The 144,179-nt window shown below is 39.5% G+C and overlaps 2 protein-coding genes and 2 pseudogenes across 7 annotated transcripts; all 4 read left to right on the forward strand.

The window, feature by feature from the left end:
* Positions 1 to 12,837: 12,837 nt before the first annotated feature.
* Positions 12,838 to 77,285, forward strand: mlxipl.L (MLX interacting protein like L homeolog). Of its 4 annotated transcripts, XM_018246190.2 has the most exons (18): positions 12,839 to 13,598; positions 30,199 to 30,305; positions 31,051 to 31,133; positions 34,170 to 34,259; positions 37,731 to 37,778; positions 39,036 to 39,210; positions 40,027 to 40,107; positions 57,814 to 57,941; positions 58,427 to 58,913; positions 61,281 to 61,339; positions 63,557 to 63,782; positions 65,305 to 65,384; positions 66,300 to 66,419; positions 68,675 to 68,802; positions 69,686 to 69,809; positions 69,951 to 70,080; positions 70,610 to 70,739; positions 76,669 to 77,285. In XM_018246190.2, exons 1-17 carry the CDS (start codon positions 13,360 to 13,362, stop codon positions 70,729 to 70,731), a joined length of 2,427 nt encoding a protein of 808 aa, XP_018101679.1. In that variant the 5' UTR covers positions 12,839 to 13,359; the 3' UTR covers positions 70,732 to 70,739; positions 76,669 to 77,285. The 4 variants fall into 4 exon arrangements, with proteins under 4 accessions (XP_018101680.1, XP_018101679.1, XP_041437693.1 ...); XM_018246191.2 differs by lacking the exon at positions 76,669 to 77,285 and having other exon boundaries at positions 12,838 to 13,598; positions 65,308 to 65,384; positions 70,610 to 71,056; XM_041581759.1 differs by lacking the exon at positions 76,669 to 77,285 and having other exon boundaries at positions 70,610 to 71,056.
* A 16,549-nt stretch (positions 77,286 to 93,834) lies between these two features.
* On the forward strand, positions 93,835 to 103,887 carry LOC121399699 (annotated as a pseudogene).
* Positions 103,888 to 104,247: 360 nt separating this feature from the next.
* LOC121399700 lies at positions 104,248 to 106,529 on the forward strand (annotated as a pseudogene).
* Positions 106,530 to 107,493: 964 nt separating this feature from the next.
* mks1.L (Meckel syndrome, type 1 L homeolog) lies at positions 107,494 to 141,812 on the forward strand. Of its 3 annotated transcripts, none has more exons than XM_041580748.1 (19): positions 107,494 to 107,697; positions 107,779 to 107,894; positions 108,904 to 108,971; positions 109,439 to 109,594; positions 109,921 to 110,018; positions 110,105 to 110,233; positions 111,186 to 111,290; positions 111,392 to 111,500; positions 113,142 to 113,198; positions 114,607 to 114,649; positions 116,527 to 116,589; positions 118,575 to 118,645; positions 119,173 to 119,242; positions 119,319 to 119,423; positions 119,663 to 119,796; positions 120,979 to 121,061; positions 123,616 to 123,713; positions 127,993 to 128,053; positions 141,680 to 141,812. In XM_041580748.1, the coding sequence occupies exons 1-18, from the start codon at positions 107,621 to 107,623 to the stop codon at positions 128,034 to 128,036; spliced, it is 1,626 nt and encodes a 541-aa protein (XP_041436682.1). In that variant the 5' UTR covers positions 107,494 to 107,620; the 3' UTR covers positions 128,037 to 128,053; positions 141,680 to 141,812.
* Positions 141,813 to 144,179: the final 2,367 nt, after the last annotated feature.

The raw sequence follows: 144,179 nt of genomic DNA on the forward strand, positions 1-144,179 counted from the left end.
GGCGTCACGTCGGATGCAACAGAAATAAGGTTCTTAGACAAAGGTCATCAACCTTAATACATGAATGAATTTAAACAGTAAGAGCCACGGGTACATCATAGAATTAAGGGAATTATATCTAATACCGTGTCACATCACAAACCTGCCTGCATTCCTATTGCATACATTCACACTGCCCTAATATGCACTGCACTTTTTAGAAAGACATCACTAAAGTGCTAATTGTAAGAAACATTAGACACATGTTTGGAATCAGATGCAATCAATATTTTCCATTTTGCAGGAAACCTCAATGTCCAGCTGTCCACTGGCGGCCTACAGACCTGTGCTGTAAGCATGCCAGCTCACAACTATTTCTTTTCTTCTTTTAGGCACAGATTAAGTCAGATGAGCAATAGGAGGGTAACATAAACCACTATACCACCTATAAAAAAAACTTTTACTCAGAGAGATGACATTTACTGCTATGTTTATATGAACCTATCAAAAGAGAGGACATCTCAGTGTGTTTGAGACGTAGATTTGAGCATACCTAAACGCATCAGCTAATTGAATCCACTATATTCTGCCTGATGGGCATTCAGAAACCAACAGAATAGAAGGCTGCATTTGGAACTGACAAAAGCGCACATAGCTAGGTTTAAAAAAAATGCATTCAAACGGAATATATATATGCGTTTTGTCACACTCTGTGTGCATTTGTAAACACGCCTGTGTGTAAGGGCAAACCTGCTTTATAGTTACAGTTAAGAACTGCTTAAGACTCTTGGTTATTGGACATTGGTTACAGACTCCAAAGAATATTGGAACCTATCTCATTAATACCCTTTCACTTAGCTGCTTCTTTATCCAGCAACCAGAACATTTGTGTTGCGCCAGATGTTTTGCTTTTTATTCCTATGTTGGCACTCTCCTAATAAAGGGGTGGTTCATGTTTGGTATGTTATAGAATGTCCAATTCCTAGCAACTTTGCATTTGGTCTACATTATTTATATTGTATAGTTTTTGAGTTATTTGCCTTGCTCTTTTGTTTCTTTCCAGCTTTCAAATAGGGGTCACTGACCCCATCTAAACAATAAATGCTCTGTAAGACTGCACATTTATTGTTATTGCTACTTTTTATTACCTTTGTCTATTCAGGCTTCTCTTCTTCATATTCAAGTCTCTTATTCTCCCTAGCAAGCAGACTGCTGAAATTGCAAGATATAGCGCAGCTGCTGAATAAAAATCGAAATAACAAAAAAAACACAAATAAAAACATAAAACAATTGCAAATTGTCTCAGAATTTCACTCTCTACTCTCTTCACTTCTCCTTTAATAATTCTGACAAATATAATTTGATATATATTGTATAATCCCTGCTGCATGGAAGTAGTAGGATTCCACAAGGACTAGTAGGATTCCACAAGGAATGGGCAAGCAGTAGATGGTGATCTCCCAGCATTAGGTAGGTAGTGCTGTGATTTGTGAAACCACAAACACTATCATTGCCTGCAATAACCACCAAAGGAAGCTCAAAGCAATACATGCTATTTTCATAGTTGACTGGCTATGACACCTGGAAGACGAACAGTTAATTTGTGCATGTTTCCACATGTTCTTTTTCTCAGTCTATTTGCTCCAGCTGTTCACAGGGACCTTTGTACTTATTTTCTTGTGTGGTGCTGGGTTTTCACCCACTGCTGAATATGTGACTGCTTCCAGATATTAAATACACAGGCTGTAAGTGACAGCAAACTCATTCCTTATCATTGTGTGTAATTTAGACTAGAAAAAGCTATGTAAACCTATTTTTCACAAGGAACCACCTTCAAATAAGTTATTTATAATATATATATATATATATATATATAACTTTTTATTCAGCAGCTCTCCAGATTCCAGATATCTAGTTGCTAGGGTCCAAACTACCCTAGCAACCATGCACTGATTTGAATAAGAGACTGCAATATTAACAGAAGAGCAGGCCCGTATTTATGGCGAGCCTGCAAAGACCCGGACCTAGGGTGGCATAAATTAAGGGACAGCATGCCTCCCAGCCGCATAGATAGTTCGCTTTATTCTGGAGCACTAAGCGATATAGACGCTTAGTGCTCTAGTGCGAAAGGATGCGCATGCGTGCAATCCCTCCTTTGAAAGCTGAAAAGAGTCAGAAGAAATAGGCAAATAATGAAAAAACTTTGAAAAAATAAACAATGAAGACCAATTGAAAAGTTGCTTAGAATTTGACATTCTATGACATACTAAAAGTCAACTTAAAGGTGAACCACCCCTTTAACTGCTTACCTGCCCTCCATGCGATCCTGAGTCTTCTGCCAGTCTGCTTATGGTCACTAACACATACAATCACATACTATTTATACTAATACAAACTCTCTTTTACATTTTACACACTCACTGGTGCACCCACTTGTACACACAGGAGACTAGTCGCCCGTCGACAAATCTTCTCTACTGCGGGCGACTAATCTCCCCAAATGCCTTCCCGCTGGCAAGAATAAAAATCAGCGTCAGGATGGCATACGTATGGCTTTGTTTTCCAAAGTCACCCGAAGTTTCCATGTTATGCAACTTTGGGGCGACTTCAGAATACCGAATCGATACGTATGCCACCCAGCCGGTGATTCATATTCTTGCCAGCGGGAAGGCATTTGGGAAGATTAGTCGCCGCAGTAGAGAAGATCTGTCGATGGTCAACTAATCTTCCCGTGTGCCACCACCCTAAGTGAGTACTAAGGGACGCACTTTTGACCCCTGCTGCATTATTAATATACTGCTTTGATTGCTTTTATTGGTTCTTAACAATGGGCAGGCCCAGGTGGAGGATGTGCGACAGCCCTCCCCCGAAAAATTTTCCTTTGCCCTGAAACCTGTGATATGACTTAGTGCGGCTCCAGTGGACCCCAAGGGGGTGTGATCCCCTGCACCCCAGTAGTTAAAAAACTGTTGTTTTAGTGGTTCTATTGCATTCTTCTTTGATCTTGAATATATATTTTTGCTCTTAAAAAATTTGAAGTGCACTATTTTAATTTAGGGGTCCCTTTATGGTGTATATTTGGTGTATTTAGTACTGGCTCTCCATAAAACACGGGGCTGTTCAAATACGTTATATTATTTTATATATATTTAGAGTGTAAATATTGTTACTGAAGTGGAATTACAAACATTCTGGCAGATTTAGAAGTTTTTAGTAAAGTAGATCAGATTTATATGTTTATTTACTAACTACATGGGATAAATTACCCTGGGTCAACATGATTTTTATGGAAGACGTACAAAAAGGTTTGATTTGATTTGCTTTTCTGGCTGGTGCCCAATATATTGGCACCCCAGTGTTTTTATTTGTACTGTATATTCTTTAACCAAAAAAGGCATTTTGTTTTACAATAAGTAGTTAGAGAACATACAGAATCTGGGATGACACTGGGCAGATTATTAACATTCTACATTATTTGAATTGCAGAAAATATCTCCCATGTGGAGCCGAGGTTATTATTCAAGGATCCTTCCTGGCTACACCAACTATTCATATATAGCATTCACGAGAGCGTGAGAAGTCAAGATAGAGAGTATGCTTTTACTTGGCAGCACCTTTAGTGCCCTGTCAACCTTTGGAGTGGAAAAGGTAGAGAGATTGAGAGAAGCCTTTAAAGTTATTAAGTAAGAAGGCACTCAGTTGTTCCCTGTTAATAGTAAACATGCAGCATTTTACATTTGTACTTAAAAATGTAAACTAGTCCGACTAAAGTTGTTTTTATAGTTCAGATACTAGGAATATTACCCATGCCGACCATGTTTTAACAAATATATCTTGTTTTTCGTGTACATTACTAAATTCTTCCATGAGCATGACATATCCCCTCGATGTGACCCATTCTGAGATAGAGGGAAGTGTTGTGGAGCGCAAGTGATGAGGTATCACAGATGTAGCAGCCTCAAGACAGTATCCTATAAGTGACCTTCTATATCTGGGTGCTGAACCTGGCAACATAGAAAGTAGGATCAAATTGAAAGTTCATACCCATTAGTGTTTTAATTATTATAAAGATAGATTCCCGGAATGAAGTAAGTGCTTGGCATCACCACCAGATTTGTAGTGGTGATCCCAACTATTTTTTAACATCTCCAACACAGTTCAGATACCTTTCCGTATATTTTATGTAAAATTTTTGGACATTTATACCATCTGGATATGATTTTATAGTTAATCTCTTGTACTTTACAGGCCACTGAAAATGTGTGAGTAACGAAGAAACAGGCATTCCATTGTTCTTCTGTATATTTAGATTGCAATTCTTTCTCTTATTTCTTGGTATATTTAGGGTGAGGTTTAAGGGAAGAGACACACTCTGCGATTCCGGGAGATTAGCCGCCCCACGACATATCTCCTCTTTTTCGGGCCAACTAATCTCCCTGAACTGCCTCCCCTGCCTTTCTGCGGGCTAGAATCAAAATTGCTGGTGGAATGGCACTGGGAGCGCTTTGTTTCCGAAGTTGCCCGAAGTTTCCACCGAAGTTCCCCCGAAGGAAAGATTCACCGCAAGGTGACTAATCTCACCAAATCGCAGCTTGTGTCTCTGCCCTTAGGCAGCACCATTTTTTTTCAAGTGATATATCTCATTGGGATTTTTAGTACACAGAGTCCCTCAATAAAGGTAATTGGGATGTCCCTTATCTTTTTATTTTGAGGGGCCATTATACAATGGCAAAGTTGAGTGTATTTGAATTGGTTCAGAAAGGAAACAGGTTCAGCTGGCCCTGGGCACAGGGTTGATAATGGTAGAAGTGTTTTACTTTCAGCACCCCAGTGTTTTAACATTTAGTTGTCTTGTAAATATTTGTATTTGAAAATGTTTAATTTTCTTCCTGCAAGATTAATTAATGGATAACTTGTGCCTCATCCTACACCAGCATTTCACACATTTAATATATTTAGGCAATGAAATATACATATATCATGAGTTATAAATTGATAAGGAGCGACCAGAAACATTCCAATTTTCAATTTTGTGAATTGATGAAATCCTGATACATAACCATTTTTTATTTGAAGATAAATTTTACTTACAAGACAAGGGACAGTTATTAAAAGTAAATTTGTTGTCCTTCTTACAGACCAACATGTAACTTTATTTGTGAAGGACTGTAAAAAAGGAAAGTAAGTTATAATGTAAATATAAAAAATATGGAAAGGAGAAAATCTGAGAACTGCTGGATCATTTAAAAATTCATATCTTTGATCATCAATGTTAAAAATCCATGCAGGGCATTAAGGGCCTTATGCGTTTCAGGGGCTTCCACCCTTCATCATAGGCATGCCTATGTTGGTGTTGCGGTTCTCAGATTTTCTCCTTTCCACATCGCGAGCCGTGGGATGCCAAGGGAAATCCGCACCTGGCAATTCGCTTTCGGACCTGGCCTACATGATTTTAACAGAACTGTGTTTGGGGATGGTGGAGGTTTAGCTCGAATTTTGCAACAAAACCCTCAGATTATGCTGTATACTGCCAACATATTGGCACTGCAAATTACTTTGACTTGACATAGTAAGTGAATTAAATATGTTTTACCATTGTATAATTATTCCTTGAACCTATGATATAAATCTATTTATAAGTTTTAAGTTTAATGTTTTCTATTGCAAATGGAAAAAAACATCAAAAATAGGTCAAGTGGTAATTTTGAGTGTTTTCTTAGGGGGTTATTTATCAAAATCCGAAAATATCTAATTATTTTTCTGAAATATACTCCAACCGAAACCACACGGTTATTTATCATTACATTTTCCCGAAAAAAATCATGAAAATCGTACGGACATTTGAATTGTATGAATTTTTAGATTTTTGCGCGAAAACCGCAACATCTTCAAATTATTGCACAAAACCCAGTGCAGATCAGGATATCTTCGGGACTTCTCCCATTGAATTATATACAACCTTGGCAGGTCTGAGATGATAGATTTTCGGATTCTGACTTTTTCCAACCTCGGAGTATAATAAGTCCTGAAAAATTTGAGTATTTCTAAAAAAAATTCAGGTTTTATTCATATATAGTTTGAATTTTTCAAGTTTTTGGCACTTGGACTTTAATTAAATTACCCCCTTAGACTAGAGTATTGCTAATTTTTAGGTTTGCTAATATTCTAAATTGTTTATTTTTTGTGAGTTAAATGAAAAGGAAAGTCAACAATCCTGGGGGAGGGCCAAAAGTTAGGCTGATACCCCGGGCTGGTGCTCCTATCATCAGAAATGTGCATAGGCCCAGGGTTCTTCTAGCAAGCATCATGGAACGATCCTCTTCTTGCTTCTTCTTCCTTCATGAGGATGTGCATGCGAAGTAGAGTAAAAAAGCCAAACTTCTACAAAAAAGTCAGTTTTTTCACTCTACTAAGCATGCCTCATCCCAGGGTAGCAAAAAAAGAAGCAGTGAAAAAAGAGGATCGCTCTGTGGTGTTTGCTGAGAAGAGTGGCAGACAGAGGGCGGGGCCTGATGACGTTGGGGGCGGGTAATCACTACGCCATTCGCTTTAAAGCCCTGTTCAGATTACCTAATTTGGAAATCCGGACAGACAGTTTTCATCCGGACAGCCCTCCTGAAAACCAGGCTGTCTGGGGAAACTGGAAAATATAAACACAGATGAGGACCAGCGCTAGAAAACAGCTTGAGGGTAGATAAAAGGAACAAGTTGACTAATATAGTGTAGTATTCTTAACCTTTGGTTTGATTGGTGCTGAGGTGACCACACACTCTATAGGCCTTCAGATATAGTGTTGTTTTTCACAATAGGGTCCGTTTGTTCCCTCTTGGATCCCAGTGATTCTATGGAAATGCGCTTAAAATAGTGTAAAATCTTCTTCAATAATAAAATATATAAAAGACTACTCACATTTTCACAATGTATTGGCGTTTTAAAACAAAGTCCCCGTGGTGTCAAAGTACGGACAATTCGCAATGCGGTCTGTTGTTTTGTCGCCAGCGGTTTTCTGCAGCGTGTAGTCCTTAGTCCTCACAGCCTGACACGTTTAGCCTGGCAACTTCCTCAAAGGCTTCACAAACACTATTGCGCATGTCTCCTTAAAGGGGTTGTTCACCTTTGTAACAAAATGACAAATCTAACAGTTCACATGAATAGAACAAACTTTTCCATAGAAATAGTTAACAGAAAAAGTACAGTTCAAGAGATATTCACCTCAGAAGTGTCCCTGTACTAATCCTTCAGTTCCACACAGACCCTGTGCTGGGAGGGGGCCCCCAAAAACACTACAGTGTTCACTTCCTCTTCCTTATATGACATCACACATTGTACTGGCCGCTAACTTAACTCCTATTGGCTATGTCTGCTGTCAATCTGCCACTGCTTCCTGTGCTGGGGAATTTGAGCAGCATCCAGGTACTGAAGAGAAACTGTTACAAGTTTGTGAGAGGGAGGGGGAGTGTGGGCTGTGTGCTGCAGAGACTTCAACTGTGCAGATGGGGGGATCAAGGTGCTTGGGACCTGGAGTTTTCTGGATAATGGATCTTTCCATAATTTGGATCTTCATACCTTAAGTCTACTAGAAAATCATGTAAACATGAAATTAACCCAATAGGCTGGTTTTGCTTCCAATAAGGATTAATTATATCTTAGTTGGGATCAAGTACAAGGTACAGGTATGGCATCTGTTATACAGAATGCTTGCGACCTGGGGTCTTCCGGATAGCAGATCTTTCTGTAATTTGGAACTTAGTACTAGAAAATGGTGTAAACACTAAATAAAGCCAATAGGCTGGTTTTGCTTCCAATAAGGATTAATTATATCTTAGTTGGGATCAAGTACAAGCTACTGTTTTATTATTACACCGGAAAAAGATATCATTTTTAAAAATTTGAATGATTGGATTATAATGGCTACTATGGGAGATGACACTTGTACTTTCCAGAAATATATTATTTTTTTTTTGGGGGGGGGTCCATGTATTATTTTGTGTATTTACCTCATAAAAAAGGTAAAATATTTTTCTGGTATAGATCCCTATATCATGAAAAATATAACTTTTTCATTTTTTGGTATTTAGAGCTCTAAATCTTGTTCCAGAAGTGGAACACTTAAAAAAAGGTATTGTTTTCCTAGGTAAATTACCCCCCCCCCCCCCGGGAGAGCGCACAAAATGTTCAAAAAACGTACCTGCCCTCATCACTGCTCTGCCTGTCACTTAGGGTTTCCACCTCATCCTTTTAAAACCAAACACATATGAAATCCACAGCCTGCATGGCTAATTATCAATTCATTTAGATGCATGATACATGACTGCACAGAAATCAGTTCAGTCTGCAGCATCTAAATGAGTTGATAATTAGCCATGCAGCCTGTGGATTTCATATGTGTTTGGTTTTAAAAGGGTGAGGTGGCAACTGGCAACCCTACTGTCCCTGCTAGATGTGTAAGTTACATACGTTTCTAAGCAAGTCAGTGCTGGTTTTGTTGCAATTTTGTAAATAACTGACATTATGCTTAATGCCAAAGGTTGCCAAACAATGTTGCTCCTTCATTTTCTGCAGTATTTGTCTGCATGGCTGTGTGATTGTTTGTTGCAAGGCAGGTTTGTTTATATGCTGCGTCTGTTAACCTCTGCCATTACAATTGAATAACCAACCAATGACCATTCACATTATGTGACTGGTTACAGTTCACAAGCACCCAATAAATTACTAGGAGGAGGGCAGTATCAACATCCAATAGGAAACAAGTAAGGGCAAAGCCTGGGCATGATGATGTCATCATATAGGAAGTTCTTGGTGTGTCTGGTTCAAAATAGGCCACTCCCATCACTTCAGAAAACTGGTCAGAGAGACAGGAGAAGGGCTGAGTTAATAGGTATAAAAATTAGCTTTTACAATGGCATTTTTACTTTTTGTTATGGAAAATGGTTTTTCTAACACATTGAGAGCATTGTTAGTGGTTTCATAAGATTTGTACATTGAAGGTGAACAACCCCTTTAAACGCTATTACGGTAGCCATGTGGGCGCAAACACTAACTTACAACATATTATAGCCTAAAATTACAAACATTCCAAATTGAAACTAAAAATCAGTAGTATACATCTCATATTGATATCGCTCATTTCTTGGCGTAAACAAGTTAGAATAAATATATAAAATCAATCAGAACATATTAAAAACCACTCATAAAAATGCTCTCAGGTTAATGTCTATGTTTAAACCTTTGGGGGTGAATGTTTCTAAAGTATATATCCATCTACTCTCACATTGGAGGGTTGTTTTCACCAAGTCTCCTCCTCTCCATTTATTTTTAACTTCTTCTATACCCCAATAGGTTAACCCTTTGGGGTTCATCCCATGTACTACCTTAAAGTGTTTGGAGACACTATGGTTTACTTTCACTTTTTCTATATTGTTTACATGTTCTCTTATTCTGTCCCTTAACTTTCGGTTGGTTTTTCCAACATATTGTAAGCCACACGGGTATTGTAAGCGATATATAACATTTTTTTGTGGTACATTTTATATTCTGTTTGATCTTAAACTCTTTTTTATTGACTTCAGAAATAAAGGATTTTTTCTTTTTACCATATTTGCATGCTTTACATAGTGAGCATGGGAAAAAACCCGCCCACGTGTGTTCCATCATTTCCCCAGTTTCTCTCTTGACATTCACATGGTTATTTGTTAGGATTTGTTTTAAATTGTTCGCCTTCTTAAATACAACTTTAGGTTGATCTGGTATAGTGGTTTGAAGTTCTGAATCACATTTTAATATTTCCCAATGTTTCTTAATAATTTAGCTTATTTCATTTGCCAATGGGTTATAAGTAGTAGAGAAGACTATCTCCTGTTTTACTTCCCCTTTAACATCTTTTGTTTTCTTTTTCAGGAGGTTTTCTCTATTTACTCGATTTACCTTTTCTCTTGACTGTTTTATCATCTTTTCCTTATAGCCCCTTTCTCTGAATCTCTTACTCATATAGTTTTATTTTTCATCTAGTACTTCCTGTTTAAAAGGAATACTCTTTATCCATTGAGGATTGTGGTTGCTATTGGGGACTACATAGCTGTTTACATCAACATCTTTAAAAAAAGTCTTAAAGTGTATTTGTGCATTGTTTATGTAAACCTCCAGGTCTAGAAAATTTATTTTTTCTGTATCGTAAGATAATGAAAATTCAAGATTGAGGCCATTCAGATTGAGTGACGAAACAAACTCTTTTAGTGTATTTTCAGGGCCTTACCAAATGATTATAATATTGTCTATGTAGCGACGCCACAGGACCAGACTCGCGTCCAGCTGTAGTTTTGGTAGGATATTGATTTCCTCTCAAAGGCTCATATGTAGATTGGCATAGCTGGACGTGAACCTAGTTCCCATGGCTGTCTCACAGACTTGTAAATAATATTTCTCCTGAAACCAAAAATAATTGTGTACTGATATAAATTTGATGCCCTTTAGAATGAATTATTTTTAAAGAGGTAAATGTCATCATCATTTTCTAAAAAATGTGCTGTCGCTTTAAGGCCCTGGTTATGCCTAATTGATGTATATAGCGACTTAACATCAAGCGTTGCTAATATCATATTTGGTTCCCATACAACTTCCTTTAAGGTTTGGATTACTTGGGTCGAATCCTTCAAATAGGTAGGAAGAGCTATTACATACCTTTGTAGCATCCTGTCAATATATTATGACAGGTTGCTTGTGGATGAACCTATCCCAGATATGATAGGTCTACCTGGGGGATCTATAGTATTTTTGTGAATTTTCGAAAGGCAATATAAAACTGGCACTACCAGGTGCTGTATTTTTAAATAATTCCATTTAGTGTTATCTAGAATCCCATTATTTGTGGCTTCATCCAGAAGTTTGAATAATTTTGTATTAAACATTTCTGTAGGGTTTAAGTCTAAGATTTTATATGTAGTTTTATCTTCTAATACATTTTGGCTCATACATAGATATTTCTGTTTATCCATAATCACCGTCCCTCCGCCCTTATACACAGGTTTAATGATTATATTCTGATCATTTTCAGATTCTTTAAGGCTAATTTTTCTTTCATAGTTAGATTAAAACTTTTCATGTCATATGTCTCTTGTAGGGCCCTTAGGTCTTTTTTTTTTTTACTAGTTTATATATTGGTTTTTCTCTGTATTAGGAATATATTCTGATCTCTTTTTCAGGGAGGTATGAACATATTGGTCTTTAGCTTCTGACCTAGTTGCCAAATGATTTCTCTCTATGTAGTCATTACGTTCAAATGCTTTTTCTAGGATGATTTTCCGTATAAATTTCTCTGTATCTATGAACATTTCAAACTTACTAGTTCTATTTGTAGGTGCAAATGTCAAACCCTTTTTAAGAACATTCTCTTCTACTTTTGTCAATTCTCTTTCACTCAAATTGAAAATACCATTTTGTGCTGGGTGATTTACCATATGTTTCGTTCCTCCCTGTGTACCTCGTTTTGTGGTTTATGGTTTTTCCTGTGTGTGGGGAAACTGGACAGGTGGCAACCCTATAACACAAACACCAGGCAGGTGTATAAGGTAAGTGAATACAATCACCAGCACCTCTGAATTTATCTCCAGCATTGGAATGGGGTAATATTTAGAGAATAGTTATGATAATATGGCCTCCTTTATAAGGGACAACATAATGTAATGATCAGACTTTAGTCTGAGGTCAAGAATTGCCTTGACATCTCCTGACCCCTCTACTGAGCAGTGCCAAAATGTTAGCCTCCCCTCAGTGGCTTGACAATAGGCGTGTCCTTTAACCATATATTTTTCTTTTTTTAAAAAATAATTGTGCTTATTGTTTATTATGTGAAGCGGCCAAGCTATATAAAGAAATATGGATGTGAATGGTTCAGTTTACAATACAATTCAGCTTCCCCCTTGCTGGGAATGCTAATCTTACACTGGGAGGGAGTGCAGGGCACAGCAGCACAGTATGAGCAGGAACGGATGGAGAAAGTGCAGCACAACCACACAGGCGCTGGATTATACTTTTTAGGAGCAGGGAAGGAAGGAGGGAGAAAGTGCAATACACAGTACACAGGGTTTGGATTATTACAGAATATGACCAGAGAAGGAGAGAGAAAGTGCAGCACAACCACACAGGGGCTGGATAATTAATTTTTAGGAGCAGGAAGGAAGGAGAAAGTGCAATACAAGTACACAGGGGCTGGATTATTACAGAATTTGAGCAGGGAAGGAGGGAGAAAGTCCTGCACAACTACACAGGGGATGGATTATTACATTTTAGGAATAGGGGAGGAGGGAGAAAGTGCAATACAAGTACACAGGGGCTGGATTATTACAGAATTTGAGCAGGGAAGGAGGGAGAAAGTGCTGCACAAATACACGGGGGCTGGATTATTACAGAAAAGGAACAGAGGGAGAATGTGCAATACAAGTACACAGGAGCTGGATTATTACAGAATAGGAGAAGGAACGGAGGGAGAAAGTGTAATACTAGTGCACAGGGCCTGGATTTTTACAGAATAGGAAAAGGAACGGAGGGAGAAAGTGCAATACAAGTGCAAACGGGCTGGATTATTACAGAATAGGAGCAGGAACAGAGGGAGAAAGTGCAAACAAGTGCACAGGGGCTGGATTTTTACAGAATAGGAGCAGGAACGGAGGGAGAAATTGCAGCACTGCACAACCACACAGGGCCTGCTGGATAATTATGGTTTGACTCTTGCGCCAACCCCTCCCCCTGCACTTCACAGCTGCTGGGTGCTTTAAGTGACCTCCCTCACATACAACTGTCAGCTAGAGACTTGCATAGCACAAGTGTTACGGGCTGGTTAAAGAAAATATACAAAGCATTTTATGTTTGGGAAGGATTTGCTATGATTTCAGCACAGCATTAGGAGAAAGTAAACACTACACAGGTTCCATGAAAGTGTGCATGAGAGGGAGGTGGCAATGTATGGCACAACACACACCTACAGAAAGGAGAGTGCAAAGTACAAAGCACAATCTCTGCTGCCACAACCCATCAAAACAACCAGCGATGAATCACAAGGCAGCAGGGAGGATTCTGGGATAACACCTTACATTGGAGTTACATAATTTTAGAGCAGGTTTTGGAGGTACTGCCGCTGGACCAAGCACACAACCTACTGTCCTTTGCTTAGACTTCAGTTTTCATTGGTCACATTTGGCAGATGGGCGGGACTTTCAGAACACTCAAGCTGCAGTTTGAGAACAGTGCTTACTGGGTTGTGTTTATGCTGATCTGTGTCAGGTGATTGGAGGTTTTCTGGTTGAAAGGACCTCTCACCTATGGTGGGTGTGTGTGTCTGTATTTCTGTCACTTGGACTCCGGTGTACATTGCTATTACTCCAAGCCATGGCGGGCTGCAGCACTGCTCAGCTCCGGAGTTCTAATGCAGACTCTGATTCGGACTCAGACTGCGAGGGACTAGGGCCCCGGCATCAGATCATTCACAGTGGGCACTTCATGGTATCTTCCCCACATGGCGATGACAAGCACAGGGGAAGCGAACCCCAGAGGCCGGGGAACCTGCCAGCTGGCACCATTGATCCCACTTTGACTCGGCTGTTTGAGTGCATGAGTCTGGCATACAGGTAAGTACAGGTCATGTTTTAAAGGCATAGAAACATTTGATCTTTTTGGCCCCATTGCTAGAAACCAGCTGCTGAGTCTTGCTATAATGCCATTATAAGCAGAACTACATTTTAATGAAGCCCTTAGGGACTAAGCCTCCCCATATTTGTAGATTTACCTAAACCATCTTATACTGAGCAATTCTACAGGTATGGGATCTGTAGTCCAGAAAGCTCAAACTATAGGAAGGCTGTCTCCCATAAACTCAATTTTAATAAAATACTTCACATTTTTAAAAATGATTTCCCTTTTCTCTGTAATAATAAAACAGGGCCTTGTATTTGATCCAAACGAAGATACAATGAATCCCTATCGTCGGTAAAACAATAATATTGGGTTTATTTAATGTTTACCTGATTTTATAGTAGACTTAAGGTATGGTGATTTCCAAGCAAGATTTGGAGAAGCCGCACTCCAAAATTAAGTATCCTGGTGCCCAGCAATAGAGGAATCAGCCACCTCACATCAAGGGTAAGAAGAATTTCATTGGCACACAGGAGTTGCGGTAGCAGGGCAAGCCCTTGCAATTTTATTAATGCACCACTACATTAATAAGATTGCAAGGGCTTGCCCTGCTACCGCAACTCCTGTGTGCCAATGAAATTCTTCTTAACCTTAATGGTGATCCAGAAAAATCCCTTATCCGAAGACACCAGGTCCCAAGCTTTCTGGATAACAGGTCCCATACCTTATGAAGGAGGCTGCAGGTTTAAAGCAGTTATCAGTGTGTTCTGTTAGATGTGCACTGGGGGGGGCAAGGTGGCAAAAGTGTAAAAATGTAAATATGCAGCCGCTGTTGTTATACTGCACCTTGCTGGCTACAGGGTTCAACCATCATCTGTTCCAGCTTTTCTGCCTTGCGCTCCTTCCCATTGTAAGTTTGGCACACCCAGCAGGGGGGCAGGCTACAAGAAGCTGAATTCACTGAGCCAGGAAACCAGTGCAGGCTGCAGGAGACGATATGTAGTTTAACATAATCATGCACATAGCACATATATCATATTAGAAATACAATTTTAAAGAAATGTTATAGTTAGTTTTCATTCTCATGTTAGACGGCATCTAAATGAAAGCTTTTAAATAACTATAACTGTCTATATGAATCTTGAATTTAAAGAAATACCTCCTAACTAATAAAGGGATCAAAAAGGAGAAGCATGGAGCTACAGAGAGATACAGTAAATCTGTTGAGGCAGAGACAGTAGGTGTTTGTTGGGGCTGCGTGGGTTAATCTTGCTAGGGATGATAGGGAGAAAGGGGTTTGGGATTGTTTATGGTTAAACTCTGGGTTGTTACTACAGAGGAAGCAGACCCTGCAAATGCAGGGGAGCCCGGGAGGTGTATACAGGAGGTGTATACAAGGATAGCCATGCAGCTGCAAAGAGATGTCTGTTATGGCAGAGACAGTAGGTCGTTTTTTTATGGCTTTATGGGTTAATCTTGAAAAGGGCTCATGTTGAACTGGAGGGATAATTATTGGTGGCTAATAAAAATTTGAAACTGAAGAAAAGAAAGCTGATTTGATTATCAGGTTCCAAAAGAAAACCCACTTACACAAATGATCAGTGGGGGTTCCAGCTAAAAGCATCAGCAAGGAATGATCCACATAATGCTACCCCAGATATTGTAGTACTACAACTCCCATCATCCAATGGAAGCAGAAGGCTTTATCTGAGTATGTACCTATAAAATTCATATTTTTAGATTCTTAATAGTCATTTATTTCCTGGCTGTGCTCACATGGTAAAACCACAATAGGGTAATTTACATGTCCCCAGGGCACAAGTGATATAGCACTAATGGGCAACTATGTGCATGGACCCTATATTAAAGGGAGAAACATAACTCATTTACTCAAGGGATCAGTGGGGTTCCAGCTAAACATGCCAGTGAGTTACGGCAAGAATGCTGCCAACAAAGCTTTTGTTGTACTGTAACATCCATGAACTAATGAAAGTAGAAGGCTTTTACACAGCTCCCCCCTCAAGTGGCCAGCTCTCCCCAAGTAAAATAAAATATTGGTGGCCAACCCCTCAAGTTAAAAAAAAACATAATTGGGCAGCTTTCCTCAAGTTAAAAAAAAAAAACCATTGGTGGCCAGGCCATCAAGTTAAAAAAAACATTGGTGGTCTGTGAAACTTACATTTACTATCATTCACTATCATGAAAGGCTGGGCCATATTCTCCAGCTTTCAATAAAGAAATTCCCATGTAATAAACTGACTTTGCAGTAGCAAATAAAAAATAGCTGTATAATTCATTCATATCAGGGTTGTGAAGCAGTTTCATGGACCTTATTTAGGTTCCTCAGGGGGATGAAACTGAAACTCTCCAAAATCTGGCATTTTTGTATAACTGCAATGATAATATACGAAAGAACTTATGCACCTACTGAAAAATAAAACATATTGGAGGTCACCTGAGAGTTTTGTGGATATATAATAAGCATAATAAGAGTATTTATTTTACAGTTTATTCATGGCCCTTGTGATTTGCAAATTTATAATGAGATGAGATTTATGGGGATTATTGCTACATTTTAAAGATATGGTATAGTGACTGTAAAAGTTATAATATCCTGTTAAAAAATAGTCCTGCTTACTTCATATTCATAATAAATCAGTTATTTGCAAAGTTATGGTCAGTTATTATATTATAACATCAAGAGCCGTGAATATTCTGTAAATTATATCCTTATAAACGGTGCTTAGTGATGTCACCAGTTATAATCGGTGCTTAGGAATATCATTTCCAGGCCCGGATTTGTGGGCAGGCCACAAAAGCCCAGGCCTAGGATGGCAATATGCTGTGGGTGGCATGCCGCCCGCTGGCCGCAACTGAACAGGTCCTCACCTGGCACTCTGAACCCACCTGCCACAGCATCTGAACCTGCCCTCCGAGTGCCAGCAATTGGGAGAATTGTGAAGGAGGTGAGCGGGTTGAGGGGTGAGCTGGCCGGCGGTGGGGGGACGAGCGGGTCGGTGGACCATCGGGTGGGGGATGAGCGGAGTCAGGGTGTGGAGGTGTGCGGCCTGGGGGTGCACCTTTTAGAAATCTGGCCCTGATCGTTTCTGTCACATGACTCACTGAAACTTGTGTATTGTAATAAATAAAGTACCCCCTGTTGAAAAACTTAAGACATGTATAAAAGCACTTGGCCTTTGGCCTCATGGTTTTCTATGGTTATGAAACTGCTCTATGACTTTTAGGCGGTTTTTTATCAAAGGTCGATTTGTATTTTACCCAGAATAATTCAAGTTTTCAAGGGATTTTTTTTTGTCACAAAATTAAATTTTTGGGTTTAAAAAACCCTAAAATGTATTATACCCTGAAAAAAAGGCATTTTTGGCTTATATGCCATTAGCCTAATGGTAATCTCGCATAGGAGACAAAAACATAAAATAACAACTTTGCCGGTCAAATGAGACCACATAAGTAACACAGACTATATTCTCGTGTTTTAAAATGTGAAAACCTACCTTTCCCCAAAAATTTTTTATTTTCTGATCTAAACCTTAATATTTCAGGACAAATCCAAAAAAAAAATGTGGATGTTTGTGTTCTATGTTTGCTTGGGTCTGGTATTCTCTTATGTTTGCTTGGGTCTGGATTCTTTGCTTTGGAAGGATTACACAAAGAGATAAAGATGATTGCAGGTTATTGCTCTATAGATATTATTTGCGAAATGTCAGTGGCGTCTGTAATTCTGGAATTTCCGCCATTTTGTTTCCCATCAGCTGCTAGCTCTCTGCATCGCCTGCTGCTTTGCCAAAAACAATGTAATTAATGCTTTCCATAGAACAGGGTTAGTTACTGGGACGTATGAATGGTGCACTAACCATGTATCAATAGATGTATAAAAGACCAAGGGGCTAATGTTAGTTATAGAACCAAAAAACAACATTGGACCCCTTAGTAAACTGGTAATCAAATGACCAGAGGGAAGTTTCTGGCAAAGTGAAAGCTAATGGAAATAATATAAGCTGCTTTTATGGGACAGCTAATGGAATAGAATATAGCTACTCTCTTTTATGTAGGGACTAATGGAATAATAATCTGTGGCACTGGATCAGTTAATGGAATAGTGATCAGCACATCTGTGGCCTTAAACACTGTGCAGTTCTCTGTCTGTGAGCGGTAAAAAAAAAAGATAGCTGTTTCATACTATGTAATTCACACTGGCTTAAAAAATGTTTATGAATTGTGACTAGCATGACGATTCTTAATTTATGGGTCGGGATTCTAAAATGGTTTTCCATTTTGATTATGGTGGCTCTACATGATCCATTTAAATTTTCTTCCTGCAATTTTATTTATTTTTTGTTATTTATATAGCAACAACATATTCGTCAGCGCCATACAGAGATTCACATCAGTCCCTGACCCAGTGGAGCTTACAATCTAAGGTTCTTATTACATTCATACACACACACACACACTATGGTCAATTGTATCAGGAACTAATTAACCTGCCTGTTTGTTTTTGGAGTGTGGAACGGAACTGGAATACCATATAGACATGGAGAGAACATACAAAGTCCTCAGAACCCAGCACTACAAAGCAGATTCGCTACTCCAAAAGCTATTTAAAAAAGAGAAATTCAGATTGTAAGCTTTTTTGGGCAGGGCCTCTTTAGCTTGTATATCTGTTACTGGTCACTATGTATGTAAGTCTGGATGTGAACTTGTGTACAAACCCATTTATTTTACAGCCCTGTGGAATATTTTGACGCTCTAAAAATACATAATAATAATAATAACAACATGTTAATTTAATGAGGTCGATAACTGGTTCTAAACAAATATGGGTGATGAAGCTGACTTAATTTGCACCCCTTGAGCTTATTGTACTTGATCCAAACTAAAATATCAACCTTATTGGTGGCAAAATAATCCTATTGGGTTTATTTAATGTTTAAATCATTTTTTGGTAGACAAGGTATGAAGATCCAAATGACAGAAAGATCCATTATCTGCAAAGCCCCCATCTGGATAACAGGTCTTGTAATTGTACTGTATTTCGTAGTTTTTTTCACAGGGAACCTAAATTAGTTTTGCAACCTAAAACAAGGTGCCATGCCACATAGCTTTATTAAAAACATATGCCCAAAATATAGCCCTTATGCATTGTAATAAGCTGGTAAACCTCATTTACTATAACTGAGATTGAACACTCTTTCAGGTTGACTGGTGCACTTCTGAGAATACAACAGTTTCAGTTATTAATTAGGAGGACACAGTAGTAATTTGCTTGAACAATATATAATGTACAGTAGAAGAGAAAGCTGCAAGCTTACCAAATGACTATACAGCCACAGTTATATTTGTAGACACAAAATGTACAAAAGCATAATTTTACCTCTAAGATATTAAAGGGGATGTAAGGAACTTTACACATAATTAGGGCCACAAGCAACAGAAATTTGCACTCCTAACTGTTCAGAGTCGCCAACCCAAACTTAAAGGTTTGGTTCACCTTTATGTTAACTTTTAGTATGTTATAGAATGGCTAATTCTAAGCAACTTTTCAATTTGTCTTCGTTATTTTATTTTTTTATTTATTTGCCTTTTTCTTTTGACTCTTTTCAGCTTTCAAATGGGGGTCAGTGACCCTATCTAAACACAAATGCTTTGTAAGGCTACACATTTAGGGGCAGATTTATCAAGGGTCCAATTTCGAGGGTTAAAAACCCTCGAATTTGACCCTCAAAGTAAAATCCTTCGAATTCGAATTTTGAATTCGAAGGATTTTAGCGCAAAACGTTTGATCGAATAAAAATCTAATAAAAACGTTTCGAACGATTTTAAGCGATCAATCGAAGGATTTTTATTTGACCCAAAAAAACTTAGAAAAGTGCTGGGGAAGGTCCCCATAGGCTAACATTGGACTTCGGTAGGTTTAAAATTACGAAGTATGAAGTCAAAGTTTTTTTTAAAGAGACAGTACTTCAATTATTGAATGGTCAAATGGTCGAACGATTTTTACTTTGAATCGTTCGAATCATTCGATGAAATTTGACCAATTCGATGGTCGAAGTACCCAAAAAAAACCTTTGAATTTCGTATATTTTTTCATTCGAATTATTTACTCAAGCTTAGTAAATCTGCCCCTTATTGTTGTTGGTACTTTTTATCACTCATCTTTCTATTCAGGCCCTCTCCTATTCATATTCCAGTTTCTTATTCATATCAGTGCATGGTTGCTAGGGTAATTTAGACCTTAGCAGCCAAATTGCTGAAATTGCAAACTGGAAAGCTGCAATTGCAATTTGGTTGCTAGGGTCTAAATTGCCCTAGCAATCATGCATTCATTTGAATAAGAGCCTGGGAAATGAATAGGGGAGGGCCTGAATAACATTGTAGCCTTACAGAGCATTTGTTTTTAGATGGAGTCAGTGGAAAGCTGGAAGTCAGAAGAAGAAGGCAAATAATTAAAAAATATAAACAAGAAAAAAATGAAGCCAATTGAAAAGTTGCTAAGAAAAGTTGCTAAGAATTAGCCATTCTATAACTTGCTAAAAGTTAATTTAAACGTGAACCACCTATTTACCTGTGGTGCTAATTTCACATGTCCCTTTAACCAGTGATATTTGTACTGCAATAACATTCTGGGGCACATTTACTATGGGTCGAATATCGAGGGTTAATTAACCCTCGATATTCGACAGTCAAAGTAAAATCCTTCGACTTCGAATATCGAAGTCGAAGGATTTACCGTATTTCCTGCGATCGAACGATCAATGGAAAAATGATTAAAACGATTCGAAGGATTTTAATCCATCGATCAAACGATTTTCCTTCAATCCCAAATTGGCTAGAAAGCCTATGGGGACCTTCCCCATAGGCTAACATTGATACTCGGTAGGTTTTAGGTGGTGAAGTAGGTGGTCGAAGTATTTTTTAAAGAGACAGTACTTCGACTATCAAATTTTTTATTCTAATCCTTCACTCGAGTACATGTGCCTCTCTGTGTTCTTCTTTTGCTTACACTCCACATAACAGCTCTGTAATTGTTAGTCCTACATATTCATGCTTATCTGTTTCTGTTATCTATTCTTTATGTGACACATTAATGAGTGCTACAGGAGGACAGTGTAAAGTCTGTAACATACAAAGTCAAAAATCAACTCATGTAACAGTGGTGACAAATGGGTGACATCGACCAGAGATACTTTATGGTACCAGTTGGCCCGGAGCAGCGATGTAATTGGTGGGACCCAATAGCCAAGTAGTTTGTGATAGAACTACTAGAAAGCAGGTGAACCTGAATATAATAAGGCAGACACTAAAGAATGGGGTATATTTATCAAGTTAGAGATCACCCGAGTACATATGCCTGTAAAATCCCATAGATATAAATGGAAAGTGTGGAATTTCACACTAGTCGACTCTGGTGATCTCTAACTTCACTCTTTGATAAATATACCCCATAGTCTGTGTTTTTTTAAATAAACACAAGATCCAGATGAGCTACCCTGGATCAACAGCCATGGTATTGGATAAACCAAAATCAAACAACAATAAAAAACGGAAAAAAAATAAAAAAAAGGTAAAAAAAAAAAAGTATGAGACCTGTTATCCAGAATGCTAGGGACCTGGGGTTTTCTGGATAACGGATCTTTCTGTAATTCGGATCTTCATACCTTAAGTCTACTATAAAATCATTTAAACATTAAGTAAACCCAATAGGCTGGTTTTACTGCCAATAAGGATGAATTATATCTTAGTTGGGATGAAGTACAGGGTACTGTTTTATTATTACAGAGAAAAAGCGAATTATTTTTAAAATTTGAATTAATTTAATTTATTATAATAGAGTCTATGGGAGAAGGCTTTTCGGTAATTCGGAACTGTATATATATATATATACATACATATAGATATATACATACATTTTTTTACCAGGCTGGTAAACTATCAGCCATTTGTCAACCATATACATTGCCCACAATGTCTTGTCTAGCGTGTTGCTTTGGGCCCACTACTGTTGCCTTATCTGAAGGACTCAACCCCAGTTTTGGTCAAAAAAACATTTCAGAAAAGTAGCTGAAATCTTCTTGGCAAAGTATATTTTCCTGTAGTCTATGTAAACCTGCTACTTCAGCTCCATCTATACTCAATTACCCCCATTCTTTTTATCCTCCAATCTGTTCATGCTCTGTTTCAACACCCAAAGTGTTAATACACTGTACCATCTGCTGGAAAGTAGCACTTTTATCAGTAGATAGAGTGGGAATTCATAACTTGTTCAAACAGAGATGTTTGGCTATGCACTGTTAGAAGGGAAAGGATGTCATTCCTGGTGACAAATGACCTTTGCCAAATATAGCAAATGCTTAATATTGATGTTTCAGAGTCATGGCCTCTGCGGTGAATGTTTGCGTCGTGATCACCGGATCACAGAATTGGCACTTGTTAACATGATCTGTAGATCTTGCTCTGGTATCCTTGGATCAAAACTTACCATATTGATTATGAAGGGCTAGTTCTTCTCTGCCTCTTTATATTTTTAATTAGTGTTTTGTTTTCATCTACTTTATGTAGAGAAATCCGCCAAAAGTCACTGCAGAGAGGAGCCTACAGGCCTGGAATTACTTCCTGCTTCAGGTGCCATGAAGACCAATCTCCCATAAGCAATTTTTTTCAGGGGCCTATGTTATTCAGTATATTATAGATTGATTTTAAAGGGCATGTAAAGTCTAAAATAGAATAAGTCTAGAAATGCTGTATTTTGTATACTAAATATAAACATGAACTTACTGCACCACAAGCCTAATCGAACAAATAATTTATGCTTTCAAAGTTCTCTACAGGGGGTCACCATCTTGTAATTTTGTTAAACATCTTTGTGAGCCTAAGACTGTGCACATGCTCAGTGTGGTCTGGGCTGCTTAGGGATCGTCATAAACAAAGTTCTGCATGGCTGTTCATAAGTATGATTGTTTCCCTGCTCAGCAGTTAGGGACCATCTGACAATTCCTATCCACAGCAGTAAATGAAGGGAGAATTTCACTGCATACAGTCAAGTTTCTTATGAAAATGGTACACATTTTTTAATTGAAGTATATTGGAGACTTTCATTAAAGAAAGTAAAAATGGGATTTTATTTTTTTGCCTTTACATTGTCTTTTAAGGTTAGAAACCATAACAGAACCCCAAGTACCAACCTTTTGCTGCTCATTGCTCCCGTTACATAAATAAATGACGGCCCTGATGTTATCTAAATTCTGCTTAAAGTAAAACAAATACCATTTTAAAAGTGGGGTTCTAAAACATAGGCACCCCCAAGTGACTACTTTTACTTACCTGAAAACCGCACCGCACTTCTAGCATGCACCACAGAGAGATCCTCTTCCTGCTTCTTCGGGTCTTCTTGCGGCTGTGCATGCACAAAAGAGCCAAAAGCTGAGACAGATATTTCGCTCTTCTGCGCAGGCCTGGACTGGGAGTCAAAATAGGCCCTGTCATTCCAAGTACACAGAGGCCCAAATAGCCTCCTACCAGCCCACTATATGGTAAATTTCTATGGAGCCGTACAGCAGCCCCTCTGGCATTTGCCAGAACCCACCGATTGCCAGTCCGGGCCTGCTTCTGCGCATGCGTCTGCCCCAGGAAATTGGAAAACTGAAGAAGCAGGAAGAGTATCACTCTGTGGTGCTCGCTAGAAGAACCACGGGGAAGTGCAGTTTTCTGCCGATATGAGCACCGGCCCGGGGTGTCAGGTAAGTAAAACTAGTCACTTGGGGGTTCCTACATTTTTTAACCCAACTTGTAAAATGGTATTTGTTCTCCTTTAAGCTCATCCACCATTACAACAGCGAAATGGGAAACTGAACCAGGTCAGGGTGAGAAGGGCTAAAAAGAGTCAAAAAGCCCTTCACTAGCAATTTACATGCAAAGTGAAACCTTCTGAAATCAGAAGGTATTTACTTCTCATTCCATACACACGGCACTGCCGAGATACCAGAATACGAGTTTTGATTCTCCCATAAGGCATCATAGGTAGAGACATAAATTACTCCTTTATATCCCTTTGACCAACTATGCATCCAGAACCGCACAGATACATCCTAACAGTTCAGAGCCATATATCCAAACTTACAGCCTGTTTAGATCTTGTTAGATCTCATCAGTACAAGATATTAGAACATGGCTTCAGAGATGTAGGACTTGGAGAGTAGAGAAGTGGGAAACTGAACCTGGTTAGGGTGAGAAGGGCTAAAAGGGGTAAAAAAAAGCCCTTCACTAGCAATTTACATGCAAAGTGAAGCCTTCTAAAATCAGAAGGTATTTACTTGTCTCATGCCATACACACAGCACTGCCTCGATACCAAAATAAGAGTTTTGATTCTCCCATAAGGCATCATGGACGGAGACATGCAAATCACTCCTTTATATCCCTTTTACAACAGGGCATCCTGAGAATATTAATGAATCCACTGGCAAACATAGAAAACCAGCATCAGCCAAATAAACTATAACAAAAAAGGGAAAGATGTGCTCACCACTCATTTTATAAACCATTAGGCCGGGTTACAATGAGGCTGTAACCCTAAAATCCATACAGACAAATACAAGAGTTCCTTTGCACTCTACCCATTATCAATATATTAATGATACAAAAACAAAACGGGGATTATTTGTCCATATTTAGCTTCTAAAAAGAAGCCTGTTGTAATGTTAATTCTATAGCATTTTTAGGAACAGGTATGGGATCAGTTATCCGGAAACCCATTATCCAAAAAGTTCCAAATTACGGAAAGGTCATCTCCCATAGACTCCATTCTATCCAAATAATCCAAATTTTTAAAAAATTAATTCCTTTTTCTCTGTAATAATAAAACAATACCTTGTACTTTATCCAAACTAATATATAATTAATCCTTATTGGAATTAAAACCAGTTTTATTTAATGTTTATATGATTTTATAGTAGGCTTAAGGTATGAAGATCCAAATTACAGAAAGATCCCTTATCCGGAAAACCCCAGGTCCAGAGTATTCCGGATAACAGTACCTATACCTGTACTAATTTCCTAGCATACCTTGTTATTGTAACAACAGCACTTCCTAATGTGCACTCAGGCACAGATGTTCCTTTGCTTGATGCTCGCTGTACCTGCAAAAAGTAAATATTAACACTGCTCAGATTCCACAAACATTGAAAAATACAGGAACACCCGCCATATGAGTATAAAAAGCTTGTCTCGACTGGGTGTGGGGTGCAGTATAATTGACTTTCTATAAAATTTTAATTAAAAAATGTAAAGTATAAAATATATCCTGCATGAAGGATTTTACAATTCATGTTAGTATGAATTATACTTTGATATTTACAGTATAATCCACATGGACCTCTAAATTTAGGGTTAATCTTAGTATCTCTGAAAGTAAAACCTATATATTTATAAATGATATTAAAAGAAATACAACAATAATTTGCAGATGTTCTCTTTTCATGCTGCAGTGTCCTGTTTCCCCATGTAGATGAGTGATTATGTTTATGTATATATGATTTGGAGCAGTGAGATGGATGGTTAATCTCAACTGCCCTAGTACACAGATAGCTAGTTTACACTGTACCCTAGCACAAGCATAGTATGCAACACTGGATCTGATATTATGCATCTATTTTGCTGTGTGCTGTGTGGGGCCTGTTATCATCATCATTTATTTATATAGCGCCAACAAGATACACAGTGCTTCACCAGGGAATAAATGGTGGATAACAAACAAGGGTTTACACAGTACAGTTGGAATAGAGGGCCCTACAAATTTGAGTTTACAAACTAAAGGTTAGGGTACAATTGAGACATTAGGATTTTAGAAACAATTTTGTGATTTATGATACAGCAATGATTGATTAATTAAGGTACATTCAATAAGCTTCTTTAAACAGGTGGGTTTTTAATGAGTGTTTGAAAGTTTGGAAAGAAGGGGAAAGTCTGACAGCTCGAAGCAGAGAGTTCCAGAGAAAAACAGATGCCCGAGAGAAGTCTTGTAGACGGGAATGGGCAGAAGTGATGAGAGAAAAAGTGAGGCGAAGGTCAGAAGCAAATCGAAGGTTGCGTGAAGGAGAGTATTTGGAGATCAATGATGAAATATAGGGAGTAGCTTCATTGTTAAGGGCCTTGAATGTGAGTGTTAGTAATTTGAACTTGATTCTAGAGGAGATTGGAAGCCAGTGAAGGGACATGCATATGGGAGCAGCTGATGTTGAGCGGCGAGATAGATGAATGAGTCTAGCAGCCGCATTTAGAACAGATTGGAGTTGTGAAAGGTGACTTGTTGGAATACCTGCGAGGAATAGGTTGCAGTAATCAAGGCGGGAGATGATAAGAGACTGAATAAGTGTTTTGGTTTATTCTGAACTGAGATATGGTCGTATTCAGGCAATGTTGCGCAGCTGAATACGACAAGATTTTGCAAGTGTTTGGATGTGTGGTGAAAAAGACAGATGTGAGTCTAAGATAACTCCTAGGCAGCGTGCCTGTGTGGTGGAATGAAAGGTGGTGTTGTTTACAGTGAGCGATATCTGAGAGACAGGGGAAGATCTTGGAGGAAATATAATGAGTTCTGTTTTTGAAAGGTTCAGTTTCAGGTGGCGCTGTGACATCCAGGAGGAGAAAGCAGAGAGACAGTCTGTAACTTGGGAAAGGACAGAAGGAGAGCGGTCAGGAGTAGACAAGTAGAGTTGGGTGTCATCAGCATAAAGGTGATACTAAAGTCCAAACGACTGAATAAGTTTTCCTAGGGAAGTAGTATAGAGTGAGAACAGCAGGGGACCTAGAACAGAGCCTTGAGGAACTCTGACAGATAGAGGGGACATAGTAAAATTAGCGTTAGAGAAGGAAACTTTAAAGGAGCGGTCAGACAGATAAAATGTAAACCATGAAAGAGCAGTGTCACAAATGCCAGCTGAGTATAGAATGTCTAGGAGGTTATCCAGAATGCTTGGGACCTGGTGTTTTCTAGAATAGATTTCCGTAATTTCACTCACCATACCTTAAATCTACTAAAAATCATTTAAGTATGAATTAAACCCAACAGGATTGTTTTGCCTCTAGTAAGGATTAATTATATCTTAGTTTGTATAAAGTACAAGGTACAGTTTTATATTACAGAGAAAACCTGTAATTTGGATCGTCATGCCTTAAGTCTACTATAAAATCATATAAACATTAAGCTGGTTTTGCTTCCAATGAGGATTAATTAAATCTTAGTTGGGATCAAGTACAAGGTATTGTTTTATTATTACAGAGAAAAAGCAAAAATCATTTTAAAAATATTAATTATTTGATTATAATGGATTCTATGGGAGATGGCCTTCCCGTAATTCAGAGCTTTCTGGATAATGGGTTTCCAGATAATGGATCCTATACCTGTACTGTACTAGAGTGCATTGAGCAGCTTGCTGTTTCACTGAACAGGAAATGAAGACTGCAAAACAAATTTGCTTGCTAGTTCCTGTCTATCTTTTTAGACTTAGCAAATAACTGTTAATTACGATGCAGTATATTTGGACTGATAAAAACATTCACTAAAGGTCAGGTTTTATGTTATCTTTCACTTTTTTAATTAATAGACATAATTTGTTATATTTTTGTTGTTCTTTAAAACAGTAGGGAAAAGGTTCAACATCTTTTCCTCTTATGTAATTTCTGGCAGGAGCTCTTAGCATTACTTTGTTTAAAATGAGATAAAAAAATAACCAGGATAAGCAGAACAGCTTGGAACCAACATCAATAAATACAGGAACAACTACTACAGGTATGGGACCCATTATCCAGAATGCTCGGGACCTGGGGTTTTCCGGATAATGGATCTTTCCATAATTTGGATCTTCATACCTTAAGTCTACTAGAAAATCATGTACATTAAATGAACCCAATAGACTTCCAATAAGGATTAATTATATCTCAGTTTCAATCAAGTACCAGGCACTGATTTATTATTACAGAGAAAAAGGAAATAATTTTTAAACATTTGGATTATTTCATTATAATGGCGTCTAAGGGAGACAGCCATTCCGTAATTCAGAACTTTCTGGATAACGGGTTTCCGGATAATGGATCCCATAGCTGTATAAGAAACATCCTAATTTACTCTAATTCAAAGTAGGGATGTACTGAATCAACTATTTTAGGATTCGGCCGAATCCAGAATCCTTTGTGAAAGATTTGGTTGAATTCCGAACCCTAATTTGCATATGTAAATTAGGGGAAGAGAACCACATGCACAATGATGGTTAAAACTTTTTTGAATTTCTTTGTGTAACAAGAAGTCAAGTGATTTTTTTATAGTCAGCTTCAGTTCAGCCAGGCACTTGGATTCGGCCGAATGCGAAACCTGCTGAAAAAGGTTTTGGTGCATCCCTAATTCAAAGGGACCCATTTTGCTCACAAAACTGTTATCTATTAGTTTGTTCAATGGAGAAGTCAGAATTTCAAGAAACGCAGCACAATGGCATCGATGTAACTGTTGTGCCTCCAGAAACCAGATGGCATTTTCAATTTCAGCCTGGAAAGGGGCAGACAGAAAATCAACTTTTTATAGGAGAACTAAAGTCACAATCACTATGGGGCGCCAAATGTTAGGCACCACCCAGAGATTATAATATTTTACCTCAGGCCCAGGCCGATGCTCCTGTTAGCAGAAGACTACCCTAGCTGGGATATTTCTGCAGACTTTCTTCAGCATAATCTTTCTTCCTCATCTCTGGGCACGAGCATGCTCACTAGAGTATAAAAGACAGCTTTTCATGTCTAAGTTTTGTTTTCACTCTACTGCGCCCAGATCCAAAAGAAGAATTAAGAATCAGATGAAAATGGAGACAAGGAGCTTTTGCAGAAATATCCTGAGCCAGTGCAGTTTTTAGCTAACAGGAGCACTGACTCAGGGTTTCAGGTAAGCAATGTTAATAACTGGCTGGGGGCTAATATTTTGTCACCCCCAGTGATTTAAACTTTAGTTCTCCTTTAAAAATAGTGTTTTATGGTGAATTTGCCACCTACCTAACCCAATGGCAAGTACTGGCTGGATTTAAAGTAGCCATTAGGCTCCTTTCTACTATTTATACTGTATGAAAAGTCTTTCCCCCATATGTAGTAAAAGGCACTAAGTTTGCCTAGATGCAGTAACCCATAGCAACAAATAAAATATTATATATTGATCAGTAAATGCTACCAGCTAATTGGTTACTATGGGTTTACTGCACCTGGGCAAACATAGTATGGGTCATTTATCAACACTGGGCAAATTTCCTTGTGGGCAGTAACCCAGGACAACCAATCAAATTGTAGCATTCTTTATTCTACCTGCAACTCGCAATCCAGGGCAAATTGTCCAGTGATGATAGATTAGCCTCAGTGTCTTTTTGTTTTGTAGAAAACCCATTTTGATTGGAAATTGGTTTGAAGTAGGTAGGCACAGGTCAGAACAGAACCAAGTTGTGTGAAGCAGTTGCTTTTAATTCTGTTTTTGTGTTAATGGCTCTCTACGGCCCATTAAGAAAGTATTGGTGTATCAGTCATAGTCATCAGCCTTAGCACCTGATGAAGGACATGTCTGTCCGAAACATGTTGTGTTTAAATAAAGTACACTGAATCGAATTTGGCTCTCCAGAGTGAACTTTTACTTTTATCTTGGTGTATCAGCCATAATTTTCAGAAAATCTAGGACAGCAAATAAATATTTACCCCAAATTGCAATGTAAGTGCCTTCAAGCTGGGGCCACTGATGGGACTAGTCCCATAGTTTGGAAACTACTGACATGGTGTATGAAGACAGAAGGGATCATTTATAATGCAGCATAGAGTATACAAAGTATGAAAAAAGGCTGCCGTTGCATGCTGATTCAACATTGAGTATGTAGCTGCAGGCTTGTGGTTTGCAGTTGGATTGAGAGCTGCCTGAATTAGGTGCCTAAGTGGAGACACATAGGCATCCTGTCCACTATCCACCTTCAAACTTGCACATCATTGTGTGCAGCCCACATCGGGTCTTGACCTTTAAAGGAATTGTTCAGTGTAAAAATAAAAACTGGGTAAATAGATAGATCCTATTTACCCAGTTTTTATTTTTACGCTGAACTATTTCTATAAGCTCTACTCCGCCCCCTGAAACTGCACCCTGCACCAAGTGCCAGATTTTGATCCATCACTCAGTGCAGACAGCAGCAATCTCCATTGATAAGTGAGCATTAAGGGTTGCTCTCTTACCTCCCTTAGTGCTAATGCACTTGCACCCTGGGGATTGCACCCTATTGTATAACTCCTTGGAATATAGGGGAATAACTTTAGGCTGATAAGGCCTGAGCATGCCCCTGGTCCTGCCCCACCTCAAATTGCCCCCGATCAACAATGTCTACCACCATCTCTAAACATGAAATCAGTAAACAATGTGTTTGCCTTCTGTGGTGTTAAAGTCCTAACTGATTGCACTGGTGCCTGTCATTATAGATATGATTGCAACTGTGTTGTAATGAATAAAGCATGATGATATTTATAATTAATCATTTTTATAAATTATGATTTTTTATTTTCTTGTTTTTCAATTAAAGTGGAAATCTGGTTTCACCAAAATGGAAGAATTTTAAGGGGTTACGACTACTATGGAGAGACAAGATTCGACTAAATAATGCCATCTGGAGGGCTTGGTATCTTCAGTGTAAGTATCCAGCTCGGGAGCAACTTTCATGCTTTTTATACATACCGAATGTAATTTGAGTTCAAGGAAATCAGATTAATTGAAAATGCTAAGCTGGCAGATAATTAAAAATTACTCCAAAATGCCTCCCAATTAGAGACGCACCGAAGCCAGAATTATGGGATTTTTAAGCAGGATCTGGATTTGGCCAAATCCACGTGCTTGGCCTAACTGAATTCAAATCACATGATTTTTGTCACAAAATCAAGGAACTGAAAATGTGTTTAACCGTGAGCTGTGCTTGCAGTTCTCTTTAAACCATTTCTAGTGCTATTTTGCATTTGCATATTCAGCCAAATCTTTCACAAAGGATTCAGCTGAATTCCAAAATAGTGCAACCTTGCTCCCAACAATATGAAAAAGGAGAGAGGAGTAGAAAAATGATGCAAGAAAGAAGTCAGAATTCAGAATTTACATGGTTCTTCACGTCAAATGTACTCCCATAACCATGCACCAAATGCAGAATTAGGGTACAGATTCAGCAAAATTCCAGCACTTTTGCTGTACCATTTCAGCTAAAATAAATCCAACAATATCACAGGAATTTAAAGTGCTGGCAATTTAAATAATTTCACTCAATCCATAAAATCTGTTTCACTGTCACTGTCAATGTGTTTGCTACCTATAGAGCAGCATATAACCTCTGTAATCATTATTCCTTGGTTGCATATCATTTCTTGTAACTCACAACTGATTTCTTTTGCAGATATAGAAAAAAGGAAGACGCCAGTGTGTGGGTTTGTGACTCCACTGACTGGTTCAGAGGGAGATGATCACCGGAAACCAGAGGTAATTCACAAGAAGGGTGAGTCAAACAGGGAGGCTGGATAGTTTTGGGAATAAAGACAAAAGGGCTGTGACACAGCATATTTGGCCCATGTAAGTTTATGAAATATCATATGGACAGTTAGAATACGATATTGACTATCGAGTTCTGTGCCTGCCCGGTTTTCCTAATCTGGAAGATCTGCTAGATTGATGCCCTGCCCTTCTAGGAAGAAAGGCTTTCCATTAGATGTTGATCCATTGTTTGTGGGATATGCTTTTGTTTAGCCACAACAATATTAAAGTAATCTTTATAAGGCAGGACCCCCTTTACTTTTCTATCGGTTAATGGCCACTATAGATGTAATTCTGTATTTTCTTTGTATAAACCAATTTATTGTACAGCGTTGCAGACTATGTTGGTTCTCTAAATATACATGTTAATAATAAAAGCAATATTGGCCATCAGGGCGGACTGGGGGGCCCAGGGCCCACTGGGGCTTCTGCCTCAGGGCCCCCTTCTTGACCCTGGGGGCTGCTGCTTCAGGGCTTCCTGTCTGGCAACCCCACCGCCGGGCGTGTGCATATGTGCATCAGCACACACTAGCACATGCACATCAGTACGCGTTAGCATGGGTCAGTGCGCATACTCGCACCAAACGGAGCAACTGGGGGATGAATTGAAACTCTCACTATGAGCCAACATCAATGGCCAACAGGGTGCAGATCTGGACGGGCAGGGCCCACTACAGCCGGGGGGCCAGTCCGGCCATTGATGTTGGGGATCAGGCTTGGCTCATAGTCAGAGTTTCAATTCATCCCCCAGTTGTTCCGTTGGGTTGAGGTCAGGGCTTTGTCAAGTTCTTCCACTCATCTGCAAATCAATTTTGTATTGAGCTCACTTTCCCACAGGAGCATTATCATGCTTGTTGCAAAGTAGAAACCACAGAATTGTAAGCAATTGTAAGAAATGTCACGTTACACATTTCACTGAAGCAGGGGCCTTAGCAGAGACCACGAATAACTTCCTAGGCAATAATTTCTTCACCTTTCACATACTTTACAGTTGGCATTATGCATTTGCCATCTGCCAACCCTACATTGTCCCTCATATATCACCACTTGATTCATAATTTGGTTCCATTGTTTCAAAGTGGAACCTTTCCACCACTCCAACTGAAGCTTGCCATTGTGATTGGTGTTGTTAGGGTGGTGTGGCTGTTCCTCTGTAATAATACCCATTCTCTTTCTTTATCAGAAAGATCTATATAAATACACCAGTAAACCCTAAAAGCAATGCTGCTCGGAGTCCTCTGTCAAAAGAAACACAGAATTTCTTTCCTTCTATTGTGTACACATGGGCTTCTGTATCAGACTTCCTGCCTTCAGCTTAAACCTCAAGGGCTAGGGCTTGAGCATGCTCAGTTTGCTCCTCTCTCCATCTCCCGCTGTAATCTGAGCCCAGAGCTATGAGTGAGCAGGTAGACATAGGCAGGAAGTTATGTCCCACCAAGATAATATGGCAGTTGCTATCTTAAACAAACAGAGAGAGTTTCTAGAGCTGTTTACTCAGGTATGGTAAAGCATTCTACAGAATAAATATAGTGTTATAGCTTGCTCTATTATTGCTAATCTATTGGCAATAAACTACTTTGGTAGCTTTCATTCTCCTTAACAAATAGTTTTGGTACAGACAGCTTTATTTGTCTAAAATTAAAGGTTTAATGTGGAAAACATTGTACTCGGGGGGGGGGGGTATTTACTTTACTGCTGGAAAGGTTATTGGCCCTTTTTATACTTGCATGAAGATATCCATTTCCTGGTACTTATGTGACAATTTCCTTTTAGGCAAACAAAAAAAGCTCTATCTTGCATTATGGCAGGGATTCTAGATATACTCTCAGCATCAGAGCTGCAGGCCCCAAAGCAATGACTCTCTATCTGAATGGCTCATTAACATTTCCTGCACTGCTGCTTGGAAGGCCTATGGCTGATTTAACAATGAGACTGAAAGAGATTAGGAGGCATTGCCATGACATTTATAAGGCAAAGGCACACAGATTGTTTTGTCTCCCACTGTAAATCTATGCTATCACGGGCAACAAAATGTCCCCGGTTTCCATCCCACCAGTGGTAATGTGAATTGCCAGTGGAAAAGCAAATGCATTGCAAAGTAGGCTGAATTTACTGGTGAGGAAACTTTGGAAATTGGAGGCAACATGTATGTTTTCCCACCAGCGATTTACATTACTGCCAGTGTGACTAGGAAACGAGCAACGATTTGCCGCCCGCAGTAGCCTTAATGTGTGTTAATATATGACACCTGAATCTATAATGCAACAGAAATTATTATTACAGGTGTAGGACCTGTTATCCAGAATGCTTGGGACTTTCCAAATAATGGGGCTTTGCGTAATTTGGATCACCGTACCTCAAGTCTACTAAAAGAATAATTTATATATAAATTAAAAAGGATCAATTACATCTTAGTTAGATCAAGTACAAGCAAATGTTTTATTATTACAAAGAAAAAGGATTGGGGAAAGGAAATCATTTTTAAACACGAAACTTATTCGTGTGATCACGAAACACTTCAGGGTATATGTCTGTGAAATAAAGCTGCTCTCAATTTCAATGCTGCCTGAGTGTTTGTGGAGTGTTCGTCATACTTTTGATGACTGGGGTCCTATCCACTGGCAGTAACATCGTATTACTATACAGAGGCACCCGATGCAACTTTGAAAAGGATGATATTTTTGTGCTAGCTTTTTCATTGCTTTTAATTATGCTAGGGATGCACCGAATCCAGGATTCGGTTCGGGATTCTGCCTTTTTGTCACAAAACAAGGAAGCAAAAATGTTTTCCCCTTCCCACCCCTAATTTGCATATGCAAATTAGGGTTCGGATTCGGTTTGGTATTCGACCGAATCTTTCGCAAAGGATTCGGGGGTTCGGCCAAATCCAAAATAGTGGATTTGGTGCATCCCTAAATAATGCTGAAGAAACTGAGAACTGTGGATTCATACCCCTCACTCTATTTCTGTACCCCTCTATTATAGGCTGTGGTATTGGAAGGCAACTACTGGAAGCGCCGCATAGAAGCAGTGATGAAAGAATACAACAAATGGAGAATATACTACAAGAAGCGAGTAAGGAATTTTGCCCTTTGCTATAACTTTATTATTGTTGTCATGTGCTCTCACAGTAGCCTTTCCAATGTGGATAAGAAATATACTTTTTTTTTCTAAGCAAGTGAGATATTAATGGCTTTTTTATAAAATGGGCACAATGGCTGTCCTATAAGCACATACGTATAATATAGTGAATAAAGTACCCCCTCTTGTAAAATATAAGGATAATATAAGTTACAGATGAGTTTCATGACCATATAAAAGCACGAGGCCGAAGGCCGAGTGTTTTTATACAGGTCATGGAACTCCAAGGTAACTTCTAATATCCTCATATTTTGCAACTGGGGGTACTTTATTTATTATAATACACAAGTTTTAATGAGTCATGTGACAGAAATGAAATCAGAACTCACTGTTTATAACTGATGACATCAGAACTCACCGTTTATAAGGATATAATTTACAAGATATTCATGGCTTTTCTGTATTATATATAAATATTGTGGGGAATCACTCTTTAGGTAGTAGCAGCAGCAACTCCTTTCACACAGACAGTACACAGGTTTCCAGCTGATCTTTGTATGTGATTTTTATTCCACACACCAGTTTACACACCAACATAAAAGTTCATAATCTTTTAGGAGGCAGAAAACAAAATAGTTCCAGCTGTGCTGGTAAAGAAAAAATGTCCTTTTCCCAAAGGATCCACAGCCCCACTTGGGCAATAAGTCCAGCAAACACGATTAACTGTTAACTCACAGTCCTTTGGAGATTCCCTGTGCTTTTCTCCTGGAAGCCGCTCACTCCCAAGCACTTTAGGGAAATAGCTGTTAGCCAGTCCTTGCTACCAGAGAACTTGTCTCCTTGTCAAAACTTGTGTCCAGCAATACAGACCTTATGCTCAACAACACAGGTCACATGCAGTTACACTGAAAACTTGTAACACAGCCCCAGTAGCTCTCCTTTCTCTCTCAGCCAGGGCAGAGAGCAGCCTTAATTGAGCCCCCACATTTTTACTCCAGGTGAGGCTAATCACCTCCCTGCTACTCAGAGCCTCATTTTCACATCCTTCTGCACTGCTTCATAGAGGATTCTGGGAGGGATATACTTTCCATCTATGATTTTCCCAACCACTATACAATATATATTGGGGGAATAGTGGCTACTTCTTTCCTAGTTTCTAGATAAATTTTTGTTTATTGTTATGGTCTTATTACAGGTATTATTGACCATTTAACTGTATACCGTGTGCTTACTGAGTCCAATTAAAGTAGTGCCACTGTGTTTGTCATACCTCAGCTGCTGCCACTAGATGGTGCACTGGTTTTTCCCATTACATCTCCAAGCCGAGTATTTTAACTTCGAAAACTACTAATACTATTTCAATACTAGATCACTCACGTAGAATACAGTGCTTAGTGATTTTTTTTAGTGCTTAGTGATTTCTAGTTTTAGGATCTGACTGGAATTCCAATTTACTAAAGAATCTAACAGTGGCAGCCCCCCTCATCAGCCCTTATTAATTTCTTCCCATAGAACTAAGAATGTCAATACCGTCTATAGAGCAAATCCTAGAGTAGCTTTTCTTAACACTGGGGACCCAGATGTCACTAAAATATTTTTAATAAATATTTAACAATTAAATAATGATGGGAAGCAAGGTTAAAAACACTGGGCTAAAGGAACACATTTTCAAGAGAGAATGGCACCCCTTACGTCACAATTTCAAATAGTGCTGCACTGTTTCTGTTACTTTACCCAGTTTTGATTAAATTACATTTCTTAAGACTTCAGCATGTGTCTCATGGGGCAGACCTGACTTGGAACATGAATCTGGCCCCCTTTAGGGCTCTTACAGACGAGCGTTTTTACCTGCGCTCCCCTTCGTTCCGTTTTTCTGCGTTCAGCCGCAGGGGAGCGCAGGGATAGACGCATTACATTTTTTCCAATGGGGCTGTGCTCACACAGGCGCGTGTAGGCGCCGAACACAGGTTGAGACGCAACATGCTGCATTTTTCCTGCGTTCGGCGCCTACACGCGCCCGTGTGAGTACAGCCCCGTTGGAAAAAATTTAATGCGTCTATCCCTGCGCTCCCCTGCGGCTGAACGCAGAAAAACGGAACGCAGGGAGCGCAGGTAAAAACGCTCGTCTGTAAGAGCTCTTAGATCTGCTACTTGCATGAGATGGAAGTGCCTTCACTGTGAAGCAGAAGTGGTCACTCAGGTGGATCAACCCTGTATTTAATGGATTCTTTTTTTTTTTTTTACAATCTTAACCATTTGCCAAATTAGGGTGCCTGCACACTGCCCAGGAAATCAGGACTGTTCCACCTGAAACCTATTCACTTTGCTTTGTAGGTATTCCAGGGGTTACCCGACCCAGGGCAGCACGGTCTTTTTTAGCCGCCAGAGATAAATAAGTCCTATAAAGGTCTCTCTAGCCTTCAGTGTTTCAAACAGCATGACTGCTTCTTATAACTTGTTGTTAGGCTATCTGTAGTATAGTAAATATTTCAGAGCCAAAACCTTCCCTTTCAGATGGAAGAGAATTCTGAGATCTGTAAGTAGAACTGCAATGCTTTGTGAAGCTGAAAATTGCAGAGTGTAGGGAAGGATTACCTGGAAATTCAGTCCCCTTGCAAAATACAAAACTGTTATCAACTGAAAGTGTAGAGGTTTCACTTTCTTCATACAATTAATTGATTCCATTAAACATTTTACATTGTTTTTCCACAAACAAAGTTTGTATTGTGAAGTCCTCAATTGATATTAAGGGGCAGATTTATCAAGGGTCGAATTTTGAGTTCATGGGAGTTATTTTAAACTCCCAATCGAATTTTTGTACTCGGGTGAATAGAATCGGCCAGCAAACTCGAATCGATCCCAGGACTTCCCACATAGGCTAAAACATCAATTCAGCTGGTTTACGTTGAAATATAGTTGAAATTTCGAAAATCTAATTTTAACAATTCCCTAGTCAAATTTGACAGTTTTGGCCATAAAAAAAACTTTTCAATTCGACCCTGGATAAATCTGCCCCATGTGTTATTGATTGCTGTTGCCCTTCCCTGGTTCACTCTGATGGACTCTCCAATAGAAAACAAATCTCTGTAGGGAAGGGCAAAATGGATCCTATGGTGCATTACCCTTAATTAATTATAATAAAAAGACCAACACACTGTGCCATGTTAATTTTATAAAACTTGTTTAGAAAAGTGCCATGTGCTGAGGAAACATGTCCACTTTTCTAAACAAGCACTTGGCACTTTATTATAATTAATTAAGGGTACTGCAGAGATTTATTTCACATTGTTGTCAGGCCAAGTTACACAAGTGGGAAACAACATTTGTCTGGTATTATCAGCGCCATAGTGCAGTAAAAATACCAGCCCTGCCACAAACTAGTGGAAGACTGAGTTTGATGGAAAGTGTAATTAATAGTTAATAGTAATAGCATTACTCTTATTTTACAATATGTTTGTCTTGCAGCTACGGAAACTTCATCAAGATGGCAACAAATCATTTAATGAGCAATGGGTGCGTATGCAATTTGATGAGTTCCCGAAAAATTGAAACATATGTATCAGCCGTTTCCTTAAAGGGACAGAATACTTCCCTTTTCAACACTGGTGCAATGAATAAGCCTTGTGCTGAACAAACTTTTTGCCTATATGTTTACTTAGCTCATATCTATTGATTTAGTTGTTTCTTGCTCTAAACAGGGCAGCATATGAAACTAAAGCCGTGTTCTATACCAGTTCCAAAGAGCAAAGTCAAACAAATCAGCAATCCATTAACAAAAAAATCCAAACCACATAAAATCCACTGTAATGGCTGACAGCTCACTTGGGTTGACCAATATCAGATTGAAAACCACCCCTCTCCAAAAAGAATATTGTACTTGCCATCACCATGTACATAATGTAGAAGGCTACTGGAAGAATTAACTGTGCACAGATTTAATAAAAGTAAATATTTTGCAATTACAGGTATGCTATATTTGTAGGAAACATACTCTGCTGCCATACAAGAGAATCTCATCTTCTTCTGTAGGACAGCAAGTATGCAGCCTCAAGATCCCGTTTAAAGTCCTTAAATATGTAACAGGTGTAACATGACAGTATCAGGGTATCCACACTCTAATAACGTTTAATAGAAAGTGACTTTTTACCCTTAAATACGGTGCACTGGTAGTTAGATCTATTTTCTATCACCATTGTTGCCTGGTGCAACTACACATGATATATCAGAAATGCAATTAACATGTCATCAGTAATACTCATATCACCCTCCTGTCCTTAAAACCACAGTAACTCGTTCCCCATAAAATATAAAATAACTGATAAAATAACTGTACAATATCTGCCCTCTTAGATACAATACAAATACCATCCTGTCCAGGAGCATCAAATGATTTCAGATCACTTGAAAATGATATGTCCTACATGAAAAGTGTGTTAAGTTCATAAAATACTTAATTCATACTATTATGCAGAGAACCTGTTTGTATTTCCACATTATTAGGTTTTATATTCCCACTATAGCAAGTTGAATTATGAGCAAATCTAAGTGATACTTTGACCATACAGAGAACTAGTATCTTAGGGCTTATATCATCTGCCATTCACATACTGAGTCTGCATCACACATTAAAAAAGGAAAACAATATGTGTTAAAAACATTTTGCTTTAATGTTACTAATAAATGTTGGAAACCAGCCTTTCAGCATCCATGATAACTGAAGTCCTGTATTATAGAGGGGAATAATTACAATTATTTATTTCTCTTTGGCAGTCTGCTCCAGCGTGGAGATGCAGTCAGGTATATTATGGGTGCCCCAGACTGGAGGATATTTGTGGGACCGAAGAAGACATGCTGTACGATCTGGATTACTATTTAACAGATATTTCTGACACCCTGTTTACCACGACTCATGGCATGCAAAATACTTACCAGTCTCCAGACTATGGTATGTACTTCTGTTCATAGACCACTCTTACTCTTTATTAAAAACTTGGTACCTAGAAATTTGATGATATATCTTTCAAAAACACAGAGTCCTTTTTCCTAAAAAAAGATGCACACTTTATTGTAAAACAATAACTGTACTGAGAAGTTCTCCAATACTATGGGACGCTGCAGTATCACTGGTCAGATAGGTAGATGTATCTGCTGGTAAGATACACAAGATACTATAGCCATTGCATCTGGTGGTTGTTGAGCTCCTCCTAGATATGTGGATGAGAGGAAGTGTTGCATTCTGTATCTCAATATAAAAAAACAAAGCCACACACCAAGGGATGCATTCTTAGAGGCCTATTTATAAAAATTAAAATTTGTGTAGTTGTAGAGGTATTTTCAGCTACCTTAAATTTTAAAAAGGGACACATGTCCACTTATTTATTCAAAGATCCGAACATGAAAACACAGAACAAATCTGAATTGAGTTATTTGCGTGTTTACATGCAGATTATTTCTTTTAAATTCTAAGACCTCGAAGAAACTAAAACGTTCACATTTTGCTCTAATTTTAGCACTAAAAAATTTGAATCATGAAACAAATCAACCCATTAGTGTAGAGGGTGCATCTCTTTGAGATCTTAGTGACTTTTGCCTTTCAATGTGCTTATATCTTCAATTGATTGGGTTACTGGTGTACTCTTCTCTCTGAGGTAGGAATCTTCTGCACCCTATACTTGCCCTCTTTTTGGGGACTTAGGCATGATAATTATTGTATCCTTCTTATTTTTACTATCCTTAAAAAGGAATTGCCATTATATTACAGATTATGCTGGAAATTCGGATATGATCCAGCCGGGTTTGTCTACGTTCCAGCCCACTCCAGACGACTTTGCAGATATAACAGGTACAATGTAAAGCTTCATCTCCATCTATATTGATCTACTCTTTAAATTCAAGTTTTTCTTCTCGCCCACTCTTACATTATTCTGTTGAGGCCTCTCCAAGCTACAGTTATCTAAATGTGAAGAAAAATTTTACTATAGCTAAACATTTTTAAATTATTCTTTCCTCAACATACTGTATACAGCATACAAATATGTAAACAAAAATGGATGATTTTATTATTACTAGTCTTGTAAGAGACTTGCATTTAGTTTTGCACCCATCCTTGTGCAGAATACATATAACAACACCAGTTCACATGCAACTTTTTGGTATTATGGTCAACAATAACCAATATCAAGAATACCATAACAATGTAAAGTGTCCCTCCAGACAGGTGGCCTAAATTTATTTGTTTTCAGTTGATCTAGGTAACTTAGCACTATGGCACACGCAGTGGTTATGGGTGTCTTTTTGCCCGAGTGTTTAGTAACACCACTGGCGGGTGACAAACAATGAGTTAATCAAAGAAAAAAGGTCCTGCAGGTGATTATTTATACCAGAGGTTGAATGGCTGATACAAGTAAACATATTTCAGACATGCTCCCACAATACAGTTAGGGGCAAATAGTGGAAAATTCTTTGAAATTCGACCATCGAATTGAATACTACGAAATTCGATGTCGAATTCGAAGGATTTTTTGCATCCGATCGTACTTCGAATCGTACTTAGAAATATGCTCTGGAAGGTCCCCATAGGCTAACATACCGTAGCCCTTCAGCAGGTTAAAGTTGGCGAAGTATTGAAGTCGAAGTTTTTTAAAGAGACAATACTTTGATTATCGAATGGTGGAATAGTCGAACGATTTTACTTCAAATCTAAGGTGGAAGTCGTAGTAGCCTATTCGATGGTCGAAGTATCCAAAAATTACTTTGAATTTGAAATTTTTTAACTTCGAAAATTCCCTCATTTCACTTCGACCCTTGGTAAATCTGCTCCTTAGACTATTTACTGTGACATTGCACTGAAGACCCTGTATTCTAAGGGATAGAAGCAGAGGGATGATATGATGATGGGACTGGAATACACTACAGTAGTGTAATGGGACTGATGAAATGTCAACTAGTTTTCATTATCTTTTATGACTTAATTATATGTTGGTTTTGGAGACATCTTTCAGTTTGTAAGAAGCTGCATTATCCTATATACTGCTAGTACCATAACTCAAACCATAGAGATCCGCACAATTTTGCTGCCTTTCTGACAACGTTGATTTATGCAAATATATATTTTTACATTCTTGATTTTACAAACTGCTTTTCAATTCACTTCAAACCACAGAAGTCACAGAAAAGGAAAGGAGGAAGCGCAAGAGCTTATTACTAGGAAAGAGAGGAAACAATGACTGCCTTTTTCTCTAAACCAGACTAAGGCAGACTAAGTAAAGTCTCATTCACAAATCAGCCTGATGCAATCTGACCCAACCTTGCATCGTCTCCTTGTATGTATTGTCATTTCCGATCACAAGACTTATTAGTACATTTTACTTGATCATTAACTGTAAGACCCCATATATGATTAAAAAAAGAAATACACAATGGGGCAGATTCACTAAGCGCCGAATTTGCGCTAGCATCTGCTTTGCTCACATTGCAACACTTCACCAGGTGTAAATTCGCCCAGACAACGCTAATTCACTAAAATGTGAAATTACGTCCAGGGCGACAAATGCTGGTGAAGTTGTGCTAGCGTTACTGCACCAAGCAAAGTAAAGTTGTGCTAGCGTTGTTTAATTTGCATACGGCGGGAAGTGAAAGTAGAATGGACGTATATGTTGCAGCAAATTCATTACATTACACAAGCCCAGGGAACCTTAAAAAAATAAAATGAGTTGTTATAATGGCCTTACACATGAGCCCAGTGTATACTTTATGTGCCATATGTTAGGAAATGTAGGGGGGAACCAGGGTACCCACAAAGTTTTTTACAGACTTTTGCAGCCTATCACCCTGACAGAGTGAAAAGACACCGGCGTTTTTTGGGACTTTGGGAAATTTTTCAACAAAAAAATTAAGGAAGTACTATACACTCCATTGCACTTCGACTGGTCTGAGCTGGTGAAGGCAAGTCTGGCGGTTTATTGAAGGTTCAGTAAAATCCGCATCTTAGTGAATTTGCGCAGTTACGTCCATTCGCCAGATCGAAAATTCGCCTGGCGTTAGAGTGCGAAGCTGCCCTGGTGTCTATCTCCTTTGCTAGCTAAGTTACACCTGCACCCCGTTAGTAAATCGTCAAAGTACCGAAATGACGTCACGCTGGCAAATCTTCACCAGCATTAGTCACTTCGCCCTTTAGTATATTTGCCCCTATATGTGTGTGTGTGTATATATATATATATATATATATATATATATATATATATATATATATATATATATATATACACACACTATGGGGCCGATTCACTAAGGGTCGAATATCGAGGGTTAATTAACCCTCGATATTCGACTAGGAATTAAAATCCTTCGACTTCGAATATCGGATTTAGCGCAGATAGTTCGATCGAAGGATAATTCCTTCGATCGAACGATAAAATCCTTCTAAACGAATGATTCGATGGATTTTAATCCTTCGATCAAAAAAAGTTAGCCAAGCCTATGGGGACCTTCCCCATAGGCTAACATTGACTTCGGTAGATTTTAGATGGCCAACTAAGGGGTCAAAGTTTTTTTTAAAGAGACAGTACTTCGACTATCGAATGGTCGAATAGTCGAATTATTTTTACTACGAATCCTTCTACATTAAGATTTGACATTATAATAGAAATCAGAACCCTGTCTCCAAAAATATAGATTACCATGTGCTGTTAAAGAATTATTACCCCCATCTATAGTTTTTTTATTACCGGGGGAGCTGGAAATGTACCTTGTAGTTTTACTATTGGTAGATAATAAACACAAAGCTCTGTTATTTTGGTACCCATCACACTCTCACCAGAACTTTAATTGCCTCAAAATACTGGTCAGGCTTCTCATGGCATTGCCAAGGAAGAGCAGAGACTCCTAAGCTGGTCATACATATGCATTGTATAAAACAAAGTTTCAGTGTTTGTATAGCAGCTCCCCATTAGTACATGGATATCAGTCAATTTGGGGATCGGACATGCTGGAAAATTTTATTTGCCGAGAGCCCATATCTTTCAGGGTATGGTGCAACTGCAGATGAGTAAGTGATGAATTGCTAAGGATCTTTTGATCAATCACGGCTGTCTGACTGAACGATCTGAGCCATGTATGGACCACTGCACAATATTCACCAGTTTGGTCCCCAGGCAATCAGTGGGATATGGTACAGGGCCAGAGTATGGCTGCCCTTAAAGTGGGTGGCCTTGAAAGCTTGACATGTCATATCAAACTGCGGTTTTGCACTGTGGTAGATACAGTGACCAAGTGGCTAGCACTGCAGTGGCCCTGAGTTTGATTCCAAGTCCCTGCATGCAAACAGTTTGTATGTTCTCTATAGGACTACATGTGCATTCACCCACACTTCCAAAAAAAAAAATATGCTTGTGGTAAATGTGACAGGGATCCTGGATTCTAAGCTCCACTGGATCAGGAACTGAGATGAATGCATAACAATATATATATATATATATATATATATATATATATATATATATATATATATATATATATATATATATAATGGCTCAAAAGAAGCTAGCACACACAGGACAGAAACGTTAGTTTTTTTTCTGTTAAAATAAAAACTTTTTTTTCTCCATAAGTCCTGTGTGTGCTAGCTTCTTTTGAGCCATTGTAAATACTAATACATAGCTCTGCCCCCAGGCACCTTATACCAGTATACGTGCTGTGCCGGCATTTCCATAAATATATACCTGTGGACTACCTGTGCTTAAACGTAGATTACTAGCTTTGTACCACTCTTCTGGACATAATAGCTTCCTGTTGATACTTTAAATGTCTGTGTTTGTCTAACGTCTAACGTCATGCTTGATAAAGGGTCGCATTGGCTTGAAACATGTTGTGTGACCAATAAAGTGCAGCTGTTTTATTTCTTGAAGCCTGTCCTTTCACACAATTCTTGCATTTTTGGATAATACTGCAAACTTGAGCAGGAGTGTGCATATGAGGACATGGTCTGCAAGGTGTTATGTTACCTCTCATCCTATATGCTTCTAGACTGTTATGCCTGTTCTCAAATATCTGCTTCCTCCTAGCCCCTACTCCCTGGTTCTGAAGTACTTACAGGCAGGACAAGATAGAAATGCCCCATAATTAATTTGTCTTTTTGGGCACCCCAAAAAAAATTGAAACATCTAAATTTGCTGCACTGCTGCAGTTATGGGCCAACGTGAAAAAAGCATAAGACCGCTGCTAATCTGACCAAACAATTGTACTAATGGCGTGTATATAGTGCAGTATTTCCTGCAGGGTACACAACCATTGGGTTGGCAATCTGTAGTATGGTAATAGTCATATCATGGCATTCCATGTACTCCTGGTCCAGTATTTCTCAGGCCTTGAATGGAGAATTTGGTGAAAAATGAAGAAAGTGTCTTCAGCAATCCTGAGATGATAATTGGTTTTCCCATCAACTTCTCCCATTGTATTTACTTTTCTGACATGAAGGATGGCTCAGCAACAATACATTCAGGCACCACTTTAGAGCAAGAAGATGATAGCCCTGGAGAAATAAAGATTTCAGTGGGCAGAACAGAATTAGCAACATCAGAGGGCAATGCCTCTCCAAGGGAAGATTAATATGTTGACAACCCCTTGATAGTCCAGTGGTTCATCCTGCAATAGATCTAATGGTGACTGCAAGCAGCACCAAGCTTCCAAAGGCTCTGTTCCAGATTCCTGAACAAGAATGTGACAGCAAAGGATCTCTTCAATATTCAGTGGTCTCAAATGACATTCATTCCAAAGATACTTGTGGAAAATCAAAGAAGAGAAAATATTACAAGAATATAGAAAATTGAACGGGGTCCAATGGGCCTAGAAACCAGGTGATGCTGAGTGATTATATCCTTATGAGATTATGGGATGTATATTTCTAAAATGCCTGTACAGGTATGGTACCTGTTATAAGAATTAATTTTATCTTAGTTGGACTCAAGTACAAGGTACTGTTTTATTATTACAGAAAAGAAGGATATCATTTTAATTATTTAGTTCAAATGGAGTCTATGGAAGATGGTCTCCCTGTTATTTTGGTCTTTCTGGATAACGGGATTCCGGATAACGGATCATATACCTTTATTGGAAAATTGCTTTCCTTTCACCAGTAACATCTGCCAGGATGGTGTTTGAAATTCAAGCTTCACCAGCTTCCAGTTAACATCTGATTTCCAAAGATAAGTGGTGCTCATATTGCAAACTATAATAAAAAAAATATTCTGAATCACAATTGGAACTTTGATAAATTCGATCATAAGTTTTATCAGTCCTGTTATTCTACATTCACCATTTCAGTTCTAATGTGGAAGCACCTGAAAGCTGGTTTTAGTCCATAGCCATAACAGGATCCATGTTGGTGTCATGTTGTAATTGTGGAGCATGCACTGAGCATTGGGAGGTGAATTGAGAGCATATCTGCAGCCTACATGTGAGATCTGAGCACAGGGCACGAGAGTAGGGAGAAATGAGGAACAACCTGCAGTCACAGGGACTGATTATAAAGGGGAGAGCAGGCGGCACCAAGAGAGAAAAGTCAAAAGAAGGAGGAAGACTGAAGGAGAAACCCAGTCTGAGAGCAAGAGGATAAAGAGGAAAGCACTGTCAAAGCCAAGGAGATGGCAGAGACTCAGGACTGGCCCCAGCATGCTCCTGTTAGGGCCACAGGTACACTGTCGGTATTGCCTTAATGTTAAGGAGCTTAATTTTTTTTTTAATACTGAGAAGTGTTAATATTATCATTTTGGCATTTGCTAAAAAAATACGATAAAGGGTATCCATTATCCCAATTGACTTCTCTGAGCATTTTTTCAATTTACATAAATTTTCTCTTTTTAAGTAAACTGAATTTATTTTTTGGGTTGAGAATTTTGTCTGTAAGCTATAATGCTGAGCTGGCTTGTGCAGAGATAGACGGACTTTCGGGAAAGTATTTGGCAGATTCATTAAGCCTTAAATCAATTTGTAAAAATAAATGCCAGTTTAACACCCTAGAATGTGGCCTGAACAGAGACAGCAGTTTTATGTCCAGATATGACTTTAACTAAGGGATATGACACCTAGACAAAAACACAGCTAAGGACAATCTACATCTTAAAAAACACTTTCCTTCGGCTGACTTCACCTCACAACAAGGCGCTGACTGTACCAGTGCCGCTTCCTTGACTAAAGCTAAAGTGCTCACCCTAGGGAGCTTATTAATATCTGGGCTGAAATATTGTATTATCTTTACAGGTCACAATTCCTATTTGTAGTCTATTTATATGTACCTGTATCTTGTCCAATTCCTAATTTGCACTGTTGTGTTAACCATACCCTATTCTGTCTTGGTCTAGTTCAAGCTATGTGACCTGACTGAATCCAGACCCCTGGACTATTTACAACCCTGACTAATTACTTTTATTATCTCTACAAGTTAACTCTGTCTATCCGTAACTTTCTAATTTATTGCCCATAAACCCTTTTTCAATGATCTAACAGTAAATATGATGTGCCTTTCCAGCCTTTCATTTGCATTTTTCCTGAAGAAGGGGCCTGTGTGCTCCGAAAGCTTGCAATTGTTACTTATTCAGTTAGCAAATAAAAGGTATCACCAAACTTTACATTTTCTAAAAATAAATGGAAACCAGATATGGCCATATATAAAGGGGTTATTTGTCAGGTGGGGAAAATGTAGGATTTGTGAAGAGGGATCTCATTAAAGGTATCTGTATCCGATATATCTAGAATGTATGTTGATTTGCACAAGACATTAGCTGTGTGCTTCCAGGGTAGCTGTGCCTATTGTATGTTCTGCAGTGTTATATTTACTTGGAAATCATGCTCTACCTGCCAATGTCAAACCCTGTTAATGAAGACAATTTAGGGTGGATTGTTGGTGTGATGTGGCATAGCCTGGGTGGATTAGGAGCATGACAGATATAAAAGAATCCTGTTAAGGCAAAGAAGTAACATGGAGCCATATGATTTTAGCACATGGGCTACAGCCAGTAAGCCAGGCTCACAGTCATGGAGGCCATCTCTATTATTATTATTCTTTATTGGATTACATGTAAGCTATACAGTACATCCAATTTATCCCTTATCTTTTTTATTGCTTTTAACACAAACAATAACAAAATATTAAATATACATATAAAGAGAATAATAGGCGGGTAATTAAAAAATCTGTGTCTCCATAGAGTTATAGGGGAAATAAAAAACATTGGCAGAGTGCACACTGGTAAAATGGTAATCTTAAGGAGAAATGTCCCTAAAGTCTAAAGAATCCAACCAACATTGCCAAACTCAGTCTAATTTTATGCTTTAATTCATTATGAAGAGCTAATAAGGGCTCATTTATAAATGCAAGTGCAAAACTGTACACAAAATGGTGTCCATTTGAATTCTCTTAACATTTGAATTCTCTGGTCCAAAGCACTGGTTGCTTCTCATTCTCTGTGTAAGTTGCACGGCCCAAAGGATAATATGTGAGTGGAAGGGAGCCTTGAGTAGGCAGTATTTCCCGGGCACCCTTGCATACTGAACCCTACGCATTCTAGGGAAAGGATCAGCATTGTGGGTTAAAAACATTGTGGACTGGGTACAAATTTGGCACTCAAGACTTTGGAATATATTTTTAAACAAAATTGACATAAAATCTATCTGTTCATTTCATCAGGTTGCCAAAAGAGTGGTAAGGCTCAATTTTTTTAAAAAAAATCAACTAGGCCATTAAGCTGACACTGTTTCCACTCTGGCAAACAATAAGCACAAAGTGATAATGCAACTGGGGTCAGGGCACCAATACATTCCAATTAGCAGCAGTTATACCAAAGCACTGGCTTTATAGAAATCCTGTGTAACACACATTCCCAAGGGTGTAACTACAGAGGAAGCAGATGCTGTGGCTGCAGGGCGGCAGGAGGTATAGGGGCCTCATAAAGCCCTAATTCAAATACAGTTTCAATAAACATTGGTCAACAGGTCAACCTCTAGACCAGGGGTCCCCAACCTGCCAATTTTTTCCCCCAAGGACCGGGGGGGGTCAGGAGTGGTGGGGGGAGGGGTTCAGAGGGGGTCGGGAGGTTGTCGGAGGTTTTGGCGTCCAATCTCGGCGTGCCGGCGTCCAATTCAATTCAGTCCGCCAGCGTCCAATTTGGATGCGCTGGCATCAAATTCGGCGCACCGTGTTCATTGTTCCGGCGGCCCGGTTCTGAAAAAGGCCTGAAAAATAATTTGCTGTGGGTCCATGTAATATCTAGTTACGCCACTGCACATACCCCCATCATTATACAGATATAGGATCTATTATCTAGAACACTTGGTACTTGGGGGCAAATTCACTTGGGGGCTAGCGTCAATTCGCTAGCGTTGGTCATTTTCGTTACTTCGCAAATTCACTAACGAACGCTGGCGTAAATTCGCTAGTGTTGCTTCGCACCCTTACGCCTGGCGAATTTTCGCAACGGACGTAACTACGCAAATTCACTAACGTGCGCAGTGTACTGAACGCTACCTTTTACGCTAGACTTCCTTCGCCACTTCAGACCAGGCGAAGCGCGATAGAGTAGATAGGGATTGCTTCAAAAAAAGTTCAAATTTTTTCTAAGTCCCAAAAAACGCTGGTGTTTTTTCTATATTATGGGTGATAGGCTGAAAAAGATCGAAATTTTTTTTTGGGCTCCCCTCCTTCCCCCCTACATTTCCTAATTCATGGCAACTTAACTACACAGTGGGCACATGTGTAGGGCAAAAAAAAAATTTTATTTGATGTTTTGAAGGTTTCCCAGGCATTTGTAGTGATTGTACGTATTCCTCCATTGAGATTTAAATTTGGCGCCGTATGCAAATTAACCATCGCTAGCGTAACTTTGCTTCGCTTAGCGAATCAACACTAGCGCAACTTCGCAACCTTACGCTACCCCTGAGCGCAACTTCGGATTTTAGTGAATTTGCGGTGCGCTGGCGAAACTACGCCTGGCGAAGTGCGGCGAAGTGTGGCGAAGTTACGCCTGGCGCAACTACGAATCTTTGTGAATTTGCCCCTTGGAGTTTTCTGAATAAGGGACCTTTCTGTATTTTGAATTTCTATATCTCAAGTTTGCTGAAAAATCATTTAAACATGAAATAAACCCAATAGGATTGGTTTCCCTCCAATAAGGATTAATTGGGATCAAGTACAAGTTACTGTTTTATTATTACTGTTTATTACAGGAAAAAGAGAATGATTTCTAAAAATTTAAATTTAGAATTTAGAATTATTATAATCGAGTTAATGGGAGATGGTCATCCTTTAACTCCGACATGTGATCCCATACCTGTATAGGCAAATGTTTTTACATTATGCAGTGACTGTGTGAGTTTGATATCATTAGCTACAGAAAGAGTCTAGGTTCAGCCAATAGTTCAGTACACATATGTGCAAGTGAATCATATCACGTGTATTAAATGCTTTTATGTTTGCAGGTTAGCTCACTTATCAGTCACGTGTCCCATGGGACAGAACTGGTCTGTTATTGGCTTGGTTTGGCCACCTGCTCATTCGACTCTTGAAATTAAATTTTCTTTGCATGAAATAACAAGCAATTATTAAAAGCAAGTGTAATTTATGGGTCTTATCAGCCTATTTCCTGGTGACTAACAGTTTATGCATTAAAGATTTATCAGCACAGCCACATATTGTATTTCTTTGTGGAGCAATACTTGCTTGCAGTATTTTTATGCGCAATAACTACATTCCCTCCCCTGTGACACCTTAGCAACCGTAACAAAACAGCTCTATCCCAATGACTGTCCTATAGGCATGCTAGGTAAGGCTTTATATTCTGCTGTTGTGCGGTACATAAAACAAGTAACATAAATGGATAATTTGTTAGCAAACTTATGATGTGAGCAGTATGCATAACTTTAAACCATACTCCGCATCCATTTGGGTAATGTTTTGGTCTGGAGCCTGGAGGGGCCCAGTTTGCAGCTTTAATGAGACCTTGTATGGCCAGCTTGGCAGCAGCACTGGAAAAGCATGAACCAGAAGCAAAATAATCTTCTTGGAATCTGCGCTGAATTTATTACTGGATTATTAACCATAGTAAAGCAGAAAGAGAAGACACTGAAAGTGTTGGGTAGCACGGTGCAGAGAAGGGCTAACAGCTGATGTAAGATCAGGAAGTGGTTACTCGGGTCACCCCATATAATCAGGGAGGGCTAGGGTTAGCCACAGGGCAGGGAGGAGCCACTTCTGAAAGGGGAAAACAATAAAAAAGCCCATGCTGTCAGCCTATTCTATGCCAAGCTGTAAAGGTCACTGGCAGAGGAGCGGTTGCTATGTGGCAATGTACTCAAACAGCATTTCGTGTCCTCTCCAATAGCATTGTTTTACATGTCAAAACCATTAAAAAAAAGCTAAAACCCAAAATTGCACCATAGCAACCAACCAGCAATTAATTTTGATCAGGACTGCCAGTTAGAAAAGCAACATCTCAGGTGCAATATAGCAACCAAGCTTTGTATATCAGCCACAGTATCTCACACTGGGAACTTCTGGGATTTTTTGTATTTTCATAAACTGTAATTGCTCTGACCCCACTGTTTGTGCATCCAATACACATAGGTGTTTTGTCCTCTACTGTCACCTGCCAAATGGCAAAGGCAGACCAAAAAGACTCATGTGCCATAGCCCTAAGTACTTAATTTAGAAAATTAAAACTCTGAGAAAGCTGCTGCTGCTTCTTCACCAATACTATGAACCTCATTTACAGAGGGCAACTTTAGTGACAAACCAATGCCAAATTACCCTTAGAGCACCATACACTAAATAGTTGTGTTGTGTTTCGATTATGAATCCAACACAGGTAGGGGCAAGGTAGCCATGTGGTTAAAGCCTGTTTTCCACAGAAAGTAGGTACAAGGCTCCATAGTTGTCTTTCTTATCAATGAAAAACACTGCATACACAGAGAAGTGTAAGTCACTATGATCTTTTACAGTACAGTGCAGGTATGGGACCTGTTATCCAGAATGCTTGGCAACTGGGGTTTTCCGGAGAACAAATCTTTGCATAATTTGGATCTTCATACCTTAAGTCTACAAGAAAATCATGTAAACATTAAATAAACCCAATAGGCTGTTTTTTGCCTCCAATGTAGATTAATTATATCTTAGTTTGGATCAAGCACAAGTTACTGTTTTATGATTACAGAGAAAAAGGAAATCAGTTTAAAATTGGATTGTATGGATATAATGGAGTCTATGGATTCTATACGGCCTTCCTGTAATTCAGAGTTTTCCCATACCTGTACAATGCACATTTTCTTTTTTAAGGTGGCCATAGACACACAGATCCTATCGTACGAATTGAGGATTCGTACGATTTTCGGACCGTGTGTGGCGTGTGCCGACATCTTTTGTCTGGTGGAGATCGGTCGTTTGGTCGATCGGTCAGGGTTGATTTTGACCCGACCGATCCCACCGAAGCCCATTGTGCATCGTAATCGGATCGTTCGGTCATACGGCCTAACAATCAGATTATCCCCGATATAGCCATGCTCGTTAATGGCATATTGGGGAAAGATCGCCAAATGAGCGAATCTTTGCGTCTATGGCCACCATTAGAGAGTTTGTTTGCATCACGTGGGCATAGCTTACCTTTTAGCTCTGGAAAAACTTGCCATCCTCCTCTGCTAAACCTTACTTTGGACCTACTGATCTTCTGTCATGTTTTCCACCACTGTGTTTAACACTGTTGTGATGTTCTATCATACTTTTGTAATGGTATCCTTATAGCCATGGTCTTAGGTCTACTTGGTCTACCGTAAATAGATTTAAAAATGTCTAGCCCTGTCATTAGCTGTGCCAGCTTTCGCTTGGTATCACTCATCAAATCCATGTCAAGGGATCTGCAAAATATAACTGACATATAATTTATATACTAAAAAAACATTTTTATACATATCAATAAAACTATCCATTTAAATATTTTGCCCTGAGCCACTACTTTGTGTCTGTTCACTCACTGATGTAAATGTCTCTATTTTTGCTGATACTAAATTGTGCAAAACTATAAGTTCCATGCAGGATGCTGCCACCTTGCAGAGACGGTTGACTAAATTGAAGATTGCAGTGCAGCAAACTGGCAAATGAGGCTTAATGTTGAATGCAAATGCATGGTTATGCACTTTGATAGAAATAACAGAAAATGTAGTTCTACACTAAATGGTAGGGTTATTTAAGGGATACTGACTGTCACGGGAAAACATGCATCAGCTAATAGTGCTGCACCAGCAGACTTCTGCACTAAAATCTGCACTAAAAGTTTTTCAAAAGAGCAAACTGATTTTTTTTTTATATATTTAATTTTGAAATCGGACATGGGGCTAGAAATTTTGTTAGTTTCCCAGGTGCCCCCAGTCATGTGACTTGTGCTGTGATAAACTTCAGTCTCTCTTTACTGCTGCACTGCAAGTTGGAGTGATATCACCCCTGTCCCTACCCTCCCCAGCAGCCCATCAGCAGAACAATATAAAGGTAACCAGATAACAGTTCCTTGATACAAGATAACAGCTGCTGGTAAATATAAGAACGGCACCCAATAATAAAAACCTATGTTCCACTGCAGCTCCTTCAGTTACATTGAGTAGGAGAAACAACAGCCTGTCAGAAAGCAGTTCCATACTGGCTCTTTCTGAAAGCACATGACCAGGCAAAATGACCTGAGATGGCTGCCTACACACCAATATTACCGTACATCTAAAAAAATAAAATACACTGGTTGGGTTAGGAATGAAATGTTACATGGAAGAGTGAACTATTTGCAGTGTAAACAGTGTAGTTTAGAAATAAAATCTACACCATAAAAATCAGGACAGAGTCCCTGTATAAGAACATTAACACCAAAAATGAAAGTGTTTTAAAGTAATGAAAATATCATGTACTGTTGCCCTGCACTGGTACAACTGATCTGTTTGCTGCAGAAACACTAACAATTGGGTTTACTGAGAGAAAGCCACAGAGGCAGTACTAGCCGCTGCAATTGTGTTTATTCGCACAACATGTTTCGGGCTCTGGGCACTTCATCAAGTGTGCCCAGAGCCTGAAACATGTTGTGCAAATAAACACGATTACTGCCTCTGTGGCTTTCTCTCAGTAAACCCAATTGTTTGATTACTAATGCACTACACCTGAGGTGGTGTGTAATACTGTGATTGAGAGCCTGAATTCTCCGTTTGCGCAGTCATCCACATAGAGTGAGTACCTCAGAAACATTACTATAGTTCATATAAACAAGCTGCTGTGTAGCAATGACAGAAATGGAAAAAAAAAGGCTATATGGCACAGGTTAAATACTGAATAACAGAAATAACCATTATGTTCTACAGAGTTTATCTGCTATCTGCTGTGTAACCTGAGCCTTTTGTCCTATAAATGACTGCCCTTATTGCTACACCTCAGCTTATTTATATAAACAATAGTAGTGTTTCCGAAGCAAACACAGCCGTTTTACCAGTGCAGGGCAACACAATTTTTGATGTTACTGGTCCTTTAACTGAGAAGTATCTAGAACATTGGGGCTCATTTATCAACACTGGGCAAATTTGCCCATGGGCAGTTATCTATAGCAAACAATCAGTGATTAATTTTTTAAAGCCAGCTGCAAGTAGAATAATGAATGCAACAATCTGATTGGTTGACATGGGTTACTGCCCATGGGCAAATTTGCCCAGTGTTGATAGATGAGCCCCATTGTGTGCCATTCAGTACCTCCTAAAGCAAATAAATGCCCATATAAAAGGGCATTAACTCAAAGGATGAAACCTAATTTTGTCTCTTTATAGATAGGCCTCATCTTGAGTATGCAGTTCAGTCTATAAAAGCTAGAGCTTAACTAAACTTTCATTTAAAGCAGCAAACTTGATGGACTTTAACCAAAATTAACTATGCAACTATGAACCAGGGAGGTAGACTATAGAATTATCATGGCAGCTTTTCATTGTCAGATAAATCAGTGGCACACACTATCAGAACAAAATATTTCCATAATATACATAAGTGTTTTAAATGTGGACTGTTTTTAAGAAGTATTTTGTTCAAGGTTATGGTTACCCTTTAAGTCTTAGTGGACTTTTCCACTAGACTTACCCTTCCTTGATATTTATTTTGGTACCAGCAATGTGACTGTGTTCTGCATACTCTTCCTTCTTTCTTTTCTTGACTTCCTCCACAGTCAGACCGTAAACACAAGCACGCTGAGCAGGAAGTCTCATATTTCACAATACAACTATAATTGTTACATCAGAAACTATTTACCAACAATCCAAAAAAAGGATCTGTTCCTTGGAAATAAAAGTTTTTTTTAAAAAAGGACCGCTTTATTTTCATTTCAGTGTATGTAGAGAGCCACACAGCAGTATTAGAACAAACATAAAATGGCAATAAATTATATAAATACTGTAGATGGGTCACAGTATGGAAGGAGAAGACCTTGCCAGGGCTCCCCAGTTGATATCATTAAAATCAGTTATGCTAGAATAAATTGTTTCCATACCCTCCCCAAATCCCTTGTTCCTGGGACTGTGATTGATTTCAAGCAAAATAATAAAAGGTTGAGTTTATGGAAGTATATCTCAGTGTATTAATAATTAATGAGCTGTGCAGTGGTTCGATTATTGATGATCTGAATCTATATATAGGAACCAAGCCGAGCCAAATCTTAGTTACCCCTGTCTTAAATCAGGTCAGAAATCATCAATCATTCTTTGTTATAGCAACTCTTTGAGATCCAATATATGGTCAGGCCAGGGGTGATCCTGGCCCCTCCGCCGCCTGAGGCAGCAGCAGTTGCTGCTGCCCCCCCTACCCCAAAAATTCGCTCTTAAAGTACCAGGAGCAGCATTTTTGCTGCCCCTGGTACCTAGTGGGGCGCTGCCGCCTGAGACGACAGCCTCAACTTGCCTCATTGGCGAAGCACCCCTGGGTCAGGCCCCCATCAGCTAACAACAAGGTTACATATATAGGAAAATAATGTGTTACCTTCACATTGCCAATGATGCCAAAGCAGCCAGGACTATGATTATGCATTAACCTCCAAATTGAACTGTATTTGCCAAATTGAGTGCGTATTTAGTAGGGTTGCCAGCTATCTGTTCAATTTTCAGAAGGCTCAAAACTGCCTGCCCAAAGGAAAACAAGGCAGGACTCTCCAATTTTCATAGCTCCACTCCCATGACATTACTCCCCCCCCCCCCCGAGCCAGAGTTAGCACTGGGAAAAGGTGTCAAGCCCAGTATTTAGATTAAGGGCAGTTGTATTTTGCAATAAATATATTATATACATTGAAAGCCCACTGGGGCTGCCACCTAATAGGCCCCTCATCCCAGTCGCAAACTCCTCCACTCATCAAACCTGCTGCCCAAAAGTCCTAATGGGGAGCAGACGCCCAACAGTTTTCCGTGTTCCGCCAGGAATGTGCTCTAACTGGTGCACTCCTAGTTACAGGTCCTTTTATATAGTAAATGCAAATGGTAAGCATTCCTTCTGTGTGATTCATTTAGGACAATGATGCTACACTGGAGCCCATGGACTAGATGTGATTCACCACTGTAGATTATTGTCTTACGATACTTAGCTATATGTGTAGCGCTATGGGTTATGGTGGTTTTAATTGCCTAAATTGAACAGTAAAGACTGCCGACCCCCAACATCTGTATTTGTAACACTTGTTGCTGTTTTCCAACTTTAGGGCAATTATTTAAGTTAAGGCAGTTAACTATGTTACCAGTAGCTTCTGTTTTCAATGCTACCTGTTCTATTAATACTTGGTTTGAATTTAGGATGTAAATACACCTGCCGGGATCTTTAATCAAGCTGCTGCTTTTCTTGGTTCACTGCACACAATGTTCCCTCTAATTTCTTCTCAGTTATGTGCACAAGAAAATTCTGTTGTGCGCACATTTTAGACTTGTGTGCTCAGGTCAGAAATAATACAAAATGTTTTTGTTTTCACACTAAATTCTTTGTGAGCACAACAATTTATTCTGTGCGCTGGTCTATACGAGCGTACACCTTAGAGGGAACATTGCCAAATGGCAAAAGCAACCCTTTTAATGATTTAGACACGTAAGATAACATCACTATTGTGTCTTTTTTACCACAAAATGTATTTATAGACTAGTTTATGTATTGTCTTCACTTTTTCATATTTTGGGCAGGGATTGCAGGGAGAGGGCAAGGCTCATTAGCACTTCCTTTTGTGTATGGTTTACAGGATTTAGGATTTGCAGGTTTAACTTTCTTCAAATACATATATAACATTTTGTAAAGACAGGCATGGACTGGCAATCTGTAGATCGGGTAACTAGCTCAGCAATGGATTGAGTTTGTACTTGTACTTATGCCTTTACTATTTGGTTTGCTTTTTGTCACTTCGGATGTTTTGAGATATATTTTTTCTTTTTCACAGTGTCTTATCTGAGTCACATGTATACATACTCAGCAGTAACACTGCTCATCCTATAGTATAAAAGCACATTTTGGGCACACTCCAATATTAGGGAGAGATGGTACCTATGGTAGCAGTGGGGATAATAGCCTTTAGGACAGGACTGTGGCTGTGGGATAGCAGGTATAGTAGGGAGAGATGGTGCCTATAGTAGCAGTGGGTTAATAGTCTCTGGGAAGGGACTTTGGCTGTGGGATAGCAGGTATAGTAGGGAGAAATGGTGCCTATAGTAACAGTTGGGATATTAGTATCTGGGAAGGGAACAATGTACCCTCTAATTCCTTCTCGGCTGTGTGTACAAAAATATTATTTTGTGAGCACATTTTAAAATTGTGTGTGCAGTTTTTAAAAACTGTGTGCTGAGGTCAGAATTAAAAAATTCTTTGTGTGCACCACAATTTGTTGTGTGCTGGTCTGAAAATTTGTGTGCCTGCACACGAGCGCACCCCTTAGAGCAGGCATGTCCAAAGTGCAGCCCGGGGACCGATTGCGGCTCATTTTCGAATTTACACCGGCCCTCAGCCTCATGAAATTAATAATAATGAGGCCCCCAGCAGAGTGCGAACAGGAATCCCATAGCAGTAATATAAAGGCACATTAGTGAAATGATCTGCCACTTGGTCTATGCTGCTGCCTGTGTGCTGAAGGTGTTAGCAATAGACATGTACTGGCACGTAGAGACGCACTGTTTCGCATACTTCTTTAGGGCTGAAGGTGTCAATAGGCGTACTGACGTGCCAGTACAGTAAAGTATGGCGTCACTACGTTCCAGTATGTGTCTATTGCTAACAGCTTCAGCACACAGGCAGCAGCATAGACCAAGTGGCAGATCATTTCACTAATGTGCCCAAATATTACTGCTACGACTACTCGATTCCTGTAACTTAATGTTAATGGTTCAAAGAATGTCGAGCTGAATGGTCGGCCACCACACATTTTCACATCACCAAATCTGGCCCTTGTTGCAAAAAGTTTGGGCACCCCTGCCTTAGAGGGAACATTGGCTGCATGGTTTCCCAATTTCAATGCAAGCTCATTTTTGATTTGTTCCACAGATTTTTTTAGTGGTCCCCGAACTCAGCAACTTCCCGTGTATTTCCAAGAGCAGAACTGTTTCTCCAGCTACAATGAAGGAATCGCTAACCAACATCACCCTGTAGCCACCTGTCAGAGGATCCCTCAGGTTTGGACACATTAAGCTCACACTTTTCTTGTCCTTCAGTATTTAATTGATGCCCGTTGTTAGTTTTATTACTGCTTTACAGTCAATATTGCTTCTGCGTCTTTGGAGGATTTCAGCCATTTTGCTTGCTATAATTTTAGTAGACCAAACAGGTCCCAGTCCCTCTTACTGTTGCTGAAATACCGCTGATAGAGGATCCTGGACTTTGTAGTTCATAAGTAGTTGCTGCACAATGCATAGTCCTGACCCTGTTTTATATGCCTGTGTGAGTGGCACAGTGTTGTTTCTTTTCTGTATTCTATTTTATAGTTTTCACTTTCAGTGCCATGTTCCTTTCCTGTAAGCCACTTCTCCTTCTCTATCTGTCATATTGTTATCTGTGTCTTCTATTTCCTCTCTCTTTCTCTGGTACATTTATTGGCTGTGCTTGTTAATTATCACTGCATCACAAATATAACTTCCCACTAATATTGGTTATTTTCCAGCCTTACAGCTCCTTTGGATCTAGGTCAGAATCCTGCTTTACCAATGCAGTTATTTCCCCGAGCTATGCCAGTACCACAATGAGTTGTGTCTCTCCCAGAGCTGAGTCAAAGCACCTGCCCCATTACCCCTTACCTCGTAATGATTTCAGCACAGACACTGACACCTTCCCACCAGAACAGTCGTTAACAATGCCATGTATTTCCCAAAACCTTCCAGTGCAAAATTCAGACATTTTGTTTCCACATGTATCCTGCCCAAAACATAATTATTCTGGCTCAGTCACAGAAAGCAGTATCCTTGGCCACACTGCACCCTCCCATACAGATAACTACCCCTTGTATTCAGAAAACTCTTCCCTGGAGGCCCCTCACATATTCTCCATTCCAAAACAATGTGGAAGCTTGGCAAACAACAGCGACAGGACACCGGCAGTGGACATTACTGAAAGACCTACTTCTGTCAGCCCGTCAAAAATTTCTTTGAAAGGTGAGCAAAATGCAGCCTGTTTCTGTAAGATAGAACACCTACCTCATGTCATCATAATGTAGGCGGTCATCCCTTGGAAATGTCTGTTTTTTAGGCATCATTGCTACACAAGCGCAGCTACATCATAAAGGAACATTCTTGACAACTTTGTGCCTCTGCAGCAGCAGTTAGTGGAAGGTTCTGTCCTGTTTTAGCAGGATAATGACCCCGTACAGAAAACAGTGCAAACCCGTCAATAGAACTTGACTGGTTGCACAAAGCCCTGACCTCAACCTAGCTGTACACCTATGAGATGAGTTGGAACACAAATGGGAGCCAGTTAATGTCAGCGCACAAATGTTTATTTATGAATAGAAGCTAATCCCACCAAAATGCAGTGGAAAGCCTTCCTATTGTTACAGCAGCAAAGATACTTCATATTAATAACCTTGGATTTGATATAAGATTCTGTTCAGGAAGGTGTCAACATATTTCATGGCCATATAGTGTACTGGTATATTGTAAACCCTTTAAAATTGTGCTCTAGAAGGTAGTATAAATACTCTACTAATGATTCAGCTTGGCTCACCCAAGACATTAATTCTTATGTCATATGATCTGCTTTGTAATTGTGTTCCCTTCCTATCCTATCATCGAGGAGTGGGTATAGGCATGCAGAGCATGCTCATTTTCAGAGATAGTAGTAAAAGTCACACTTCATTAGACATACTATAATTATGCTCAAAGATAATACAGCCTCTGTCAATTTATAGAAAATATAATGAACCATTGGAGCATGCCTCTTTGGAGATATAAAGATCTCTAGAATTTGTATTTAGGATGTGACAGATCCGCTTTTAGAATTTTACCAGTGCTCTATCTGTATATATATGCATGCATAGTATTTTTTATATAGTTATTCTGTATATGCAATAGTAAGAAAGATTAGTGGCACATGTCTACGTGGGTGGATAAACAGTACAAATAGGAGGGTTATATGTTGCAACAATGACTGGAAGACTGACCCATAAGAACCAAAATGCTACCATGCTAGAGCTCATACAGATAGGATCAGAATTTAGTTTTGCAAAAAGGTAAAGTAGAGTTCCTTTGGGAGCAATTTAGGGAGGCATTTCCAGAGGTAAGGGGCAGCAAGATTAGTTTAAGAATGGAGATTTCCATGCAAGTGGCTCTGAGAGGAAAGAAGGAGGCAACCAGGAATACATAAGGGCCAAAGAAGCAGAGATATAGTGAAGTGAAGGGATATAAAGTTTAGCAAGAGGATTATGGAAGTTATTTCTTTGCTTGGCAAGAACAAACAAGGGAAAGTTGTGCTCACCACTATTTTTTAAAACCATTAGGCGGGGGTGCAATGAGGGTGTGACCACAAAATACATATAGTCAACTACAAGAGGTCCTCTGCACTCAACCCATTATCAATATATTTAAGACAGAGACATTTTGTGCATACTGCTACTAAAAAATGCCTTACCCTTTAAACAACACAGGGATTGTTTGTTTTGTTATAGTTATACAGGAGCAGTGACCAGCTCCATGTTGTAGCTCCCACCCTTCCCAGCTATAGTCAGGTGATCCCACTGGTGTCTAATAAAAGGGCAGCCAAGTTTGGGAGTTTTACTTTGAAAGCAGCTAGTAAGTTGCAGGTAAAACTTAGTCCCTTTGTAAAATGTATAATTAAGCAATTGAATTCTTAATGAATCAGATGAAAATTAAGCGTAGGACTGGCCAGATATGGGATGACTTTGACGTAGTTGGCCAGCTTAAATATATTGCAATATATGGACAAACAATCCCTGTTTTGTTTAAAGGGTAAGGCATTTTTCAGTAGCAGTATGCACAAAATGTCTCTTTCTTAAATATATTGATAATGGGTTGAGTGCAGAGGACCTCTTGTAGTTGACTATTTGCTTGGCAAGAAGCCATGACAAATATACTAACAGGGTAGGAACAGGGTCCATTCTTCGTAGAGGGCAATTGAATTCTAGCAACTGAGTTTAAGACTGACTGCAGCATAGAAAGGTAGGAGACTGTTTAGTAGTAAGAAAATAAAAATAATGAAACTGAAGCATTACAGTCATAGCGTTACAGTTTTGGTTGTCAGGGTCAGTGACCCAAACATTGAGAACTGGAACGCTAATAATTCAAAAACCATACCAAATAAATAATGAAGACCAGCTGAAAAGCTGTCTAGAGTTTGGTTATCTATAACATACAAAAATTCAATGTAAGGGTCAGTAAGGAACAATACTATCAATGACAACAGCATACCCACGCAACTCCAGTGAGAGAATCAGGTAATAAGAGCCCTTTAAATATAATACTAAATGTTTGTTAGAATTGCTCTGACTATTGTCTTTTATTTAACAGCTAAGCCTGATTCCTCCACGAATGTGCCCTCTTGTGGGCTAATTGGACAAAACAGCACGGTAATGACTAGAAAATAATACAGACCGGTCTTATTCAGTTATTTAGAGATACACTACCAGGATTTGTGTTGATTGCTAAATTACATGCATTAAAGATTTAGTTATCACAGACAACAGTGGCCTATCTGATTATCCCTTTTGTCCTTTTCTATTGTAGTATTATTTTAAAAAAAGGGCACAGATATACAGATATACAGTACAACATAATCTGTTGTCTTAGGGGCCCATTTACTAACAATCGAATTTCAATTTTTTCCATGAATCTCAACAAATTTGTGGTTCTCTCCACAACATACTTTGTTTTAAAAAAGGCTCTAAAAATTCAAGATTGATGAAGGGTAAAAACCATGAATACAAAACTTTGCTGGGTAAAAGTTGTTGAGGTCATATAGAAGTCAATGGGAGCTGCGCTGATCCTATTGGACCGCACAAAATCAATTCGGACTTTTAAAGATTATTATTTTTTTCTTTTTCACTGGTAATTGTCCAGGAAACGAATTTTTCTAGGTTTTTGTATTTTTTTAGCTCAATTTTCCGTTTCCAGATTTTTTAACAAATCTCATGACATTTGAGTTCTTGAGTTTGGTCATGGTTTCAAAAAACCCTAAAACCACAAAAATTAGGCTGTTGATACATAGGCCACCAAGTGTAACCTTTGATATTTGTGCATATTCACAAGAACTGAAAAGGGGAATACATTTGTGTCTCACATACAGTATAAAGATTTGTGTGCTTTTTAAATGGAAAATTTGGATGTATAGGGTGGCAATATATTTGGAAGCAAATGTAGAATTTCATGTTTAACTATACCAGACAGGACCCCATTTTTTTCTCATTCAACATTCTCAGTAAAAAGATTTGTAGAATAATGTTCAATAATTACATAGAACGAGTGAAGTATTGCAGTGATAATGTAAATGCTGAAGTGATACAAAGATTTGAGTACATGGTTAAGGTTTCTATAGACCAGTGATCCCAAACCAGTAGCTTGTGAGCAACATGTTGCTCTCCAACCCCTTGGATGTTGCTCCCAGTGGCCTCAAAGCAGCTGCTTCTTTTGAATTCCGGGCTTGGAGGCAAGTTTTGGTTGTATAAAAATCAGGTGCACTGCCAAACAGCCTCAATGCAGGTTGACAATCCACATACAGTAGGGGTTACCAAATTGCCAATCACAGCCCTTATTTGTTACCCCAAGAACATTTATAAGCCTAGTGTTGCTCCCCAACTCCTTTTTCTTCTGAATGTTGCTCACTGGTCCAAAATGTTGGCGATACCTGCTATAGACCATTACTGTTGGCTGTATGTATGCATAGGTTTATTTAGGTAGCTCTGTACTTGTATATGCTGGGCTGTGTTTAGTTTTGAAGAGGCTAAGGTGATTTTATTATAGATTCAGGGGTGGAATGCCTCAGATAAGGAGAAGTAACAGAGAAAGGTTTCAGAGAAGAGATGGCAGTGGGTGGTGTAACAAGGCAGAGGGTCTTACAGGAGGTACTGATGACTGATTCGTTTTGAAAGTTATGATTTTGTAAGTTAAACTTTGCTTAACAAAGTCAAATGATATGCATTCAAGGGTGTCAATGTGTTAGGTACCCCACAGTGAATATAGTCACTAACCTTAGATCCTGGATCTGTGCCCCTGTCTACTGAACAGAGCACCAGCACAGGGTATTATTCCTTGAGTGTAGCACCACCACATATACTGATGCCAAATTGAAATGGTAAAAGTTATCATTTTGACTCTCCTCTGCATGCATGCTATCCAGGACAGCACAGAGGATCATGATGCCAGCACACCACTCAAGAAACAGGACCCTGGGCATGTACAGTAGATAGAAAAGCTGGCCTGGGGTCTAAGGTCAGCAATTATATTCAATGGGGTGTGTAACACATTGATTGACAGTCCCCTTTAAATACCACTTGAATTGTCCTTTAATAATTAAAAGAAAAATAAAGAGCAATGCGGGAGGAGGGGTCCCTTATGTGAGCACAGGACAAGTCTAGCAACAGAATTTAAGATAGAGCAAAGGTAAAAGACATGTGGAAGGCTGGTTACATCTTTAGTAAAACACATGCAAAGGTGCAGCAGATTCTTGAACTTTGTGCACTTTATAAAACAAATTAACAAAAACATAGTTCCTGTAAGTGACAATAATTGCAGTAGAGGTCTCTTGTCATCTAGATTAAATGGTAAATGTGGCCTGTGTTTCTCTTCAGACAGGTGCAAGATCAGATTCTCTCTGTTTTACAGCCATTGCTGCTCCAGCTGTTCAGCCCCTTGTGCCTCCCACAATTCAGTGCAACTTCTCACCATCACCCCCTCCCCCAATATTTGTGAGCCCTGTGTTTAGTTCCCAGAACAGCTCCATTTCTGGTTCCACAGCCCAGCCGTGCTCTTCTCTGCAACCTAAAACCGAGAGACTTTCTCCAACATCAATCTGTGGTAAGCAAGTGCCATGTCTGAGCCCCTGATCTAAATCTACCTTCACATTTTGCCCCCTTTATTCTTGACTACTAAAGAGTAATGCAAATCCTGAACAGTTTTTTTTTAGTAATAGGGCAAATAGTTTCTGGGAAGCTTCTAATATGTAGTAGCGCTGTGCCTGTTATAGCATTCAAGCCTAAATTAACTCCCAGGTTCCTCAGGAGCCTAGCACTTTTCCAAGTCTGGCACGTGGCCTAGTGTGAAGGATATTGATGTGAATGTGCACTGATATCCTGCACTGCACAAAGCCCACAATAAAAATAGGAGGGGTACTGCATTCAAACCTTAGTATATAATATGCCAGTGGAGTAAATACATTTATGGTGGCGGGAAATGTTGTGCGGGAGCGCATAATTTATTTATGGAGGAAGAAAGGCCAGGTTTACTAAAGGGCGAAGTGGCCACCACTAGTGACAATTCGCCATAAATCCCAGGGGCATAGCCAATTTACTAATAGACGTAGAGGACAATTCGCTAGCGAACAAGACCATCACTATCGTATGTTCGCACCCTATTGCCAGGCAACTTTCCCACTCTGACGAACGGTCATTATTCCACAATTTCACTAAAGTGCGAATTTTACTGAACGTTACCTCTTTCAACAGAGTTTCCTTCGCCACCTTAGACCTGGCAAACTGATTAAACGAAGCAACATATTCCTCAATCTTATGTCAGTGAATCATATCCTGTATGATGGAAATTCATAAAAGTTGTAAAAAAAAATGCTGGCGACTTTTACTTTTTTAAAGCGGCATTGCCTTCAAAAGTCCTAACTATGAAAGATTTTGTGTTAACATTTTTTTTCCAGACATTTGAGGGGCATTAAACATTTGTTTTAGAATGGGCTCGTGTCTATTGAACTCATGTCAGATTGAACTAAGCGTAAGAGTACTAACGAAGTTTCACTAGGCAGAAAAGAACCCTATTGAAAATTCACTATGAAATGCTCACACTGCCCAAGTAGCGGTAGCGAAAAATTCACCAACGTTCGGCTGCTGAGACGCAACTTCGCATTTTAATGAATTTTTCAGTTTTCCATTAGCGCATACTGCTTACAGCACACAGTGAGGCAAATTTAATTTCCTGCGAAAATTCGCCAGCGCTGGTTTCGCGCACATTGCAACACTTCGCCAGGCATGAATTTGCTTGGACAATGCTAATACTCTATTGCACTTCGCCAGGTCTGAGGTGGCGAAGGCAAGTCTGGCGATAGAGGTAACGGTCAGTAAAATCAAAAACTTAGTGAATTTGCGTAGTATCGCTCTTTCGAGTGCGAAGTTGCGCCAGAGTCTATCTCCTTCACTAGTGTAATTACGCCAGCGCCTGTTAGTAAATCGGCGAAGTGCCAAAATTTTCGCTAGCGTTAGCCACTTCGCCCTTTAGTAAATTTGCCGCAGTGTTGTTTATAAAGCCCCAGCCCCAAGTTAACAAAGGAGGCAGATGCAATGTTGGTTAAATGTTCTATTGGCTTTTTGTTCAGCAGGTGGTGAGAGCAAAGATTCACTCAGTGTGCTCTGCCTTCAGTCCTCTACCTCCTGGGGCAGAACTGGGTGTAAAAAGGTGAGTGGAGTAGTCCAGAAGTATTGTAAATCTGCTTTACTGCTAAGTGTCATTGAGAACCATTAGCTAATATTCAGCATCCCAATGTGAGCAGCCAAATGCATTCCCAACTTTGAGCCCTCCAACTGTTGCTTACCTATAACCCTACCATTCCTAAGCAAACCAGGTGATACAATGACTGGACCACAGCTAGACATCCATGGGATTATAACACAAATGTTTGTAATTTAATTTTACCATAATGAACATAGCAAAAAACAGCATTTTAACAAGTTCACTATAATATAAACATATACAGTAGTTGTTATGCCCTCAAAGAGCCCCTTGTGATTGGGTGCATGCATACTCATTTGTCTGCAGGAAATCCATTGGGTGGGTAGTCAATCATGGTTGCAGTGCCCACTGTACGCTCTGGGGAAGATCATATAATGGATCATGTATGACTTCTCTCATAATAAACACAGTGGGGCAGATTTATCAAAGGTCGAATTTTCAATTTTTCTTATGGTCAAAACTGTCAAATTCGACTAGGGAGTTATTTAAACTCAATTTGAGTTTTTAAAAGAATTCAAATTAGATTTTTGAGATTTATCATACCACCTAAAACCTGCTGAATTGCTGTTTAAGTCAAGGGGAGAAGTCCAGGGATCAATATGGAGATGTTTGCAGCCTTCAAGTTTTTTTCGAGGAAAAAACTCGAACCAAGTTTGATCAAATTCTATTCTAATTTTTGGGTTGTTTAGATTTTTATAATAAATTTTGATTGGTCGAATTTTGAATTTAAGGCAGTTTAGGGAAGTTCTAAAAAACTCACATGAATTCGAAATTTCGACCTTTGATAAATGTGCCTCCTCAAGTCAGTCATCTGGCATGGCTTCTTCTTCCTAATGCATCTAATACATTCTGTGTCTCCAGGTAGAGAGCCGGCGCATAACCCACATCTCGGCAGAGCAGAAGCGGCGTTGTAACATCAAGATCGGGTTTGACACTCTGCATAATCTGGTGACAACTCTTCGTGGACAGCACAGCAACAAGGTATACACCCTAACATAAGAAATAGCATATACATACGTCTAACCAAGTCAGTCAACACTCCAGCCTGTCCGACTGATATGTCGGCAGGGATCAGCCTGGTACCTTTCGGCTGGATTAAAAATTTCGTTCTGGTCATGGGGCGCTGACATAGTCCTTTCCTAAATTTGACTAAATTGAGCAGGGAATTCACAATTATGGAGTTAGCCCCATAATGATGTTAAAAGGGTATTGTGAAAATGTAATGTACGCTTCAGCATACTGAAATAAGAAACTTTCTAAATACAATCAATTAAGTATTCTTGCAGCAGTTGGGTGTCAGATATTCATTGACCGTTAGATCGAATATATCTTATAGGGGGGCTCCCTTTCCTAGCAGATGAATTAGAGCTCACTCAAATAACAGATTCCAGTACAAACAAAATCTAACAAAATAACTTTGTTTTGCACAAATCCTGCATGTAGAGAGACATGATGTCTGGGGATTTTAATGGAGTGAGCTGCAATAGATCTTCTAGGCAAAAGGAGCCCTCTTATAAGATATATTGGATCTGTCAATGATTATCTGATACCCAACTCCTGCATGAAGAGAGAATGAAGAGAAACAGATGCCGAGAGAGGAATAGTGAAGATGAACTTGATTATTTCAGAAACAGTACAGACATTTAAATTGATTCTCTTTAGAAAGTTTCTTATTTCAGTATGCTGAAGCTTAAATTAAATTTTCATTTTCGAGATAGTTTTCCTTTAAAGAATTTAACCCGTAGTTTAAAAAATCACCAGTGTGCTATTGCCAGTTTCAGATTATTTTTAATGTCAGAACACTGAAGTAACAGTTACTGCCACCTGAAACCTATCTTTCTGAATTGGCATAAATATGAAGATGTTTTGCTATTTCTTACAGGGAAACTGAAGTTGTTTGGTCGTTGCAAGGCAGAATTTTAGATTATTAGAATACAACCCCTTGCTTCCCCCCCATTGTTGTGACTGTTTTGTTAGCAGGGGTCCAATACGCAAGGGGGGTAATCTGTGCACTGGTAATCTAATGATCTACCTCTATAGGACCAAACATGCCTTAGCATGTTTTATGAATTATGAATTATAATGGGCTGACATAGAATGAAGTATGAAGTAGAAAAAAACTGTGCAAAGATCTTTTCAAATAGTTTTATAAAAACTGGATCAGTACACTAACACAGTATATCTACATGTTACTAATGACATATGCAATGTTAGATCAGAGTAATAACTGGTGTAATAACAGAGTAATCTAGTGATTTAGATAAGGCTCACTAATGATGACCAGTTTCTTTTATACAGACAGTTTGAAGCTGAAAGAAAGTACAAGTATGGGACCTGTTATCCAGAATGCATGGGACCTGGGGTTTTCTGGATAATGGATCTTTCTGTAAATTGGATCTTCATACCTTAAGTCTACTAGAAAATCATGTTAACATTAAATAAACCCAACAGGCTGGTTTTGCTTCCAATAAGGATTAATTATATCTTAGTTTGGATCAAGTACAAGGTACCGTTTTATTATTACAGAGAAAAAGGAAATCATTTTGAACAATATGGGAGGTGCCCTATCCGTAATTCAGAGCTTTCTGGATAATGGGTTTCCAGATAACAGATCCCATACCTGTAGTAGGAAGCAGAATAAAATAATGTTTCATATATTATTAAACATTTTACATTTTTTCCAAAATAATATGATTGTCTAAATATTCCTGTTTTCAAATCTAAATACCCAGAAACTAGGTTTTTAAGGTAAGTTTTAAGGTAGGCTTCACAAGGTAGTGGTGTAATGCAATGGCAGTGTGACTCCGTATGGATGATTGGGGATACGCTTCCTGGGATGACTGGTTAGACAATACTAAAGCACACCATGAAGCAGCTACTACCAGCCCTCACAGTTACACTCTATGGTGTGTCTAGTGCCACGAGAGTGCCATGAGAAATGCATTGCAGTGCAAAGATCTGGCTAGTTGGCCACTTGTTAAATTATTTTTAAATTTAGAGTTACTGAGGTTGGAGAAGCCGATTACGCTATTACTACTCTCTATCACTTATTACAGTGAGCTCCCACTCTCTTTCTGTGCTGCTTGTACCATCTAACATAAGAAGTAAGGTTGAGTTTATGAACACTAGGAAAAAGTTAAACTGGGTGAATGTTGTTATATTTTACGCCTTTATGCAAAGTAAAAACAAACACTGGAATGACAGTTCTCTAAGAGGTTGTGTTGTTGTCTCCCTAGCTTAGCAAGGCAACCACCCTGCAGAAGACGGCTGAGTATGTCTATAAGCTGCAGCAGGAGAGGGCCCAGCTGCAAGAAGAGGCACAGCACTTGCGCTGCCAGATCCAGGAGCTTAATGACAGCATCAAGTATATAAACTGCACAACACTTTTCTTCTTCAGTCCTCCTTGAGTGAGGCACATTCTATCCTGTATCTGTATCTGTCAGACAAACTATACTTAATCATTACGATTGTTTACTATGTTACATAGGCCCCCCTCTCTATTCCTGTTTCTACATTCTGTATACCCCAGTGCCAGTCTTTCCTGTTTAATCTTCTCTCCCCATTGTCATTCACCCTTCAATATGCCATTCTTTCCTTCCTCTCTTCTCTTGCACAACATTCTCTCCTCTTTTCTCCCTCTTTCCACAAGTACCATTCTCTCCAACCAAGTAGCACTTATGAGCCTAAGTTTGTATTGTGGCCCCAGCCACCTGTGATTATAGATATCCAAGCCAAAACCTAAACATTCTTTATTAACCTACTGCTAAAACAACAGGGTGCATGTGCTATGCTCATTTATGGGTGCCAAAACTGCCAATCACTTGCCCTTACTCCTGGTACAGTCCAGGCTTAGCATCCTTATGCCATTGCTCCTTTATAAGGGCAAGTAGAGGTGTCTTCTAGCACAACTGAGCCCTGTAACAGGCAAGTATTAAGTAAAGGGTTCCAGCTGCAGTTTCTAGACAAAGGCACGCCATCTAATGCCTAACAGTGTGCTAGCGAGGGGCATTTATGTGGTCTCTATGTGGACTATATGTTGGCCCTTACATTCTAGTTGTATTTGGTTGAACACTATATGAAACCAAGTACAATTCTTTGCATCCCCTGAGTCAGATTCAATGGTTTTTGCTGTATAGGAGCAGGTGAATACTTAGGAAATAATGCATTAAAGGCAAAAATAAGGCATTTTGCACCAGGTAGTAAATAGACCCTAAAACCCATTGTTGATTTATCCATCTTTCATGTAGCCTTTGCCAGCAGCAGCTCCCAGCCTCTGGCGTTCCTATGACACAACAGCGGTTCCAGCACATGCGTCAACTGTTTCAGAACTATGTACAGTCACGGACCCTGCAAAACTGGAAGTTCTGGCTCGTATCCTTTATGTGAGGACAACTGCTTAACAAATGCTTCATGCTTTCTCTGAGTAGCACAACCAGTGGGATATATCGTGGAGGGCACAAGGAGACCCTATTGCTTTTTATTATTTCTATCCTTTTCCTTGACTGCCCCCAGTTCAGCCTCATCATCACGCCTCTCTTTGAGTCATTTAACAGGATGGTTTCCACCGCAAGTCTGGCAGATCTCAGGCAAACGTCTCTCGAATGGTTGGACCAATACTGTTCCCTCCCTACCCTGCGGCCCTGTATGTATGCCAATCACTATGGGTGATTTTTTTTTTAAATGGGAGAACTTCTGTTTATTTAATTACTGAGAATTAAATGCACTCATTAATTGAGCTAACTGATGATGGGAGAATAAGTAGGCGTTATATATGTTTCAACAGGCAGAATTAAAGATTAGGATTGCATTTATTCACCATAATGGCATGGTTAAATAAAACCTTCCCATGATACAGAAAGCTCCATTAAGGCCATACATGGTAGGATCCAGCAGCCCAGAGTGTATTATATGGCCTAAATGTGGGGGTAGGGAAACTTCCTACAGTGTATGTTTTCTGTTCAAAAAATGCCTACAAATACAATTACATGCTACAACTTGATAGGGGGATTATGGGGTGTAATAAGGGAGATGGTAGCCAGCCAACATGAAAGACAATGGGAAAATAAATATATGTTCAGCCATTGATAGTTCCACTGGAGGAACCTAAAGAATAAATAAAAAAATAAAGGTATAGCAGTATTTTAATATTTATTCTTTCACTTTCTTTCCAGCCGTGTTAAGTTCACTTTGCCAGCTCAGCACCTCCACGTCCATTCTCAGTGATCCAACGCTCTTGCCAGAGCAAGCATTACAGGCTGTCACTCGGCAGGACAATGAGGATATCTTTCTTTAACTGAGCCAGTGAGTCTGACATTCCCTTCCTCAGACTGCTGAATACCAATGGACCTCTTATTGTGATAGTCCATTAAAACTATGGACTGGTATCCTTGGGTCAGTACCATGACCATGTGCCTTATGTTGTGAGCTTGTTTAGGGAAATACTCCATGTGCTTTGTGTCTTGACATGCAGGGGTATATTTATCAAGGGCTTAACAGAAGAAAACTGTAAAAAAAACTTATAAAAAAAAAACTATAAATGTATAGAACTGTGGAGTTCTCATTTGGTGTACTGTGAAAAACTGTCCTTATTAAATATGCACAATGTTGTCACTTTGTCACTGCTGAGCCTTATCCAGATAATGTTATGTAAAGACAGTGTGTAATTTGGGGGGTGGGGGAATCAGTGTTTGAATCAATGACTTTTTCATAACAACACAACGTGCCTTTAGATATGAATTTCTAGTTGCAGATCTGAATTCACGGGTTATTTCAAGTCCAGGACGAATTATTTCGTTGTACACCACTCAAAACATGCTGAACATTTAAGATCCACACTTTAGGACAGGGGACCCCAACCTTTTTCTCACCTGTGAGCCTCATTTGAATGTAAGAAGAATTGGGGAGCAGCACAGGCATGAAAAATGTCACTGGGGGAGCCAAATAAGTGATTGTGATTGGCTATTTGGTAGCCCCTATATATAGGAGGCTCTGTTTGGCAGTACACCTGGGGTATATTTATCAAGAAGTGAAGTTAGAGATTTCCATAGTCCTCTAGAGTGAAATTCCGCCACTCTCCATTCATTTCTATGGGATTTTGAAAGGCGTATTTATCAAAGGATGAACTTTCACGGCGATAACTTCACTTTTTAATAAATATACCCACTGGTTTTTATGCCCCCAAGGCAGAAAATAAGCATATGCGTTGAATACCTAGTAGCTTTGAGTGGCTAGTGAGTAACGTTGCTTGTGAGCCACTGGTTGGGAATCACTGCTTTAGGGAAGCATAGAAACACTATTGCACCAGAATTCATCCATCAGTATATTCTGCGCAGCTAAAAGTGCTCTCTGTACATCACAGACTTCATGTATCAGTAAGTTGCACTATGAAAATCCCTTCATGGCTCCCTTATCCAGTGGCGTAACTAGGGAGGAAGCAGACCCCGCAGCTGCGGGGGGGCCCGGGAGGAGAGGGGGCCCGGCCGAAATTGATGTCCTCCTGACCTCCTGGCTCTTGGCTGATGAATGCAGCCAGGCCAGCATCGCATCGATCTGTCCGTGTCCGTCAGACTCAGACGTGACTGTGACATGATGACATATTCCGTCGGATCCGTCCCCAGTCCTCCCCACTGCCACTGGCCGGGCCCTACCTCCTCCAGGCATACTCCATACTGTGTTCTTCCTTCCGGCTTCCGCCCTCCCTGCTCCGCACTGCGCCGCTAAGCCGCATGTTACTTCCGCCCTCTCTCTGCTCGTCTGACGTCTGCGTCTAGCCAGGCCCTCCCTCTTCCTCTGTGTAATCGCGTGTGCCGTGTGGACGCAGTGCGCACGTTGGGAGTCGGACGGTGCAGGTGAGGCAGGGAGAGGCCCGCCTGGCTGCCTGTGTGTGTAGTGACTCACTGTCTGTCTGCAGAGTCGACCTAAAATCAATGTGTGGGAACTGGGAAAGGAATACGAATGATGCTGCAGGGACAAGGGGGTCAAACGTTTTGAGGGGATTTGAAAGTGTAAAAAACTACAGATGGGGGACAGGAGGAGAGAATTGGGGAATGGAAAATTGTAAAAAAAAATTGTAAAAAAAATTGAAATAAATCATAAGGAAAGAACTAAGAAGAGACCAGATAGAACACAAAAGGGGAGCAGTATAAAAAGTGCTATAAGATATTTTAACAGAAAAGGAACTGAGATTAAACAGGTAAAGGGGTTTTATAGAAAGGGAGAGAAAATCATTATTATCATTAATAACTGGTTTCCTATTAATAAAATTGGGATCATATCACTGGCCTTCATATATATTTATCTTTATTCCCTATTAATAACAAGTCCAGGATAAGTTGGGGGGCCCATAATTTTTCTTTTGCAGGGGGGCCCTGTTACTTCTAGTTACGCCACTGCCCTTATCTAAAGAAAATGTTTAACCAATAGTTGTCACCTATATCAGGGATCAGTATTGTGCTGTTTCTTCTTGAAGGCTATTCCATGTAAACTAATATCATGCTTAACGAGAACAATAAAAGTGTTGCATTTAGAACCTTAGCAGCCATTTGGCAGAACATTCTTCATACGCTTTAGTGGTGTCCTTCAGGTTATTCATTTTATAACCACGTAAATCACTGCTAGACACTGATCTGAGCAATTGTAAGGAGTCGCACAGGTGTGTAACCTGCACCAGCCAATCGGCTTATTAGTCTCCTGCAGTAAGACTAATAATTGGTTGCTATTTTTGGTTGAATCCTTGTAGTCTTATTTTAGGATTTCCATGTTGTCTAGTATGTTTTGATCTTTTTTGTCCATTGGAGTCATTTATTTAGCTATTTATAACCTCTAAATGTGAGAATTTCTGTTCAAACTCTAATAAAGGTTTTAATAATTGTAATGCTTGTCGATTCTTTTAAATTCCCCCTGCAAGTTTTGCAAAAACATTGGTGCCCTGGCCCAATTGCAAGTTAAAAAAAAGTGATCAGGGGCCCCGATAGAATTTTTTTTAAAAAATTGGTAGCCAAGCCTTTTTAAAAGTTTATTTCATATAGCAACATTGTGTCTGTCTGTGGGTACTACTTATTTATACATTGTTGCACGATCGCTATTTCAATAAGTGAAGATCAACTAGTTACAATGTTTTATATATTCTAGTCTCCAAATGTTAAATTATATTATATTAAATTGTATTTTGAAGAATGAATTTAGGGCAAAAGTAAACCAAATGTCACATAAATGAAATTTTGTAATTATCTAAGATGTATTATACAAATTATATGGTCCATACTTATATGTCATACCAATCAAAAAACTAATTTATGGAATCATCCACGCCTTTTTGATATTAATATTTTGTGTAACTGACGTGATTTTTTAAGCGGAACAAAGTAATGGTTTTTTCCAGCTTTTTTTCAGTGTTTTAATTAACACACAGGTGTGTTGGGGGGGATATAAATCGATGTAATGTGACAGGAAGTGAGGTCTCTGAGGAAGTGAATTATCACGAAACGCGTCAGACCTCAGACGCTATTGCTGTTTGATTGACTGTATGTCTTAAAAATAAAGAATTTACCTTTTAACATTTGGAGACGAGCGGTTCGTGTTGGTGTCCCAGGAGTGCGCGGCCTACAAATCTGCATTTCTTCTACCTAGCCAAGCCTCCCCCTTACAAGTTAAAAATGCCATTGGTGGTCAGGGCCCCCTAGAAATTTTAAACAAAAAAAGCATTGGTGGTCAAGTAAAAGTAAAACAAGAGCATTGGTGGTCAGTGACCCCATATAAAATTTAAAAAAATATTGGTGGCCAGGGGTTTAATTAAAAAAAAAATATTGGGGTTCAGTGGAACTTACCTTAGGTTCTTCTTCCTTGTCCTCAGCGATGGCAGATTCTTCGGCTTTCTTCTACAGAAGATTCGGGTCTTTACGCTGCAGTTTTCTTTTCAGGTGAAGTGTTCATTGTTTGTGGGACACTTTGTAAAGTTCAGCATTAAATTCATGAGGTGTGTATGGGAAGTCTGCTCGTAAAGTGGCAGTGCAATAGTAAAAGCCCACCCTAATGACCAGTCATTTTCCCTTGGCAATTGAATGTAAAATGCAAAATTTCTAAGGTTCAGGGAACATACAGGCAACTAGATCACCCATTATGGCCATATCTGATGCCAATACCTGTGATTAGAATCTAGATACAATAGCTTAGTAAGCAGGTTTGGCTGCTGGGGGTCAGACAAGGAGAAATCCATGACAAAAGGCTGCACCACTAAAAATCACAGTGCCATATTTAATATCCAGCACTGGCCATAGGCTAACATTGGAAATCAGAGCTCAACCTTTCCTGAGCAACTAGTGAATGTCACACATTTTCTCAATGCCCTATTTTATTTTTTTTGGCAAAATATATATTCAAATTGCTGAAAAATCCATCACCTACACCTTAAACCTCTTTTCTTGCACTTTTCCTTGGACTCTAAGCTGCAGTGTAGCATCTGGGCATCTCCCCTCTGTTTCACTGCGTGCAACTATGTGACACCTCTGTGTTTCCCTGTTATTGGGAGCTGCCCAGCAATTTCTCTTTCTTTCTTGCTGTCTACTACTGAGCTCCTTATTGTACTGGTCCCTTCTATTTGATATTTTCTGATAAGGTACACCTGGAGGAGAACCGGCCAAAGGAGAGGACACCAGGGATCCTGAGAACTAAAACCATTGTGAGCTTCCATTGGCCAATAACTTGTTCCAATGTATCCACCTGAAATACTTAATAAATACACAGATCAAATTCTTGAGAAACAATATTTTTTTTATTTGTATTATTATATACATAGAGGGAATATGACTAGCAAGTTATGTATGAAACATGATGCATAAAATTTCCATCGACTGTCGCCGCTCTGTCTCATATCTGAAAAACAGGAGTTACATCTAAAGGGCAACTAAACATATGAGCTGATTAGAAATGAATAAGAAGCACAATGAGTTACTCCACTTTGTAGGTAGATTTTGTAGATATTCATTGCAGCAAATTAACCAGTTACTATCACAGGGGTGCTAATGGTGTGCAAAGATCACATCTTTTTAGATTTTGAAATGTGTTTAGGGTCATTGTCTTGTTGGAATATCCAACCCCTACGTAACTTCAACTTTGTGACTGATGCTTGAACATTATCCTCAAGATTTTGTTGTAATTGGGTTGAATTCATCCGACCCTCGACTTTAACAAGGGCCCCACAGCGTGATGGAACCTCCACCAAATTTGACAGTAGGTAGCAGGTGTTTTTCTTGGAATGTGGTGTTCTTTTTCCACCATGCAAAGCGCTTTTTGTTATGACCAAATAACTAAATTTCTGTCTCATCAGTCCAAAGCACTTTGTTCCAAAACGACTGTGGCTTGTCTAAATGAGCTTTTGCATACAACAAGTGACTCTGTTTGTGGCGTGAGTGCAGAACGGCTTCTTTCTCATCACCCTGCCATACAGATGTTCTTTGTGCAAATTGCTCTGAATTGTAGAACGATGTACAGCAAGATGTTCTTGCAGGTCTTTGGAGGTGATATTTGGGTTATCTCACAATCCTCCACATATGCCGCTCCTGTATTTTTACTGGCCTGCCAGACCTGGATTTTACAGCAACTGTGCCTGTGGCCTTCCATTTCCTGATTACATTCCTTACAGCTGAAACTGACAGTTTAAAGCCTTCCCCTAAACCATGATACTGAACAATCTTTGTTTTCAGATCTTTTGAGAGTTGCTTTGAGGATCCCATTTGGTGTTGCCAGTAATCACTATTGAGCAGTTACATGCAGTCAAATGATCAAAATTACACGGGCAGCCAAGTTTTTGCACTGCCAGTTTTTCACATTTGATTTAATTTCATACAACTGAATACTGCTTCTCTAAAATTCTTTGTTCAGAAAACACCCCAGTACTCAGATGTTCCAGGGAAATGAAAGACATACCACTGTTATCTTTTTTGTAGAAAGCGGAGTAAATTATTATGCAGGTTGAGAGGGCATCCCAAACTTTTTAATATGACAGTAATAATTATCCCTAACTGTGACACTCCATCATTTTCATTTCTATTTCTAGGAGTCCCTTGTGCATGCACAATAAAGAAAAATCTGGAAATGTGAATTTACTTACTGTTCATGCCCAAGCTGGGGGCGCCTGGGAATAAGTAAGATGGCGGAGTGGTGCTCTGTAAATGTGTTCCCTGAGGCAACTTCGCGCTCCTTAACCCCTTCCTTTCTGTTCTTTGCACTTCAGGGGAGGAGAGCTCTGTTGGATCTGGAAAGTCGTAACCAAACACAGGAAAGGTAATAATCAAGCCGGCCTCAACCAATGAAACCAGATGCATCGACTTACCGCGAATGTGAAAGGTTTCACGTGAAAGCAACATTCCAACTTATTTAACTTTTGTACATCTCTGTATAGAATCTCTTTTCTGTGAAAGTCTTTATATGTTAGATAGATGTTTTTAAAGTTTTCTTTTCATCAATGTATTGCACAGCTGTAAGCACAGTCCTGATACACAATTCCACGGATTATTCATGTACTAATGCTTAGTTTTTAATTCCAGCCTCTTTAAAATAAAAAATGTTTGTTACTGCAAAGAATTCATTACAAACTTGTGACTTGCAACCCACAATGCTGCGGCTCTTCTTGTGTTTCTTCTAAACGTTTGTGGGAGCTGTTATTGGTGAAATCTGAATTTCTTGTTCAGACATTCTCATTGGTGAATTCTTTTGCATCTGAATTGAAATTTGTGTTGGCAGCTTTCTCATTGGTGAATTCTAAATTAAAATTTCTGTTCAGAAGCATACTTATTGGTTATTTTGTTTGCATCTGTATTGAAATTTGTGGTCGCAGAATTCTCGTTGGTGAATTCTGAATTAAAATTTGTGGTCAGAAGCATTCTCATTGGCTAATTCTTTAGCATCTATATGTAAATCTTTGGTCAGCACCATGGCTGCCAAGGACCAAACAGGAGCTGCAGTGCCCATTTCCCCCCCATTTTGGGAGGGGGAGAAAAAATACCACAGTTTGCTTTATTAAAAAGCCAATAACTCAGCGCCGATCCGCGCCTTTATGCCGCCTGAGGCGGCCTTCCGTTGCGCTGCACGACGCTAGTGCAGAGAGCGCAATTGCGCTCTCTGCACTAGAAGAGCCGAATTTCCGGGTTGAAAACCGGAAATTCGGCTCTTAGTTACCAGGAGCGGCATTTTTGCCGCCCCTGGTAACCAGGGGGGCGCTGCCGCCTGAGGCGAGTGTCTCAACTCGCCTCATTGGTGGAGCGCCCCTGCAATAACTTTACACAATATGCCAACTGTTGTTAAAAGGGGCAACAGGCAGGAGAACATAAGCCACCTGGAATTTCACTGAAGCCATAGGCTACTGGCGGCCCAGTAACCAAACTCACCAGATTGTGGATCCACGAAATAAAGACCTGGACATTTTCAAAAAACCCAAATAAAGCTGTGCCTATAAAATCAAGCCTTTAATACAGGAATATAGAACAAATGAAATACAACACCCAAAGATGGGTGCACGGGAGTTGCAATTACTGGCAGAGCCGGGCCAACCCGGCCAGGCGCCCTAGGCAACCTGGCGGGCCACGGCGCCGGCTCTGTGTGCGCTTGATTGCGCATGCGCAAAATTTCACGCCAGTGCGTATGCGCAAAATTTTGCGCCAGCGCACATGTGCGCATGTGCAGAAGAGCATTTATGCGCAAGCCACCAGTGGCAGACGGGACCAGACATGGGGTAGGCGACAGAGCAGGTACGTGCCTGGCGCCCCCTCAGCTTTGCGCCCTAGGCACGTGCCTACTCTGCCTACCCCTAGTTCCGGCCCTGATTACTGGACCTCCCAGAGATAAACAGGTTCATATCAGTCTGTACTGCACATACCCTTTAGCTTACAACAGCCAATCAGGACATGCCATGTGACCCAACCTAGACTGCAGGATCCCCATTGGTCCAATGGCCATGGCCCACCAGCAGCTCATTGCAGCTGCTGTTGGGCTATCTTTCTTATTGGTGAATTCTTTTGCGTCTGAATTTCAATTTTTTTGCTCAGCAGCATTCTCATTGGTTAATTATTTAGCATCTATATTTAAATTTTTAGTCCGCTGCATTGTTAAATTCTGAATTTGTTTTTTTCAGACACATTCTCATTGGTGAATTCTTTTGCATTTGAATTAAAATTTTTGTTTGCAGCATTCTAATCGGTGACATAATATTTTACATATAACATGGCCATGGTAATAAATGAACTACATGAGCATCTGTTATTGTCATTCTGTGACATCACTTACTCCATCATACATCTTAGAAAAATTTTTTTTCTGTTTTGCTATTTTTACTACTTACCTTGAAGTCTACAGATTCCATTTGAGTAACCTAATTCATTCTGGAAATGTACATGGCCGCTTCTAACAATCTGCAAGGGGCTGCTAGAAAAAAGCTCTTTATAACAAAAGCTTCATATAATTTCTGCCAGATACTGTTAAAGAAGTTAAAAAATGACAATCATGTTAATTAATAACCTCATATATAAATTGCATTGAAATGACCATAAAAAAATAAATATATATATATATATATATATATATATATATATATATACATATATATATATACTTCAAGAAAGACCAGCAACACCAGGATTTCTGTGTATCAAAGCAAAAGTGTATTCAAATAATGCATGAATAGCCGACGTGACGTTTCGGTCCACGCAGGGACCTTCCTTCCTCATGTCCCTGCGTGGACCGAAACGTCACGTCGGCTATTCATGCATTATTTGAATACACTTTTGCTTTGATACACAGAAATCCTGGTGTTGCTGGTCTTTCTTGAAGTATTTGCATTTCTTACCTTGCACCCAGGTAACACGACGTCAGCAGGGTGCTGCCCTAGTGAGGACATATATATATATATATATATATAGATATATAGATAGATATATATAGATATATAGATAGATATATATATGTTATTCCTCTTACACTCTACATATTAACATTGAAATGCCATTTGTTTCTAAGCTTAAACACGTTTACATTCCACATTTTACAATTCTCTTTAGCAGCCTATATATATATATATATATATATATATATATATATATATATATATATACAGAATATACACACAGTATGGTACTGACAGACAGTAACAGACAGTTCTAGAGTTTATTAAATGGGTTGAGTGATATTCTGAGACCATTTGGAACTGGATTTCATTTTTAATTATTTGTGGGTCTTGGGTTATTTAGCAGATTTCTGGTTTGCATTTTCAGCAATCCAGTTGCTAGGCTCCAAAGTACCCTAGCAACCATGCATTGCTTTGAATAAGAGACTGGAATAGGAAAAGTTGCATGCGTGATTATTATGCCAAACACCAGAAATGAGGCCGACTGGACAGCATGTGTACCAAATCATTACACACAAAGAAATCCATTTCAAGGTTCTCATATATTTTTATAGCTCTTCTGACCCATAATTGAACTTGCTTTATGGCAGGAATTTCCCACTCAGACTAATAGTCAGTATCACATATAACAAAGCAGGAGCAATCAACATTTATTTAAAGGAACAGAATACCATCTTCTTCAGTAAATTAGGCTTGTGCTGAACATACTTTCTGCCAATTGTATTAATCACAAAAAAATCAGAAATCATGTACAATCTGAATGGCTTTGCATATTTATTCTGTTAATGTAGTGACAATATACGGTATATATATATACACAGTATGTTTGGCCAAATGATATCAAGCCTGCCACCACGTCAAGGTAGACTCTCTGAGCAGGACCCTAACCTACTCTATCCTAATTATTAGATCAAATTCTATTTAACTCTGTCAGTTCTACACTGACCTACACAAACAAATCCCCAAACAATTAAATATTAGAGGAAGGCAAAAAAAAAAACCCCATCTGTGTCCAACATGGATCAGATTGGGAAAAAAAATCCTTCCTCACTCAGGGACTAATCCTCACAGGATAGTCCCAGGATTAATATTCTCTATCTATCCTATTTATCTGTCTATGTGTCTGTCCATCAGTCTGTCAGTCTGTCTCTCTGTCCATCCTTACGTCTGTCTGTCTATAATATTTTTATGCTGTTTATCCTATACTGCCCTTACATTTTATCATTTTAGTACCTCTGTTGTTATTGATGTGACTTGTGCTTTAATGCCTCCTATGTCCTGCCATCTTATTCAGTTTATAACTCTTTCCTCCCATTTTGAGTTATCACCACAGATGTTAAGGTTGAAAAAGTTCAACCCTTCCCTCGTACAAGTATAAACAGTGGAAGGCAAAAGCCATCTACCTCCAATATGGCTCAGATGGGGAAAAATCCTTCCTGGCTCCAATATGGTGACTGGTATTGCCCATAGTTAAAATATGTACAAAACCTATTTTCAGTCTGGCACCATATCCCCTTGTCATCTGTTTTATGTGACAGTGTCTGTTGATATTGCCTGCAACTATCCTTTACAATTAGAATCTGATTGTATTCATGTTATTAAGTGAGAGCCCTTTAGTTATATCCCTTGGACAAACATATCAGATGTACCTGAAGGAAATTGAGTTGGATCCAAGGAGAGGAGAGATGTAGAACCTGTTATGGACTAAAAGAAAGTATGGGTTGGTCAATGTTGTGTCCTGAAATATTGAAGTTAAAGGAGAACCAAATCCATGCTAATAAAAACCCCTACCCCCTACCCTACATAGACCCCCCCTGCTCCCCACCAGCCAAGGTGGCACCTTTGGTAAATGCCCCTAACTCTTTACTTTCCCCTCAGTGCAGATTCAGGGCATCAGAGTTCACGGGTGCCATCTTTTTCTCTTTGATAATCTTCGGGAATAGAGCGGCATAACGGCGCATGCGCAGTTGGAGCAATGTTCTGTTTAGCGACAACTGCGAAATGCGCCGAAGTAACGGAAATTGCCGAATTGCTGGAAAAAGACCCAAAGATTACCGAAGAGAATAAGATGGCACCCAAGAACTCTGATCTCCTAAATCTGCACCGAGGGGTAAGTAAAGAGTTAGGGGAATTTACCAAAGGTGCCACCTAGGCTGGGGGGGCAGGGAGGGGGGTCTATGTAGGGTAGGGGGTAGGTGTTTTTATTAGCAAGGGTTTGGTTCTCCTTTAATTGTGACAGTGGGGTGTATGAAATTGGTGGCTGAAGGTGAGGGCCTCACTGAATCTAGGGGTAGGCAGAAGCAAGTGCCTCAGGTGCAACAGTTGGATGTGAGACTGAAGAGGGAGCAGATTACTTGCAGAGAGAACTGCCAGCAAGTGGTGAGGGTTGTGATGAAGGAGCTGATTATCTGCTGAGAGCACTCAGGATTGCCAGCAAGTGGGGAGTGGCAGCAGGGAGGCATAAACAGAGGCGATGCACAAAGAGCAGGGGGAGGGGGGGTTGGTTTTAAGACTTTAAGAAATGTAATCAAACTCAACCAAACTCTGGGCTTAAAAATAGGGCAAAGAAATGGAGACTGGTGGTAAGAGTCACAGATGGACAAGGGCCAAAGATGGAGGCATGGTGATAAGGACCAGACCTAGGTCTAATAGACAGGGCCAAAGATGGGTGCCGATGGAGAAAACCAGAGATGCGGGCAATCATAGGGAACGATGTCATGGACATGAAATGGAGGTCAATGATAAGGGCCAAAAGATGATGGGCGAGTGGCAAGGGCCAGAGGTAGAGCCAATGATTGCAGTTGGCTCTAAGAGCTAAACATGGCTGTCCGTGGAAATGTACCCATACGAAGCCGTGACAGGTGGTCCTCAGTGCCGGATATTTCAGATGCTCAGTGATGTTTTAATCTTCACTGTTCTTCAATGGAGACTGGATAGAATAAAATGACAGGTTAAATGATGTTAATGGTTGGTAAATATATCTAAAGAAACCTGACTTTCTTGAAGTGGATCAACTCTTCCAACTGTAATTCAGAAATGATAAATCCAGTATTCTCGCATTTGAAGAATCGCTGCCCCCATCTTCCATGAGCATCATTGGTGGCTCGAAATACTTCATGTCTTGTGTTGTTAACTGTAGTAAATAAAACATACATTTATCCGTTATTATTAAATGCACATTTTTATATTAAAGATTAGTTTAAAGTGTGTTTCACACATTGGATTCAATTCACATGACTTCATATTAATGAGTATTAAACACTGAAATATCATATATACATATTATTGCCAAATGGATTTCATTAGATACAAATCCATTATTATATATTTTTGGTTTCGAAAAGTTTTGAGGAACGAGTAATATTTTGGCACAAGACCCCTTGTAGCCCAGTTTATTCTTCACTTTATATGCTGGGAGGAAGAAAGTCTATACCTGGGCAAAAAGATTGCTGCATTGCCATATATATATATATATATATATATATATATATATATATATATATATATATATATATATATATATATATGTGTATATATATATATATATATATATATATATATATATATATATATATATATATATATATAATACAAATTGGGGAGTTTTTGGTGTTTATCTCCTGCTAGCAATTTTCAATTTATTGGGATCAATTTTGACACTTATTTATACATGGAGCAAATTAATTAGGGGAATAATATTCTTATTTTTAACTCCAAAAATGTTTCAATATTTTCTGAAAAAGATTCACAACAAAATATACTAATACTTTACACAAGATTACTTTTACACAGTACAGGTATAGGATCCCTTATCCGGAAACCCGATATCCAGAAAGCTCCGAATTACGGAATGGCTGTCTCCCATAGACTCCATTTTATCCAAATAATCCAAAATTTTAAAAATGATTTCCTTTTTCTCTGTTATAATAAAACAGTAGCTTGTACTTGATGCCAACTAAGATATAATTAATCCTTATTGGAAGCAAAACCAGCCTATTGGGTTTATTTAATGTTTAAATGAATTTCTAGTAGACTTAAGGCATGAAGACCCAAATTACGGAAAGATCCGTTATCTGGAAAACCCCAGGTCCCGAGCATTCTGGATAACAGGTCCCATACCTGTACATGCATTGTCTTTGCATATTGCAGTCAGGTACTTACTTCTGCAGGACAGAGAGGTGGTGGTACTTCCTGGCGTTCCAGCTGCTTCCAGTTGATGGAATAAAAAACTGGGTGTGCTCGGATGTTCCTAATAAAGCCAAGACGCTTCTCTGGGTCCTTCTCTAGGAGATAAAGAAAAACAATATTTATATAGTCACTAATTTCTACTGACGTGAAGCTCTGTACTTGCTATTACTCAGTGAGATATTTTTGTCCAATGCACAGGACCTCAGTGCACCCACGGGCCCCAATGCGCATGCGCAGGAAGTGCAATATAGTGTACGTAGAAGGAAGTGATGTCATATGCATGCAAGTTATGTCACTTTCCATCATGCATGGGCTCTGCAGCCCTCTTGGTTTCCCCCTCCTTTGCTACCAGACAGTGTCAGACTGGCCCACCGGCAGGCCCGGACTGGCAATCTGTGGGTTCTTATAGCAGCCAGAGGGGCTGCTATAAGATGCCATAGAAAGTCAGTATTTAGTGGGCTGGTGGAGGCTGTTTGGGCCTCTATGTGAGCTGATTGGGCCTCTGTGTACCTGAAAAGCCAGGGCCTATTCTAATTCTCAGTCCGGACCTGCCCACCGGGATACCAGGAAAACTCCCGGTGGACCCAGGTGTCAGTGGGCCCTCATGCTGCTAAACATTTGGCCTATTTCATGGCCATTCCCTATTTCTATGAGAACAATGAGGCTAAATAGATGGAATAATTGATTATAGTACAAAACAGACTAGGAGAATAGAGGTTGATTGAGGAGATGAGAAGAATATTAGTACTGAGAGTGGGACCCTGGTCTAAGGTTTTTGGGTGGGCCTCTGGTGTCCCAGTCCAACACTGCTACCAGACTTCGTAAGCAAGTCTGGAGGCAGCGGGAAAACTGTTTAAAAATGTTTCTTTTTACCATATATGGACCCAAGGTTTGCCCCCCTTAAAGCTGCTGCTTTAGGCACAGGCCCATGGATGCTTAAATATAAATATGACCCTGCCAGTAGTATCCCCTCATCATAATGAGCCAGTCAGAGTGCAGGGGATCCCACAGCCATTATTGTCAGGTTTAGAGCTGCTACTAGAACAATAGGAGCGCCATTATGTACCTGGAAATAGATTTATTATAGCAGCACTAGAAACATACTCTTGTTCTTGTACCCACCTTGAGCAGAAGATCTTCCATTTCAGCACTAAGACATTTCGGGAACAGGGGCTCATCACGGATAACTGATGAAATGTACGTTTTGTTGTTGCCGTCTTCAAAGAAAGGTGTCATGCCGGTGGCCATTTTAGAGATGACAATTCCTAACGACCACCAGTCTGCTCCGGCATCGTAGCTCCTCAGTTGTAATACCTTGGGTAGACAGAGCAGATTATTTTTCACCACACTCTTAAGAATGTTCTGGATTATTATTGCTAAAACCTTAATGGGTAATTAACTAAACCTTTATACAATGATTCTGTCACTCATCACATGACCATTTCTACTGTAAAACTAAAGAACATGCTACAAACTCTAAATACCAAGCAGCTGCAGCGATGATGAAATGAATGTAAAATAGCAAAGAGATCCGATTCTCTAATTCATCTGAGCTATATAATTTTATTCAGAGCAACTCACCTCTGGGGCCATGTATTTCACTGTTCCAGCCTTGCCTTTAACTTTCCTCTGGCCAAACATTCCCTCTACAGCCAAACCAAAGTCGGCGATCTTTATGTGTCCCTTGCCGGTCAACAGGATGTTACCCAGTTTGATGTCCCTGCAAGGAAGAGATTACGTTTTAGGAAATTCTAATGGGGTTGGAAAGAACAAACATGGGGGGTAGAAGATGATCCCCATCCTTGAAGCCTATTAACTCCTGACTAGAAAACATGAGTGGCCCTCATTATAACAGCTCTTTCAGGAATGCTAAAGATGAATCCGAAAATTGTAGAGCAGAGAAAGCAGGATACAAATTCCCCTCTAATGGTAGAGAGGAGTTATAGTTTCATTCCTATATAGAAGAGATGGCTATGGATATATATATAGTGAATGTTAACAGGAAATATTGCTGATGCCCAGTGGATAGGTTAATATATGCCCAGATACAGATTGTAAGCTCTAACAGCAGAATCCTCATCACCACCTTTATTGGCCAATATTTGTATTTTTATTATACAGTGTTGTGACTATGCTATGAATATATATAATAATAATAGTAGTATCACACATGATTGATTATATCTGGGGTTTAAACTTCTTGGCCCATTCTTTCTAAAATAAATACAACACTGACTAATTTTTCTCTAATTGTGTCTACTGCCAGTCTATAAGGCAACCAAAGTTGAACCTGTAGAAGAAGAAATAAATGTTATAGAAAAATAATAGCAGCGTATTGGATAAATTTTACTTACCGATGGACAATCCCGTTGGCATGGAGGAACTGCAGGCCGCATATGATCTCTGCTGCGTAGAATCTTTGCAAATTGAAAAATTAAACAAAAGTCAGCCATTTGGCATTCTCATACTGAATAAATAGATTTCCTTATATACTTTTTGTAACATTCTTTCTTCACCACCATAAGTGTGCTTACACCGTACTATAATATCCTGTACACTAGTTACTGACCAGTGGGTCTCAGTAGCAGCACTGACCAAGAATAGCCCTATGTGAATTTCTATTAGTCAGACTTATAATAAAATATAATCATAAAAGTGTGACTTGTGTGAAAGGTTCATGTGTGCTAGCTTGAGCCCTCACATGTTCCTTCCAAGCATAAAAACCCAAAAATGTGTTTTGCAGAGATCAGCATGTATTTCAACAGACAAATAATCGCTAGTTAGGGTCTTAATGCAATTTATTAGGGGTCATTTTCAATGCCCTATGCAGTGCAAAATGCAAAAAATGGAAACATGGTCTTAAATCAACTTATAAAAAGGAACCAAAGGAGAAAGGAAATGTTTTTTGCTATGTTGGCACATATCTTTAAGCAAAAACAATCCTAATCTTTCTGTATGAAACTATAGATAATTATGGAATCTCTCTCAGGTACCAGTGTCCCCACATTCCTGTACATACAGTGAGTCACTTACGTTATATCGTCTGTCTTCAGTTTCCCTGTGCGCTTAATGAATTCCTTCAAACTGTTTCCACTGGCATACTCCATCACAATGCATGCAGTCAGCTGTTAACAGAGACAAAGAAAGTGGAAGAAAGTGAAACACAGATTAGTTTGGACAAACCATGGGGTTATTTTATTATTTTTTTTTGCATAATTTTCTTGGCGCTATTATTTACCTTTGTTTGGAAAGCTGCATGCGCGTGACAGAGGAATGGGCATCCAGAAGCCATCCTCATTAGTCGCACCTCCTTGACAATCGATCTTTCATCCTCGGCTTTGTCTATCACCTTCACGGCTACCGGTTTGCTCTTGTTGGAACAAGTTGCCAACATTACCTGGCAAAGGAAAAAGAAAATATAAATGATCAGAGGGTCCCTTCTAGGGACACAGCAAATAAATTATTCTGGGACGATTAATATGTTTGCTTCTGTGGCAATATAAATTCCAATCTGTTATATTGTAGGCTGCAAAACCAATACCTTGTAACTTAATGGCAAATGTAACTACTACTATCAGGCGCTTGCGAGGGGACATGATTACACTTTACAAGTACATTAGAGGACATTATAGAAAAATAGCAGGGAACCTTTTTACCCATAAAGTGGATCACCGTACCAGAGGCCACCCCTTTAGACTAGAAGAAAAGAACTTTCATTTGAAGAAACGTAGGGGGTTCTTCACAGTCAGGACAGTGAGAATGTGGAAGGCACTGCCGGGTGATGTTGTGATGGCTGATTCAGTTAATGCCTTTAAAGGGGAAGGAAACCTAGTTGGCGCAAAAACCCTGCCCCCCTCCCGTGTGTTGCCAACCCTCCCTCCTCCCCCCTGGCCTACCCGTCCCGCTGGGCAAATGCCCCTAACTTGTTACTTACCCTTCTGCGCAGGTCCAGTCCAGGGAGTTCACAGACGACATTTTCTTCCACGCGATCTTCTTCCTGCTTTGAACAGCGTTTTGGCGCATGCGCGGTAGGAGCATTTCGCCGGTACAGATCTACTGCGCATGCGCCAAAAGTCAAGAAGTACTTTTGGCGCATGCGCAGTAGATCGTACCGGCGAAATGCTCCTACTGCGCATGCGCCAGTCAAAGCAGGAAGAAGATAGCGTGGAAGAAGATGTCGTCTGTGAACTCCCTCGACTGGACGTGCGCAGAAGGGTAAGTAACAAGTTAGGGGCTTTTGCCCAGCGGGACGCGTAGGCCAGGGGGGAGGAGGGAGGGTGGGCAACACACGGGAGGGGGGGAGGGTTTTTGCGCCAACTAGGTTTCCTTCCCCTTTAAGAATGGCTTGGATGATTTTTTGGACAGACATGATATCAAAGGCTATTGTGATACTAAGCTCTATAGTTAGTATAGGTATGGGTATATAGAATTTAATTAAAAGTAGGGAGGGGTGTGTGTATGGATGCTGGGTTTTCATTTGGAGGGGTTGAACTTGATGGACTTTGTCTTTTTCAACCCGGTTTAACTATGTAACTATGTAACTATGAATGGCCAATTCTAAGCAATTGAATTATTTATTTTTTATAGTTTTTTATAGATTTATTTTATACATTTAACCTATTGCAAAATATCAGAATATCACTTTCTACACCATACTAAAAGTAAACACAAAGGGGCAAATTCACTAAGATCCAAAGTTGCGCCAGTAACAGCTTCCCACACTTCGCCAGTCGTAGTTTCGCCAGCGCTACGCAAATTCACTAAAATCCGAAGTTGCGCTCAGGGAGGCGAATGGTAGCGAAGTTGCGCTACCATTACTTCATCAGGCAAAGCAAAGTTACACTATCGATGCCTAATTTGCATACGGTGCAAAGTTAAAATATAATGGACGTACCTGTATATGCTGCAGCAACTACATTACAATACACAAGCCCATTAAACCTTTAAAAAATAAAATAAATAAATAGTGCACACTGTATCGTTGAATTGCCATATGTTAGCAAATGTAGGGGGGAAGGAGGGTACCCCCAAAAAAATGTACGCTATTTTTCATACAATCACCCTTAAAAAAGTAAAAGACGCCAGTGTTTTTTGGGACTTAGAAAAAATTTCAACTATTTTTTGACAAACTCCTATCTTTTGTATTGAACTTCGCCTGGTCTGACCTGGCAAAATAAATTCTGGTGCAAGAGGCAACGTTCAGTAAAATGCGCAAGTTACGTCTCTTCGCCATAGCGCAACTTCGCCTGGCAGAAGGGTGCGAAGTAGTGCTGGAGTAGCTCCAATTCGCTAGCGAATTTACACCAGCACCCATTAGTAAATCGGCGAAGTAACGTAATGACGTCACGCTGGCAAATTTGCCCCGAAGTGACCAACCCCTTTTAAAATTGTCCCCTTCCTGCCTTTAGCCCACACAACTTCGAAATAATTGGATTAGGGTATCTTTTCTAGCAGCCGAATAATTCTGTCAGGACTGACGGGCTTGAAAGGTCATTAATAAATTGAGAATTAGTGAGACAAAAGGAAGAGAAAATCTTTGACAGTGTCCTGTTATAAAGACTCAAGTGCAAGAACAATGTGCAGTTTTGCAAGGGAGGCCTGAGAGTAGCGGCTTGAACCAATGCACTGGTGTCCCAATGTTAAAGTGTTTGTATAGGCACAGGTATTATTACTAATAGTGTTAAAGGACACACAAAGTACATGATTTTTCACTTGGGTTTAAATGTGAGCCTATAGCCTTTACATTTAGCTTGTACGAATCAATATAGGATCATGTATTGCTTCTCATGTTTACCTCTAAGTTCAATTCCAGATAAAAACAGATAACTTTTTTGGGAATGCAATCACTTACCGTGCCAAAACCGCCCTGACCCAGCACAGCATGGATACTGTAGCTAGTGATCCTCAGTGGAAGGGGCCTTTTCTCTTCAAGACAAGGTCTTTTTTGGAAGTTTCTGCCTTCTGGAAAAAAAGAAATTGCAAATAGACATCAGTTGTCAGCTTGTGCTATTTTAGGTACCTTCATAAAGTGAACAACAGAGGATACACCCAGCGTTGCCTGGTAAATGTGATGGTCCATTTCTAAAATTATCGTTTTTTTATTAAAAAAGCACTCTGCACTGCACAACATGTGTTGATACAGGTTTGAAACAATGCCCTGTAACATGTCTCCAGTATTTTAGAATGGTGCAATCTCATTGATAATATAGTCATGCATGTGGTTTTGGTGTAAACAGATAACAGATTAAAGCTTCGAACCATTAAAAAACTGTAAATGTTTTTCCCATTGCCACCATGTGGGCTAGAGTAATGATTGATCAGATGGGCAGATGTGTAATTTTGGAGAAGAAAGATGCGAGACTAAAGCTCAGAACCACCTTTGAACCCCCCCCCCCTCCAGGTATACATTTTGTCCTTTGTCACGGTGAACTTCTGTGTACTTTATTTGTAAAGTGGTGTTAAGGAGCTGCAGTGCTGTACAATGCATAAAAGTGCAATATATAAAAGTACACACAGGGAGGACATGTCACATAATAGATACAATACATATGCACAGTACACAGAGCTTATATAAGGACATTGAGCTTAAGTGCTATGTGCTAAGAGACAAAGTAGGAAGGAGGTCTCTGTCTTGTAGAACTTTAAGTCTAAGTAAGTAAGTGCAGTTCTATGATACCAAATATGGCACCATCTGATTGTAAATTTGGCAGGTGTGTGGTTTTGAAGGTAATTGGATGGCAGTATTAAACTCAACATCCTTGGAACCCCCAATGTACGTTTTGGTGTATGTCACTATCCCCCAAATGTAATTAAAGGCACTAAGTTTTCCCAGGAGCAGTAACTCATAGCAACTATTAAGATGTTTGCTTTTAAACAGGTAAATGCTATTTGCTGATTGGTTGCTATGGGTTTCTGTTCCTGGGCAAACAGTGCATTTGTTTACTTAACCCCCTATGTACCCTAAGAATCTGATTTGCCAGATAGAATGTAGGACTCTTGTGGGCAGGACTGAAGCTTTGTATATAAATGGTGATTGCTAACCCTTTCTCGGATGTTAGAACTTTTGCTAAGATGTACAGGGTCAATGTATGAAGGGGCCTAATTTTTTTTAAAAGCAAAATTACCTGTTGGCATGCTCATGGATTGGGGGGTGGTCCCTTAGAAGTTTAGTTGCATTTTATATTACAAGGGACAGGTCTTTGGAGCCTGGAGGACATGTGGTAGTGGGCACACAGAGTGCCTCAATTTGCCTAAAAAAATAAATCAATGATGGCACAGTGGAATGTATGGCCATCTGATTGCCCCTCTCTCCTTCAAATGAGGAAAACCTTGTCCAGCAGTGATTATCAAGTTACAAAGCAGCTGCAGGCAGTAAGTGGGAGCCAAGAGGTACATTTAAACTGCAAAGCCGGGACTTCTCTAATAACAACCAGGACTGTCCTGCAGGGGAGTTTGTCTGTCCCATGTGCCATGTAGATGGGTGTTTTGAGCTCTCCCTGAATTATAGTGCAAATTACCCCATGTTATGTGCACAGTATGTGCAGAGTATATACATTCTGTGACCACACAAAAATCAAATCTCCACTGCCATTTTATTCTTCAGAATAATTGCCTGGGAGCTCCTGACTGGAGTACAAACATGGCTGCCAATGACATCAACGTCCCTCCGCTCTCTATATAAGCTATATATGTTATTTCTGTTAGACAGTGGCACCTGCAGACATTTTTCACAAATTGTCGACATGACAAATATTAGCTGTGTCTCTTTTCCTTATCCTTACTCCCAGGTTTTATATGGGTTGGTAATGACCAAATTAATCCAGGGGAATTATATCTATTTGCAAGCAATACACATATCCGTTATATGCACAGTATGTGCAGAGTCTATGCATTCTATACATTGCCTGACCACAGGCAAATCAAATCTCCACTGCCATTTTTCCCTTTAGAATAAGTGCCTGGGAGCTCCTGACTGAGTACAAATATGGCTGCCAATGACATCAACATCTCTCCCCTCCTCTCTATATATAAGCTGTTACTGAGACACAGATACAAATATGCGTTATGTGCACAGTATCTGCAGAATCTATACATTCTATACATTGCCAGACCACAGGCAAATCAAATCTCCGCTGCAATTTTTCTCTTCAGAATAAGTGCCTGGGAGCTCCTGACTGGAGTAAAACATGGCTGCCAATGACATCATCATCCCTACCCTCCTCTCTATATAAGCTGCTACTGAGACACAGCTACACTTGTCTGTTATTTCTGTTAGACACTGGCACCTGCAGAGACTTTGCACAAATTGCCTACATGACAAAAATTAGATGTGTCTCTTTTCCTTATCTTTACCCCATGTTATGTGCACAGTATGTGCAGAGTATATACATTCTGTGACCACAGAAAAACCAAATCTCCGCTGTCCTTTTTCCCCTCAGAATAAGTGCCTGGGAGCTCCTGACTGGAGTACAAACATGGCTACCAATGACATCATCATCCCTCCCCTACAGCTATATAAGCTGATACTGAGACACAGATATAATTGTCCGTTATTTCCGTTAGAGAGCATCTGCAGACATTTTGCATGAATTGCCTACATGACAAATATTAGCTATGTCTCTTTTCCTTATCCTTACTCCCAGGTTTTATATGGGTTGGTAATGAGCAAGGGAATTCTGGGGAATTATATCTATTTGCAAGCAATACACATATCTGTTATATGCACAGTATGTGCAGAGTCTATACATTCTATATATTGCCTGACCAAAGGCAAATCAAATTTCCACTGCCATTTTTCCCTTCAGAATAAGTGCCTGAGAGCTCCTGACTGGAGTACAAATATGGCTGCCAATGACATCAACATCTCTCCCCTCCTCTCTATATATAAGCTGCTATTGAGACACAGCTACACTTGTCGGTTATTTCTGTTAGACCTGCAGACATTTTGCACAAATTGCCTACATGACAAAAATTAGCTGTGTCTCTTTTCCTTATCTTTACCCCATGTTATGTGCACAGTATGTGCAGAGTATATACATTCTGTGACCATAGAAAAATCAAATCTCCGCTGTCATTTCCCCCCTCAGAATAAGTGCCTGGGAGCTCCTGACTGGAGTACAAACTCCAGTCAGGAGCTGCCAATGACTTCATCATCCTTCTCATCCTCTCTATATAAGCTGCTACTGAGACACAGCTACACTTGTCCGTTATTTCTGTTAGTCATTAGCATCTGCAGACATTTTGCACAAATTGCCTACATGACAAATATTAGCTGTGTCTCATTTCCTTACTCTCAGGTTTTATATGGGTTGGTAATAAGCAAGGAAATTCTGTGGAAAATATCTAGTTGTAAGCAATCAAATGTCTGCAGACCGCACCATTGGTGAGGTATTTCAGAGCAGTAATATGATTGCTCAAACAAATGGGACAATAACAATATATGTTACAGGTCTATTTACATTTACCTATGGAATCCACTTTTTTTTCTCCAAGACAGTTTATGGTTTCCACACTACCTGTAAAAATTTACTGCTATCACATATCTACATCCCCCCTCCACTATTTTGCCAAAATAACTGTCTTCAGTAGAAATTCACAGTGTTGGACTGGCCCACAGGGATACCAGGAAAACTCCCGGTGGACCCAGGTGTCAGTGGGCTAGTGGGTCTATTACATGGTCATTCCCTATTTATGGGAAAAAATGCTTAATAATGAAATAATATAGTAAGTAGATATAAAAGACTAGGAGAATAAAGAGGTTGAGTGAGGAGAGGAGGAATAATAGTTGGAAAGTGGGCCCACGGTCTAAGGTTTTCTGGTGGGCCCCTGGCATCCCAGTCCGACACTGGAAATTCATATATTGCACAATAAATGCAAATAATTCAATTAATTACTGCAGTATTATTCTGTGCTATAGACTGCTGTACTTCATCTTACCTTCTGATTTAGTGTAGCCCTCCATGCATAGGGGTCTCTTCCTTGTCTCTTCTTTTTTCTCCTCCTTCTTCTCTTTCTTCTTCTCTTCTATCTTCTTTTTCTCCTTCTCTTTCTTCTTCTCTTCTTCTTCTCTTCTCATGATGTTCTGAAAGTGGACTTTTTTCCGCTGATGTCCTTGCTGCTCAGCGTCTCTCTTTCTCTTCATCTCGATGTTGCTGTTGATCTTCCCATGTATGCGGCGCATATTCCCAGCCGTGCCGCATATTTGCGGTGTACGGAGGGGGGCGGGGGGCCCGGCTGCACGTCCTGCGCCAGGCACGGCCCGGCCTACAGCGATCCAGACAGACGAGAAGGACAAAGTGGTGCGGCTCCGCAGGCATGCCAAAACCTAAGAAGAGGAGTAACCAGGCCGCAGGTGGCCAGCACAAGAATGTTCAAGCATTTAGTGATGATGATTCCTCCATAGAAACCATGAGCCACTGCAGTAGCTTCAGTGATGTTGCTAGCTTTGTTGAAGAAGGTACGGAGGTAGATAAGTATGCTGCTCAAGAAGACTTTGAATACAAACTTAAAGGACCAGTAACATCAAATTTTTTTTAAAAACAATTCGTTAGTAAACATCAAAAAATAAACACCAAGACAAATAAAATCTTAAAATTGCAAAGCCTTTATTAAGAAATAACGTACCGAAACTCCACTTCCTGTCCTCTACAGAAAAGGCGACACGGCGACCATCCATGGTGCGGCGCTGGATTTCTCCTCCTTGGCTCTGTCTCATGCTGTATTGACAGCATGTGAAGCGGCTGCTGCTTCAGGGAGCGTGGTTTCCATAATCGAGGATTGCTGGCTCATCGGCGCATCTGTAGAGTGGGGAAGCTGCTAAGAGAGGAGCTGGGCCACATCGTGGATGTTTGTAATTCCAGGCTGATCGGAGTTCCCAGTCACGTAGCCACTCTCAATATGCGCTGCTTTCCGTATCGAGCGCTTCTTACCGACCTGAATTCAGAGGAGCTGGGCCACATCGTGGATGTTTGTAATTCCAGGCTGATCGGAGTTCCCAGTCATGTAGCCACTCTCAACATGCGCTGCTTTCCATATCGAGCGCTTTTTACCGACCCGAATTCAATGCGCTGCTTTCTGTGCTATCTTAACCCTTTAAGTGCCACAGAACGTAGAATCTACGTTCTGTGGATCAAAGGACCAAAGTGCCACAGATCGTAGATTCTACGTTCTGCAGCACTTCCGGGTTTGCGAGCGGAGGAGCGGCTGTTAGAGCCGCTCGCTCCGCTCCTTCACGATCCCCTGCCCCTAGACAACGAGCAGAGCAGGGGATCGTGTGGCCCCTGGGGCGCGATCGCCCAGGGGCCCCAAAGCAGCAGCAGGGACGCGTTTCCTATGCGTCCTGCTGCTGCCTGCGCCGCACTTCCGCCCAGCTCCGCCCCCACATGGCTGATGATCGTTGGAGCTGGAGATCTGCTGCGTGGGACCCTTTCTGATCGATCTGCAGCATCTACCCCAGGTAAGTGTAACATTTACACACACAAAAACACACAAACACACCAACACACACTTATTACAGTAATATACACTTACATTCACACTTACACACACTCACACATAGATTTTTGGGGATTGGGGGGGTCACACACACTCACAGCACCCATGTACACTTGCACACGCGCACATGCGCAAATAACATGCAATTTACCCGTTGTGCACACGCATATGTACATATATGGCTTTGTGGCTTTTTTTTTTTTTTTCTTATCGCATCGTCTCTTTTTGGGCTAAAAAAAATGTTTTATTGCCGTTCCGAATAGCGTATTCGCTAACCGTACTGTGCAATAGCTTTTGTATGTTATTTTGGTGGTTATATTGCAATTTTGGGTATTTTGGTGCATTTTTAGCCATTTTATTGAATTTTTAGCCATTTTATTGCATTTTCAGCTCTGCATTTGTGTTGTTCACTTGTTTCTGCCCGTATAATCGATTTGGCCCAGCTAAAATATTCAAACGGTAATTCTGGTGGCCGATTACACTAGTGTGAAAAAAAAAAGCATTGATTTTTGTGGTTTTATTAGTTTTTGGTGATTTATTTGCATTTCACACTGTTCTGTGTTATTTTGTTTTGCCTATGTAAATTTTATCTACTATATATCCATTTGGGGGTCTCTGTGCGCCACATAGTTTGGTATATCTATGCATATTGGGCATCAAAGTGTTCAGTAGACCCCTGTCATTCATATTTAGGATGTTTTATGCTGATACGTTACGAAATGTGGGGCACATAATGGGGTAAAATTCAAGCTTTGTGACGATTTTCAGAAATTTGATAAAAACCGTTATGTTCAGCATTGCTTTGCAGTTTGGCAGTTTGCTGTAGAAACACTTATTTACCCATTTTGGATTCGTCAGAATGTGTACTTTCTGAAAATATATGGTTTTCTGGGGTCTCTGTACTGTTAGGGGGGTCTAATGTCGCATAATACACACACCAGGTGCTTATATTGCAGCAGCCAGCGCGTCAGCTGTGAAAATGTCTATACATATTGTCATTTGGGGGTCTCTGTGCGCAACATAGTTTGGTATATCTATGCATATTGGGCATCAAAGTGTTCAGTAGACCCCTGGCGCTCATATTTAGGATGTTTTATGCTGATAAGCTACGAAATGTGGGGCATATAATGGGGTAGAATTCAAGCTTTGTGACGATTTTCAGAAATTTGATAAAAACCGTTATGTTCAGCATTGCTTTGCAGTTTGGCAGTTTGCAGTAGAAACACTTATTTACCCATATTGGATTCGTCAAAATGTGTACTTTCTGAAAATATATGGTTTTCTGGGGTCTCTGTGCTGTTAGGTGGTCTAATGTCGCATAATACACACACTGGGTGGTTATATTGCAGCAGCCAGCGCGTCAGCCGTGAAAATGTCTATACATATTGTCATTTGGGGGTCTCTGTGCGCCACATAGTTTGGTATATCTATGCATATTGGGCATCAAAGTGTTCAGTAGACCCCATGCGCTCATATTTAGGATGTTTTATGCTGATAAGTTACGAAATGTGGGGCATATAATGGGGTAAAATTCAAGCTTTGTGACGATGTTCAGAAATTTGATAAAAACCGTTACGTTCAGCATTGCTTTGCAGTTTGACAGTTTGCAGTAGGAACACATATTTACCCATATTGGATTCGTCAAAATGTGTACTTTCTGAAAATATATGGTTTTCTGGGGTCTCTGTACTGTTAGGGGGGTCTAATGTCGCATATTACACACACCAGGTGCTTGTATTGCAGCAGCCAGCGCGCATCAGCCGTGAAAATGTATACACTATTGTCATTTGGGGGTCTCTGTGCGCCACATAGTTTGGTATATCTATGCATATTGGGCATCAAAGTGTTTAGTAGACCCCTGGCGTTCATATTCAGGATGTTTTATGCTGATAAGTTACGAAATGTGGGGCATATAATGGGGTAAAATTCAAGCTTTGTGACGATTTTCAGAAATTTGATAAAAACCGTTACGTTCAGCATTGCTTTGCAGTTTGACAGTATGCAGTAGGAACACATATTTACCCATATTGGATTCGTCAGAATGTGTACTTTCCGAAAATATATGGTTTTCTGGGGTCTCTGTACTGTTAGGGGGGTCTAATGTCGCATATTAGACACACCGGGTGCTTATATTGCAGCAGCCAGCGCGCGTCAGCCGTGAAAATGTATACACTATTGTCATTTGGGGGTCTCTGTGCGCCACATAGTTTGGTATATCTATGCATATTGGGCATCAAAGTGTTCAGTAGACCCCTGGTGTTCATATTCAGGATGTTTTATGCTGATAAGTTACGAAATGTGGGGCATATAATGGGGTAAAATTCAAGCTTTGTGACGATTTTCAGAAATTTGATAAAAACCGTTATGTTCAGCATTGCTTTGCAGTTTGGCAGTTTGCAGTAGAAACACTTATTTACCCATATTGGATTCGTCAGAATGTGTACTTTCTGAAAATATATGGTTTTCTGGGGTCTCTGTACTGTTAGGTGGTCTAATGTCGCATAATACACACACACCGGGTGGTTATATTGCTGCAGCCAGCGTGTCAGCCGTGAAAATGTCTATACATATTGTCATTTGTGGGTCTCTGTGCGCCACATAGTTTGGTATATCTATGCATTTTGGGCATCAAAGTGTTCAGTAGACCCCTGGCGCTCATATTTAGGATGTTTTATGCTGATAAGTTACGAAATGTGGGGCATATAATGGGATAAATTTCAAGCTTTGTGACGATTTTCAGAAATTTGATAAAAACTGTTACGTTCAGCATTGCTTTGCAGTTTGACAGTTTGCAGTAGGAACACATATTTACCCATTTTGGATTCGTCAGAATGTGTACTTTCTGAAAATATATGGTTTTCTGGGGTCTCTGTACTGTTAGGGGGGTCTAATGTCGCATATTACACACACCGGGTGCTTATATTGCAGCAGCCAGCGTGCGTCAGCCGTGAAAATGTATATACACTATTGTCATTTGGGGGTCTCTGTGCGCCACATAGTTTGGTATATCTATGCATATTGGGCATCAAAGTGTTCAGTAGACCCCTGGCGTTCATATTCAGGATGTTTTATGCTGATAAGTTACGAAATGTGGGGCATATAATGGGGTAAAATTCAAGCTTTGTGACGATTTTCAGAAATTTGATAAAACCGTTACGTTCAGCATTGCTTTGCAGTTTGACAGTTTGCAGTAGGAACACATATTTACCCATATTGGATTCGTCAGAATGTGTACTTTCTGAAAATATATGGTTTTCTGGGGTCTCTGTACTGTTAGGTGGTCTAATGTCGCATAATACACACACCGGGTGGTTATATTGCAGCAGCCAGCGCGTCAGCCGTGAAAATGTCTATACATATTGTCATTTGGGGGTCTCTGTGCCCCACATAGTTTGGTATATCTATGCACATTGGGCATCAAACTGTTTAGTAGACCCCTATGTTTATATTTAGGATGCTTTATGCTGGTAATGATACATGGACAATACGATGCTGGAAAGTTGAAGCTTTGAGGCAATTTTCAAAATATTTTACCAAAACCGCCAAATTTGGCAAAGCCTTGCGACTCAGTAGTTTGGGGCAGAAAGGCATGGGTACCCATTTTAGATTCTGTATAATGTGTACTTTCCAAAAATATATGGGTTTGGGGGGTAAACATATATTTCTGTGTTTTTACCCCACAAAAATGCAGTCAATGTGTTGATTTTTCATTAGCTGAAGTTACCCACAGGACTATTTGTATGCGCTAACTTCATTTTGGGGCCTCTAACTGCCATATACTTTGGTAAACCTATGCACAGTGGGCACCAAACTGTTTGGAAGACCCCTGGCAATCATATTTAGGGTGTTTTTTTTTGGTGCGTAACGATACGTGGGTGATATGGTGCTGAGAAGTTGAAGCTTTGAGGCAATTTTCAGATATTTCACCAAAACCGACAATTGTGGGAAAGCCTTGCGACTCAGTAGTTTGGAGCAGAAAGGCATGGGTACCCATTTTAGATTCGGTAGAATGTGTACTTTCCAAAAATATATGGGTTTGGGGGGTAAACATATATTTCTGTGTTTTTACCCCACAAAAATGCAGTCAATGTGTTGATTTTTCATTAGCTGAAGTTACCCACAGGACTATTTGTATGCGCTAACTTCATTTTGGGGCCTCTAACTGCCATATACTTTGGTAAACCTATGCACAGTGGGCACCAAACTGTTTGGAGGACCCCTGGCAATCATATTTAGGGTGTTTTTTTTTGGTGCGTAACGATACATGGGTGATATGGTGCTGAGAAGTTGAAGCTTTGAGGCAATTTTCAGATATTTCACCAAAACCGACAATTGTGGGAAAGCCTTGCGACTCAGTAGTTTGGAGCAGAAAGGCATGGGTACCCATTTTAGATTCGGTAGAATGTGTACTTTCCAAAAATATATGGGTTTGGGGGGTAAACATATATTTCTGTGTTTTTACCCCACAAAAATGCAGTCAATGTGTTGATTTTTCATTAGCTGAAGTTACCCACAGGACTATTTGTATGCGCTAACTTCATTTTGGGGCCTCTAACTGCCATATACTTTGGTAAACCTATGCACAGTGGGCACCAAACTGTTTGGAGGACCCCTGGCAATCATATTTAGGGTGTTTTTTTTTTGGTGCGTAACGATACATGGGTGATATGGTGCTGAGAAGTTGAAGCTTTGAGGCAATTTTCAGATATTTCACCAAAACCGACAATTGTGGGAAAGCCTTGCGACTCAGTAGTTTGGAGCAGAAAGGCATGGGTACCCATTTTAGATTCGGTAGAATGTGTACTTTCCAAAAATATATGGGTTTGGGGGGTAAACATATATTTCTGTGTTTTTACCCCACAAAAATGCAGTCAATGTGTTGATTTTTCATTAGCTGAAGTTACCCACAGGACTATTTGTATGCGCTAACTTCATTTTGGGGCCTCTAACTGCCATATACTTTGGTAAACCTATGCACAGTGGGCACCAAACTGTTTGGAGGACCCCTGGCAATCATATTTAGGGTGTTTTTTTTGGTGCGTAACGATACATGGGTGATATGGTGCTGAGAAGTTGAAGCTTTGAGGAAATTTTCAGATATTTCACCAAAACCGACAATTGTGGGAAAGCCTTGCGACTCAGTAGTTTGGAGCAGAAAGGCATGGGTACCCATTTTAGATTCGGTAGAATGTGTACTTTCCAAAAATATATGGGTTTGGGGGGTAAACATATATTTCTGTGTTTTTACCCCACAAAAATGCAGTCAATGTGTTGATTTTTCATTAGATGAAGTTACCCACAGGACTATTTGTATGCGCTAACTTCATTTTGAGGCCTCTAACTGCCAGATACTTTGGTAAACCTATGAACAATGGCCACCAAACTGTTTGGAGGAACCCTGGCAATCATATTTAGGGTGTTTTTCTTGGTGCGTAACGATACATGGGTGATATGGTGCTGAGAAGTTGAAGCTTTGAGGCAATTTTCAGATATTTCACCAAAACCGACAATTGTGGGAAAGCCTTGCGACTCAGTAGTTTGGAACAGAAAGGCATGGGTACCCATTTTAGATTCTGTAGAATGTGAACTTTCCAAAAATATATGGGTTTTGGGGGGTAAACATATATTTCTGTGTTTTTACCCCACAAAAATGCAGTCAATGTGTTGATTTTTCATTAGCTGAAGTTACCCACGGGACTGTTTGTATGCGCTAACTTCATTTTGGGGCCTCTAAATGCCAGATACTTTGGTAAACTTATGAACAATGGCCACCAAAATGTTCAGAGGAACCCTGGCAATCATATTTAGGGTGCTTTTTCTTAGTACGTAATGATACATGGGTGATATGGTGCTGAGAAGTTGAAGCTTTGAGGCAATTTTCAGATATTTCACCAAAACCGACAATTGTGGGAAGGCCTTGCGACTCAGTAGTTTGGAGCAGAAAGGCATGGGTACCCATTTTAGATTCTGTAGAATGTGTACTTTCCAAAAATATATGGGTTTTGGGGGGTAAACATATATTTCTGTGTTTTTACCCCACAAAAATGCAGTCAATGTGTTGATTTCTCATTAGATGAAGTTACTCACGGGACTGTTTGTATGCGCTAACTTCATTTTGGGGCCTCTAAATGCCAGATACTTTGGTAAACTTATGAACAATGGCCACCAAAATGTTCAGAGGAACCCTGGCAATCATATTTAGGGTGCTTTTTCTTAGTACGTAATGATACATGGGTGATATGGTGCTGGGAAGTTGAAGTTTTGAGGCAATTTTCAGATATTTCACCAAAACCAACAATTTTGGGAAAGCCTTGCGACTCAGTAGTTTGGAGCAGAAAGGCATGGGTACCCATTTTAGATTCTGTAGAATGTGTTCTTTCCAAAAATATATGGGTTTGGGGGGTAAACATATATTTCTGTGTTTTTACCCCACAAAAAATGCAGTCAATGTGTTGATTTCTCAGTAGCTGAAGTAAAGTCCTGAACAATTTGGATGCGCTAACTTCATATTTGTGTCTCTAAATGCCAGATACTTTGGTAAACCTATGCATAATGGATATCAAACTGTTCAGTGGACCCCTGGCAATCATATTTCAGGTGCTTTTTCTTGGTACGTAATATAGTTTGGGATATGCGGAGCAGCAAAATAAAACCTTTGAAATGATTTTTCAAAATTTTGAATTTTATTTTGAAAAACCGCTATGTTCAGACAAGCTTTTCTGTTTGGTAGTTGGGAGTAGAGAGACATAGTTACCCATTTTGTAATCGGCAGAATGTGTACTTTTCAAAAATGTATGGTTTTCTGGGGTAAACCTATGGTTTCAGGATTTTTTGCCTTGGAATCTAAAGCATGCCGTTTTCTGCCTTAGTGCTTTCAAAATTCAGTAATATACTGCCGGGAGTTTTTGCTGTACAGAAATCCTAAATCTCCCTAAAACTATACATATCTGGTATTGGCACGTTCGAGAGACATAAGGCTTTCCAAATCAGTTGGATTTTCATCTGTAAAATGAAATATTTTTCTGGTATAAATTGATATACAATGAAAAATGGTAATTTTTCATTTTTTTTTGTTATTTAGCACTATAAATTTTTTTGCACAGGTGGAAATACATGAAAACTCAGGCAGATTTAGAAAGCTCAGTTTCTACCGAAAAAAACAATGTATAGTTTTCCTAGGTAAACTATAGGTTTCCCCTCAGAAAATGCCCCTAAAGTGAGAGAGCACAAAATGCTTAAAAACGGCTGGCATTTCGCGTAACCAAAATGTGAAATTCTGCTGGCACTTAAAGGGTTAAACCCGCACTGTGTGTCCGCTTGCAGTTTAGCGCTCGATAGCACGCAGCCACTCTCAGATGCGCTGCTTTCTGTGCACACGTGTTTAAGAAAGCAGCGCATTGAATTCAGCTCGGTAAGAAGCGCTCGATACGGAAAGCAGCGCATATTGAGAGTGGCTACGTGACTGGGAACTCCGATCAGCCTGGAATTACAAACATCCACGATGTGGCCCAGCTCCTCTGAATTCAGGTCGGTAAGAAGCGCTCGATACGGAAAGCAGCGCTCATCCAAGATATTTTATGATTTTATTATGGAAAGAAGAACAGATAGCATTGAGCGCTGCCTGAAAAAAGGAAAAAGTGAAGAGCAGCAGGTAGCAGCAGCCCTTGCTTGCCTTCTTTGTTGTCAGCTTGGATCAGGAATTGAAAGCGAGGAAGTTTTCCGAACCGTTGCTCCAGTTCTAAAAAGCATTGTTTGTGATAGGAGTGCAAACACACAAGCACGGCAAGCTTGTGCTACATATCTTGGACTCTCAAATATAAATAAATTGCTGTTACCTCTAACCGTATGCAGGTTCAATTAAGGTCGAGTTCCAAGTGATGCACCTCCGCCGTGTGTGATACTAAAGTAAACAAACAATTGGAATTCACAAGGATCGACTCAAACGCAGCTTTACTGCTCCACCTTTAGTGTTTTATTGTTTAACACGAATAAAACACTAAAGGTGGAGCAGTAAAGCTGCGTTTGAGTCGATCCTTGTGAATTCCAATTGTTTGTATATCTTGGACTCTGTTGCTTCTTTGCTACTGATGATGTTGAGGATGTATACACCACAATGGAGTGCATGGAGAATCTGTTTACAAAGCAGTATCATTCAGAGAGTGCAGCTGATAACTGTTCAGCACTTCACATCCAGGCTCTTCAATCATGGGCCCTTTTGCTGACCATCTGCCATAATAGTGAAGAAGAAACTTGACATACATCTCTGTGAGCTTCCACGGCTGCTCTCTTGCGGTGATGTCAATATGCGAATTGCTGCTGGGGAGACTCTGGCCCTCTTGTTTGAGCTGGCACGTGAAGCAGATGCAGATTTTTACTATGACGATTTGGAACCCTTGACGCAAACATTAAAATATTTGGCTACAGACTGCTATAAACACAGAGCAAAGACAGACAGAAGAAAGCAGAGATCTGTATTTCAAGATGTCCTTAGAGCAATAGAGGAAGGAGACTTTCAGCCAGAAATGATCCGATTTGGAAGGGAGCGCATTCATATAGACAGCTGGGTTAAGCGGCTTACATATGGTACCTTTAAGGATCTGGAATGCAGTATCAACTTCTGACAAATGTATTTCTGCGCAGTATATTTGAGCTTGGCCCACCACTACTGCTGGATACTGCCACTATTAAAGCAATGAAAGTATCACGTGAGGAAAGGCACATGATCAACTCTGCTGCATTCAAAGCGGGAACAAATGCAAGAAGCAAACTGTGTGACAAGAGAGTTGATGTTGGCGAGTTCTATTAAATTAGTCAGTGGAGCTCCTGCTGCTGAAGTGAACATACTAAATGGATTCTAGTTGCTGGGGAGTGTAGTGGGGTGACCATAAAATGTAAATGTCATGTTTTGGGTGCTTTCAGTTGCTCACTAGCAGGCAATTTGCAGTTCTGCAAGCTATATGTAAATGTTATCAAAGCATTACACTTTATTAATATATGAATTGTGTAGTGACAATATACTTAATTTCATGCAAGTAAATATGTCAGCACTTCTATTCTAACACAACCATTATGATATTAAGATGCAGAATTAATGGCTTCTACTGTGTAATGAAATTTGGTTTAGGAAAATGTTACAATCCACATAACTTGTGGCTGCACGTCCTGCGCCAGGCACGGCCCGGCCTACAGCGATCCGGACAGACGAGAAGGACAAAGTGGTGCGGCTCCGCAGGCATGCCAAAACCTAAGAAGAGGAGTAACCAGGCCGCAGGTGGCCAGCACAAGAATGTTCAAGCATTTAGTGATGATGATTACTCCATAGAAACCATGAGCCACTGCAGTAGCTTCAGTGATGTTGCTAGCTTTGTTGAAGAAGGTACGGAGGTAGATAAGTATGCTGCTCAAGAAGACTTTGAATACAAACTTAAAGGACCAGTAACATCAAATTTTTTTTAAAAACAATTCGTTAGTAAACATCAAAAAATAAACACCAAGACAAATAAAATCTTAAAATTGCAAAGCCTTTATTAAGAAATAACGTACCGAAACTCCACTTCCTGTCCTCTACAGAAAAGGCGACACGGCGACCATCCATGGTGCGGCGCTGGATTTCTCCTCCTTGGCTCTGTCTCATGCTGTATTGACAGCATGTGAAGCGGCTGCTGCTTCAGGGAGCGTGGTTTCCATAATCGAGGATTGCTGGCTCATCGGCGCATCTGTAGAGTGGGGAAGCTGCTAAGAGAGGAGCTGGGCCACATCGTGGATGTTTGTAATTCCAGGCTGATCGGAGTTCCCAGTCACGTAGCCACTCTCAATATGCGCTGCTTTCCGTATCGAGCGCTTCTTACCGACCTGAATTCAGAGGAGCTGGGCCACATCGTGGATGTTTGTAATTCCAGGCTGATCGGAGTTCCCAGTCATGTAGCCACTCTCAACATGCGCTGCTTTCCATATCGAGCGCTTTTTACCGACCCGAATTCAATGCGCTGCTTTCTGTGCTATCTTAAACCCGCACTGTGTGTCCGCTTGCAGTTTAGCGCTCGATAGCACGCAGCCACTCTCAGATGCGCTGCTTTCTGTGCACACGTGTTTAAGAAAGCAGCGCATTGAATTCAGCTCGGTAAGAAGCGCTCGATACGGAAAGCAGCGCATATTGAGAGTGGCTACGTGACTGGGAACTCCGATCAGCCTGGAATTACAAACATCCACAATGTGGCCCAGCTCCTCTGAATTCAGGTCGGTAAGAAGCGCTCGATACGGAAAGCAGCGCTCATCCAAGATATTTTATGATTTTATTATGGAAAGAAGAACAGATAGCATTGAGCGCTGCCTGAAAAAAGGAAAAAGTGAAGAGCAGCAGGTAGCAGCAGCCCTTGCTTGCCTTCTTTGTTGTCAGCTTGGATCAGGAATTGAAAGCGAGGAAGTTTTCCGAACCGTTGCTCCAGTTCTAAAAAGCATTGTTTGTGATAGGAGTGCAAACACACAAGCACGGCAAGCTTGTGCTACATATCTTGGACTCTCAAATATAAATAAATTGCTGTTACCTCTAACCGTATGCAGGTTCAATTAAGGTCGAGTTCCAAGTGATGCACCTCCGCCGTGTGTGATACTAAAGTATACAAACAATTGGAATTCACAAGGATCGACTCAAACGCAGCTTTACTGCTCCACCTTTAGTGTTTTATTGTTTAACACGAATAAAACACTAAAGGTGGAGCAGTAAAGCTGCGTTTGAGTCGATCCTTGTGAATTCCAATTGTTTGTATATCTTGGACTCTGTTGCTTCTTTGCTACTGATGATGTTGAGGATGTATACACCACAATGGAGTGCATGGAGAATCTGTTTACAAAGCAGTATCATTCAGAGAGTGCAGCTGATAACTGTTCAGCACTTCACATCCAGGCTCTTCAATCATGGGCCCTTTTGCTGACCATCTGCCATAATAGTGAAGAAGAAACTTGACATACATCTCTGTGAGCTTCCACGGCTGCTCTCTTGCGGTGATGTCAATATGCGAATTGCTGCTGGGGAGACTCTGGCCCTCTTGTTTGAGCTGGCACGTGAAGCAGATGCAGATTTTTACTATGACGATTTGGAACCCTTGACGCAAACATTAAAATATTTGGCTACAGACTGCTATAAACACAGAGCAAAGACAGACAGAAGAAAGCAGAGATCTGTATTTCAAGATGTCCTTAGAGCCATAGAGGAAGGAGACTTTCAGCCAGAAATGATCCGATTTGGAAGGGAGCGCATTCATATAGACAGCTGGGTTAAGCGGCTTACATATGGTACCTTTAAGGATCTGGAATGCAGTATCAATTTCTGACAAATGTATTTCTGCGCAGTATATTTGAGCTTGGCCCACCACTACTGCTGGATACTGCCACTATTAAAGCAATGAAAGTATCACGTGAGGAAAGGCACATGAACAACTCTGCTGCATTCAAAGTGGGAACAAATGCAAGAAGCAAACTGTGTGACAAGAGAGTTGATGTTGGCGAGTTCTATTAAATTAGTCAGTGGAGCTCCTGCTGCTGAATTGAACATACTAAATGGATTCTAGTTGCTGGGGAGTGTAGTGGGGTGACCATAAAATGTAAATGTCATGTTTTGGGTGCTTTCAGTTGCTCACTAGCAGGCAATTTGCAGTGCAAGCTATATGTAAATGTTATCAAAGCATTACACTTTATTAATATATGAATTGTGTAGTGACAATATACTTAATTTCATGCAAGTAAATATGTCAGCACTTCTATTCTAACACAACCATTATGATATTAAGATGCAGAATTAATGGCTTCTACTGTGTAATAAAATTTGGTTTAGGAAAATGTTACAATCCACATAACTTGTCTCTTAATGATTCATTTTGTCCTGTTTTATTTTATTGTGCCAGTGTTCCCTTTATTTTTTTCTCCTGTCATTTGTTTAGTCACGCATAACTGAACAATAATCCAGTATAAAATAAAATTCTATATAAATGTTAATAAATAAATACTGCCTTGCTTGTATTGCTTTGATTTGTAGATAGCTAGATGCATGCTAATTATTAGCTTTTCACTACAGAGTTTTTAGTCTTTTATTCACTAATTGAAAATCGTTTTAATGAAATGTTCAAATTTGTGACCTTATGAGAGTATCTGTGGTTTGTGCATCGAGTAATGGGTAGGAAACAATCATGTATTGATTTAAAATTGTTGTATGTCACAACTTGCTGTTTGATAAAATATTTTAACTATTTATAAACATTTTTGTAAAATGGCTGTTAACAAACTATTGATCTTTTTACCTTGCACCTTTTAATGTCTCATAAGACATACACAGAATTATGCCCATTCAAATAGTGTGCTTATTTGCCTTTAATGAATGTAATTCATTGCAAACAAAAAAAAAAGGGAAAAAAGCTACATCTATAGGAAGGCCGGTATTTTTTCCTTAAAAGGTGGCACCCCTAAATACTAGTCACAGCAGCCCCACAGTAACACGGCGCAAGGATTCCAGTGAATGCGTCACTACGTATTCTCGGCTTGAACGTATGACGCCGAGACCAATCAGAAGCCAAGATTTGGTTGCCTAGGCAATAGCGACGCGCTTCTCTGAAATATGGCGGAGGATTGGAACCAGGATGTCGGGGAAGCGGTGTACAGATCGCGCGACCCCATAAATAATCTGAGGATCCGGTGAGTGTCAAGGTGTTTCTAGTGTTCGCAGCCCGATTCCCACGTGGAGCGGCAGTCACTCAGTGTCTTCTTTCTCTTCAGGGTGTCTCTGCAGCGGGTCACCCCGGCCATTGCGCTGGTTCAGCGGATGCAGGAGGAGGATGCAAATAGAGGAGGACTTGAGCTGCAGGCGCTGCATAGCAACCCAGAGGAGAGCAGTGAGTGCTCTTTATATATATATATATACATGTTTTTATTAGGTGACAGTGACGCACTAAAGGTGCAATTTATTTGTTTTCCAGCACCTGTGGTCACTTTCTGTGTTGGGGGGGGCGGGGTGAGCTATGCCTGGCTGCAATATGTCTAAAGTGTGAGAGGTAGGGTGCTGCCTGACTGAACGCTGTCTTTTGGGTGCTCTGTGCCTGACTGAACGCTGTCTATAGGGTGCTCTGTGCCTGACTGAACGCTGTCTATAGGGTGCTCTGTGCCTGACTGAACGCTGTCTATAGGGTGCTCTGTGCCTGACTGAACGCTGTCTATAGGGTGCTCTGTGCCTGACTGAACGCTGTCTATAGGGTGCTCTGTTCCTGACTGCACGCTGTCTATAGGGTGCTCTGTGCCTGACTGCACGCTGTCTATAGGGTGCTCTGTGCCTGACTGAAGGCTGTCTATAGGGTGCTCTGTGCCTGACTGCACGCTGTCTTTTGGGTGCTCTGTGCCTGACTGCACGCTGTCTATAGGGTGCTCTGTGCCTGACTGCACGCTGTCTATAGGGTGCTCTGTGCCTGACTGCACGCTGTCTATAGGGTGCTCTGTGCCTGACTGCACGCTGTCTATAGGGTGCTCTGTGCCTGACTGCACGCTGTCTTTTGGGTGCTCGGTGCCTGACTGCACGCTGTCTATAGGGTGCTCTGTGCCTGACTGAACGCTGTCTATAGGGTGCTCTGTGCCTGACTGCATGCTGTCTTTTGGGTGCTCTGTGCCTGACTGCACGCTGCCGTATAACACATTTGTAACTATAAAAGAATTCTCAAATGGCAAGATCTGTCTGAAAGAACCATGTTTTATTTAGTTTCTAGTACTACAGACAGTAAAAGCCCAAAATTCATTGTTGATTTTTGTGCATTTTTATTTTTTAATATTTGTCTTTAATATATTATCTTTATATATTTGTCTTTTTTTTGTTTTTTAATATTTTTCTTAGTTGACATGATCTTGCTTTTTCAGGAGGGCATCAACCTAATGAGGAGAAGGAAGAAGTGGTGATTTCCTGGCAGGAGAAACTTTTCAGCCAGGTAATTTCTTTTCTCCCCCCTCGCCCATAACACATAATTGTATGTGGCCTAGTACTGAATTCAGATGTAATTTATTTGTAGGCAATTTCTGTAATGCAGGTTACAAAAGCAGCTAAATCCAGTCAGATGCTGAAATCCATATCTCATATGTGTTCATTGGTGCTTTATAAGTAAAGTTTCAGCTGCAATAGTGTGGTCCCTTATGAAAGTGATGCTGGCACATTTAGTACTAAAAGTTTCTGCTTTATTATGTAGATCCATTGGCCTTTTTAGTGCTTTGTTCTGTAAATGCTACTGCAGGAATATGAAGTTTCTACTGTAGAATATGCAGTTAAATTCACAGCACAGCCTTGCTGTAATTTGGAGCTTTCTGGATAATGGGTTTGCGGATAACAGATTCTATACCTGTATGTACCTCTGTGTAATTACCAAGCCCTAATCTTTATCTATTGTTCTATTTATTGCAGTTTGAGTTTGAACTATACCAAAATGAGGCTGCCTGCAGGACACCTTTAGATCATCAGTACTACCAAGATGTATTGTCTCTTGTGAGGGGTGGGGGGCGTAAAAACAAGCGTATCTTCACCTACACAGACCACGATCGCTATACAAACCTAGAAGAGGTAAATTGTTAGATAAGCAAATTCCAGGCACTGGAAAACATCCTTTTTTAGTTTTTATTCCTTATTATTTAAAACTTTTATTTAAAAAAAACAAAACACCTATATATACCTATGGTTCTATGCCGGAGAAATAAAGCATCAAAACTCTCCATCTCCCAGAATTCTGTATTGGCTGGATGTGATGAAGGTTGTAGTTTGACCAATCTTTCTCTTATTCCCCTCACTATATTTTTTGTGGTTTTATTTTCCTTGAAATGGCTTTGATTATTTGTATAAAGTTTAAAGGTACTTTTACAGTACAAATAAATGTGTCTTTATCTCTGCAGCACAGCCAATCAGTGACAACCTCTCAGAATGAAACACCCACTTTCTTGGCAGAAAGAATGGCAAATGTAAGAAGAAGACGGCAAGACAAAAGACAGGTGTAAGTAATAATGCTCTTGTTATTCTATATTTAGTAATATACACTTTGTTACAATATCCCTGATACTATTTGTTGTTTTCCAACAGCGATGGAGTTGGGATGCGGCATCGTTTTATTACCTTGAAACCTTCAGATGAATTCATCAGAAATAATCACATTATTAACACCCCAGTACAGACAATGTATATAATGGCAGACCTAGGACCAAGCGGAAAGTGAGTGAGCCATATCATACTTACAAGTATGGGATCCATTATGTAGAAACCCGTTATCCAGAAAGCTACGAATTACGGAAAGGCCGTCTCCCATAGACTCAATTTTATCTAAATAATACCTTGTTCTTAATCCCAACTAAGATATAATTAATCCTTATTGGAGGCAAAACCAGCCTATTGGGTTTATTAAATCTTTAAATCATTTTCTAATGGACTTAATATATGAAGATCCAAATTACAGAAAGATCCATTATCCTGAAGTCCCAGGTCCCAAGCATTCTGGATAACAGGTCCCATACCTGTATATACTGCAGCGTTAAATGATAAAAAAAAAAAATTGTATTATAAATAATTTTCTTTACTATAGACAAGAACAACGTTTTCTGCTAATGTTGACCATAATTATTCCTCTATGAAAAACGTTTTTTTTTTGTAAATGCATAGTTACATTATCTGAGCAAATGCACTGTTCCAGGGGCGTGCCAGTATGGGAGATCAAAGCTATGAAGCAGGGCATTATGTTATTTTCTGGTGATAATTAAATGGTGAATAGTAGAATAATGCTCTTTGTCTAGCCAGTTAATATTTAGTTTATTAATTGCAGGCAGTAATATTTAAGCGGCTACAAAAATGTGCCTTATTATTAGGTAAATTAATTCAATCTAGAGATTACTTTTTACTAGTACCATAACCATATGATGGTAAAGGCACAGCTGTTTCCCAGCTGCTTGCATATGCTCTCACCATGTAGTGGGCTTATTAACTCAGATTCTGGGATTGCAGCCAAATAATTATATCTTTTAATAACAAAACGTTCTCTTTATCTGGGAGGGCTAGCCGGTATGCGAAGATGCAACTGATTATTCACAAGATTTTTCCCATCATGTACGTATTTTCAGTGAATGTTACCACTGTTTTCTTACTGCTGTGTCTATGTATGTATGTTTTCCAGCCTTGGCTTGAGGGAACATGAACATGTCCTTGGTACTGTTCGTGTGGATGCTAATGGGGTTATCACACTGAAACCCGATGTCACTGGCACAAAGGGGCCTTACAGGTAAATCCAGCTGTGGGAGTGGGATAAAATACCAATTAAATCTATTGCACTAAAGTTGGCTTCTCATTTCACTGAAATACCTTTCCCTTCTCCTGAAATAGGCTGGAGGTGGAAGGAGAAAAGCGGCAGCTATGGAGATATACTTTGCAGCATGTCTCTGAGTCTGTTCAGAAAGAAGAGCAGGAAAGAGAACAGCATATCTACAAGGATGTGAGACTGAAAATACACAATAGAGCTAGGGGCAATTCTGATATCAGAAATTCTCAAATTGGGTTGCTTGTCTGCAAGATTTAAGTTAATACCAGGTTTCAATGTGGTAAAAGGGTATTTTCAAATCATGTATCTTCATAAAGAGAAATTTCAACTTAATGTAACATTGTGTGAGGTAGACACCAGGTTTCCAAGTCTATCATCTAAGATAATTATGTATATATATTTTACATATTTACACTTTTATTTGTTCTGAAATTGTAATGCTATATGGTGGCTATGCTTCATTAGCTTAGAAACCAGGAATTAAATAATCCTCAATGTCAGTCTGTTTGTGATAAACAATCAAGCAATTTTTTAGTTGCTAGCTAAAAATTTAACCAGAGAGGCTAATAAAAAAAAAAACATGCAAATAAATAATGAAGACCAAATAAAATGTTGCTTAGAATGGATCCAACTTTAAAAAACTAGGGAGCAGATTTGTCAACATGTGTGATTAGTGTTTACCACAGAGAAACTCACCGACTTTCTAATCATTCCTATAGAAGCTAATTTATTAAATGGTGAACTCTAACTTTCACTAATCAATAAATCCACTGCCTCTAGGTATATGTATACCAGTGGCCATGCTTTTTATGCAGCAGCTTTCACATTTTCCTTGCTGGCAGGAAAATTTCTTGTTTCTGAATTACGCACTTGTAAACCAGTTATCACACTGCCTGCTCTGGTGGCTGTCTGAATTATTTTTCTTTGCATAGTCCCATCAGAGTTTGATCACTGAACAGTCACCCTCTCCTCACTCCCTACAAATACAGAGAAAGCCTAATTTATTCACATAGATTCTAAATTCTACCATGCATTTACCCATTGCAACCATTCAGATATTTTCTTATATTTTCAAAGTTGCAGATGTGCGATCAAATCAAACTGCTAATTGGTTGCTACTGTACAGATGCAATTTAGCACATACATTAGTAAGTTAAGCCCATACATGGATAGTTAGTTCTCTGAGATCATACATTTTCAATTCATAAATTACTCAAAATAATTTATTCAAAGCCACAGATAGTTACCACAATAAGTAATGAGAAGGACAGCCCACCATTTGTCAAGATAAAGTAAGAATGAGCTGTGGTTTGAAAGTTACAAAGTACCATCACCTGTCCATCCACCTGTCCATCCACCTGTCCATCCACCTGTCTATCCACCAGTCCATTCACCAGTCTTGAAGTCATTTTTTGCTTTATTGAAAGTGATCTTACATGCAAAGGTCCATGCAGGGAATCCATTGTTAAACTTAAACATTTAAGGCAATAGTATAAAACGCTTAACCTAACCAGGGACAGTTTATAACCTTACCTAGGGAGTTTTGTTGCTGCTGCCTTTTTAAACCAGGCAATAATTAATAGGCTCTGATTCCTGCTGTAGTCCTGCCATGCACCTTATGGCCTGAAGGGCAAATGTTACTAGAACACCTTTCTGTAAATCCTTAATGCTACCTTTTAGCTAACACTCCTATTCTTTACCTAGTGCTAGAGGAATTAACCAAGAGCTCCATGTTATTTTGGAAATGCACCCAATAACACTTTTAACTGTAATACAGAAACTTGCTAATTAATCATTTTTATGGCAATTTTTCAGTTATACAGCCGACATAAAGAATATTTGAACAGTTTGGTGGGCTCAGACTTTGAAATGGTGAGTTTTTATTATACTGTAAAAACACATGTATTTGAATTAATTTCTTAGGGGTTAACAAGCAATAATTCTGGAGATTGGCATTATGATCAGTAATCAGCATTGTTGTATGCAGACAAGATCATGTCAAACAATTACAACTGCTTTTTATGATAAAACAAATAGGAAGTTGAAGTAGACATTATCTACTTGGATTTTTCCAAAGTATTTGATTTAGTGCTGTATCAGCAACTGCTTTTTATACTAAGGTTGATTGGTCTTGGCAATGCTGTTTGCACACAGAAAATGTAGAAGGATTGAGAGGGTGCTTGTCTATAATACATTCTCCGCTTGGTTTATGACTCTTAGGGGCAAATTTATTAAAGGGCGAAGAATTTTGCCACTTCGCCGATTTACTAACGGGTGGTGGCGTATATTCGCTAGTGAAGTAGACATACTCTAGCATTACTTCGCACCCTTACGCCAGGTGAAGTTGTGCTCTGGCGAAGGGATGTAACTACGCTAATTCACTAAGTTGCAGATTTTACTGAACGTTACCTCTTGCGCCAGACTTTACTTCGCCAGCTCAGACCAGGCGAAGTGCAATAGAATAGAGTGCGGCGAAGCTGTTGCTAGCACATTTTCGGGGCTTGGTGAATTTGCCCCTTAGAGGATTGCGGCAAGGTTCTGTATTGGGTCTATTTATTTCCGTTTGTATTATTATGACTTGGAGAGTGAGTTGTAAGCAACAAATCTGGGATTGCAGATGACATAAAACTATGCAAAGCAGTTCATTCCAGGGTGTGGCATGCTTGCAGCGGGATCTGAACAAACTGACAATCTGGACACTGACTATGAGACAAATTAATAATTTTTTTTTTTTATATACTGTATAAACATCTCCCAGAGAGCAGTGTATACCTGATGGCTCATTCTAATGTAGTAAACTTGGAACATTTCCCCTATTCTGCATATTCTTTGCTATGGGATATATGTCATTGGTTGATTATTGTCATTGAAGGCTGCACTGGAGCAGGACCAGGTATCTGTTTCCGTAATATCATCTTTCCATTTTTTTTGTTTATGATTGCCCCCTCAGTGCATAGACGTTTGCGTTTATTTCTTATTTCTGGTGAATTAAAATACAGAGATTCCGCCAAAGGGCTAAAGGGCTTAGCCATTCTTGATCTAGCAACTGATTAAAACTGTGTTAAATGTTATTGGTTTCTGTTTGTATCCCTAAATAATTAAAATTAATTCTTGTCTATAATAAATGTTGTTTCAAAGCATGGATAAGCAACCTTGGCACTCAAGATGCTGAACTGGCAGGAGAATACAGGGGGTCCTAGTTCTGCAGCTTGAGTGACAGAAGTTACCTATAAACAATGTGCTTACTTTCATTTTTGTTTCTTTTTCTGCTTCTTCATAGCCCCCTGCAGGTACCCTAAGAGTCTTCATTAATGGGGAAATTGGTAAGTGCATTATATACTCCATGTGAGGAATCATATGTGCCTGAACTGCTGACACAGTTGGTTCACAAGACACAGATTTAGCATGTCACAGTTATGTTCTTATTATTATGTAATTATATATTACCTACATATTCCACAGCCTTACAGAGATCATACAATAAAATTCACTGGAGTTAATGTGAACGATGAACCTCTGTGGAATATGTAGTTGTATATTCTGTATATACATACAGAATAAAATGACACTGTGCTATACAGACTATATTTGGCTTTTGGACCAAATGTACCAGCATTTCAGCCACATCTAAAATCTGGCATTTAGAATAAAAAAATCTGCTAAATATTTTTGAAAAGAAAAATTTCTAGTAAGAATTCTCAGTTAGATTATAAATATTGTACATAAAAGTATGTTTCTCATCATCATCATTATCATTAACATTGCAAAGGAAAAGGAGAAAGAAAGATGAGGGAGGCAAATAGGAAAATAATAAAAGTAAGTTGAGGCATACAATGTCATTGTTTATACACATTTTTATTTATGCTTTTTAATTTGTAATAACCCCCTGAAGAATAACAAAAATTGCAAGTATTTCTCAGTATCTGACCATTTCAATAAATTAGATTCCCCTACGTAGGTGCCTACTGATTTCTAAAATAGTGTTTCTGGCTCAGCTTGTGCTGATTGTCCCATTTATAAACCAACCACAGCCTTCCTGTACTATTGGGGCTCTGACACACTAAGTGCTTCACCACCTGGTGGGAAATCTCCTCTTCCGCGGGTGATGAAGTGCCTGACAAGACCTGCCCATTCACATTCATTGAAATCATTGCATGTAAAATACAGTTCATGGGACTATCCTTGGTAGTATTCAGAAATTGCCCAGGATTCCAAAGAATGTGAAGAATGTCAGACACACAGACACAAGCGATGAAGTCCCTTGTTTGTCATGGCCCCTTAAAGGTATCTTATCATGATTTTTATGATGTAGTTTGTATTTTTTAAATTACCCTGTTTACTCTAAAAACAATTCACTCTACAATATAACATTTAATTCCTGAACAAGTTTATTTTTATTAGTTGTAATATTGTTGTGTAGGCAGCCATCTCAGGTCATTATGCCTGGTCATGTGCTTTAGGAATGGGCCAACTCCTTAGGATGGAACTGCTTTCTGGCAGGCTGTTGTTTTTCCTACTCAATGTAATGGAATGTCGCAGTAGGACCTGGATTTTACTACTGAGTGCTGTTCTTAGATCTACCAGGGAGCTGCTATCTGGTTACCTTCCTATTGTTGTGTTGTTAGGCTTCTGGGGGGGGGGGGGGTGATATCACTCCAACTTGCAGTACAGCAGTAAAGATTGACTGAAGTTTATCAGAGTCACATGACTGAGGGCAGCTTGGGAAACTGTCAATATGTCTAGCCCCATGTCAGATTTCAAAATTAAATATAAAAATCTGTTTGCTCTTTTCAAAAATGGATTTCAATGCACAATTCTGCTGGAGCAGCACTATTAACTGATGTGTTTTTAAGATAAAAAAATGTTTTCCCATGAATGTATCCCTTTAAAATCCCCTAACAAGAAGTCAGCAGTGGTGGTGTGGTGCAATGTAACTAAATAGGGGCAGTCATAAAAATCAATTCTGTATCAATCATCAGGCCCAGTCTCTGGGGCAGTAGCTCTGTACCAGACAGGTGGCATAATGGTAAATCTCACACCACCATCTTAAAGGTTACAGCCATACAACTTAACCAAGTTCCATCATATCTTTACGTAAAGCCACCATTGATTTGAAATGCATTAAAATTTGAAACAACGTGATACTAACTAATTCATACTTTAGTTAGAATTTTCAGTCTTACCCCTTTTTTATTTACAGTCTCGGCACAGGAGTTTGATTATGATAATCTCTATGTTCATTTCTTTGTGGAGCTCCCTAAATGTAAGTATGTAGTTGATATTGCAATGTGATTCAGAGTTCATCCTTATTATGAAATAGTCTTACAATGTTTACATTAATGTGAAATTTGAAAAATACTTAAAGGGGTTGTTCACCTTCCAAACACTTTTTCAGTTGAGTTGTTTTCAGATTGTTCTCCAGAAACAAAGACTTTTTTCAGTTGCTTTACATTTTTTATTTTTTACCGTTTTTTCGAAAATCTAAATTTAAAGTTTAATGTTCCTGTCTCTAGTGTTTGTCTGGACGCTCAGTAATTCAGGTGCAGATTCTGTCTGTTACAATTTTGCTACATTGGTTGATACATTTCTCATCAGCATGTCTGGAGTATTAGCAACTATTGTTTCAATTCCAACAGCTGCCTGTAATGAAACTAAGGTTTTCTGCTAAGGGACAAAGATAAGAATTGTATCAACTAAATGATCAATTTAGAATAATTTAGATAGTCGGCGACCCCTTCCCAGAGCAGCTTTAGAAAGGTGAAAAATAAGACTTACATGTCAATATTAGAAAAACAGTCACACATGGAAAATAGAAAATGTCTTTATTTCTGAAGAAGGATCTGAAAACTAGTGAACTGAAAAAGTGTTTGGAAGGTGAACAACCCCTTTAAGAACAGATCAAGGCTGGGTGTTGCATGTATTAAAGGGGTAATTTATTACTAAAATGTATTACTAAAAGTGCACCATGGTTTCCCAAAATGTAGTGTTTGCCCTATAATTCCAGTGTAACTACAGCTAGGGGGAGATGTGCCTGACATATTTGTGTCTTGTGTGTCAAAACATGAGCAATTACACTTGTGCTTTAACACAAATCAGGCACAATTGCTCCAAAAAGGTAGGATGGTATCGCTTTCGGTGCATGGCATCAACATTACACCCACATCCCATTCTTTAGGTGCAATCTGTTGATACAGGTGGTGGTGGCTCCAGGGTTCCTTAGTGTCCGTTGCACACAATTCAGAACAGGAGGCAGCTGTTCTGACAGCAACTGTACTGAAGTGCAAGGAACAGCTGTTGATGCAAGTACCTTTAAAAGCATGCCACCAATGACACAATGACTGTGTCCATCTTTGTGCATCCGCAGGTACCATTTTGGGTATAGAATGAACCCTTATGACACAGCAAGTGGTCATTTACTAAAGGCCATAATTCAAAGTCTGCTGAAAAAAGAATAGGTGTCAATACCTGCCTTTCAAAAGTGGGGTATTCCCAGGTTTATTGAAGTGCTCCAGACACACAGGTTATGACCAAACGTTTTGGGACAACAAATGCCCATCCTCAAGTGATAACCCACCATAGAGATTCCCATCACTTAAATATATTCTTTTTTTCAGCATACTTGTAACTGGCGTTGGAAGAGGCCAGTACCAATACCTTTTTTCCCATTTTACAAATTTTTGACATAGTTCAAAGTCTGCACCATGCCCTTGATTTTGAATCCAGCACAGTATCTGAGTGTGTATGGGTCTGAGGGGAGCCATTTTGCTCCCGTTTAGTGTCCATGTATGGCTGCAGCTAAGTTGCAGTCAGATGAATGAATGCCAGCTGAGATACTTACTGACAGATATTGCTGGTGGCATTCCATAAAAAGGACTCCCTATTTGCTAACCGAAAGCTGATTAAGCAGTGAACTTGATACTTGGATGTATGGGGTATTGCTGTGATTCTTTCCATAGCATCAGGATCCCCTTCCCACCCATAGTAGTGTAATACTGTGCACACACTGTCTATAGTAGTAGCCTATATAATGATTGATCTAGATACTGCATAATGGATAGAGACGGGAGTGTGTTGTTCTAAATTGGTAATGGTTTTCCACAATTCATTAAAGATTTTTTCCTCATTGGTGCCTAGAATGTAAATGTAATGCATTTCACCCCCCCCAATCAAACTTTTTGTTTTGTACAAAATTACATTGAAATAAACCTTTTGATTACTTAATTGTATAAATATGTTTTATATTCTCAGACTGGTCCAGCCCAGGATTCCAGGAGCTCTCGGGAGTCACCCAAAGCTGCCGGACAAAAACTCACGAAAGGGTAAGCACACACAATCAGCGGGGCTCATTTATAAACATTGGGCATATTTGCTCCTGGGCAGTAACCCATGGCAACCAATCGGATGATTGCTTTTAGTGTTCAACCTGCAGCTGACTGAAAAAAGCTAATCACTGATTGGTTGCTATGAGTTACTGCACAGGTGCAAATTTTCCCAGTGTTTATAAATGAGCCCAACTAAGTTCTTCTGCAGGCAAAATGGTTTTGTGTTTGGACCTGGGGGCATTTGTTTAATATTGGTGGCATCTTTACTCCTTTACATGCTACAGTTTGTTGTCCATCCCGTAAAGGGAAAGGCATCCCACAATGAAGTGTATTGCATTTATGTTTTTGGATGATTTAGTAAACAGATATGCATATAATGAGTGTATATAGGGTTTTTTTTTATCTTCATATACATTTGGCTTTGTCCATGTAATGCTAGCTTAAGCTATAAATTATTTTATGCCATGCCTAGCATTTTTATTCTTCGCTTTCTGTCTCTCTCATCATGATCCTTCTGCATCCAGGACAGTGTTGCTTACTTCTGTTATCCCTTCAGTTTTGAGCTCTTTCTGTCAGAGGAGGCTGATTCTGAAGGTGAGTTCTCAAATGCAGACCCATTGCTGTCCCAGCAACAAGGCACATTTAAAAGAGCTCTCGCTTATTATTTCAGAGACCCCGCAGTTGCCGGTGCTTTTCTTTGAAGTCCTATCACTAGATTTTTGGCAAAGGTATAGAGTTGAAGGATATGGGTCTGTTGTCTTACCAGGGACTCCAGGCAAGTATGGAGGGGGAGTGGGTACTATTTTGGTTATTATATGTTCTGTACTTGCAAAATTATTCAGATTTTTGATCACATTTTAATACTTTTTTATTTGCTATCTCTGCTTTTTTGTTCTGGCCTATACACTAACAATTGTATCCCGCACATTCTATCCACTCTGTCTCCTATAGTTTCATCTTCCTGCCAGTAGTAACTGTTTACCAATTTATTTCTTTTATATTCTCTTTGTTCAGGAATGCATGTCCTCACAGCTCAGACATGGCGACCTGTTGAATTGGGTGTGCTCACTGAGCTCAAAAGATTTTTCATTGGTGGTTCTCCAGAGCTTGAGGATCTGACTTATGTCCGAGTGCCTGGAACATTTCAGGTGAGGTTGATTCCAAGGTTGTGCAAGCTGTTGTTGAATTACTGCAATATTGTATGCATCTGCCAACTGACATGTTAATACTGACATAGATACACTAACCTCATCTAGATTTCCTAAGTGTACATTACGGGGGTTATTTTCAAATTTAAAAAAACACGACCAAACCCCTATACCTGATTTTACCTTATTTATTAATAAAAAAAGCTCGATTTAATTGATTCGGGTAAAAACTCAATAAAATCAAGTGAAAGCCTGAATCGTATGATTTTTTTTCTGTTTTTCCCCCGAATTGCTTGTTTTTTTTCGGGGTTTTTTCCTGATTCTCTTGGGTTTTTTCAGGCTTTTTCCCAAAAAGCACAAATTTTTCAGATTTTTGCCTGAATATGTCAGGATTTCAGAATAATTTCAACCCAGACCACAGAAACTTCAAAATAGGATAGGGACTTGTGCCATTGACTTGTACACAACCTCAGCAGGTTTGAGATGGCGGATTTTCAAATTCTGGCTTTTTGCTGCATTGGGCTTTAATAAATCTCAAAAAATTCAAGTTTTAGGAAAAAACATTTGCCCCAAAAAGCCGACCAGAGTTTAGCAAATAACCCCTTAATAGAATAGCACCGTGTTTCAGTCCTTTATTCCCATACTGTGTTTGCTCAGTGCACTTCTGCTTAATTATCTTTCTATAAATAACACTACATAGCCTCACTAAGTTTTCTACACTTTGTTTGAAGAACATGCCTTCCAGTAGGTAACCTTCCTTTCTATTTACAATAACTTCTAAAGAACTTGGTATGCTGTTGTTTTTTTTTTTATGGCTCTGCTATTTTCTTTGGATAGTAAATAATTTTGTATGTTCTTCGTCCTCATTCCCTTTCCTTTTCTGTTACTGTCAGGGTCATATCACTAAAACCAGTGTCATACTGGAAATTTTTCTCTGAGATGAAATGAATCTACAGCAGCTACCAGACTTCATTTACAGCCCCCAAACAAATAGTCAAGCTCATTGGGATTCTTTTTAAATTACACTAACTGGAACAGTCCCTGACTTGCATGGCAGCTGTTGTGGCCTTGAGCTGCTTGGCAGTGTTGCTAGGAAAATGCATTGAGTTATACTGGTAAATAAGCCTGGCATTGCTTATTTAATAATTGTTCTCAAAGCAGCATTTCTTGCTGTACCCACAGGGGCAACATCTTAGTCGTTTAGGCTTCAGAACAAAGTCATCTGGGAGCCTGACCCTGCGATTACACTGTTTACATCATTCACGGTAAGCACGGTCTTTCCAACCTTTTTGTGTTATTAATTCTGATTGGATAGAGTTTTTTGTAGTTTTGCAAATTAAATGTTGACCCATTCTTGCCAGATATGGGATTTCATCTGCACAAGGGGGTTTCATGTGTCTTGTTTTTCCTTTCATAATTGGCATATTAATGGGTGACAGGTCTAGATTGCAGGCAGACCAGGGTATCAGCTGGACCCTTTTCTTACAGAGCCATGCTGTTGTAATACAGGTATGGGACCTGTTATCCAGAATGCTTGGGACCTGGGGTGTTCCGGATAACGGATCTTTCCGTAATTTGGGTCTTCATGCCTTAAGTCGCGTAGAAATTAATTTAAACAGTAAATAAACCTAATAGGCTGGTTTTGCTTCCAATAAGGATTAATAATATCTTAGTTGGGATCAAATACAAGATATTGTTTTATTATTACAGAGAAAAATAATATAATTTTTAAAAATTTGGATTATTTGGATAAAATGGAGTCTATGGGAGACAGCCTTTCCGTAATTCGGAGCTTTCTGGATATCGGGTTTCCGGATAAGGGATCCTATACCTCTACCTGCAGAATGGGCTTTGACTTTGTCTTACTGAAATATGCGAGGCCTTCCCTGAAAAAAAACCAAAAACTTTTGGGGTATATTTATCAAAGAGTGATGTTAGAGATCACCACAGTCCTCTAGAGTGAAATTCTGCCACTCTCCATTCATTTCTATGGGATTTTTAAAAGAGTATTTATCAATGGATGAAGGTTAATCCTTTCAAAATCCCATAAAAATGAAAGGAGAAACTCTAGTGGACTGTGGTGATCTCTAACTTCACTCTTTGATAAATATACGCCATCGGATGGCAACATATACTGTACCAAAATCTGTATGTGTCCGTCAGCATTAATGGTGCAATAATGTACCACCAGGGATGCTGACTTTTGTACAGTACACAAGCCTAATGTTCTTTTTCTGTTGAACCCAGACGATCTGGTGTCCACGATTTCCAAAAAGAATTGACTTTTTTGATTTTAATACAAAATCCTGTTTGTTCTTAATGCAGAGCTGCCTGTGGGCCAGGAGATCTTGGCCATCCAATACCGAGTTTTAGCCTTGTCCCTTGTGTGCAGAGATTTCTCTGGATTCTCTGAATCTTTTAAAAGGAGAATTCAACCCTAAACTTTAAAAACCCTACCCCCTCTACCCTACATAGACCCCCCTCCCTCCTCCCGCAGCCTAAGTGTTACCCCATGCAAATGCCCCTAGCGTTTTACTTACCCCTCGGTGCAGATGCAGGCATCGGAGTTCACGGGTGGCATCTTCAGCCGCTTCGGTAGTCTTCGTAACGAGACGGGTGCTTTTCGCGAGTTTCGGCACATGCGCAGTTGTCGCTGAACAGAAAATTGCTCCAACTGCGCATGTGCCGACATGCCGGTCTCATTCCGAAGATTTCCGAGGAGATAAAGATGGCGCCTGTGAACTCCGATGTCTAAATCTGCACCGAGGGGTAAGTAAAACATACGGGGCATTTGCTCGGGAGGGAGGGGTGTCTATGTAGGGTGGGGGGGTAGGGTTTTTTAAAGTTTAGAATTAAATTCTCCATTAAGGATATTATGTACTGTAGATGATGCAATCTTACATAATTCTCAAATTGTTTCTGTATTTACCGTGCAATGTTTCAGTGGGCGACCCCTCCCCATCTTTACTTTTGAGAGGCCCAGCCTCCCTTGGATCTCGCTCGTTTTAGCAAGACACAAGTTTTCCAGTCTTTTGTGGCCCCTGTCCCAACTTTTTTGAAGCATGTTGCTGACATATATTTTTAAGAAAACAATAACCTTTATCATTTTCAACATTTGGTATGTATTTGTACTATTTTCAATAGATATAGGATTTAAATGATGTGCAAATCATTCCATTCCCTTTATTTACATTTTACACAGTGTCTCAAATGGGGTTGTGTATCCCTTTTGATAATAGACACATGTTGCTGTGCCCGTCTGCTTAAGAATCGCTTGGCCTACTGTAGGGAAGTCAGTGACTTTAGGGGGGGGCACGTGCGTAACTGTTGCTTTTGAATCTGGGCTGGATGCTGAGGATCAATTGCAAACTCACTGGACAGTTATGTCCCAAGTGGCGTCCCTTAATTGCTGACTAACTCCGAGTTAGAGAGCTAAAAAGCAGGAAGTAGTGTTCTGTTATGTTAGACATCCACTCACTCCAGCCTTTATACATTATATTTCTGGCTAACTAACTATATTAGAAACATTTTTTATTTTGCACAGCCTATCTATTTACCCTATTTTTATACTGAACTGTTCCATTAAGAACCCAAATAACCACAAATATTCTCTGGAAATTGAACTTTTAGTCAAAATAAAGTCTACTCACTGTATTACATATTCCTATTAACGGTGAGCAAAAACAGGCTGATCTGATCTGTTGCAATTGGACACTGTTGCTAAATGAGTTCTACTGATGTGTTTTTCAATTTTATATTATTTGTGCTTATTTGACTTGTGGCTGTGATGTCTCCATTACTATATGTTTTGTGTTCTAGTTCCTTCCTTGACGGCAGATCAATGAGGAAAAGAATGCAAAGTGTGTTGGATCATTTGGGACATTCCAGCCAACAGAGCAGCATTCACAACGTCCTTGGTACGTATTTTGTCTCCACGGAAATCGCAGATATCTCCGTATGTCGCGGCAGCTTTTTGTGTACAATGCATAGACCCACCGATAGTCAAATGACCATAAATGAGATACTTGTGTTTATCCGGCTGCTGCCATGGCTCCTTAAACACCTCTGTGCCTGCACGATCTGTAACCTTTTGCCACCAGGTTTACTTAGCAGCTTACTGCATAAATGATCCACACATAGGGTCGCCGGCCTTCCTATATTCTTGGCGTTTTTTCCTATTAATAACATTGTATCAAGCATCATTTTTACCGGCCAGGCAACCCTATCTACACAAGACCATTTAGAACTCATAGTCTCATAACAGGTTTGTAGATTTAAAGAGTGAAAACCCAAGTTGGTGGAATGCTTTTAGAGATCCAGATCGAGACAGGCCAAATAATATGGAGAATTGGCTAGTTTAGGTGTATGTATGGAGAAGTACTGCCTATAGTGTTTTGCTTGATTTTTACTGAACTATGTTTTTTTGGGGGGTTATCCTTCAATACAATCAGGGATGAAATGGATTATTGGTGGTTGCCCTATGCTTCCTTTGTCTATGTCTATGTTGTCATAATCCATATTATTCCGTTTAGAATGGTGACCCCTTGTGGGTGTTTTGTAGACTAAGTAAGATCTATTCTCTGGTTGCAGGGTAAGTCTCATAATATATATACTGTGTATATTACGACATGAGTGAAATTGTAAGTAGATGATTATGTGCCATCTTGTGGCCTTGAGGTATATTACATGTTTTGCAAAAACATTTTATGGAGTGTCTACAGACTGCCAATTTAAAGGGGAACTATCGTGAAAATTAAAATGTTATATTAGGTTCAGCATACTGAGAGATAAGAAACTTTCAAAATACAATCAATTAAAAATTCTGTACCGTTTCTGAAATAACCAAGTTTATCTTCACTATTCCTCTCTCATTATCTGTTTCTCTTCATTCTGTCTTCATTCAGGAATTTCGTGTCAGATATTCATTGACAGTTAGATCCAATATATCTTATAGGGGGGCTCCTTTTGCCTAGAAGATATATTAGAGCTCACTCTATTAAAATCACCAGACATCATGTCTCTCTACATGCAGGATTTGTTAGACTTTGTTTGTACTGGAATCAGTTATTTAAGTGAGCTCTAATTCATCTGCTAGGAAAGGGAGCCCCAAATAACATATATTGGATCTAACTGTCAATGAATATCTGACACCCAACTCCTCTATGAAGAGAGAATGAAGAGAAACAGATGCTGAGAGAGGAATAGTGAAAAAAAAACTTGATTATTTCAGAAACGGTACAGAATTTTTAATTGATTGTATTTCAAATGTTTCTTACTTCAGTATGAGGAAGCTTATATTAAATTTTAATTTTCGCGATAGTTCTACTTTAAGATTCCCTTTACGGAATCACTCTGGGCTCCATGCAGAAAATAGCTTGACAATCGTAACCATTTTATTCATACAGGCTTTTGACTTTTTTGATTTTGATTTTTGGATGATTTTTGTTTTTTACAGTTTTTTTTTTTTTTTACAATTTAAGATTTAATTAATTTTATTTTGAAAGTTTACTGCTGCTCACAATTTATAATAAAAGAAGTTTCCACATAGGCCCCTATAGAATTCTTCTGAAAAACACAATAGAATAAAAAGTACTGTTTTAGTTTATAAATACAGCCATACATATTCAGACATGTGTATATTGACTTTTTTTGTGTTATAGTAATTGTAAATAATTGAAGGAGTCGTGTTGTACTAGAGCGTTAAATTGTGGTATGCTGTGCAAGGCCTAAAGATAGGAGAGAATTAGTGAGAAGAGAGCCAAAAAGATTGCATCGGGGAAATAAGAGAGAATGATGAAAAGAACCAAATAAGTGGAGAAGAGCAGAAAGGAGAAAGAGAACAAAGAGAGCAAATATATGATGTAAAAATTTTTAACCTAATGTGTATAAACCAACATGGCCAACCACACGGGCATAGCGTGATTAAGGGACATTTTCTTGCAAAAATACTATCAATCCCCCCAACTGGAGTACAGACTGTTAGCCCCCACCTCCAGTAGGTGAAACTATTCTGCTATGATCGGAGCCCTTCAATCTATAATCGCATCATGTCATATGTTTATTGAATACCATTGTATGCTAGACCTTCTCATATAGCAGATATAACCTGTTGTACCTGGAACACTACACTTCTTCGTTGTGCAATAACATTGCCTATATGATGCCTAAACTTCATGTTAAGATGGGATCCCCTTTAACCCTGTGTGCTGTGATACTTCTGCAGATGCCTTTCAGAGAGCACGCCGACGCATGCAGCAGGCCCGGGATAGTCTTCCGCTGGATATTCTGAACATATCTAAGGCAACACTAGAGCAATCTACCGCCTGAACCTGCTCTGTGCCCAGGTCTACTGCAGAATCCAAAAAAGTTGGATGGGGATGGACCAACCAGCGTAGGACAAGCAGCCAGAAAGCCAAAGTGATTTGGATCCATTGACCCCTTGTCCGGTCCCTTGAGAAGATACAAAGTTTCCCAGTAACAGTCTGATTCCTGCATCTTTTATCATGGTGGATGCACATGAACCTTTTACTTCTGAGACTCAATACTTTTGAGACTACAATAAGAGGCTTGGTAGAAATTAGATACTAGATAGGCTCATGTGCACCAGGAAATACTTACTATTGAAGCATAAAAATTACTTTTTGCATTGGTTTGAGGCACTAACACACTTTATCCTGATTATTTCATAAAGAAAACAGTGGAATCACTTATTTCCTTTCATTTGTGTTAGCAACAATCATTTTTTATTTCCACTGCATTACATTTTGTATAATAACCAAAATACTGAGAATAAAGATGTATATTTTTGAATAGTATGCTTTTATTTGCTTCATTGCAGTGATGACAAACTAAGGTTTAAACCCTTGGGCTGCTCACATGAGAATCTCTACTGTCCTGCTGAAATGAAGCTACTGATCCTTTTGCTTTGCATGCAAGAGTATTTAACCAGGTGCTAGCAAGGGGTAATGGAATTACTTTACCCTATGGGTCTGGTCTCTACACATCACACCATGCTGTGGAAAGCAATGATGTCTGTACTCACAGGTTATATTGATATTAGTTTACATTTGGTTGCCCTTTGGAAAGCTTGCCAAGCACATGTTTAAAACTTGTGGCTACAGGTCATTAGTGCTGCTAATTATGGCCATGGCTTGTTCATTGCAGCTTGTTGCCATTTGGTACTTCCTTATAACATCCCTGCTCACTGACATTAATACACAAAAGTTATGATGATGACGTGCATGTTCAATACTACTGCTGTATGTCCAAATAGAACACACAGCAATAGGTTTGCACTTTACTAGCTCCAAAACACATCAAGAAGCCTGTATTTCTAATTGATATACAATGCTTTCTGCTTGTGGGCTGCTCTACTCCCTCAGTTTGGTACTGTTTGTAGTAGTCCAATAAAAATTACCATAACAGTTTTGTTTTATGCCAAGCAGCATGAGTATCTTCAAAGTCTAGTCTTAAAGGACAAAGAAAGTGTAAGAGTAAGTTTAGGTCCATGGAAAGGCATACCTTTCTCCTCTTTTGCAGTGCTCCTAATTCGCATAACTTTCTAGCCCTTAAGCAGTATAAAATTGAGCGCTAAAGGAAAAAAATCCCATCATGCAGCGCCCAGTATACAAGACTAAGACCAGGAGCATGTGCAATAGATTGGATTATGAATAGGCGCATGCACAGAAAATAGATTTGTGCACGCACCTTGTCTATTATGAGCAGAAGACTTTAGTCAGATATTTTCATGCATGCGCATTAGTTGAACAGCAGCCATGATGATGTATGTGAACGATAGATGGCGCTCGAGACAGAGCCGAAACGGAGAAAATTGCACACAGGAACAGCAAGAGATATAATCGGTATTGTTAAAAGAAAATCTAGTGCTTTACTTTAGTAAAGGGTGACTAATTTAATACTGGTTTATTGAGCTCAAGGGTTTCCTTGTCCTTTAAACTTTTTAGGGCTAGTTAATTTAGTTTAACAGATTAATGCTCTTTTTATTCTTCAAATGTTGGGTGCATTGACCCATACAGGGCAGATTCAAAAAGAAAATACTGTACATGGATATGGTCTTCTCAGCCTAATGAGGGTGGCTGGCCATACGGACAAGTGCATAGACGTCAAATATAGTGCTGAATAAGAACTTCACTTACCAACACAAGCAGATAATCATAGTTTGTTTTTTTTTTGTAGTTTTACATTTCAGAATAGAAAGAAAATGTAAGGAAAGGGAATGAAGAGAATGTGGCACAAGGTAAGAAAATCTATGTACTATAGTTTACTTCATTATAGAACATTTCTATATAATCCAGCATGGAACAGAATTCACAAGATCATTTATCCCTTTGTTTTCTTATTAAACGTTACCAGTCTCTGGGTTGTAGCAGTCACTGAGATGTAGTTGCACGTTTGCTCATAAAAACCAACACGTTCTGTTTAAGATTATTTATCATCTAGAAATGACAACATGGGTTATTTCCAGTTCCTAGCTAGGAGACATGCATTAGTATATACTGTATGTGTATATGAGATTGGAATATGCCCGGTAGTGCCTAAGTTGGGTGGAAAAGGACTGCACAGTTATAGGCTTTTGCTATCACTGGTTTCAGCTCTGCCTAGAAGGACTGTGCCATTGGGAAGGTCCACCATATGTGGAACGGGGAACCCACTACTTTATGACATCTCCAGCATTGCTGCATTAAATTGCTGCATTAATTTTATTATGAGTTCCGTACCATCAATACATTAGTTTAAGAGCCATTTCTTGATGGTTTCAAAATCTGTGTATTTAACAAAAGATATGATCCCAGAGATTTCACTCAATGGTCGTGTAGGTATTCCTCCCAGAAGCTTATTGCTGATGCTTTATTATTCTTTTATTTTTAATGTTAAATAAGTCATATTTAATAACAAGGACCATTACAGCATCCAGAACCATCCCAAACAAATCATCCTTTAAAAATAATAAAAACCTTTAGATATAAAACTGAAGAATATGCAGAAATATTCTCTGTATTTTTATAAAGTATAGTCTCTGTCTGGTCCACAACCTGCAGATTTTAAAGAATTTAATTATTAGATTGACTAAGAGCAGTCCAACAAATTGGCATACCCAGTGTTTTTTTTAGTTTAGCTGATGTATAAAATACTGGAGTGGACTCTGAGCATGTGAAATGCCGAACAGCACCAGAAAGATGGCCTTAAAGAGTTCAGAAACAAATGGGGAGCTGCTGTTGACAACATGGAACAATAAATATTATTATGGGTCTAGAAGCTGTGTAGATGAATAACAAGCTAATTATAAATAAATGGGGACCAAGCATTTAAAAATCATGCTCTTTAGATAAAATTTCTGTATTCACAATGAGTAAAAAGCCAATTAAAAAACAAAAATTTCAACAATTGCTAGAAAATCTTTTAAGGGGACAACACATACATGAAACCTTGGTCAGTTCTCCTACTGGCTTTACAGCAGTGAAAATAAGTATTGAACACGTTAACATTTTTCTCTGTAAGTATAAAGTATATCTAATGGGGCTGTTGATATGTAATTTGCACCAGATGTCAGTAACAACCCAAGTAATCCACATATACAAAGAAATCAAAATAAATAAGTCCATCAATTAAGTTATGTATAATAAAGTGGAATGACACAGGGAATATATACTGAACACACCTACTGAAATGTATTTAATACTTAACAAAAAGCCTTTGTTGGCAATGACAGCTTCAAGGTGCCTCCTGTATGGAGAAACTATTTGCATGCATTAAACAACTTTTCTAAATTTCCCTCCCAAAAACATATCCCACCACATTCAGAACAAAGTGATTTTAGGGTGATGATCACCATACATTGGAGTCTGGACTGAGTCTGCCGCTTCTTCATCAGTAGTATAGCATCTTCATTATATTTTACTATCCCCAGGATCCTCATCAGACACGTAATTATAAGGGTAACTATGATAGAAAAAATAATTGGAGGCATTCCTTGTTAATTGTTTTGTTTGTGAAGAGATTCCTGCCATGTTCCCAAAGATATTACCTATTTCTATTGGTTTTTAGTAAACCACCCACACAAAACTATACCCCCAAAATGAATACTTAAAGGGGTTGTTCACCTTCCAAACACTTTTTTAAATGCAGTTGTTTTTAGATTGTTTCCCAGAACTAAAGACTTTTTCCAATTACTTTCCATTATTTATGTTTTACTGTTTTTCCAAAATCTAAGTTTAAAGTTTTATGTCTCTGGTGTTTAAGTCTGGCTCAGTAATTCAGGTGCAGACTGTAAACAATTATTTAGTTGATACATTTCTCAGCAGCATCTCTGGAGTATTAGCAACTATTGTATCAGTTCCAACAGCTGCCTGTAATGAAACCCAGAGATTCTGCTCAGCAGGGACAAAGATAAGAAATTTATCAACTAAATTTATCCATCTAGAACAGTTTATAGGGTCGGCGACCCCCCCTCCCAGGGCTGCTTCAGAAGGTGAAAAAAGACACTTTACACTTCAATATTTGAAAAACGGTGACACATAGAAAATAGAAAGTCATTGGAAAAAGTCATTATTTCTGGTGAACTATCTGAAAACAACTAGTTGTTTGAAGGTGAACCACCCCTTTAAGCAACTGATAGTTTATATCATAGTAAGTGGCATATTAAAGAATCTTACCAAACTGGAATATATATTTAAGTAAATATTGCCCTTTTACATCTCTTGCCTTGAACCCCCATTTCATGATGGTCTGTGTGCTGCCTCAGAGATCACCTGACCAGAAATACTGCAGCTCTAACTGTAACAGGAAGTGTTGAAGCAAAGACATAACTCTGTCTTTTAATTGGCTCATGTGACCTAACAAGTATAGTTTGTTTGGTATGTTTGTGTGCACTGTGAATCGTGCGATGCCAGGGTGCGGCCCTTATTTTTTTAAAAAGGCAATTTTCTATTTATGATTACCCAATGGCACATACTACTAGAAAAGTATATTATTATGAAAATGGTTTATTTACATAAAGCAGGGTTTTACATATGAGCTGTCATATGAGAAACACTCTGTCCCTGGGCCAAAGCCTTGCCTTATTCCCACCACTAGAGAGCAGCAAGATCTTTTAGCAAGTTAGGTCTTCACGCAAGTGCTTAGTATCAGTGGCAAGTGCTCTGTTGAGATACAGAAATGGTACTTCCAGTGTTGTTATTCTCAGTCTAAGATGTATTTCTTCCACTGAATCGTATGATTACTTTAAATACACTTGTTTACCAACCCAATTACTATTTTGCATTTTAGTATTTTGGGATATATATATATATTGCCGAGTGTGCATGGGGCAGTTCAAGGGGCTGGACCGGCATTTTTGGGGACGGGAGCACGAAAATGTGCCGATCATCAATTGGCTGATCACTGCGCCATTCACTTTCAAGCCCTGTCCAGATTTCTTAATTTGGAAATCCGGACAGACAGCTTTTACCCAGACAGCCCTCCTGAAAACCAGGTGGATGAAATCCGGACAGGTGGCAACCCTATATATAAAGATTTAGGCACCTCTCCCTCCTTCAAATTCTTGTATTTGTCAGGTTCAGCAGCTGTGAAACTCCAGCTTATTCTGAGCCATACCCCCAACCATTGAGGAATATATAAAAGATGCTTTTGTTGATAATATAGTTTATATAGATTATCATAGGGCCTTGATTATGGATGATTCAGCTAAAACTCTATACCTCTTTGCATCTTCTTGTTGTGAAACGTAGTGGAAGCTCTGGCACAATTGTTAGTACGACAATATGGCCGCCCGCACCAGGAGTTCCCTCTCTATGCAGGTGGTCGAGCACTCTGGGCTCATATTATTTAAAAAAAAATATATTATTTACTGAGGGAAACTATTTTGGAGTGACAGTTGCTCTTTAAAAAAGTACAGATCATTATATGGTCCCTAAGCTCAGTAAGTGACAGCAGCACAGAGCATGTGCAGTGAATCAGTAGAAAAGAAGATGGGGAGCTACTGGGGCATCTTTGGAGACAAATATCTTTACTGTTAAAGGGCTGTGGTTGCCTTGGGCTGGTACAGAAGCCCAAAACATAATGTACAACATTTCTAACCGTCTTCTTTAGTTAAGCTTTAGTTCTCCTTTAAAGGAACAGGTCAGTGTAAAAATAAAAACTGGGTAAAAAGATAGGTTTTGCAAAATAAAAAATGTTTCTAATATAGTTAGCCAAAAATGTAATCTATAAAAGCTGGAGTGACTGGATGTCTAATATAATGGCCAGAATCCAACTTCCTGCTTTCCATCTCTTTAACTCTGAGTTAGTCAGTGACTTAAAGGGGGGCCACATGGGTTTCCTTTATAGGAGACATTTTGTGTAAAAAATAAGAACGTACCAGTGCATTAAACTTATTTAGATATAGAAGAATTGTGCTTAAAAAAGTAGTGTTGCAGGCTGATGTATTGAATATTTCTGCAACAACTGTAATAATCCCTCCTTTTCCTTCTTCTTCCTGCTCCCTGAATTCCCAGGCCGTGCAGGGGAGCCGGCGGCTCTCAGCTCACTGTACTGTTGGACAGGAACCAATCCGGAGCTAGCTGTGTTATGTTTTGTGGCTCTAGACTATTTTTCTTTAGTGGAAGAGGGGGCAAAATGACTCTTTTGAAAGTAAAGGTTGCTGACCCCTGCTCTAGTAGAGGCAATGAGAACCTGGACAGACCCATTGTAATGCACTGGCAAAGTACAGTAGTGGCCCAGTGGGAATTTGGCACTGCTTTCCCCTCAGATCCAGTGCAGTACTAAGAGCAGGGTGATGATCTGTTGGGCACTGGGTGTAAAATTTTCCTGAATGGAGAGGGCTTCATTTTCTTAAAGGGGATTAAAACAAATGGCCTGTAGATGTCACTGTGCTCAAGACTTATACTGTGCATACTTTCTATACAGCTCGTGGTGTTAGAGTTGCTTTCTGTCATGTAATGGCTGCATGAACCTGCTAATAAAGCACTGTTATACTCTACTCATCCTCGGCTACCAAAGACACAGATTTTAACCAATAGCTCCCCTGCACATGTCCAACTCCTTTAACTGGGCTCCCAGAACCTGTGTCCTTACCCCATACCTGTTGGACAGTTGCTATGTGGTGCAGCAGGGTTGACAGTTGCTAACATTTGGTGCCCTGGCTCCCTGGCATGGATTTCCAAGCTAGAGAAGGTGTAATGGAAGCCAGGCCCCTGACAGCAAATCTAGTCACTCAGGTAACACAAGTGCCCATGGCACAAACCTCTTGATCACTGGAAGCATGGGATACATGAGTCCAGCAGAGTCTGATGTGTAGACCTGAAATCTCTCCGTTGGTACTTTGGCTCAGTGAGGCCACTATAGCATCAGCTGTGCTTGGTTTCATGGTCTGTGGCACACACAGGGCTCTACTGCAATTTCTCCTCCCTGCAAAGTAGCAGATCTATGTCTCCATTTGGTGTAGTGCTAAGACTGTACTAGTAGGAGTAGGAATTCCAAAGCGTGCAGGAATGCCTAATAGAAAAGCTCTTCGAGGCCTTCCTGCATGCCACTGTATTTCTGCTCATCCTAGAACAAGAGACAGTATTTGGTCTCCCCCCTCTATAGCCCTCTGCCTCCTTCTTTCCATGCGCTGTTGGCCAGACACTGACAAGGCTCTGCTTACAAGCCCAGGTTGAAACTTTAACACTCCTTTTCTATCTCTCCCCAGGCACAGATTGTCGGTGCTGCTGATTCCTGGCGCCTGTGGGAAGAGAGAGCTGTGAAATCCTAGCACCTCTGCCTCCCTCCCCTCCTTCTTGCTTCCATTCACCCCCCTTCCCCAGTTTGTGTTGGCAGGTAACCCCAGGCCTGTGATTTTACTGGCTGGAGGATTGTGGCCAGTGCAATGAAAAGCTTTTCTGTCCCAGCTCTAGCAAAAAGCCGCAGGCTGCCCTGCGAACACAGACTGCTCTTCTTATGCATCCTGAATGAAACGGTTCAGAGAGAGGGGGATTTACACCCCCTGACAACACATTGCCTCATGGAAAAGGGCAGAAGGGCACAGTCACAGAATAAACACAAGCAATTTACTACTATGCAAGACATGATCCAATCCTCTCTTGTATAACATTTTACAAGCAGTTTTTTTTTCTATAAATTAGTTCATCTGGATCATAGATTTGTTTTCATTATTCTAGTTGCCCTGCGCCAGTATGAGAGAACTGCTAAAAAGGTATGGGACCTAGGTGCCCTTTTTGTACAGTTCTCCTGGTGTTCCTACTTTCTATGTGCCCCCGAAGGTGGCTTTAAAATTTGAGCCCCAAGGGAGAAAGCTATCATTGTGTTGCAGATCTCTCCCAGCTGGTAAAACAGATGTGGTTCACCTTGAAGTTAAATTTTCCTATGTTATAGAACAGCAAAATTTAAGCAACTTTTCAATTGGCCTTTATTTTTTCTTTTGTATAGTTTTTGAGTTATTTGCCTTCTTCTGATGTTTTTCAGCTTTCAAATGGGGGTCACTGACCCCCATCTAAAAAAAACAAATGCTCTGTAAGGCTGCAAATGTATCGTTATTGCTACTTTTTATTATTTATAATTTCGACCCAGTGCTGAAATTGCAAACTGGAGAGCTGCTGAATAAAAAGCTAAATAACTCAAAAACCCCAAATAAAACATGAACTCAAATTGCAAATAATCTCAAAATATCAATCTCTACATCATACTAAAAGTAAATGTAAAGGTAGGCAACACCTTTAAAATGTATAAGAAAGTATTGGTAGCTTTGTCACTCAAAAGTTTTTCTGGGAGGCAGATTTTTCCTATAAAGTTGGCCATACAGTACATGCCCAAACTTGGTTGGGTAGTTTAACCAATTTCAACTATAATGCCTGACCACGTGGGCATGTGCTGCTAATCAGTGGCTGGTCAGACCAATAGTCCTGCTGTCCTGGTGGATCATGGATTATCGGTCCTAATGAAACGTTTATATGGGTCGTCTGAAGAATAGGAGTGGCTCCTTTTCCTGCTGTTCCAATTGTTTGGGAGGTCCCACTAGAACAAACAGAACCATAGAAAAGTGGTCACCTTAATATGCAGTAGAACAGTGATCCTGGGCAACCTGTTGCTCCCAGTGGCTTCAAAGCAGGTGCTTATTTTTGAATTCTTGCCTTAAAGGTAAGGTTTAGTTGCATAAAAACCATGTCTAGTGCCCAACAGAGCCCCTTATTGGCTGCAAATCCACATAGGAGCTGCCAATACCCAATCATAGCCTTTATTTGTCACCCCAGGAACTTTCTTCATGCTTGTGTTGCTCTCCAACATTATTTTATAGTTATTGTTTATTATTTATTATATATGACTCACGGGTAAAAAAAGGTTGGGGACCCCCTGCTGTAGAACAATACCCCAGGCTGCTGTTTGTGCAGACAAAACCACCCGTTTGGCCTTAAACTCAAAACTAGTCCTGGCATTTCCAGAAGGTTGAGGTACAATCAGCTCCTACAGGTCCGGTAGAAATTGCTTGTCTCTAGAAATTTATACTCGCCCCTCTGACATTTGCCTGAATATCCTAATTGTCAATCCAGACCTGCGAAACAAAACATTGAAAGAAATTTTATCTGAACATCGCAGGCTTGAATACTAATAGTAGGTGCTGCATTATATGCTAACAAAATGCATGTAAGGACAATAAAAGCCATATTATTACTGGTTAGGTGCCGTATTTAGGCACACCCCAGTGACTTAAATTACTAACCTGGGAACCCAAAAAAACCCAAAGAGGGCACCAGCACTGCCTTTTTTAAACCCCCCCAGGCTGGTGCATGCACAGTATTGTAATTTTTCTAACTCTGCTATACAGAACATGCCCTTGCCCATAGTGGTAGTCGCAGTGCTCCAGGCCCCTCCAAAGATTTTTAGCAGGGGAACCTGGCTCACTCTAGTTACGCCATTGACTTCAAGGTAGAAAATGGCTTCATTGCACAGATGTTTGTAAATTTCACTTTGTCTGCTGTTAGTAGATGAGACCCAGCACCTCCTATAATCTTCAGACACCTTCATTACTATCAGTATAACAAAATATATAAACCTATATATGAATATCTAAATGAATCATGAAGCCGATAGCAGCTTTTGATATCAGTTAATGTGTTTACAGATTATGATGCAAAACAAACATAAGATTGAGAAGAAGGAATAATCTCGCGATTGATTATTGGTTATTCAGAGAACAGGTATGGGATCTGTTATCCAAAAAAAACATTCTACAAAAAGTTCCAAATTAAGGAAAGGCCGTCTTCCATAGACTCATTTTTATCCAAATAATCCAAACTTTTTAAAAATTATTTCCTTTTTCTCTATAATAATAAAACAGTAGCTTGTACTTGATCCCAAATAAGATATAATTAATCCTTATTGGACACAAAACCAGCCTATTAAGTTTATTTATAGGGGCAAATTTACTTAAGGTCAAATATCGAGTGTTAATTAACCCTCGATATTCGACTGCCGAATTGAAATCCTTCGACTTCGAATATCGAAGTCGAAGGATTTACCGCAATTCGTTCGAAGGATTAAATCCTTCAGAGGATTTTAATACATCGATCGAACGATTTTTCTTCAAGCTAAAAAAGATAGCAAAGCCTATGGGGACCTTCCCCATAGGCTAACATTGGCTTCGGTAGCTTTTAGGTGGCGAACTAGGGGGTCGAAGTTTTTTTTTTAAGTGACAGTACTTTCGAATGGTCGAATAGTCGAACAATTTTTAGTTTGAATCGTTAGATTCGAAGTCGTAGTCGAAGTTCGAAGTAGCCCATTCGATTTTTAGAAGTAGCCAAAAAAACCGAAATTTTAAATTCAAAGTTTTTTTCCCTCTATTCCTTCACTCGAGCTAAGTAAATGGGCCCCTTAATGTTTAAATGATTTTCTAGTAGACTTAAGGTATGAAGATCCAAATTATGAAAGGATCCTTTATTTGGGAAAACCCCAGGTCCCAAGAATTCTGGATAATAGATCCCATGCCTGTATATGTAAGCACGTTACTACCTGCCTGCACAAATATACGGTATTTTCTAGGGATGCACCGAATCTACTATTTTGGATTCGGCCGAACCCCTGAATCCTTTGCGAAAGATTACCTATCCGAATCCTAATTTGCATATGCAAATTAGGGGTGGGAAGGGGAAAACATTTTTTACTTCCTTGTTTTGTCACAAAAAGTCACGTGATTTCCTTCCCCAATATGCAAATTAGGATTTGGTTTGGCTGGACAGAAGGATTCAGCCGAATCCGAATCCTGCTAAAAAAGACTGAATCCCGAATCAAATCCTGGATTCAGTGCATCCCTAGTATTTTCCATGATGGGATAGTTCCACAGCAAATATTGACAGTAAATATCCATCACTAGTGACGAGAAAACGTTTTGTCTTAATTATCTTCTGAGGGTTTTGGGTTTGTTAAACTGATTTAGTATTTTTCTCTCTTGTTTGCCACAAAACTTTTCAGTACCCCAGCAAACTAAGAAGACTGTCTAAGCGGTCAGTTTTTGCTTTGTCAGATGTCACTGAACCAGGTCGCTTCTTTTGAAAGAGCACAAATCCGCCGATACTGCTGAAAGCAAACATTTGTGCATGGCACGCTAAATATTTTGTGACCAGTACAAAATCTGTGAGCTGCCGGAAAGCAGGGGATTAGGGCTTTACAAAGGGGATATCCTGCCCACCATCCTATTGAGATGCATTAATAACAGACGAAAAGTTGTCTGTGCTAGTGATATATTACAATAAATATTCAAATAAAAATACCATTGTAACTTTAAAGGGCAATAATGGAGTGTTATAGAAGTCAGTATTTATGGGGCCAATATATTAAAATTCGGATTTCTATTTTTTCCATTAATAAATGTCAAATCTAAGCTCAGTAAGTGACAGCAGCACAGATCATGTGCAGTGAATCAGCAGAAGAGAAGATGGGGAGCTACTGGGGCATCTTTGGAGACACAGATCTTTACTGCTAAAGGACTGTGGTTTCCTGTGGCTGGTACAGAAGCACAAAACATAATGTACAACATTTATAGCTTACGTCTTTAGATACGCTTTAGTTCTCCTTTTAAGAGAGCGATAGCTAATGTACAAACTGAACTCAGTGCTCAATGGAATAACCAGAGGGTCTGGTACTTTCTTTAGCCCTGAGAACTGGATTAATTCTTCACTTACAAAGCTCCCACCCAGACTATACAGTGCATTTTGGGTGTCCATTTCTTAAACAGGACATGGGAAAGAGAAAGGAGTGACAAAACTAATACAGGTTATTAACAATATTACCTATGAAGAAAGTTTGGCCAAGCTAGGATAATTTACACTGTACAAGTGCCATTTAAGACAGGGGGTATGATAATAAAGTATAAATATTTAAGGGAACCATACTGTAAATGGTACCTTATTCATTAGCAGATATTACCAGAATGGTACCTTTATTCATTAGCAGATATTACCAGAATGGTACCTTTATTCATTAGTAGATATTGCCAGAATGGTACCTTTATTCATTAGTAGATATTGCCAGAATGGTACCTTTATTCATTAGTAGATATTACCAGAAGACACAGCTGGCACCTTAAAAAGTCATTGTAAGTAGTGACGGGCGAATTTGCGCCGTTTCACTTCGGCAAAAAAATTGCGAAACGGAACTGGTGTCACGTTTAGCCCGTTTTTGACGCTGGCGCCCGTTTTTGATGCTGGCGCCCGTTTTTGACGCCGGCGAATTTTCACGCCCGTTTTACTAATTTATTCGCCGGCAGCGAATCGCACATATTTACCGCAAATTCACCCATCGCTAGTTCTAAGTAATAAAAGATAGAAGTAAGAAACACCAAGGCAAAGTGCTGCATATAAGACTGCTACAGAGAGACAATTAATTTCTTTTAAATTTTAAAACAAGCAAATGTTTTCAGCCAGGCAGCTGAACTGCAGAATTGGCACCATATCTAGGAAAAATAAAAGGTTCTGTTCAGTGGAGAATTTTATGTGAGTGAAATCAGAAATCAGATGGATTGCAGCTCTGCTTAGAAACCGGCGTGTCAGGGAGAGTCTAGAAAAATGGGCCATCGTGTGAGGCCACTTAGAGTAATTCAGTGTTTTCTTTTGTAGCACATTTCTAGATGTCACGCCTGTAATTCTTGCTGTTCACTAGAAGGCAAGGTCAGAAACTGGCCAAGACTTGTAATTAGATTGCGGAATGTGTTTCCACAAAACGCTGCAACCACATATTCAGTAGGTGAATTTTAATTGACATTGGATAACCTCCTTGCAGAAAGGAAAGTTATGTTGTTAGTACAGTGTCTGGCTTCTGTTACATTTCTCCAATCTCAGGGACCGTTTGTATGAGTAAGGCGATTCAGTGCTGCCTTCTGGCTTTATTCACATCTACATGACTTTGTATATGGGAAACATCAGCGGTAACGGGTAACTTGTCACATTTTCTTCTGCTTTGCTGTTTAGAGTTAAAATTCCAAATCATTTATTTTGTTAATCAATTTTTAAAGAAACTGCTAGAAGTTTTTGTTCTGATGGGAAACAAGGTGCATTGGGCTGCTTAAGTCTTTTTTGATATTATATGTACCTCAGTTATTATAAATAATAAAGTTTAATGTTATCCTACCCCCAAAGTTATCTTGTTGGTTTTCATTTAAACTTACAACTTCCCCCAGGGGGCCATGCCATGAGAAAAATGTAAAAACAATGTCAGCATACAGCATCACAGATCATGTACATGAAAAGATAAAAAAAGGAAAGCTATAGGAATGACATCCAAATCTATTTATTCCTTGTAAAAGTATTTACTCAGATTGGTGCTTTAATGTCCATTACTGGAGTATACTTGTGGCCACCCCCTTCAATTTCAATTCTCTAATCTGCCATGTGCACAATTTTCACAGGTTTTTGTGATGTAACTCTGGTTTGAGTGTTGCACTTTGTGGACTTTTGTTTCTTCTTCATTTGTTGAAGACAGCGACCTGAGTCAGAAATTATCGGTATTTTTCCATGAATTAGTTAGTTGAATAGTTACATAGTTAAATTGGGTTGAAAAAAGACCATCAAGTCCAATCCCTCCAAATCATTCTCAGCTACATACATACACACACACACTCACACCGACCCCTCCATACACTCACATGGTATATATATATATATATATATATATATATATATATAAATATATATATATATATCTATATCTATACTAACTATAGAGTTTGATATTCTGTCTATCCAAGAAATCATCCAAGCCATTCTTAAAGGCATTAACTGAATCAGCATCACAACATCACCCGGCAGTGCATTCCACAACCTCACTGTCCTGACTGTGAAGAACCCCCTACGTTGCTTCAAATTAAAGTTCTTTTCTTCTAGTCTAAAGGGTTGGCCTCTGGTACAGGGATCCTCTTTATGGGTAAAAAGGCCCCTGCTATTTGTTTATAATGTCCTCTAAAAGTGTAATCATGTCCCCTCACAAGCATCTTTTTTCCAGAGAAAACAACGCCAACCATGAAATTCTACCCTCATAGTTCAATTTCTCCATCCACTTAACCAGTTTAGTTACACGTCTCTGCACTCTCTTCAGCTCATTTATATCCCTCTTAAAGGGGAAGGAAACCTAGGTGGCGCAAAAACCCCCCCCCCTCCCGTGTGTTGCCCACCCTCCCTCCTCCCCCCTGGCCTACCCCTCCCACTGGGCAAATGCCCCTAACTTGTTACTTACCCTTCTGCGCAGGTCCAGTCCAGGGAGTTCACAGACGACATCTTCTTCCATGCGATCTTCTTCCTGCTGTGAACGGCGTTTTGGTGCATGCGCAGTAGGAGCATTTCGCCGGTACGGATCTACTGCGCATGCGCCAAAAGTCATGCGCATGCGCAGTAGATCGTACCGGCGAAATGATCCTACTGCGCATGCGCCGTTCAAAGCAGGGAGAAGATCGCGTGGAAGAAGATGGCATCGGTGAACTCCGTAGACTGGACCTGCGCAGAAGGGTAAGTAACAAGTTAGGGGCATATGCCCAGCGGGATGGGTAGGCCAGGGGGGAGGAGGAAGGGTGGGCAACAAACGGGAGGGGGGGTGGGGGGTTTGCGCCAACAAGGTTTCCTTCCCCTTTAAGGACTGGAGTCCAAAACTGCACTGCATACTCCAGATGAGGCCTCACCAGGGACCTATAAAGAGGCAAAAGGATATTTTCAGTCCTTGATTTATTTGCTCTTTATTGTGCAAGACAGAACTTTATTTGCTTTAGTAGCCGCAGAATGAAACTGCCTGGAATTAGATGACTTGTTATCCACAGAAACCCCTAGATCATTTTGAATTAAGGAAACACCCTATACATTGTCATTTAGGGTCTTATTTACTAAAATCCGAATTAATCTCATATTTTATTTTAAAAAACCACCACCAAAGTCTCTTGCTTGATTTGATCTTATTTATTAACAAAATAACCCTAATTATTGGCTCGATTTTTTCAAGTCAGATTTGCTGGTGAAAACACCCAAAGACCCCCGATAACTTTAATTTGGGATAGGTGCCTCTCCCATTGACTTATACAGGAAATCGACAGGTCTGAGATGGCGGATTTTCGGATTCGGGCTTTTTGCAGCATCAGGGTATAATAATCTTGAAAAATTTGAGGTTTTTTTCCATGAAAAATGTAGGTTTTCTAGTGAAAAAACAGAATAGTTTGAGATTTTACCATTCAGACTTTAATAAATAATCCCCTTAGTGTATAACTTGCATTTATATTACTGCAAAGTGCATTTTTCAACATTGGACCTCATTTTCAAGTTCCTGTGAAGAATATGTAATATGTAATATATAAAAAATCTGTTGCTATGTTGCTAAGCTGGTTTTTGTCCTTTTATAGGACAGAGGATATAATTTGAATTCATCTTCACTTCATGGCACCCCCGAGCAAGGAAAAAGAGGAAAAGAGGAGTTTCCGCAAACAACTCCTCAATTGCCAGAAACATTTGACAGAAGTGGATAATTTGGAAACATAATGTAGATATGAAAATAATTAACCAATAGATCTGTAATAAGAATCTAAATAAATATCACACCAGTCCTTGTGCATAAGCTCTATGTGAACCTAAGTTCTTATCCCCTAAGAGATGTTTACACCAAAAAGTCTTGTAGTGAAACAAACCAAGTGACGCTACAGAAATTAAAAATCAAATGAATTCCCTCTCTGTGCAGCAGTAATTGCTTTCTGTTGCAAAATAAAACTGAGACTTACAATAATTAGAGCACTTAAAAGGAATTTGACATATATAAACGTCTTGGTATGTTTCAGCCTTCATTTCTTGCCAGGCCAAAAAGGACATGCCGTACTCTAGTATGTATGTATGAAACTCAATATTTTAGGTGACAGGAGTAATAAAGAAGTACAAAAATGAATTAGTAATACAAATAGAGTTGCCGGATGCTTACATTTGACACCAGAGAAGATCTTGTTAAAAAGATCACGATTCTGACATTATATTTCATTCTGAGAATGTTCTGAACCGTAAAAAATATTGGTGAGGCAGAAATTTCAGGCAGAGAAGAAATTACTGTTAAGCGAAAATCTAATTCTATAATATAGAATAGTCTGGAATACAGTTTGTTGTAAGACTTTGTTGTTGTTGTTGGCTAGAGATGTGAATCTATCATGAGCAACAGCAACTACAACACCTGATAATTCAGCAATTGGATATCATCATGGTCATAGTTAGAAACAAAAGTTGTTGATATAGGAGGAAATCGCCATGGGAAAAAGTGAACTCCAGCCATCTTGCTGGTAAATGGCAAATGTACTGCTGGAAGGCCTAGATCTCTATCTCCTTCTAGCCATTGTCTGGGGTGGAAAGCGATGGAATCACCAACATTTTGAAATCAAATTGCCTCCTCTGATCAAAGATAAATTCAAGCGGCACCCCATGGAGTTGAAATATGTCCTTGATAAATACTTCCACAGTTGTAGGCATGGAAGTTATACCTGTCACAGGAGAAGTGAGATATAGTAAGAAAGCGGTTTATGATGTGAAAAGTCATGAAAGAGATATAATTTGAGATGCAATTCAATACAGAAAAGCATATCTCATGATTTATCACTTGAAAACTCTATTGAAGTCTATGAGAAAAAACTGGAACTAAATTTGGAGAAAAGTATCTGCTCCTCAAATTGAATAAACCAGGAGATAACATTTTTCTCACTGAATTGAATCTGGCCCAAAGTCTTATTTTGAGAAGACATTAGAAAATCATTAATGCAGTGTCCAAAAGAAAAAGCAACAAGTGAAGTCTAGAGTCTTACAAATCACTCAATGCCATCCAAGGGATAGTCATTCATTTCACTACAACTTGACAGTTGGCATAATAAATATTTAGATTTTAAGAAATAATATTCCTTCTTGAGCATGAAAATTTTGATTTTCAGCTTGAGGCTCTTCTGAGGTTGCTTTCATTATTTGCAGCTTGAGGCTCATCTGAGATTGCTTTCATATGTGACATTAACTTGGTTTGGTCAATCACAGGCTTCGCAGTCTGGTGTTGTAAGAAAAAGTTGCACTATTGTTTGCAAATGCAGCTAATTTTAACTGACTTTATTGGCCTTTGATCCAATTGTAGGCTAGAAAGATAGAGATTAAACACAACTGATAAAATAAAAAATCCTACCCACCATTGGTACATGCTGGTCTCAAATGGAATGTTATATTTGATGTCATTCCCTAACCTAATTTTCGCTGCAGTTTTGCGCATTTATTCGCCGGCGGCGATACGCTGGAATTCGCTGTGAATTTGCGCCTGTTGAATAAATTCGCCCATCACTAAACAACACTATTATTACTGTAATATATTTATTGTAATAGCTTCAACATCATCCAAAGCACTTTAAAGAGATTCACATCACATTCCAAAAACATACAGGCCAATTAAGGTGCTTGTCCGTTTTTCGGAGAGTGGGGGAAAACCAGAGGAAACCGACGCAGACACAGGGAGAACAGCAATATCCCTCCAATTTTATATTAAGTGCCTTACAAAGATGACACATTGCTAACTTCAATTCTGACAAAATGGAACCAAATCTGCTGAAAGAATTCATGAGACATTCCACACAACCCAACTCACTCTCCCAAAAGCCAAAAAAAATGTTTGTAAAAGAGAGGGCACATTTTACTCATTTGTACTAATAAGCTTTAAATAAACCGTTTTATTAAGAAAATAATATTGGCGAAACAGTGCTTAAAAACACAACTCAAAAAAAGTAAAAATAAGTATTTTGCAAGCCATTTATCTTGCCAAATTTATTAATAGAGGACTGAGGCATCAACATTTAGTCAGCTTTTTTTTTTAATATATAATAGAATGGCCTATTCTTAGCC

Source organism: Xenopus laevis, chromosome 2L (genome assembly GCF_017654675.1).
Source record: "Xenopus laevis strain J_2021 chromosome 2L, Xenopus_laevis_v10.1, whole genome shotgun sequence".
NCBI lineage: Eukaryota > Metazoa > Chordata > Amphibia > Anura > Pipidae > Xenopus > Xenopus laevis.

Coding starts and splice junctions, on each gene's coding strand:
- mlxipl.L (XM_018246190.2), top strand. CDS start 13,360: ATGGCGGGCTGCAGCACTGCTCAGCTCCGGAGTTCTAATGCAGACTCT. Junction 40,108..57,813: donor CGACTTTGCAGATATAACAG/GTACAATGTAAA, acceptor TTTGTTCCACAG/ATTTTTTTAGTGGTCCCCGA. Junction 65,385..66,299: donor GCAGAACTGGGTGTAAAAAG/GTGAGTGGAGTA, acceptor CTGTGTCTCCAG/GTAGAGAGCCGGCGCATAAC.
- mks1.L (XM_041580748.1), top strand. CDS start 107,621: ATGGCGGAGGATTGGAACCAGGATGTCGGGGAAGCGGTGTACAGATCG. Junction 107,895..108,903: donor TAGCAACCCAGAGGAGAGCA/GTGAGTGCTCTT, acceptor TTGCTTTTTCAG/GAGGGCATCAACCTAATGAG. Junction 119,424..119,662: donor TGTCTTACCAGGGACTCCAG/GCAAGTATGGAG, acceptor CTCTTTGTTCAG/GAATGCATGTCCTCACAGCT.